General features: G+C 39.3%; 4 protein-coding genes and 1 long non-coding RNA gene across 9 annotated transcripts; 3 read left to right on the top strand and 2 right to left on the bottom strand.

Annotated features, from left to right (window-relative positions):
* The first annotated feature begins 18,613 nt into the window (after nucleotides 1-18,613).
* Nucleotides 18,614-42,907, top strand: htr1d (5-hydroxytryptamine (serotonin) receptor 1D, G protein-coupled). The gene is made up of 2 exons (XM_026152714.2): nucleotides 18,614-19,387; nucleotides 39,078-42,907. The coding sequence occupies exon 2, from the start codon at nucleotides 39,972-39,974 to the stop codon at nucleotides 41,127-41,129; it is 1,158 nt and encodes a 385-aa protein (XP_026008499.2). The 5' UTR covers nucleotides 18,614-19,387; nucleotides 39,078-39,971; the 3' UTR covers nucleotides 41,130-42,907.
* An 18,569-nt stretch (nucleotides 42,908-61,476) lies between these two features.
* Nucleotides 61,477-86,001, top strand: ppp2r5ca (protein phosphatase 2, regulatory subunit B', gamma a). 3 transcript variants are annotated; one of them, XM_026151847.2, is made up of 16 exons: nucleotides 61,477-61,679; nucleotides 61,775-61,840; nucleotides 62,867-63,017; nucleotides 76,697-76,896; nucleotides 79,442-79,552; nucleotides 79,674-79,766; nucleotides 79,934-80,064; nucleotides 80,149-80,208; nucleotides 80,445-80,553; nucleotides 80,796-80,849; nucleotides 81,032-81,202; nucleotides 81,301-81,428; nucleotides 81,807-81,908; nucleotides 82,074-82,146; nucleotides 83,518-83,634; nucleotides 85,447-85,771. In XM_026151847.2, the coding sequence occupies exons 1-16, from the start codon at nucleotides 61,524-61,526 to the stop codon at nucleotides 85,579-85,581; spliced, it is 1,857 nt and encodes a 618-aa protein (XP_026007632.2). In that variant the 5' UTR covers nucleotides 61,477-61,523; the 3' UTR covers nucleotides 85,582-85,771. The 3 variants fall into 3 exon arrangements, with proteins under 3 accessions (XP_026007632.2, XP_026007629.1, XP_026007630.1); XM_026151844.2 differs by lacking the exons at nucleotides 61,477-61,679; nucleotides 61,775-61,840; nucleotides 62,867-63,017 and adding an exon at nucleotides 69,925-70,466; XM_026151845.2 differs by lacking the exons at nucleotides 61,477-61,679; nucleotides 61,775-61,840; nucleotides 62,867-63,017; nucleotides 83,518-83,634 and adding an exon at nucleotides 69,925-70,466 and having other exon boundaries at nucleotides 85,447-86,001.
* Nucleotides 86,002-91,626: 5,625 nt separating this feature from the next.
* LOC145422588 (uncharacterized) lies at nucleotides 91,627-123,388 on the bottom strand. The gene is made up of 3 exons (XR_013903903.1): nucleotides 123,292-123,388; nucleotides 120,570-120,640; nucleotides 91,627-97,697 (listed from the first exon to the last, which is right to left on the bottom strand). It is a non-coding gene; the product is annotated as an uncharacterized LOC145422588 (long non-coding RNA).
* A 3,254-nt stretch (nucleotides 123,389-126,642) lies between these two features.
* Nucleotides 126,643-128,766, top strand: dio3a (iodothyronine deiodinase 3a). The gene has a single exon (XM_026152270.2). It carries the CDS (start codon nucleotides 127,443-127,445, stop codon nucleotides 128,226-128,228), a length of 786 nt encoding a protein of 261 aa, XP_026008055.1. The 5' UTR covers nucleotides 126,643-127,442; the 3' UTR covers nucleotides 128,229-128,766.
* Nucleotides 128,767-134,813: 6,047 nt separating this feature from the next.
* dlk1 (delta like non-canonical Notch ligand 1) lies at nucleotides 134,814-143,224 on the bottom strand. Of its 3 annotated transcripts, none has more exons than XM_026152792.2 (7): nucleotides 143,017-143,211; nucleotides 142,869-142,886; nucleotides 142,472-142,551; nucleotides 142,197-142,260; nucleotides 141,627-141,757; nucleotides 140,697-140,838; nucleotides 134,814-135,848 (listed from the first exon to the last, which is right to left on the bottom strand). In XM_026152792.2, the coding sequence occupies exons 3-7, from the start codon at nucleotides 142,521-142,523 to the stop codon at nucleotides 135,062-135,064; spliced, it is 1,176 nt and encodes a 391-aa protein (XP_026008577.1). In that variant the 5' UTR covers nucleotides 142,524-142,551; nucleotides 142,869-142,886; nucleotides 143,017-143,211; the 3' UTR covers nucleotides 134,814-135,061. The 3 variants fall into 3 exon arrangements, with proteins under 3 accessions (XP_026008577.1, XP_026008574.1, XP_026008575.1); XM_026152789.2 differs by having other exon boundaries at nucleotides 142,869-142,883; nucleotides 143,017-143,210; XM_026152790.2 differs by lacking the exon at nucleotides 142,869-142,886 and having other exon boundaries at nucleotides 143,017-143,224.
* Nucleotides 143,225-144,179: the final 955 nt, after the last annotated feature.

The raw sequence follows: 144,179 nt of genomic DNA, 5'->3' as shown, positions 1-144,179 counted from the left end.
ATGGCAAAAGAGCCAAACGGGACAGGCAAAAAAAAAAAAAAAGCATTATCAAGACCCAGAAACAGTTACAGTTGACTGAAGTCAAAGCCTCCGTTGTTGGTTTAACAGTGAATCCAGGCAGAAAACTGTGTATTAATCTAGTTTTGGAGTGTTTACAGCAGTGTGCATTCATGAATAGGGGTTCTTTACCCTGAGTCTGGTGTTGAGGGTAAAATTCTTGAATGACTTAACTCTTGAGGTGCATCTTGGTTGTACTGCTTCAAGTAATCAGCTTGTCCGGATTATCACACAGTGTAAACATCACACAGTAATAGGAATGAAGGAAGTGGGCAATTACTGTAGCAAGACACCCATGGTGTCTTGCATAAAGACAGTTGCAATCAGAACAGTCAGTATAAGCCAAAGGGAAGGATTTTTTCATAGATTTCTGTGTAGGTTTCTGTCTAAAACAGTTGATTTAACAGTTTTTGACTTTGCTGACTCGTCTCAGCAGAGTGATTAATGATTTATTGTTTAAAAGTTGGGAGAATCCTCTTTTTCAGGTAGCAGCAGCTGACGTCAGCTTTAATTAATGTCAGCTCCAGAATGACTGCAGAATGTCCAAAGAAACTTCTTAAACCTTTCGTTGAGCACAACGCATCTCTTCACTGTCCATATGCTCAGTATGTTCCAAACACTGCTATTTTCAGCAAATGTAACAAAACAAACTTCTTCCAAATTACAATGATTGACATTGACTGCTAAGGTTTGGGATTTTCAAGAACATTGGCTTAATTTATGCTCTGACTCTGAGTTTTTTAAGTTTGTATTGGTGTGGGGGACTGTATGGTTTATGTTGTTATGTGGTAATTATGAGACAATGCATTTCAGGTCATTTTACAGAACATGAAAGTAATGTATCGAGTAGTGTAAGAGTTACTTTTGTTGATGAGAAATTAAGTAATGTACTCCATTTCTTTTAACAAAAGAATAGAGTAAAGTGTAATGCACTTACTTTTGGAAGTAACAATCCCAACACTGTTGAGCAATGATGTGGCATGCTGCCGCTCACAAGCTGTTTGTCTCTTTCTCCATACTTTTCTCTTCCCATTATTAAGGTATTAATCTTCATTTTATCTGTCCAGAAATGTACTTTACTAGAATTGTGCAGGCTAGTTTAGATGTTTTCTGGCAACGTATAATCATACATTCCAGCCTTGAATGTAACCAGTGGAATGCACTTTGCCGTAAATCCTCTATCTTTACATTCAAGACTGCACTGGTTTGCACTGATATTGGCTGATGCTTTCTTGACATGGTTCGATGTTGCAAAGGAGTTTTTTTAATCAGAAACAATTCATTCATTTTAGTTGTCTTCTGTACTCTGTCAAATCCTTTGGTCTTGTGCTTTCCTTCTCTTTAAGAATTGCCTGATTGTTGATTGTTTAACTACTCCTAAGACTTTTTTCGATCTTGCCAAAAGGTTGATTTCGGATTTTTCAGCCTATTTTTGGCTTCCTTCACTTGCATCTTCTTGGACTTCATATTGGCAGTTCCAGTGAAAAGCTACCAAAATCAAGCTCCAGATCTTTTTATGGTCTTGGTGAAACTGCCTGTCAGTCAATCATCAAATTAATTTTGAGCCTCTCAAAACACTATGTATAAAAGTGGCAGCAATACCAAAGCAATTGTTGTTAAACGCTTTGAATTAAAGGTTAAAGTCTACACTTCAGTCACATCTTAACTGTGCCTTTTAAGGTGCGCTGCAGTGGTGTTGAGAGACATTGTCCAAATACCTGTGGACCAAACTTAACAAATACTTATATAACATGAAAGTCTAGCACAGATCAGATAGAGGATGAAGTCATTACACTTTATCACAGCTGACTGAAAAACAACATTTTCCAGACTGCTGTAAATCTAAAAGTAGTTCCATCTGGAATAAATGTAATATAAAAGTGACACAGACTGTCAAGGATACAGGGCAGGTTGTTGTTAACACCATATGACAGATGATCAAAAAGAACATGTGACTCATGTAAATGCACTCAGTGATGGAGGGCTGTTTAATAAACCAAGATTACCAAATAAAAAAGTAGTCAGAAAAAGCTGCTTCACGAAGAAGGATTACATAATTGGGACATGACCATGGAAACCCCATCTCTCCAAGCTAACCCTCACCTGTGGTTAATTTTTGAGCTTAGCATTCACTAGCTTACATTGTTTACAGAATCTATGTTTGGCTGCTCCTTTGATTTAAATAAGTTATGTTCTGATATTTATAATCTGTCCTCAAACTGGAGGATGAGGTTAAGGTCAACCATAGTATTGAACCATCAGCTACGACCACATGGGGAACAACAACAACATAACCCCTTTCATGGACTTTCACGTCTTATAAATGCTCATTTTCACAATGGATTTTTGATATCATTTTTATCTTTGGCCCTGCGACATTCTGATGGCTTCTCCAAGTGTAGCCCGTCTATCACAGCTGGGTAAGCTTACTCAACTTATGACGATATGATAGTGGAGCCCTTCTTCTGTGACCCTGAACTGGATAAGTGGAAGAGGATGAATGGATCCATCGTTATATTTTGGGGGTAAAATAAAACCCACACCGTGAACATTGAACCTGTGCCTGTACATGTCGTGGTCTTGAAATCAGATTTTTGACTTTTGTAGGTTCATGATTTCTTTTGGGTTTTGACATTTCACTCATTGTCCTTTTTTTAAAGCAAAGAAACTTGCACACTTAAATCTCTCTGTTGGATTTAGAATTAATCTGAAGTCATTTAGCAATATTTTATTAATTAACTCACTTTCTTGCTATAAAATAAATTACCGCACCGGTGTCCAGATGAGTACTTTAGGATGTTTACACATCCTATCCTATTGTACACAGTCATTCATAAGTAAAATCACACGATGATGTGAGTAAAACCAGTGCACTCCTTTTATATTTTATTTCTGCATCATGTGTAATGTGTACAGTTTGGGTTTCCATGTCAGTTTTCTTCATTATGAATTGATGGTTTCCGTAATTTATAGTCAGTTCTCAAATCTGATGTGAATTTGTTTGATATCATCAGCTTTGAAATAGATTTATTAAACAGATTCATTGACATACTGTGCTTTTTCCCTCATAACCTATTCTATAAAATATGATGAAGAGATGTCAGAAACAACTTGTTTGTCCCTTCCCTTCAAAAGCAGTGAAAAGCAAACCAATGACTGACGGGCAATATAATGTGTTATTACTAAGCTGTCCCTTTGCCCATGTTAGCTTGTCCTTGAAATGTAGAGCCTGACTGGGTGGTAAAGTTCAGTTTTTTCTTTCATGTTTCTTTATGTCAAAAGAATGAAAAATGTAGATGTCCGCACCGCAGAGCGGAACAGACAGGCTGAAGAAAACAGTCAAAACCACCTGAACATGTCGCTTGTTTGTAGACCTTTTAAAGGGTTCCTTAAACGTTTTCACTCTATCATTGGCAACTTTATGGCAAGAAAAACAGGTTTGACAGGTGTAGCTGGAGGGATTTTTCCATCTGACTTTCTTGATTTCCACATTCCTGGTAAGTTTTCAGCAGTCAGAATTTTAATGTCTCTTGCTGGGTTTGTACCAATAGTAAATTGCTACTTCTGGGACAGGGCTCAGAGCCTGGCTCTTACTTGTATTCCCCCTAGTCACCTAAACATCACACAAAGGAGAGGGATCCAAAACAAGAGAGGTAGTTGTGCAGTTGTGATTTCCTGATTTAGGGAAGGGAAGGTTGGGAAGACTGAAAAGCAGCATCGGCCACATAATGAAAAGGAATGGATGCAGAAGCAGATTGATATTTTTCTACAGTCGTTTCTTGTTTTTCTCTTACAGTATCAGGTCATGTTAGGTAACTGATGCTTGATCTCACAGCAATATGTTTTGTTATTGATAAATAAATGTAATAATTTGCTTTCTTTTTAGACTCATTCCCAAAGCGACATGCCTTTCTTCTTTCTTTCCATCTTGTCTATATGTCATTCTCCGTTTCCCCGGCTGGTCTGTCTTTCCATCCGTCATAGCCAGCGTGCTTGTGGGCTCGTGCACGTGCATCATCGTATTCTGGCTAAATGCTAAGAGGCACTTGCAGATTAAGAAAATTGCATCGGAACAATAGTCTATAATAGACTTTAGCTGCATGCTGCCGGGGGGTGACACCCCTATTATACAGACAAGTGGAGCAAGTCGCAGGGCTGTGTCAGCACAACAGAACTGCTCAGAGGAAAAGCCCCGCCACCAAAAACAGAAATAGAGGTGCCATGTGTAGAGATATGGAATGCAAATATGTTTTCTCAGGCAGAGTCCAGAAGGTGCAGAGTCAATTTTTTCTTTCTGCAAAAGGTGAAATGTGTTCTCTTCCAATAAAATGCATCAGCTTTCAGTACTTCAATGTACTTAGAAACTCTAATTTGCCGCCTGCATTAAAGGCAAATATTCAGCATTTAAATGATGACTACTACTTAAGTGGTTTAATCATTAATCTTGTGCAAGATTTTCTTTCCCTATTTACAGCTTTAATTACATTTTTAAAGCTATAATTGCATCATTAATAGCTTAAATGAAGTCACCTTCTTGATAAGATAAGCTTACGTCTTTGTGACCTTGAATGTGATAAGCTGCTCAGAAAACTGATGAATGGATGCATATTACATTTTCTATGAGGCATCTCAACCTTTAATAAAAACCTAATTTACCTTATTTTTATTGAGCATTAAAACAGCTGCTTTTAAGATTTAGGAGCTATTAGTCACAGCGGTGGCTGCTAACCACTATTAATTTTATTCTTGACCAGGGTAGGTAGCATTAATAATAACTTTGGACCTTCTACATTGGGAGACTATATTTCAATAAAAAAGTTTTTTTAAGAAATGAATTTAAAAACTAATTAAAAAATTAATACTTTATAAAGCAATATCATGCCTCATTTAGTTCTAGTAATATGACATTATTAATAAGCTGGCAAAAAAAATTACACATGAATAATTTGAAATTAAATAAGAATCAAAACAATTAGTGGTATTAGAACATACAGAGAGGTCTAAATTTTGACAGTATGAACAACTATTAGCCAAACTCTTGGTTTTTCTCAGCATGATGTGCAGTCCCAAAAAAATGTAGAGGATACTGGACAAGTGGAAAATAAAAGAAGTGTCAGGCCTAAAAAACACTATCTAATAGAGCAAAACAACAGTGTCTGAAAGTTGTGCCCTTAAGACCTGACACAGGACCTGAAAGACTGATCAAGGCCAGTTCAGTTTTACGATTCACTGAAGACTCATCAGAAATGTAAGGGTGGCCAAGAAGCCATTCTTAAAGGAGAAAAACTGGGTGAAAATGCTGAAGTATGCCAAATTACACAAGAAATGGTCTCAAAACTTGACATTTTTGGTTCAAACCACTGTCAGTATGTACAGAGGAGGTCAGGACACGGGTACAGCAGTGAGTGTCTACAGCCATCTGTAAAACACGGTGGAGGCTCTGTCATGGTTTGCTGCTGCATTTCAGCCAGTGGTGTTGGGAATCTTTAAAAAATGGAAATATGAATACAGAAAAGTAGAGTCAGCTCCAATATTCAACACCACACATTACTGAAAGAGTGTGGCATCATCTTGACTGAAAATGGACCAAAAGGCAGCCGACATCAGTATTGAAGAGTAAAGTTGGTCATATCAAATTCTTACTTTTAAGCAAGTTAGAGTTGTCATGTATGCTGTATTTACATCATTTATATTTGCATAATAAATTACTGGACTAATTTCCATCTATCCCAGCAAAAAATGTGCAGGTATTGCATATGAATTGTAAAATACCAAGAAATTTGTGCAAAATCTGTGTTATTCTAGCATAATCGTACAATGTTCAAAAAGATTCTTGGGATCTTAGGAAAGACTGACTTTGCCTTTCTTGTGTCCTTCATTACATTTTCATTGCAGCAGTTGTGAAACAAAACCATGAGAGTAAAAAATTCTTTGGTCTTAAATAGTTCTTGCAAAGCTTTAAGGTGTGTTTTGGATCATTATCCTACTGTAGCAATAATCCCCCAACAAACCAGTGAATGAAGAATGTCTCTGTCATTCTTTGTTGGCCACAGTGGAGCCAGTGAGCGAAGGTGTAGGCAAGTCATCTTCAGAAAGGTTAAACTAGTACTTTCCCCCCCGAAAAAGTGATTTAGAGTCAACTACTCATCTGCTGAAACTCCTTAAAGACACCCTGGACAAAAATTCTGAACTCTGTATCTGTGATGAAGTAGTTTGGATGAAGTTCTGAAATGTGATCTCAGACTTTTGAAACAAATTATATACATGAGTAGAGTCATAAACATAGTAGGCTGCAGGGAGAACAAATTGCATAATACTTCAGACTTTTGAGTGGATTACTGCATCAGCTCAAGCATGTATACTGTCAAATTCTCATCATTGGAAATGGAATGAATGTATGTGTTAGACCCTGATCTATAGCTACCTTTTAAAACCTGAACAATGATTAAATATGATTAAGAGGACTTCAGTGATTGACTTTAATGTTAGCAGGTATCTATAGCTATAGAAACAAGGTCAGCATGTAGATAAATAGCAGACATTGTATCTGCAGCTGCACTTACTGCTTCTAAAATCAAACTTATGGTCACAGACTCAATGAAATGATACATTTTCATTCCTCTTACACAAGACTGTTTACAGTTGTCCATGGAAAAGCAGTCTGTCCTCCTGCTGTAATGGTCTCTGTCACAGAACACATCATAGAAGTTGTCAAACAAGTTAAGAGAGAGCAAAGAAACACTGACATGCTCTTTCGTCGTGAGATGTCCCAGATTTTGTGTCAGTTGTCTGTTAAATCGGAAACTATGCTTCTAAATCTGAATTTCCACCCCTTCTTTGTCAGCTAGGGTCTTTTTCATGCTGAACTCATGGAGTCTGATCTCCGTGATCAGATGTTTAATATCAGTTAGGGTCAGGAGTCATGTTGTGCTCAGTGAACATAAGGCAAGGTATTTATTTTGTCATTATATGCAACTAAATTCCTTAAACTTACATTTCCCTTTACTCCAAAACTCGGGTCTTTTATTCAAATCACTGAGTATGTTTAAAGTTGATGTTCTTTTCAGACAACTTTATATACTCAAACAATACCAGACCTCCTCATGAAAGATGTAGGAAGAGAAGGAGCATCTCCGTGAAGGAAAATACCAAGTTAATGACACAGTGGAGATTTAAGCTGATCGCTACACGAAGAAATCTTTTGTAACTGGGAATGTTTTCAAGAAGCATTGGAGTGCAAATCAAATTGTAGGAGGAAGAAAATATTTGTACAAGCCTAAAATAGATCATCTTATCATACATAACAAGAGGAGAAACAAAGGCTGTAAGATTTACATTAATCTCATGCACACTGTAAGAGTGTCTGTGCATGTGTTCATGCGTGTAAGCATGTGAATGCTTGAGTTCAGTTATTTCTGTTTATTGTTTTCCTGCTGGCCATCCAACATGTTTATGTTGTCCCTCACAGGCTTCTTGGCACTGCTTCACCTCAGATGCTATTAACTCCCTCTGAGCACAGCTATTTATCATATGTAATATTTTCACTTTCCTTTTACTTTTTAATCAAAGGGTTGGATCCCATGCTGAGAGGCTTATTCAACTGTGAAACAAGGTCCTGTCATCCCCAGCTAACCATACGCATTCTTAACAGAGTGAGCTGCTTGCTGACAAATGAGTTTGGCTTGCACAGCGAGAAGACAGGCTGCTGAAAATAAAGGAAGGAACAAGAACAAGAAAGGAAAACAATACTTTATATACAAATGAATTGCTTCTTCATTTATCATATGCCAGTCTTTTCATGTTGCAGCATGGTTGCAGGGCTTAAAAAAGACAGTCTGTTTAAAATATTACTGATTACTGATTATATTACTTCATATGTTACAAGTGAGGGGAAAAATGCCTTCTACATTGATCAGCTACAACATTAAAACCACTGACAGCTGCAGTGAATAACCTTAATTATCTCATTACAATGGCACCTGTCAAGAGATGGGATATATTGGGTAGCGAGCAAACAGTCAGGTCTTGTATATCACTGGGGGCAGAAAAATGGGCACGGCTTAGGATCTGAATGACTTTGACAAGAGGCCAAACTTTAATGGCTACATGACTGGGTCACAGCATTTCAAAAACAGGTCTTACAGCAGTGGTCAAAAGTTTATGATGAGTGTGAATGTTATGGTAACTTGGAGCTTTTGATTTCTCTTTTCTTTTTTCAGGATAGAATGACTTTCAAAAACAATAATTGGGTGCACAAATTTGAATTTATTTAGATTTTTTTATGGTCAAAAGGGCCAAAAATATACATACAGACTGTCTATATAAATACATCCCCACTAATATTTGGTTAAATGTCCCTCAACGAGCTTTTGGATGGATATTTGACCACTCTTCTTGGCATTCTTTGAGTTCATTACCACCCAGGAGCCATTAAGGCTCAACCTTGCCATATTGCTGGCTAGTCCATTAAACTTGATTTTGGAGTTTGAAAGATTTTCTGAAATTTGCTGCTGCTCTCATGGACGAGCAGAATGCTTTCTGGAGAAAAGTGTTGTGGTCATATAAGAGAAAGACTGAACTATTTGGCCACAGTGACACGATGTATGTTCGGAGGAGTTAAGGTGAGATTTTCAAACCTAACAACACAGTACCAGCTGTCAAGCATGGTGGTGGCAGTATCGTGTTGTGGGGCTGTTTTGCTGTCAGTGGTACTGGTACACTGTGGAAAGTGGATGGAATAATGAAGAAGGAGTACTACCTCCAAGTTCTTCAACTTGAACTCAACTCAACAGCTTGTCAGTTGACAAGGTGACAACTATTGTCTGTTCAAACAAGACAATGATCCCAAATTTATATCAAGACTGGTTTTGGAACAGGTAAAGCAGACATTAATCTTCTGGATTTGCCTTTCCAAAGAAGCGACCTCAACCCTACTGACATTTTGTGGACTATGCTTGACAGCCAGGTCTGTGCCAGGAAACAACCAATATAAATGAATCTTAACACATCCTCCAAGAAGAGTGGTCAAATATCCAGCAATAATTATGCAAGACACATCTGTTAGAGGTGTATGTTTATATTAGAGCATATAAAGATAGAGAAAATCGAAAATTATTTCAAACGTATGTGCACAATTCTTGGTTTTTAAAGGCATTAACGATATATGACATACAATCGATCCACTCTGGAAACAAAAATAACAATTCAGACAAACCATTAAAAGCTTCAAATGACCATGAGATTCAAGCCCATGATGAATGTATGTAAATGTCTGACTCTGACTGTATGTAGGAATCTAAAGAGGGGTAACCAGTGAACCACTGACGTATTCATGTGTGCCCAAAACTCACTAAAGGACATGGAGAGCAAAAACTGGCCCAAACTGCTCTGTGGAGCACGGTCTTGAGGTTAAATAATAAAATGGAAGAAAGCAAAGTGGCAGAAATAGTAAGATGCTCTGAGTGCTGGCAAACCACAGTTCCTAAAACTCATGTGTATATTTATTTGCATATATGATTTTAAATTTATATCATATTTGCTAAATCACGCATTCTTTATTAATTTATTTCTTTAAAAAATGTATTATTCAATGTATTTCATCACACTGATGATGTAGACGTCTCAAAAACTCTCAAAAACCCATATCAAATATGATAAACTGATAAACTTGGCTTTAAAGGGTTAAAAATGTCTTCAAATTACTTTAAATCAACACTCTGTGAATTTGCATTTTCTCACATGTAACACATAACAGGTAACAGTCTTCTTAAAATGCAGTCTTACCACAGAAAATGCACGTTTTGGTTTAGGGGAGGGTGCGCCTGTGAAGATCATGCAGACACCCGGACATTAATTCGCTGGCTGTGAATTTACTGGACAATTACCAGCTGTGTTGTCACACGCCAGCCGTTAGAACATCACACTGAATTTGTAAACGCGAGCAGGCAAATTAAAATTTAAAATAATTTAAGTCATGATTTGAATGACTTGGACAGTTGCATTTTCACACATACTTCTGCAGATGAATATTTGGACAAGTTAAGAACTATATTGTAACCATAGTATTATCCTCCGGTGTTATGGGTAGAGTATTGTTTTATCATGGAGGTGCCTTTGGTTTACCTCATCACAAACCCAATTTGGCTTGGCTGGGTAGATGCTGTTACAGTCTGTTTTACCTTCCATGCACACACACAAAGCAGTCTGCTCTGGTGAAGCCTACCCGGACCAATGGAGCTCATACAACTGATAAAAGCAAATAAGGGTATTTGGTTAGGCTTGCTGCACATTCTGGCATGGCTGTATCTGCTGGCATTGCCCTGGTGCGTGGTCGCCAGGTTTCAGGGGCCTACATCATGGAAAAGCGAGGTGATTAGAAAATATGCTAATCATCTCCTCACGGAGGAAAATGGAGGAAGCAGCCTTCCCAGTTTATACCGCCAAATTCTGTAATAGCTCTCGTCAAAATACTAGGGAGGCAAACTCTACAGATAGTTTCAAGAATTTCAGTCCTACCTGCTGAGTTCAGGCACATTTAGTATTTTGGAAGATACAGACCATGTACATCATTACTACACTGGTCTTCTACTTCAGTTACTTCTGTTACTTAGTAATACTGCTTTTATGACTGTGTGGGTGTGTATGTATTTAATTATTTCTGATGGGCTGCTTGTTTTGCTGCTTTAACTTGTAAGTATCTTTGTTTCCTATTATGTTTTCATGCCCGTGAAGCCCTTTGAACCTCTTTAGGGCTGTACAAATAAAATTTAAGGGAATTGAACATTTTATGTGCTACATTTTTATATATTTGATATGTTCTTGTTCTATAATTCAACAATGAGCTTGTTATCAGCAACAGTACAATTGCAAGCAACAAAGGCCTTTCTGTGAAGTCCATGACTGATCAGTTTTGAAAAGTTCTTGCACTGTGAAGAAACACAGGCCTCAAAGTTATTAAAAAAAGATGGCGACATTAGTATTCTGTGAAGAAGATAGTGCAAACATCTTTCTGAAAATGAATGAGCTTGTTGACGCTCTCAGTGAATAATACCAAACCCTGCAGCTGACACTCTTCTGCCAGTCTGATATCTGCTGTTGTAGCTGCTTCAAAGAACACGCTGTTGTCTTGAGTTTGCAGAATTTGTGGACTCAGTAAGAATTTTGTCTTTTGTTGGTAGGAGTATTTCAAATGTTTTATTTATACTTATTTATTATCAGTAAATCTCATGAGAAACACACCAGAAATATGTTAGACTGTCTCTCATACTCTCTGACTTCCCTGCCTTGCCTCTGGCACCTCATCCAAAAGCATAAATCTTTATAGACGTCACAGATATACAGTATAGTGTTTTTTGTTATTTTCTAAGGGAGAATTTTTTCTTAAAAAGTTTCCAATTTTCCAAATAAATATGGCTTTAGTTGTCGATACTGATAAATCTACAGCAAAGCGTAACCTGACTCTGCAGCTCCCCTTGGCATTACAGAACTTAGTAAATTTCATCCAATTGATTGTCTGTCTGGCCCACTATCATTACGGTTCACTCTTAATGCTCCTTTTGTGTTGTTTTTGGCTAACAGCCAGTATCAACAACTTAGTGATACTGGCTGGCAGAGGGGAATTGTGCAGCTAAATAACTAGATATTTTCCTGGGAAGATTGAAAAGACCAAAATCAGAGCTGAAAGAGGTAATTCAGGTGACCATAACACCTCCAATGTATATCGAGACTGGTGGTGTTACAGAGATTGGTGACAATCTCGACTAAAGTCCTTTATACACCTTTTGTGTATTAAAAATATTTCTGTGACTCACCTATTCTTATTGCTGCCTTTCACACAGGTCAATTTGTCATTTTTTGGATCAAGCTCCATTTAAGCTCGAGTAAAGCAACACTATTTTACTTTAGACACTATGCTGCTCTGGATCAATTGGCTTTCTAAATTACTTCCTCTGCCTCCTCAGATGTGGTCCCAACTCTGCCAACCACAGCTCAAATGCCCCTTTGACATCCTGAAATATGTACAAAAGCTGCCGTGATCCAGCTCCAACTCCTGGTTCAAAGCATGAAATTCTCACAGCTGATTTTTTCTCTTGAGATTTGAGGAACCAGGAATCTCAGTTTCTTCCTTTTCTTGTTTAGAAACATCAGGAGCACCTCATCCTTGCTTTATGTCAGCTCCTTTTTTTGTTCTGGTGCATTTTTGAGGATGTTTCTTTCTTTTTTTTTTTTTTGCAAATTCCAAACCCTGTTCTGATTTTTTGGAATTTTATATCCTTTTTTGCAATAACTTGCTGCCTGATCCTTAATTTCAGCATATTTTATTTCACTCTTGTTCATGAGTGATGGGAGAAAGGAGTGGGAGATTGGTGCTGTGGCTGCAGTGATGCAGATGCTGTACTGGTCCTTCATGGTGAAGAGAGAGCTGAGTGTAAAAGCAAAGCTCTCAATTTACCGGTCGATCTAGGTCCCTACCCTCACCTATGGTCACGAGCTGTGGGAAGTGACCAAAAGAACAAGATCACGTATACAAGCAGCAGAAACGGGCTTCCTCCGAAGGGTGGCTGGCCTCTCCCTTAGAGAATAGGGTGAGAAGTTTGGCCATCCGGGAGGGGCTCAGAGTAGAGCCGCTGCTCCTCCACATCGAAAGGAGCCAGTTGAGGTGGTTCGGGCATCTGAAAAGGATGCCTCCTGGGCGCCTCCTGGGTGAGGTGGTCCGGGTATGTACCACCAGAAGGAGGCCCCAGGACATGCTGGAGAGCTTATATCTGTCGACTGGCCTGGGAACGCCTTGATGTTCCCTGGGAATAGCTGGAGGAGGTAGCTGGGGAGAGGGAGGTCTGGGCTTCTCTGCTTAGGCTGCTGCTGACCCAGCCCCAGATAAGCGGAAGAAGATGGATGGATGGATAAAGATATAATTATACTGTACTTAAATTTAGGTAATGTGTAACTTATGTCAAATAAGTAAGACCGCATGTCAATAATGTGTTCAGATCATGCCGTTTTCTTCCAGTTACAAAAATAGATTTAAAGCACCAATTTTTAAGAGTGTATAGCTACAAGCTCCAGGAGCCTACAGTGTAATGCAAAGGGAATATGCATTAAAAACAACATCACTCTATTGGGACTGAAAGTTTGTCTGAGAGGGTTACTGTGGTAAATGACCTTGAGGTCACTAAAATCAATCTTTGTAGCATTAATGTGCTCGGGAATGTCATGGCAATCACCCTGTCAAAGTGAGAAGTTGGCCTTTTGGCCTTAAGAAAGTGCAAGTGGAAAACTAATTGAGTTCCTAAAATGAACAGGAGAGATCCTCTGGGGACACAGCTGGATAATGAATGCTGAAATCTTTCTCTCATATTTTAAGCGCCTATCGTGAAACAAAAGTGACTCACTTCACTATTGAATTTATCTCTGGAAATCCTGCCTGCATATAAAACAAGCATTTTGTTTAAACACCAGTTCCTGTTTGCAGTAATCTTTTACCACGAGGGATGCGTTTTTGCTTTGTGAGTGTGATAATAATACAATGATATTTTTGTTCTGCACTTTGCCAAAGGGAGGGGCGGCACTTTTAATCTTTTATGTGTTTAAATTGGAGATGCAATAAAGATTTCTGGTTCCTTCTTGGTGGATCTCCAGAAGGCTAATGTGCGCTAATATATCACTCCATAAAGATATGACAGGATTTATTACATGCTTACTGTTACCACATGGTGCTACTTGAATCTTAAAGAGACACAGAAATTATAATTAAAATGTAGCCTACTTGTATGTAGTACCTATATTTGTAATTTGGATGTCTTTTTATACTTAGTGCATGTGATATTAAAAGTGTATTTAACATATTCAAAAAACAAACAACCGACAAAAAAATACATTGTTAGTATGACCTTTTAATGAGGGACAGTTTAAGGAATTAAATTTGTATATTCTTGTATTTAGATTTTTGTAGCATGCTTGCTTTTACTGATTTGTGAGCTGAAGAACCTACTAACCCATTTCCTCCTGTTCTAAAATGTGATGTCAGATATAGATTACTTTTATTACAGCCACGAAACTGTGATTTCTGTTTTAAATATGGGAAAACACTAACCCCAAGTGTGTCTAATGGCATCAAAATATACAGTACTATGATAAATCTTCGAGTCAACCCTCGTTTCTTTATACTTTTCTTCCAATGAGCCAGACTTTCTCATATGTAAAGTGGTGTCGGTCAATAGTTTTCCAGACTTTCTGAAGGTCTTAGCTGCTTTTTCACTCATTTTCAGTCCTTTCCTTGTACCGGACCATTTTCAGAGGAATGTTTTTTGTTTATTAAGCCACTTAACACTGACCTGCAAATAGGATTTTTGCACCAGCAAAGTGATTAACAAAGTGTTGTTAGCTGAAAACTTAGTCTCAGCATGGTGTTCAATGTTGTAAAAAAATGAGGAAACTGGAATCATGGAGGAAAAATGAAGGGGTAGGCCTACAAAAACTCTACACAGCAGATGAGCAGTACCTGAAAGTCGAGTCATTAGGAAAGGGGGAAAAAAATCTAGCAAAGCTCCGAGAGATGCATTTGGACCTTCAGTTGCTCGATCTACTGTTCATATCATGGTGGACAGGTGGTAGGATGGTCTCAGTGTAAAGAAGCCATTCTTCATGCAGGAACAGGGAGAAAAGACTGGGGTATGCCAAATTATCTAAGAACTGTACTACAAAAAAGGACCAACAGATCTTATGAAGTGACAAATGTTTGCTTCAAATCATTTACACTGTACAGAGGAGCTCTTGAGAAAGGTGAAAAGGCCATCTCTGAAGGCTCTGTCATTCTTGGGGCTGCATTTGCGCTTGAGGTGTTGGGGATCTTCTCAAAATTGAATTTTATAAACAGAAAAGTACAGGCAGATTTAAGTGACTGTGCAATGCCACCTGTAAAGTATGTGATTGGCCCCATCTTCACATATCAGCATGGCAATGATCTCAAACACACTGTCACTGAATTAAACGTAAACCTCGATAGAAAAAACACAAAATGGGACTCTATCGGTCATGGTTTCGGCTCCCCAACATTATTACTGCAGTATGGGATTATCCAGACAGAGAACAGAATAAAAGGCAGCCAGCATCCAAAGAGGAGCTTTGTCCTTCAGGAAGTCTGACGATGTATTACTGAAGGCTACTTAAAGAAATTAAAAATAAGCTTGACTAAGAGAGTTCAGGCCTTTCTAAAGAATACAGGTGGTACCAAATATTGATTTTCAAGCTCTCTTATTTGCCTTATATAGTGTTTTTCCATGTTTGGTTGCACATGGTCCAATATGTAACTGCATCTGTTACCCATTTGCCTAGCAAAATATAAAAAAACCAAGTCGCGCCTCAAGGATTTTGCACCAACAACTATGTACCTCATCTTTGCTATAACAACAGTTTAAGGCCACTAATACTCTCCAGTTATGGAGAAGTATTCCACTCACACCAAAACACACCATCAGTTTTCATTGCTCTGTGTTTCAGAGAGATGATAAAATCAAAGTAAAAATTAAAATTCAGTTTTAAAGCTGAGCAGCTTTTTGTTCTGTGTAAAACATCGCATAAATCCTTTATGTACAAATGTGAGCCTACAAGCTCAAGTGATATGCTTCATTTCTTCCTTAACATTTAATGTAGATGAAGAGTCTGCTAATTTGCTTTCAAAGAACTGGTATTGATTCAATTAAAGATAAAACATACAGAAGATGGGAGAGAAACAGCAGTGCACTCAAAGTACTTAATGAACTAACAAGGCTGTTCTTTGGGTGAATTAGTTTGGCTCATGTAAAATTATGTCGTTCCTACAATTTATCATGTAATTCTTTTGAGGCTAAATCCTTGATGTCAGAAGAAACCACAACTCTAACATGACGTGCTTAAGCAAGATGCAAATTTAAAGAGAAACCAGTTGCTAACAGGCAGATACTTTTACTATATTCTCAATAGCAGCCTGTATCACACCTTTGTTTAAAAATAATGTGACCACCTAGCATTGCTCCTTGGGGGCACTCTTCAATTTCAGCTAAGCTGTCAAAGTCCAAGTCACGCAACCTACTCTTAATGTATGTGGCCTCTTTGGCTGCTCGTTTTCTCTACAGTCTCTGAATCAATCCAAGCACAAGTTTCCCTCGAGGTCCAAATAATTTCCTTATGGCAGTTGCTTATTTCTCATTACTGACATCTGTGCTGAATTCCACTAAAGTTCCCAGGAGTTGGCAATGCCAATATAAAAATGGATGAGATGTGGATATATGATGAATAACGCTTTCAGCATACCTCCACTTTTGGAAGTTCACTGCAAACTGGTAAACCAAGTTTCTGCAAACTCATCACTGCACAGCCACGCTCAAGAGGGTATCTGAACTGCATGCTGCAGCTGTCCACACCAGTTTAAAGTTTTATTTTGATAGAAATCACACGCTGCTCAGGTAATCTGTTGATGCCCCATGTGGAAAACAAAGCAAAAACAGTACCATACGTAAATATATAAGACCTCATGCTTGTACCAGTTTTCACCATCAGATTTTTAACATCCTTTAAAATGATAGTAATATAGTATTTGTTTGTGGTGTAAAGTGTAAGCAAGTGATGATGTGAGAGTGATTTGTGAATTATGCATGCCCTCAACTATACTCCCTTTATGTCCTGTTTTACTCTACAAGAAATAATTTACAAAATAAACATGTTAAATTCAGTGACACATGAAATGAGCACTTTTAATGATAGCATGATTGGTAAACTGCTTCCTGTGCTAATAAAGCCAGTCAAAAATAGATCAGTGTTCTTCTAACAGACTTGTATGCAATCACATTGAATTCAAACCAGGGGATTGGACCTCCGGCTGTGTATGAGAAAAAATACAGGTTTAAGGTATTGGCTTCACTTTTCAGACGCAGAAGCCAATTCTGTCTCTTTTATATACCTCTTGCTTTTAGCATGCTTCCAAATAGACTGTCTCAGTGTCTGTTTTCATTCCCAGTGAGATGCTCCAGCCCACACTCCTTTCTGGAAGAGCTTGGTGAATGACAGAGAGAAGTAACCAATTGGAAAGGCACAGCACATTTAGTTGACTGCATCGCAGCTGATCAGGCACAAATAAATCATCCTGTCATTTCCATCTTCCTCAGCGACTGATCATTTTCAATATAAATACAGCCGTTGACATCACAGCCTTTGTTTTATCGTGATTTTGTCAGAAGAGGTTGCAATAATAAAATTGGGGTTTTAGCAGTGCAAAGGAGCGACGCGAAAAACTGTCATGTAAGTCAGAACAGGTTATCTTGTAGTTAATGGTGATATTTTCTGACAACCAAGACAGGAAAATATGCCAATGAGATGAGCTTTATTGGGAATTTAGCTCTACTGAAATAAGGTACTGTATGTTATATGCAAACATAGAAGATAGAAACACAGAAAGCTACGAGCTGAGAAAAACAAAAACTGTCAAGAATATAAGCTTTTATGTGCTCAGGTGTGTCTGTGAAGGTTCTCAGTCATCCAGGTCATCGTAGTCAATCTTTTTGAGCTTGCAATCTTTTCTTTGCAAGCTCCTTTGACTGCTCAGGTGTGGTGCCTCTAAATGCGATCAACTTTGTGCAAACTTGAGAAAAAAAAGTCTTCTGATTCTGGTGTGTTTCCAAAATGAGAATCGTTTTCCATGTAACAATCATGAATTTTGAGTTCCATTTGAAGGTAAGTAGTAAATAGACTGGTACCTAAATAATGCCTTTCTACTCAGCTGAGCACTCAAAGTGCTCTCCCCAGTCGCACATATTCATGCAGTGCTTTTATTTACTTTTCTAACTTTTGCAAACACACTCACACTCCGATGGATGCCTTAAGGTCACCTCAGGGTTCAATATCTTTCCCAAGGCTCTACCACTTAAGCCACAGTCCTCCCAACTAGATTGTAGCGTAATCTACACCATGCACTCACCTAGAGGCAGCAAGGCTATGAATACTTCGAGCTTGACAACTATTGGTTCTGATAAAAATCTTAGGGGCTCGTAAAGCTGGACCATCTTCCAGTTTGTGTGTATGGTACAAGAATGTAAAGAGTAAGAAGCAACAAATTGCAATAGCTTTGATTGGACACCTCTGAGTTAATCTAGAAAGAAACAAACTGAAAGCATATGCATTTTCACAAGATGATTTAAACAAAGTGTATCACTCTTTCAAGAACACCCAAGGCTCCCAAGAATGTGCTTTTCTTCAATTTTAAATGAACCTCAAATATACTTGGTGGGTTTTTTGTAAATAGCAAAGTTTAGTAGCAAAATAGTTTTGTTCAGGTACAGTACAAAATAATTTTATATGATGTTATATGACAAAGCATGTAAAAAGTGAATTCAAACTTACAGTGAGGGTTATATTTTTATTGTAAATTGGGAGGCCAACGCATGCTGCATCAGTCTTGCACAGAGCTTTAAAAATCATCCAATTTTGATTAAGGCAATACATGCAACTGGAATGCCAGCATATAAGAATGCTCTTACAATTTTAGTCCTTAAAGAGCTTGGTGGAAATGTGAGTCTTTAATTTAGCCCATATGTGGATTTTCTCTTTATTTTCTCCAAAGTAATATTGTTTACTCTGTGATGCCGTCTTGGACCCTACACCCGGTCTGGAGCACCTCTAGCCAATGCTGTAACACTAACGGGGCGGACCGTCTAATGAATTACTTGGAAACGCGCCTGTGCTTGCAGCGGGTAAATTCGCTCTCAGTGCAGCCATGCAGCCAGTCTCAACTAAACCTTCTTAAAACGCAGGTTTGAATGCAACGTGTTGACGTTTCTCTAATCTTCCCGGTGGAGAATCGTTCGCATCAGATCCAGGAAGTCCCCGTGTCTTCCACCGGGAGGGTTAATAATTACTGGAGACACCCCACAACGATCTGCATCCTTGCGCATACAACGAAGGTTCGCCGGTACAGCAGTTTTCACACTTTTCAGACATAGTGGGGATTTAACTCTGGTAATAAAAAAAAGAGAGCAGCTTTGCCAGTGACTGTGAAGAAGTCGTTGAAAGTGTGAGAAAGTGTCAAATATCAGATTTGAACGCTGACCACACGACCGCCTTAACTGTGTTTATACCCACACAAAGGATCTGCCTTTCAGATAAGAGTTGAAGGACCCTCAGCGCGCACAGCAGCAACATCTACAGAAGCAGATGCACTTTTAGTATAACCAGTCTGAGTTCCGACTGTTTGTACTGGACGTGCGTAAATAAAGGACGCCTCCAAAGACATTCCGGGATAGCTTTTATTCTTTTCTCCAAAAACGAAAGACTGAATATCAACAGACGAAGAACATCCACGGTACGTTTTGTTGTCTTTCTTTCTTTCTTTCTTTCTTTCTTTCTTTCTTTCTTTCTTTCTTTCTTTCTTTCTTTCTTTCATACATAACCTCTGGGTAGACCGGTGACTGTTTGTTACCAATACGCATGGATCTGAGTGCGCAGAGCCGATGATTCAAAGACATCTAGTAAAGTTTATGTTTCTAAGTACAAAAAGAACTAACACAAAGACACAAGTAAAAGGGGGTACGCAATAAAAATTAAACCGCTCAGCGGAGAATTCTAAAATAATATATACAAAAGATACGACGAAGTGTGATAAGGTCACTGGCGCAGTTTACGTCCCTTTAGGATTATTTTAAGCGACACGGTAGGAAATGAAGAAATTTAAAGTAGGCTACAATAAGGCAACAATATGCTATAGACTAAATATAGAAGTCCCTTTGAGAAACCAATGCGATCTTAACATGAGCGATAAGACGTAAGAGATGTGAGATGAGAAAAGAACAAAAAACAAAACGCACATGTAGAAAACCTGCATGAACCTGCATGAACCTGCATGAAGCTCCAGTGTGCCAAAAACGGATTCACAGGGCGAGTAAGCCTGATCTTGTCGGTCTCAGCTGAAGGTTGTTGCAGCGTTTAAAGGCAAAAAACACAGTTTTGTTCAGGGAAATCAAGAAAACCCCAAAGACCTTTTAGCTCCCTAATAAATATCATTGATGTTGCAGAGTTATTCTTTTTAAACAATGGTAGCATTTATTTGCTGGACCTGACTTCATTTATTTATTTATGTAGAACGCTCTTTAAAGCTTCTTAAGTACGAGGCTCAAACCTACAGATCTCATGTATTACAGAGCATACGCTGCAGTGGGGGGACACATTTGAAAACATGTTGTACTTTGGTATCTGTAGAAGGTTTGAGTACGACATTTAAATTAATTTCCGCCTCAACAACTGTTAAGGTGGATTAGTGAGCAGCAAAGTCAATTAGTCAATTTCAAGTTGGAAAAATAGACCTGTGTGCTCTGTTGCAGTCCTCCCCCCCCCCCCCCCCTTTATTAGAACACTGATGTGAGAGATGATAAACAAAATGAAAGAGATTCACCACCACAGCGTTCTGATGAAATGTGTCTTTCAGCACAGAATGTAGCCCCATTTCACCACAGAGAGACACTCTCACACATGTGGAGTTTCCACTCTCACGTTCACCCTCACACCATTTTCTCCCCCATCCCCTCACAGTCACACACACACACACACACCAGGAGACACACACAGACTCATCGGTGCACATACACCTTAACTATCAGGGTGTGACTGAAGATGAAGAACTGAATCCACCATCTATTTATAACCAGGCATTTCTTAATAACACTGAATAGAAAAACAGAAAAAATTGAAGATTATTATATTTTTAAATGAGTAGCTTTACCGTATTGTGATAAAAGATTTTTCTCCTATTATTTCAGGCAGGAGACGAGCACAGACGGGCACAGACAACTCATTTGCAGTTTTTTAGGCATTATATAAAATTCTGGTTTATCAGTTCATGTTGCACGAGTGCAGATGTTTAATATCCTCTTAAATTTAGAGAATATAGAAATTCAAGAATCACTGGCTGCTTTATGCCTCACTTGTTGGAGTCACATTAATTTTTCACCTATAAAATATTGAGCTATAATATATTGTGAGGTATGAGGACTTAAGTGAACGTTGTTTGTTTTGTGTGTCAGTTTCAGGTTGAATATTTATTGTGGGAAGTAAATATGCCCCCTTTTTTTTAGCTTATAGTGGCATTTTGATGAATATTGTCTTTTCATGTATAACACAGGATAGAAGAGCGGGATGGGCATCTGCTTTGGCTTTAAACTTTAGCAAAACATCTCATATGCAGCCATCCGTGTTACTGTATAATTATGTGTTAGCTTAAAAATCATCCATGCATATTTTTATCAAGCTCTTGGAGCATCACTAGCTAAAGCTAGAGCTGATGAAACCAGTACATGTCATTTGATATGGCCACTGGATACAAATGAGAACTCTGTCTTTGTCTACCTCTGAGATCACGAGGTGAATGGTCCACCACTTTCAGTGTTAACTTTATATTTGCTGTGAAAGAATGTAAAGGTGTAGTAATGGTAACTAAGAGAGACAAGCCTTATTAAATGTTTAACTGTAAAATCTAGGATTATATAATGAAATGAAAGTCAGTAGAGAGGAACCCAGTGAGACGCCAACAGCTTATTTCTCTCAGCTTCTTCTTTCTGGCACAGGGATTACCAAAAGATATGGACAGCAAAGCACAGTAATGAAGTAAATGACTGAGTCTTCCAGTGCATGTGAGTAACCACCTGAAGGTAACTACTTCAGCTGCTTCCCAGAGCTGAACATTTGAGAACTATAGAGCTATGGTTCACACTTTTAGTATGTAATATAATGCAAACTTTATTGTCCCAACATGTACTTTTCCAAGACACAAAAACACTGGAAGCATAGTGTCATCCTTACATAGTTTGTTCTGCAGTCCACTGTACTGTGCAGCACAAGTGCTGGCTGACTAGCAGGATTACAGCTAAGCAGATGGTGCAGCAAGCAGTGTCTGTGAAGAAGAGTTCACCATTTGGCTCTAAAGCACTCCATCCTGAGAACATATTTTTGCTAAAACTCCTGCAAATGTCAGGGGAAGCTATGTTCATTTGATTATTGCTTCTCTACCAAAGAACTGTCAGTGCCAATGTAATGACTGCTACTGACTGTCTGTGCTATCACTCATCCATCTCATCTCAGGATGAGCCCTCATGCCTTAGTCATTAAGTAGCTCAACTTCTGACATAAAGGAGAGCTAACTACTGGCAGATAGAATGTATTTCCCAAGCACTGTGAGACACGATCAGTCAGTCTGATAGCAGGTCTCAGTGGAGCATAACTTACAGACCAATGCATTAATGCTCTAAGCATAATGAATTTGTCACTGTGTGAGTCCATCGACTGTATATAAAAGGAGAGCGGAGTACCTTACTGCGAATGTAGCAACTTGTCAATCACAAGGCTGCACAGTGCTTTATTGTCTTTGATTATCAAAAGCCGACAATAGCAGAAATAAAAACTATAGTAACACAATGATAAAGCTTTAATTGTATAGCACTTTTCAAAAAATAGTTACAAAGGTGTTTTACAGAACACATTAACTGACTCAGGGCTGTGGGGTGACACTATGACACCTGTCATAGTGTGAGAGACTGGATACGTACTACACGTGTCACCAATTTGTTACATGGTTAACACAGAGATAGACAACCTTTCATAATCACATTTACACCTACAGCCAATCTAACCCCACATGCATTGGGGTTAGATTACCCAGAGAGAGCCCACTCAGACAGTGGGAGAACATGTAAGCACTACACTGGGCAGCTGTGGCTACAATGTAGCTTGCCATCACCAGTGTGTGAATGTGTGTGTGAATGGGTGAATGACTGAATGTAGTGTAAAGCACTTTGGGGTCCTTAGGGACTGAGTAAAGCGCTATACAAATGCAGGTCATTTTACACAGAAGGCCCCGGACTGGATTCAAACTGGTATGCAGTTTGGTACTGGGTGACTGTACTAACCACCACACCATCATGGTGCCTGTTAAAAAAAGAAAACAACAAGAAAAATAAATAATACAAGGCTAGATAAAATATGTGAGTAATATGACAGGTATAAGACTTGAGACAAACAAAACTTATGGGGAGAGATTTTAGTGAAGCATTAAATCTCGTAATAATAAAATTAAATTTCAGCTGTGATCGGTGGAAAGGCCATCACAGCAGTCTTGATGACAGAAACGGGGAGTGCTGCTTGTCAAAGAGGGCTCCATTACATTAGGGTGGAAATGTTATTAAAAAACACACGCATGCACACACATGCACAAATATAGGCTATATTTAGCAGATATTTAATATCAGCTATATACTATTGCTGAATTATCAGCGAACCACTCAAAAGTGAAATATTACATATAATTAAACTACTAGTTTAATTATATTTTATTAGTAACACAAAACAGAGAACAGATCAGTTGGGAAAGCTGTAGGAACTGTCATCAGATACATAAATATGCAAAGTGAGTCAGCATGTTGTAAGCACAGTAATCTAAGTGTCATAGAGGTGTTATAGGAAACATTTTTATCTGATGGAAAAAATTACTCAGACAAACTGACTGATTTAGCAAAGCAGCTGATTGGTTTGAGAGATCACATTGTCTGATTGTTTTGCAGTAAATAAGACAACAATGTAAGGTGGTGAGTTAGCTGCTGCAGTATTTTAACTACAGACTATGTTTTTAAAAGCTGTGAAAAGTTTAAAGAAACAGACCCACAAGTCAAAATCAGGTGTTGATCTCTAAGAAGAAAAATGAGCAGACTTTGTTAGATAAAACAGGGTCCTAGGACTCTTATGCCATCATTAAAAGACCCTTACTCTTATAATACCTTTATTAATACTACTGCAGTAATAGTTTAAAAAAAAGCGAGGCTGAAGTGCAGAGCTAGTGTTGCATGTTATTGCATGAGCACCGAAACAGCTTCACATTCTTATACTGAGTTTAGTTAAACAAAAATGGCGGTCACACAATGAAGGTTACATACATTACACTTCTGTTCGTGCTTCCGCTCATTAAGTCCAGAAGAAGTGAACAAGTCACTGATCGCAGCGTGCAGCAAAAGGTTGAATGAACTGCACTCAGACAGTTTCAGGCTGAAATGGACTGCTGATGGCCTATAATGAAAACAGTTGTGAACACGCTGTCAGCAGTCCAGAAGACAGTGGTCCGTTGAGGATGTCATTTATGAAAATATGCAGTTTTCGATATTCGAATATATCAGGACCGCTCACCCAAATATTTTGTGAGAAAAAAAAAAGTTTTCATAGGACTCTATACAGTCCTGTCATAAGCTAAGTACATCTCATTAATCAGTAGCTTGCAGAACCACCTTTAGCACCAATAACTTTTTCTGTATGACTTTCTCAGTCTTTTGAAATTGCTTCAGTTCATTGAGGTTTGCAGTCATTCAATTATGCACACTCTCTTGAGATCCCATCACAGCATCGTAATTATCCTGAACTCTGAACTTTAACTCGAACATTGTAGCACCTTAATTGTTTTGTTTGTGCATGGCATTGTCCTGTTGTGTGACCCAGTTTTGGCTAAGCTTTAGCTGTTGGACAGATTTCCTCATATTTGACTCTAGAATATTTTGCTGTACAGATGAGTTCTTTTTTGATTTAGGCACTGCAAAGAATCTGGGTCCTGTGGCTGCAAAACAAGCCCAAATCATCACCCCTCCGCCGCCGTGCTTGAGAATCGTTATACGGTATAAGGTGTGTTTATTTTTTGCTAAACATGGTGCAGTATATTATGACCAAACATCTCCACTTTAGTCTAACCTGTCCATACTGCCATGTTCTTTTTAGAGAGGCGAGGCTTTCGTTTGGAAACAAGCCATGCTTTTTTTAGTGTCTTTCCAATTGTGCCGTCATGACCTTTAAAATTTAACATACTAACTGGGGCCTGTAGAGTCTCAAACGTAACATTTGTTTTGTTTTAGTTTCTCTGAGTATTACACAGTCTGACCTTTGGATAAATTTGCTTTGATATCCACTCCTGTGAAGATTGTGGCACAAACCTGAATGGTCCAAACTACCAAGCTGCAAAAAACTTGTGCCTTTAGAGAGGTGGTCACACTTGCTGATGATTAAAAAATACAGTGCATGTTACTAGCAGCACAATGCTACTACTTAACCTCTTAATTCCTAATTCCGAATCACGAGTGGTGCACTTAGTGTTTCCAATTACTGCACAGAGAGCTGTGAAAACTTTCTTTTTCACATATTGGCTGACCTAACAGACACGTGTCCACATTTATTCAGATATTCTTCCTTACTACTTTGATTTATCAACTCCAGGATCCAATATGAGTCTTGTTTTGAGTTTACGTGCCGTGCTAGCTTTCTATTTCAGTTCCTCAAGTGTCAAAACATGAAAACAGCCAAATGGAAGTTAGAAGTAACAGTGCAGTTTGTTAAACTATGCTGAAAAAATCTATTTTCATTTCTACAGATAGAAGTTATTCTAAGTCAGTCTTCATTTCATGGTACGGGTCGCTTCTTTCATTAAATCCTCTTGTTAGTTTTCATGCTGCTGGGTTTTCGCTTTACACTGGAATTAAAGCAACCCAGAACATTAATGCTGTATCACTGGTAATCCTGCTGGATTTACAGGCGAGATTATTTGAAAGGGAACGCAATCAGTGTGAGATTTTTTTCACTCAGGAAATGACACGCCTCTGTCAGTCTGTCCTCTTTTTCTGTTTATCGTTTTCCACATCATTTCTCCAGCAGCGGAGACAACCCACCACGTTGTTTCAGGCCTTGCAATGTTGTTCAAGTTTTTTTTTTTTTTTCATGATGATTTCTAACCTCAGTCACCCAAAGTTTATGTCTGTTTTCAGTCTGTTTTCCTGGCTCTCTTTCCAGGCCCTTGATTTCAAATATTTTCTGGTCTTGACTCTTTTGCTTTCCTCACTTCCTCCCGGCCTTGTATTTTTTTCATTGCTGTATCCCTCCTCCTTCAACTAATCTGCAGTCAGGCTGTCGGTATAATTAGAGCTGATTCCTAGGGTTGGGCCCTCCAGATGAAAGCTGTAATTTTAAACCATGAGAATTTGTCACTTGCTATGAAAATGACTGCAGGGGTCATGTTTGATTTCACAGAAAGCTGCACTCCCTGCTCTCACAGCAGCAACCTATCAGGCCATTAGTGGTCAGTGTTTCAAGATGGACTACTTCTTGAAAGATGTCTATTTCCGTTACTTCAGCAGCTCAGGGAAATAGTTAGCTCACATTATCTCAGAGCCTGTAATTTGCTGACTGAAAGCTTCTAAGTTAAAAATGTCAAACAAGCGTAACATAATACACTGTAGAAAAACAGTTTTTAGGTTCACTTAAAATTTTCCTTTTGCTTGAAATTTAAAAAGACAATTTAGGGTAGGAGGAGGACCAGAAAAGTTTAAATATTAGTAGTTTTACATGTTACTTGCTATAATAAAAATATTTTTAATGATATTCAAGCCATAATATGACTATAATAGCTCAAATAATGAAATTCTATGTGTTTTGGCTTCTACAGGGAAAATTCATTTTTGCATGTTAATAATGCAGAAATACAACAACAAGGGCAGACTGACTGCTTTAAATTTATTTATAGGTCCAAACCAATCTAATAGAATAGATCCAAACAGATATATGTGACAAGCATAATTTAAGAGAATTTACAAGCTTTCTTGTACTTTGAATTTTTACTTAGATACAAACAAAATGTCATAGCGGTCCAAAATCAGCTGGAAGACGCTTACCTTTGACTTCTTTCAGCTGCTCACTTGCCACAAGTGATCACCCCAGTGGGTAGCTTGTACACAGAGATGCTCCTCCTGATGTAACCCCAAAGGGGAATTGTGCTTCTGGAGACACTTGCACCACTAAGCTTATGAAGAGAAAAAATCATATTAAGCAGAACTGAGTTCAACTGATGTGGCCCAATCCAAGTTGTAATGTTGCACCTTGGGAATGGCAAATTAATTTCCTGTCTTAATTCCCAAGTAACACAAAAAATGGGTCACATTAGCATTTATGTTAATTCACGTATTCCACAAAGTCCAGCTCAGCTGATAGCCTTCAACGTATCCAAATGTATCCTTTTAAAGATGCTTTAGCCTTCCCACAGGGCAAGCTGCAAGTCTGCAAGCTGCTTTGCAACCCCCCTTCCATTCAAGCTCTGCCTTTCATGCAGCTGCAGACTTAATCATTAGGTATCATATTCTGTGTGCAGATGAAATGGCAAAGAGGAGTGCTCTTCCTTTCGTGTGCATATGCGAAATGCAGAAGTTCAGGGAGGTAAAGCCAAATATAAACAAATAATATAAACAAACGCCTTAACGCCCACTCACATCCTGGGCCATTCGACCTCAATAAATCACATGATAGGGTGGGGCTAGGTTTCACAGTGGGTTCACCCAAAACCTTGGCTGATTGTGACCCACACCCGTTTTCACACCTTGGCTCGTGTGATTAGGTAGATAGAGACACTCCATAGGGCTTCAAATCTAGGAGTCTCCACCAACTGTGCTTAGAGCTGAAGAAGCTTCTTGGATGAGAGGTGAAACGTCTTCAAGAATACTTAAAGAAGTCCAGACGTTTTTCTTTTCAAGCTCCTTAGACAACGATGACCTGGATGTCTGAGAACCTTCACAGACACATTTTTTAATTTTTTGCTAACACGTGACTGAAATTTCACCACAAATACAGCATAATGGATAATCTTATACGGCATTAATATAATGATGAAAACACACAAACACACCTTCTCATGAGCAGGTGGCACTCCTGAGGCTAAAATCAACTCCATAAGATTGCATGTTTGAGACAGTTTTTCATTTGGAGAATAAACTTGGAATAAGACTGAAGATTTAATTGCGTTAATGTCATTTTGATATTTAAAGAAATGTTTTTGCAGATTTTTTTAAGTTTAATGATTTAGCTGAAAATGTGTTAATTGACACCATCTTTCTGTTAGAAATGTTACTCAAGTTTTGCTCAAAACTTCTTCTAAATTAGATAGTCAAGATGTCAGACTATACTGATCCTTTTACTTACAAATAGGCTTACACACATATTTTCTGGGGTTCTGCAATGCTCTATGGATCCATCCAGTTTAATTGACAATAAAATCGATATGCCATCTCTGTGAGAGCTACAGCTGTCTGGGTTTACTCACCAACTAACCGTTACCGCTCCTTTTTAGGCGCACTCCGAAACCATTGTTTTGCTGTCAAAAAGTTTATTTTTCTGCTATTTTTAAACACACCACAACTTGACCATTAAAAAAACTTTATGTACATTATAGGCATGTGTTGAGAGGCTTAAAAAACAATGAAGAGTAAACAAAATGACAAGCTATAGTGTAATAAGAATGAAAGGGATTGCAGCTTTTGGATGAATACGTCTGTAACAAAGCAGCATCACAAAGTCTGAATTCAGTAAATCAGTAGTCACATAAAGTAACACGAAAATAAATCTTTTTTTTTGACATTAGGTGTAATGTAAACATTGTTTCCCTTGCTAAGTACTGTACATTACTATTTGTATTCTCTGTCATGTTTCCCATAGTATTAGGTTATACTTTAGTATTTGGAGTTATGGTCTATCTTTGGCTCTCTTTGCTTTTTTTGCCTCATCCATTTTTTGTCACTATAGGAAGACTAAACCTACTATAGGCTTTCATGTTGTCCTCTTCAGTATCAAACATCCGCTGTTGTCTCCTGGATGGATCGTTGATCCTAACCTCTGGTGAATCACTACCTCTTTACTTTTATGACTCATATACACAGTCTAACACAAAAGATAAAGATAAAAGCACTCCTGTTTGTCACCGTCAGGTGATATGAAATCCAGCTTTAGTACTTCCTCTTGCACTCTCTGTGTGTGTCTGTAACACACACACACACACACACACACACACACACACACACACACACACACACTGCAAATTATACTGTTGTTACAATTATCTAGACAATTTTATTTATTTCATTTTTTTTTATGCCCAAGGTAACAGGCAAAGTGAATAACACTGATTATCTCTTCATCCTGGCACCTGTTAGTGGGTGGGATACATTAGGGAGCAAGTGAACATTTTATCCTTTTGACAAGGGCCAAATTATGATGGTTGGATGACTGGGTCAGAGCTTCTCCAAAACTATAGCTCTTGTGGTGTGTTCCTGGTCTGCATTAGTCAGTACTTATCAAAAGTGGTCCAAAAGAGGAATGGTGAGGAACCAGTGACAGGGTCATGGGTGGCCAAGGCTTACTGATCCAAGATACAAGCTTTTGTAGTTCAAATTGCCCAAAAAGTTACTGCTGGTTCTGATAGAACGATGTCAGAATGCACAGAGTATTGCAGTTTGTTGTGTATAAGGCTGCATTGCTGCAGACCAGTCAGGGTCCCATCTGTCCACTACCAAAACCACCAACAATGGACATGTGAGCATCAGAACTGGACCATGGAGCAATGGAAGAAGGTGGCCTGATCTCATGAAGCATGTTTTACAACATGTGGATGTGTGTGTGTGTGTGTGTGTGTGTGTGTGTGTGTGTGTGTGTGTGTGTGTGTGTGTGTGTGTGTGTAGCTTACCTGGGGAAGTCTTGGCACCAGGATGCACTGTGGGAGAAAGACAAGCGTGCAAAGGCATTGTGAAACTTTGGGCAATATTCCGCTGGGAAGCCTTGGATCCTGCCATCCATGTGGATGTTACTGTGACACGTGCAACCTTTCTAAGCATTGTTGCAGACCAAGTGCACCCTTTCATGGAAACATTATTCTCTGATAGCCTCTTTTAGCAGGATAATGAGGCCTGCCACAAAGCAAAAATGGTTCAAGAATGGTTTGAAGAGGACAATAATGTACTTGAGGTGTTGACTTGACCTCAAAATTCCCCAGATCTCATTCCAATTGAGCGTCTATGGGATGTGCTGAACAAGCAAGTCTGTGGACTATGGGGGCTCCACTCCCCAACTTACAAGACTTAAAGGATCTGTTCCTAACATCTTTCTGCCGAATACGACAGCATACCTTCGGGGGTTGAGTGGAGCCCATGGGTCAGGCCTGTTTTGGCAGCAAAAGGGGGACCAACACATTATTAGGCTGGTGATCCTAATATTATGCCTCATTGTTGTGGCCAGACTGCTTTGAGCTGATAGAAAGGCAACAGTAGCTCAAATAATAATTTTTACAAAGTATTTAGAAGATTACACTGTGTGGTCTGTGAGCTAAGGACAGGAAACTGAGACTATAATTTACTTGGGCTGACCAAAATTGGGAAATTGATTGAAGATTGGAAAAGTGTTGCCTGATCTGGCGAGTTTCAGCCTCTGCTGCATCATTCACAGGGTAGGATCAAACTTTGGTATAAACAACATGAAAGCATCGAGCCATCCTGCTTTATATCAGTGTTATGTCATTGATGTGCAATCGACAAACCAAGTGTGTGACACTACCATGGAAATATATACCACACTCTCTGAGGAATGTTTCTGACACCCTACTGAATCAGTGCCACAAATTCAGTTAGTTCTGAAAGCAAAAGGGGATCCACCCTGGTACTAGCAAGGCTGGAGTATACATTAAACTATAGTAAATTATTTATATTCACAGGACATTAGCTTGTCTTTATAGCCAGGCACAGGTACTACCAGTGCACTTCACAAAATTCGAATATACCAAAAGTTTTCTCAGTCTCAGTGTTCCTCCTACAGCATCCTATAACATTTGCATTCTGATAATCTCTGCACCGTGTTATTTTTTTGGGCCAGCTTTCAATGAAGGGCATCTAAGCTGTCCCAGATTTACACTCGTCCTGTTCCACTTTCAAAGGGTCACGTACATTGTATTACTGGTGCGAAGACTGTCTGCGTGTTGATAAAGTTTATTTTGTGCAGAAATGAGGAGAGTACAAAAGTCAGAATTTTCTTTTTTAAACCAGTTTTATGAAGCTGCTATGCAGCCTGTTAAAACTAACCATTTGGATGCCTTTAATTTATAGGAATGAATTTTCTACCATCTGTCACTTTCCTTCTCAGCTACTGTAATATGTCCTGAAGTAGACACAGAAAACTATCACAATACCGCGGGTTAACCTCCTCTTCTTTCCACACTTTCTAGTCATTTTCTGGCACCACAAATCAACATGAAGCTCCTTCAGTGTCCTCTAGTGCCAGTTCACTCCAAGGACTGTGTGGTCCTTGGAGTGAACTGTGTGGGTTATGTTTTTTTTAATCTCTCTCTCTCTCTCTCTCTCTCTCTCTCTCTCTCTCTCTCTCTAAACACACACACACACACACATATATATATATATATATATATATATATATATATATATATATATATATATATATATATATATATCGTGTCCCACTGATCTATAACTCTGTTACTGTTCTGCACTAAGCTGCTAAAAGACAGTTTTTCCTTACACCTGTTGCAAAGAGGTGGCTCATATAGGAGATCACTGGATATGCATAAACAATTTTTGCCTGTGTGCTGACTATAATGATAGGAAACAGCATCCAAATGCATTGGCAGCACACGCTTGGCTAGAACACAGTTAAAAGGCAGTTCACCTACTCAGATCAAATGAACAATGATTATTGTTTGAAGCCAGGCACGTAGGTTTGAGGAGTGAAATCGAGGAACATAAAATGTATATTTCTTGTATTTAAATTAATCAGAGAAGTTCTTAATTCATGCATTTATTCATTTTTGACTTTCATTATTGTGCACAAGAAAACACTGACTGATGCTAAATTATGAAATCTTTAACAACAAGTGCATAGCTGTTATGTGTACACCTTCTAGGTCTGTGTGTTTTTGTGTTCGTGTCATTGTGCCAGGAACTTAATAAATTTAACTGAGATCAGAATGGCGTTGTCTGATCTATTCAGAGATGGGCAGTAACGCGTTACTTGTAACGCGTTACTGTAATCTGATTACTTTTTTCAAGTAACGAGTAAAGTAAGGGATTACTATTGCAAAAATGGTAATTAGATTACCATTACTTTCCCGTAGGAACGCTGCGTTACTGCATTACTAAAACCGTGATTTTTTGCGAGAATGTCTCACGACAGTGACGTAAGCGAGTGCGACGTTCGTGACAACAGCTGTGTGCAGATCAACAGTGGATCACATATCGATTGTGGGAGAGAGTATGAGCGTGCAGCGTTTAAAGCGTGGAAGTACTGACCTTACTTTGAGTTTGATTCCATAAAAAGTGACAAAAACATTAGCGTCCATTGTGCGTGGGAAGAAAACTTCTTTTTACAGCGAAAAAAACCCTAAACTTCCGAGCAAGCACCGAGTAGCTACGACGTAATGGGAAACTCACAGAGAAACTCGCGGATTCTTCCATTGACCGCGGCACACATGCACCAGGGTAAACCTCCGCCTACCGCACTCCTGCTTTACAGGTGAAAATAGAGCAACAGGACCGCTGAGTCTTTGACTTTATTTATTTTCTGCTGTGTTTTACTTGCATCTATTTGAAAGACTGAGTGTAAACACAAAAAATATTTTATTTTATGTGCTGGAATGTGCAGAAAAAAGGTTTAAATGTTAAACTAATTTATTCAAGTCAGAGAATGTTGCTTATAGTTTAATTTTTACTTGATGCATAAAGTTAAAAGATTAAAACTAATAAAACAAGTTAAAAAAGAGACTTTTCCATCTGATTACATTTTGTATGATGGATTATGTAGAAAAAGTAGAATTGGGCTGAAAGATCTATCACTTTATCACCTATTCAGGTTGTAAATCGTGTTTTAAAAAAGTAACTAAGTAACTAAGTAATTAATTACTTTTGAAAATAAGTAATCAGTAAAGTAACTGGATTACTTTTTTGGGGAAGTAATCAGTAATTAGTTACTGATTACTTTTTTCAAGTAACTTGACCAACACTGGATCTATTAGTACTGAGTACTGATACAGTAATGTAGCAACACTCAGCGACTACTCATGGGTCAGATCGTCAACATTGTGACAGGATTTGTGGCTGGTGCAATCCCACTGTAAGATGATTTCTACCCTTGAGAAGGTTTCTTATTTAAGAAATGTTATACTGATTTAATGTGTATTTGTGATGCAAAAATCAAAGTTACTTTTGGTTTTACTCATGCCAGCAGCAGTAGCTTAGCCATGCTTACTGTTTTCAGGTCATAGTAGCTGGTGTGATTATATCAACATTTGTAATCAAATTAGGCAATCTCTCATCTGAATGGTCTGGGAATAACTGTGGTTGCTGTACAGTTTCCATGCATGTCCTGCAGCAATAAACTTTACCGCTGCATCTGTGAAACCAAATGTCCACCTACGCCAGAACTGATAGTAAATGGTCTTTAAGCTCTGGTCTCTCGTCTAATGTAGTACGAGCAAGTCCAGAGGATTCACAACAATAGAGTGGACAGCAAATCTTCTACCCACTGCACGATCCAACCTGTTCCTTAAACCCAAATAAAGGTCTCTTTCAACCCAGTATCACAGCAGACATGTAACAGACAAGCCAAATGAAAGTAATCATGGGAAAGCATCTAAACAGACATTACTAACACATTTGCGTGTAAATACATATTAGCCACCTATCTTAATAGATTCTTGCATTGATGGATCCTAGAATGGACTTCATACCCTTCTTTGTCACTAGCGACTTCTTGGCCTTAAATATATCATCTGCCCCTGCTGGTACATATACGTCTGCATGCCTGTCCTTTTCACGACTTGGAGAGGCAAAGCTTGAAATTGAAATGGTGGACCTGGTCTGTTACATGCTTTGCGGTGACATTGGGTTGACTATTTCCAGCTATGTGCTCGGACAAGTTCAGTTCAATTCAATTCAGTTTTATTTATATAGCAACAAATCACAACACTCACCTCAAGGTGTTTTATATTGTAAGGTAAAGACAAGTAGTAGAAAGAAACCCGAACAATCTGACCACCCTCTATGAGCAATCACTTGGTATCAGTAGGCAGGAAAAACTTCCTTTTGACTGGAAGAAACCTCAGGGTAAAGGAGGGACAATCATCTCCTGGGCTAAGAGAGGGAGGCAGGACGAAAGAGACACAAGTACAAATTTGGTCATTGTCTAGAGTTCATGTGCGATGCACCTCTACAGATACTGCAGATGCTGTCTCAGAATGTATCATTTTACACCATCACTGGGTTCCCAGATGTCTTTCTCTGTTGGCATAAATTGAGAAAGACATAACCCTCATAAGCCCACCACACATTCAGGCACATAGCACATCCATGCTCACCTACCATTTAGTGCATGCTTGAGTAAACACTAGACATTAGCTGACAGCAAAGGTAGCAATGGCTCTGCCTCTTGGTTAAATCAATTTGTCTATCTACACTGGGCCATACGTCATATGCAGGCCTGCTGCATTTGGAGGGTATTACCCTTTCACCCAGACCAACAACCAGCCTGCCTCACATGCTGCAGCATCTGCTTGGACTTAACTCAAGCCTGAAATTAATAAATTTCTGATTTGTGAATGGCATGTGGAGCAATGACTCCAACTGGGCAGAGATGCGGTATTGTGGGTGCTTCAGTTCTGCTTTTTGTCACACCCACATGAGTAATTTTAACTTTTTTTTTTGCTTTTTATTATTGCAATCTTGAGATGTTGTTCCCACTAAGTTTTTTAAAGGATGATAAATGCACATTTCAGCTTAGCATCAGGCCTTACTGCATTAGACCTTCAATTTCAAAGCCAGATGTAGACATAATCGCTTTCACACAAACAGTATAGAGCTAATTTTAGGCAAGGTCTGGTCTTGATTGAAAATCTTCCCCTCTTATCCATTCATTATGAATCTCATTAAGTCATTGTGCTGTAAACCAGGCCCTTAGGAGATAAGCTTTGTCCTTCACTTGTCTGATGTGTAAACAGATAAGCTGTTTAATCATCTATCATACATGCTACTAGCACATGTGTTTGTGAGTGTGTAGGTGTGGGGGTGACATTCACTAGAAACATATTAGAGTATAGCAGCTTGCATCAGGGATAAGTGAATGAATAATTCAGCGTTGTCCACAACAGTCTTATTGCAGCCTCACTCTGTGGTGCATTCAGTATTACAACACTAGGAGTAAGCGTCATTACCAGACACTCTCCGCACGAATCAGTCACTTCTGTGCTGATGCAATGAAGCACTGGGATGACTCCAAAGTAGTCATGCTGTGTGAGCTGTGTGATGTTTCACTCAGCACCTCTGACACATGTGCACATCGTGTTTTTTTTGGTGATATTTTATGTGTACTATGAATAACAATATCTTGAGCTACTCTCATACACAAGGATGACAGCGCTGTGTTTGTATGCACATCTGGGAATGAATCTCCACTCCTGTCTCTGTGTTAACCATGGTCACTGTTGTTGTTCTTCTTCACCGTGTTACTGTTTACGCTGCTGTGTGGACACTGAGTGATGATGATAGGCAGAATGCATATGCAGTAAAGCCAGAAGGAGCCATCCTAACGACTCAGTATGACGGTTTTAACAGTGGCTGCTTAGTTGTGGATCATGCATGAATCAGACCTAAAAAACAAAACAAAAATTTGATGTAACCCACTTGGATTTATAGCCAAGGCTTTTGTAAAAATTATTATTTTAGTTTTCTAATTATTAAGCAGCTGGCTTATGCTTGTAGCAACGCTCACCCTGGGGTTAAAAAACGAAAGGCAAAAATGTTCAAAACCAGCAAGTACTTACCTTCACAGTACCTTTTAATAAGGATTATTTTAAATGAAGCTGCAGTGAAGATTAGCAGGGCTTGGTTACCATTCCTTGTGTGTCTGACTCAGTTTTAGTAATAAGCTTGTATGTACAGTGAGTACTCTGTGCCCTTTTCTTGGCTGTTTAAGTGTACACGTCTTTGATGGAGGAAAGCCAGTAGTCGACTGACCTCTCAGCTATTCGAATGTCATGGTCCAGGCTTGGAGCAAAACAAAGCAAGCACGAAGAATTTGTATTGTATGATGTGAGGGAACTTTAAATAAATTATCTCAGTTTACACTAGCTGCCTTGGAGTGAAAGGAGGATCCCACAGGAGGAGATGAATGAAGTAACTACAGGCAAGGAGACTGATGACTACCCGGGCCCTGAAACGGGCTAAAGGGTTTGATCAATGAATGGATGAATTAAAACTCTTATACTTGCTAAGCAGTCCATAGGACACTTATAATGACAAAAAATGAACCACAGACCAATGAATATCAAAGCTGTCTCCACGTTTAATAGCGGTCACAACAGAAAAATATAGAAGGTTAAGTCACTATAAGGAAGGGATGAGATGTCTTTGTCTTTAATTTAAAAAAGAAAAACAGTGGCAACTAATGTGGTTAGTACATGGTTATTAACAGTTGTTAACATGTTCACACATCTTTTCCACGTACTCTGACTAGTATTATTTTTATTTTTTAAAACAAAACTTTTAATACATTAATATATCTATGGTTTTGTACAGTAAATATTTGTTTGACCTGCTCCCCTCAGGCAGGAGGCTCCGGTCCATTCGCACCAGAACCTCTCGTCACAAGAACAGTTTCTTCCCCTCTGCTGTTGGACACATGAACAATAACCACATGATTGTCCCCGCCACTAACATATGACCCTACGCTGTGTAACTGCATCATTTCATGTTTGGCACTGATCACCACCTGCACTCATGTATATATCTTTCTACGTAGCACTCATAATTCTTATTCTCATGTATATCTCATGCAAATATCTTTCTTTCTACATAGCACTTTAATTCTTATTGTCTGCACTGAAGCACCGCAGCAATTTCCTAATGTTGTAAACCTCAACATCTGGCAATAAACCCATTCTGATTTCTGATTTCTGATTTCTGATATACAGTAGAAAACAATTCATTTATTAAACTTACTCTTGCTAAGAAGGCATCACGGCTATGTCGCCTCACATCAACGCTAAGAGAATATCCATGATGTTGAATCAACTTTCATTTTGGAACTGTTACCGAACTATACTACGATTAGATGCTGAGACAAGGCTGCCAGCTGATGGTTATTTGCCATCAAAATAGTAGTCCTCATCCCCAACCAATCACTACAGATGGATCCCCCTCCCTGAGCTTGCTTCAGAGTTTTCTTCCTGTTTAATGGGAGTTTTTCCTTTCCACTGTTGCCAAGTGTTTGCTGTAGGGGATTGTGTGATTGTTGGGGTTTTTCTTTCTAATATTGTCTTTATCATACAATACACAGCACCTTGATTGTTGTTTCTTGTGTTGTTTAGATGTTTTAGGTTGTTTGAACTTTTTTTATTTTTTCATAGGGGTCTAACCAGCTACAGTAGTAAATCCGCAAGTACGCCATTCCACATAGCTAACTGTGACACATTTACTGTTGTGCTGCGGCATTCGTTGAAATGTTGTTAAAGAGACACCATCAGTTACAGGAAAGAGAAACTGATTAGTAATGTATTTTCCTATTTTCCCATCAGAGGTAGAAAGACACAACACAGGAACTTCAGATTAGAGTCAGCTGACCTTTATTGTCTCAGTGTTTGGATATGATTCACTTTGAGTCATGCTGCCTGTGGAGCTCTGTGGAAGTCAGCGCTGGTTGTTAGATACACCATTCTAGTCTTGTTTGGAACACCTTAATAAATATTAGATGCACTGCCAATAAATTTGGTCATTCGTGGTCCTCAGATGATGGTTGTTTTTAGCTAAATGTCTCAATAACAACTGGTTTGATTGTCCTGAAATTCGTGTTCATCTAATTTAATGAGTGAACAGTTTTTGTTTTACCTGATGGTTCTTAAGAAAACAGCACATATGAGAGCAAACACTGCAAAAACAAACCTTTATAAATTGTACTGAGGATGAATTATAAAAATGGTCATGGCCGCTTGAGAGTTTGCAAATGAATGCATCAAGACTGGTGAGACTGGCACCGAGACACCAAGAATGTTTCCTTTGCTACTTAATATGCCAATTTATTGTCACAGCCCAAGCACAATAATCCCTCTCAAGAGCCCAGCTGCCAATCAACACTTCACTTAATGGAGGTGATTTGTGGAGTTGTATCAGGAACAAACATACACTTGGAAATCGGTCTTAACAGCAATAATGTGCAAGCTGAAGGATGTGTTAAATGTGAAAAGGCAAACATTTGTAATTAGCGTGGCAAACGCAGTTGTTTGTTTTCCAGCCACCACATTCCTTAACGCTTCGAAATCACTTCAAAGCTGGTTGATGTGTGAAAAATGAAATCAACAAAATCCCTAAAAATAATTAACAACTTTGTAGACTTTGTTCTGCTAGTAACTCCTCTCCCTAATCATTTCATGTTTAAATGAATAAAACCCACTTCCCACACAAAACTCAGCTGAGATTTTACAATGTGGCTTTTTCACAGTACCTGACAAGAATAAAGATTTACATGACAATTTGCCACATACGCTATAAGTGGTAAGTAAATCATGCTGTTGCTCTTCAATAATAAATGAAAGCAAACGTGATACATGGATGGAAAGCTGGAGGGTTGTGATTAGCAGACATTTGAAGTTTTCGTTCCTTCCGGGACATAACGCCACTTTTCCACATTTCAGTTCCTATCTCTTTTGTTGTATTTGAAATTGAGTCAGCTTCCATCGTGTGATAATGTTCTGTTACTGTTGCCTGGAAGAAATATTTCCCTTTGTACCGCTACACTCCAATTTCCCATCTCCCTTCAGAGTAATGTGAATAAAAAAGTAAATACTTTAAAAAGTATTGACTTTTGAAGAAACTTTTTTCATTTTTTCCATGAAATATTCATTTGTGCTGCAATTATTGGAGAGAGAATATCGTTTTTATGTAGTTGTTGACAATTTAGTCTTACAACTACACAACAGGAGTGTGGGTGTTAATCCATGGATCAAGTCACGATACTCCTTTCAGAAATCACAGTTGAGTTTGCAGTTTATTCACATGCGGTGATTCCAGGTGGTTTGTCTGTGTATGTCTCTGTTCATATAAATAATATGGTGCACAGGATGATGCACTGCAAAATACAACATTTCTAATCATTTTTCTCTCATTTGTCTCACCTAGGAAGAAAATGCCTCGGAAGAAGCTGGATGAAAATCTGACAAAACCTCGCAATCTTTACGGACTCTACAAGTGAACATCTGTCTGACAGGCGACGCTGTGAGAAGAGAGATATGGATGTTGAAGAATTACCCATGAGCTACATTTATAAGTTTTTCCTTGGTTTGATGCTGATCCTGTAACTGTAGTGCTTTGGCTTCCGAACATCATTAGAAATAGGGAGCAAAGCCAAGTTACAGTCAGAACCTGACTAAGCTTTCTTGTGGACTTCAGAAAAGATAAGGGAGAGAGAGAGAGAGCAAGCAAACCTTTGTATCTGTTGTCATCATCTTCCTACGCACAGTTCCCCGGTTTGCTTTATTGAAAAGGAGGAGCCCATTAAAGCATTTGATAGATAGGAAAAGCTTGGTCTGAAGGTGTGGTTGCTGGCTGGCTGCTAGTTGGAGATGAGATAAGAGCGTGGGGAAACGAGAGAGACAAGACGTGCCTTTCTGACGGGAGATGAATACAAATTAGGATTATGCCCTCCTGCAGCTACACCAGTTAAGCGAATCAATACTGAAGTGGAGAAATGGTCAAATTCGTCTCTGATTCATGCCAACTAATCATCAGTATCATTAGTTCTAAACCAAAACTGTGGAATGAGTTGTTTGCCAACGGTTAATATGAAATAATTCTTTTGAATAAAAGGGTTGATGAATTAAGGAGAGATCCGTTTACAAATGCGGTTTCAAAAAAGTTAGAAAAAAGAACATTAAAAGACGGACTTCTGGTCAAAACCATCAGTGCCACACCATCATGGCCTTTTTCAGTGTTACACCTGAACTGATCCGTGTACAGTTGTAGATTATAGATATGAGACTGGATTCAAAGCAGGTTTAACAGAGTGGAGGCGCGATGGAGCTGGACAACAGCTCACTGGACTACTTCATTAGAAACTTCACAGAGATTCCTAACACCACTACAGCACCACCCTGGAGCGAGGCCACACTCCTCGGTTTCCAGGTCTCTCTGTCTGCTCTGTTAGCCATTGTCACCTTGGCTACTGTCCTTTCAAATGCCTTTGTCATCGCCACCATCTTTCTGACCAGGAAGCTCCACACACCTGCCAACTTCCTAATTGGCTCCCTCGCCGTCACAGACCTGTTGGTTTCCATTTTAGTCATGCCAATTAGCATTGTGTACACTGTCAGCAAGACCTGGTCGCTGGGGCAGATTGTTTGTGACATCTGGCTGTCATCTGATATCACATTCTGCACCGCCTCCATCTTGCACCTGTGTGTAATTGCGCTGGATCGCTATTGGGCTATCACGCACGCGCTGGAGTACTCAAAGCGCCGCACCATGCGCCGTGCAGGGATCATGGTTGGGGTGGTGTGGGTGATATCTATATCGATTTCCATGCCTCCACTTTTCTGGCGGCAGGCCAAAGCCCATGAGGAGCTTACAGAGTGTATGGTGAATACAGATCAGATCTCTTACACCCTATACTCCACCTTCGGCGCCTTCTACGTTCCCACAGTGCTTCTCATCATCCTCTACGGTCGGATTTACGTTGCAGCCCGCTCTCGCATTTTTAAGACACCGTCGTCGTCTGGGAAGCGTTTCACCACAGCGCAGCTAATCCAGACCTCTGCAGGGTCCTCTCTCTGTTCTCTTAATTCCTCCTCCCACCACGAAGCACACCTACACTCTGGCAATGCGGGAGGTGTGGGAGGAGGAGGGGGAGGGTCACCTCTGTTCATGAACAGCGTGAAAGTCAAGCTGGCAGACAACGTGCTGGAGAGGAAACGTCTGTGTGCAGCACGGGAGAGGAAAGCAACCAAGACACTGGGCATCATCCTGGGTGCGTTCATTGTCTGTTGGCTTCCCTTCTTTGTTGGCACGCTTGTCATGGCGATATGCAAAGAGTGCTGGTTTGATCCAGTGCTGTTTGACATCTTTACATGGCTGGGATACCTGAACTCCCTCATCAACCCTGTCATCTACACCGTCTTCAACGACGAATTCAAGCAGGCTTTCCAAAAGCTCATCAAATTCAGACGGTGCTCCTGAAAAAAAGACAAGCGTGGATTAAAACTGGCATATCCAGTGAAAAAAAATGGAGCGAAAAAGGCAAAACAAAAACAATAGATAATAGTCAGAGTGGAACTACTGTGCAAAAAATGTACCATGTTGATAAATGTGATTTTTTTAAAAATACATTAAATATCTGTGCATAGACCTTTAGATACCTACAGTATTTCAATTATAAAGACTTGTGCATGCATCCTACAAAAGACCCCCCCACCCCCACCTTTCCAGACATTGCGATGTGCCAGAATTCCCACACCTAAGACGAACTAAAAAAGAAGTTTGGGAAATCTATTTAATATGAGAGAGACATCATTGTTATTTCTTGGAGCAAGAAAAGCTTCTACACAGATAAGGACCAGAGTGACTGTTTGGAAGGAGCAAACTCTGAGCGACTGAATTCAATCGAGCCAAAAAAGAAAAGCCATGAAATGTATGTTGTCTTCATCTCTGTGTCACACTGTACGCTGCTTCTCCTATGTACTGTAAAGTTTCTGTGGAACAGTAAAGTACTTAGAAAGACTCCAACTTCTAAAGGCTCAGAAAAGCTTTGTCCATGTATGCAAGTGTGCATTAAATGTGTGTGCTGGTGGTGGGAGCTCTGTGCACGCGCATGTGAGTAAAGGTAGACGTGTTTGAAGAAGAAGTGAGGGTTTTGAAAAGGAAACTGCATTTCAAGTCCAAATATTAATTCAGGTTTTTGTGATGGATTACACGTGCTTCATTTCCACCAAGGCATAATAGCTATAGTAGTCGTGCATGTATTTCCCCATTCATGTTTTAGAAACAAACAAATGAAAAACAGATCTGACATGTGATTTGACCATGACGAAACAGTAAAAAGATAAAATAAAAAGATGACTAAAAAAAACAACTTTTTATGCACACTCAAAAGAAATTCTGCCCAAAATAATGACTTGAACTAATTTGGTTATAACTTTGCTACGAGTACAATGTAAAACGTTACATTTAATGGAATCTGGTTAAATGAAATTTACTAAATTGGTATACATTCAGTTTATACCAAAAACGTTTTCCTTAACAAATAAGCAGCATCAGCATCATTGCTTCATGTTAACTGAGTGAATAAAATTAAAAAGTGTAAAAAATTCAACAATGAGGGATTTCCTTGTTGATAGATGTGAAATTATGTGACTCTACAGTTTTATATTCTGTTTATTTTGTAATTTATTGATGAACACAAATACAGGCCTGATTTCCATGACTGATTTGCAAACTTTTAGAGAATCCCTGAGCTCCCTACCATGAGGAACAGCACAAGGTGGACAGACTGCTGGCTATACACGTACATATTTGTGGTAGCTTCACTTTATCTCTAGATCAGTCTGACAATGATTGGATGAATCGCCCAGCGTAATGGACAGTCTTTGAAGATATTATGCTGAACCACCAGCTCAGACCCTTAAAATGAATATATTATTTATGTGCAATTTATTTGTTTACATTTCCTAAGTGTGCTTTTTGATACTTCAGCTCATTGTGCAGCAGAGTAAGGCTCTCTTACTGCGAAATGTATTTTTAATGAAATGCTTCTTTTTTGTTGAGCTCAGCAAAGGCATCTCGATAATGGTGTACATTTTCCTCATTTTCTGTTATTTACATACTGTTACATGCTTGGACGTTCATATATTTTTGACATGGATGAAGTTAAAAAAACATGAAAACAAAGAAAGGCAACCATATGTATTAGGTTTGAACCAGAATTGAGAAAAAATCTGATTTAAAAACTATTAACAATGTTTGGTTGTCAAAATGTTTCTTTTACTTTTTGCTGTTTGGCATTTTGGCATAGATTTCCATATGTGGTAATTACAGGTTGGGTTAGAGGAGGCAAGGCTTATAGGCTCCAGTTTCTCTTTAAAGATGTCAGATGAAGAGCAGCCAATCAGAATATCAGTCAGTCGGTCTTTAGCCTTGTGTCACTGGAGGCAAATATGTTGATTGTTGTTTGAAAAGCTTCAGTATCAGACTGAAGTTGTGAACACCAGAAACAAACAGCTGATTCTTTGCAAATCAAGTAAATAAATATTAACATATATATAAATACATATTAGCTGTTTGTTTGTAGTTTTACACGTCCCACATGTTTCAGTATGTTCATCAGATAGCATCTATCATCTACCATTTAATGCTGGGCAGTTAGTACAGATGAGATTTGTTAGACATGAAAAATAGATGCATACTGCTATGGGAGCATTGAAATAGTAAAAGGAGGGTCAAACAATAAATGAATCAAGCTCATAACTTTATAATGTTCTGTAAAACTGACAATAACTTCAAAGCCAGGTGGTAATTGTATGTAACTTTATTACTGCATACATGCAGAAACGTGATCTAGTGTAAAAATGAGCAATCATTTTAGTCATTTTAATAGTTATTTATTTTATTTTTATTTTGCCCCAGTCATCAAAGCAGAAAAGGTTTTAGGTCAGAATTGCTGCTTCAATGCACACTGACGGCTAATAAGGGCAGAAGTCAGATTTTCCCTTTAACATTCTAGCTAGACTTTAAATAAGTAATCGTTTTGAAAGCTAATGGCCTTCACAGTGTCAAATTAATTAGACAGTGAATATACAAAGATCTCTGAAAAGAGGTCACATTTGCTTGAATTTGTCTGTGGATCATGTAATTCAGGATACAGAATTAAACATGCCACAATTAGTAAGATGGCTATGACCTTTGGGATTTCTGAGGTCATAGATAAATGTTGAGCAGAAATCAAAACAAATCACAGAAAACTGAATTTCTGTACAAAGATAAGTTAAGATGCAAAAGAAGTGCTCAGACAGCTGAGATGCTCAGACAAATACCACATAATCTTGGGTTCAAATTAGGCTGCACGTGCCTCTTTTAACTGAGTTCTCTAAAATTATCTCCAAACATTTATATGGATGAAGAAAATGAGAAAGCCAAAAGTAGTCCTGTCACTCTGGATGAGCTTGGACAGGAGATGGCTTCGGATAACGAAAGGCTGTCTTAAGCAGTGAAACCAAAATGTCAGGATGCACTTAACCTTATGAGATGGGAACTGCCACTTCCCAACCTGAGCAAGGCTGAAAGGGAGCACAGAGGAAAACAGCTGCAAGAGGGTAAGTGGATTTAAAGCAAGTGACAGTCCTACAAGCTCACAAAATGAAAGTGTCCAACAGACTGTTGAACTGTTAACCAAGTCAAGCCAAAGTGTAATAAAGTACCACTTGGTATATAACATACACATTATATTACTTAGAAAAAAATCAAGTTAGAAGTATTTTGGCAGATTTTCTATAAAAATGTCCTGTAGATTTGTTTAAATGGCGAACTTACGTACATAAACTCAAATTGGATGTTTTCATAATGTCATGACAAAAATATTTGCACATTCTCTCAGCACCTTCCTCATGAAATGTTCAGATCAGCACAGTGTAAAAGCTAAAGTTGGCTGTTTGCTGATCTGGAGCATTCGGTTATGTGTTAAAACAGTGCCACAATCTTCCCAGGAGTGGACATCCTGCAAATTCACCCCAAAGTCAGACTGTGGAAATTGCAAGAAGCCTAAGAGCTGCATCGCAGACTCTCCAGCCTCATTTAGGATGTTAAAATGTTAAAGTTCATGACAGTACAATTAGAAGCAGACTGAGTGAGTCTGGCTTGTTTAGACAGATTGCCAGGAGAAAGCCTTTTCTCTCCAAAAGAACATCGCAGAAAGTTTCATCTGAACAAACCAAGAGATTTCTGCAACAGACAAACTCAACGTGAAGATGTCTGGTCATGATGTTCAGCACCACATTTTGCAGCACAAACGCCTTACACCAACAGATAGTGATGGAGGTGTGATGATTTGTGATGTTTTTTTCAGCCATAAAACCCGGGCACCTTGCAGTCTATGAGTCGAATATGAACTCCTCCATATTCAGAGTACTGTAGAGTCAAATGTGAGGCAATGATGATAATGACCCAAGACAAGCAGCAAATCTACAACAGAATGTGTGAACGAAAAGAATTCAGGTCCCAGTCAAAGTGCAGACCTCAACCTTATTAAAATATTGTGGAAAGACTTTATACTGTAGAGAAGAGCGAGCCAAGAGTCCTCCAGAATGATGTGAGAGACTAATAAAGTCAAACGGACACTGATTACTTCAAGTTATTGCTGCTAAAGGTGATTCTACTAGCTACTGAAGCATGGGATGTATTTACTGTCTCAAAGCACTGCTTTTTATTTGTAGGCGATGTAGTCATGAACCAAAGTCCTGAAATATAAAAAATACTGAGCCAAATGTGCCTGAAGACCACAACACATGAACTTGAAAGTAACAGCTGTTCAAAAGTCTTTGCAGGTCTTTACACACACACACACACACACACACACACACACACACACACACACACACACACACACACACACACACACACACACACACACACACACACATCTGTGAACCTTGAATCATAGCCTTATAAAAAGTGATAAACTAAGTTGACTGAGATTAGAGTCACTTGTGTATACTCGTGCTTTTCGTGTAGAAATAACTACAAATAAATAAGTAATGTGAATGGATTGTTTCAGAGATGATCTTGTTCTATTCCTTCTCTCTTGTACGTGCACAGAGACATACCTACAGATTTTTTTATTTATTTTTTTTACCTGAGCTGAGAATTCATGTTTAATGTATGAAGACAGAACAGCAGGAGTGTATAAAAATATTTCTTTAAAACATGTATGAGTTTCAGACACATTTCTGCAGAACTCTGCCATGTGGCACAGGTAAGTTATTCTTGATTATTTCAAGTGGATTGCATTGTCAAGTATTGGCATCAGCACTGTAAGTTATCTGGTGGCAGTTATGCCAGACACCCAGTTTAGCATACAACACCAAATGAGACTTTCAAATTCATATAAAGAGTACACAAAGAGTTAAAATCAGGGAGTAGGGGAAAAGAACGATTTGCTGAAGAAACTGCACAGACTGAAGGTTAACCAAGCACAAAAATGGGCACAGAGGGAACACCGGTGTACGGCAGATGGGCCAAAAACATGATAAATAGCTGAAGGGGCTAAATTCAAAAATGCGAAAATCAGTACAAAAAGTGAACAAAAACCCTCTCCCTCTCTTATCTTTGAGCTGTACAATTGTACAAGATCCGTTTTTTTACAATAAGATACTGTTGGTTTTCTGGATACAACAAAATCCCATGGTTATGGTATGACATCCAAAACTCAACCATGTACTGTATAGGTTGAACAAACATTTCTTAAACAAACTACCATTCGTTAAAATGCTAGTTTGTTTTTTAAATTTAATTGGATTGCCTTGTAAAGCCAGTCGTTGTCTTAATGTTCCAGCATCCCGTCTCACTGAAAGCTGGTACATAAATAGAGTATAAACAAAACACAGACTGATACTTAGCATAGTGCAGACTACCATAAGGATAAACTATTAATCTTGTATTAAGCTTGTCTTAGTTGTGCGCTTCAATTGTTTTTCTCCCTGTGGAGATAGGCACACTGCACAAAAGCATGACCAGCCTTAAAATGAGGAAATTACTGAATGCCACAAACACTCTTAAATCTCTCGTGATAAAAAGAACAATTGTACTGAGGGCCTAACTTCTTTTGAGATTAACAACAAACGATGCTATTAACACCACTTATAAAACATATAAACATAGCATCCTCGGGGTGCTGTTACACAACGGCAACATTCTGAGTGTTTCTGTGTGTGTATTCAGCTTAGAGGCTTCATCTATCAAATTCTATTTGTGATACTACCTGATATTTTCTACGCCCAGAAAGCCAGGATTTGCAATCAGTGGAGACCACTTATCCTTTGATGTGGATTCTACAAACACTACAAATCTTTGAGTAAATTTTCAGTAAGCACACCTTCATAGAGCTTTTTGAAGATCTTTTACTTCTTTGTACTGCTTTCCAAAGATCTGTGATACAGCGATTCATTCTCCGGTCCTGAAGGGTTTTCAGAGTTACAAAAAGTCTCATGATGATGATAACTCTTTAAAGCAGGATTAGAGTATAAAGAACTGCAGTGTAACAGTGCAAGACACACACACAGCTATAACAAATTACAGTACTGTGCAAAAGTCTTAAGCTTCAAAAAAGCCAGGCATTTTTGTCATTTAAGTCGTGTTGAGTAGTTCTCCAGGCTTTTTCTTTGGACTTTGGTTGCTTTTTTACTCATTTTCAGTTCAGTCCCCACACCTAACCATTTTCAGAAAAATATTTGTTGTCTGTTAAGCTGCTTAACACCAACCTAAGAAAAGGTACAAAACAAAAGGCAGATGCACACTGGGAAAAACTAAATGCTAAACACAATAGACAAAGAACAAAACCTTTAACATGGAAAAACCTGGAAAAACCTGGAGGCATGAAAGCATGGAAACATGATGAGAACTCAACAGACAACCTGACCAGGAAGGAATGAAAATACACAGACTAAATGCACACAGGAGATGATGAGGGGAAGTGGAAACATGGGGAAACAGCTGATTAGAATCAACAGAATGATGCCACAAGGGAAGTGAACCTAAACACAATGAACATGGGACACCAGACCTCTTCAAAATAAAACAGGAAACATAATGAGATGCACACATGACACACATGAAGGGCAAGGGAGACTTAAACACAGGCGTGAAGACACAAGGGGAATCTAATAAACAATGAACTATAACAGGGCAACATAGGCAAAATAGAAATGAACTTAGATAAGCTAATGAGTTTAAACATAAACCATAAATATCAAAATATATTAAAACTCAAAATGCTGGGTCAAATGACCCAGGAGCGTGACATACACCTCACAGAAAAAATGAGCTTCAGTGAAGAATATTGTCCCTAATGTCAGCAATTACACATGCAGTTGTGTAATGGCATTTTTGTCACGGTCCCCGTGCCTCACCGGCTGATTCCATGTTAGGCAACATGTGTTTTGATCTTGTGTTCTCTCTCTCTCTCTCCCTCTTTCACCGGCCACAGCGATGCTCACTGTGGGCTCCGCCCCTGGCCCACACACCTGTGCTCATCATCACACCTGGCGCTGGTTACTACAATCAAAGGGCTTTTTAAGATGGCAGACCTACACTACTCATTGCTGGAACTTTGAGTCACCCGCATTAGTGCTTCAGCAATCTGCCTAAGTCTGTGAGTTTCCCTATGATCTAGTGCTAATTGGATTTTCTGTGTGTGTGCGAAGATTCCCCCCCAGACCCGTCCCTGTACCCCCGAGTGAGCGAGAGGAGCGACTGGAGTGGGAAAAGAGTGGGATTGTTGGCTGAAAGAGCAGAGTGTGGTTTTGGACCCTTCCCCCCTGGAGCCCCGGACCCCTTCCCCGAGCACCTTGTATATATATATATATAGGGGAGACCGGGGATAGTTGTAACGTGGGTCAGTTGTAACACTTCCAATTTCTCCAATCAGGGCTAAGTTTCAAATGATGTGATTAATCCTGTGCATGCCCAACTCAGTTGTGCTATCACATGTGAAAAATCAGCACATTTTGTCAAACACAAACAATTTAACACGAAAAAAAAGTAATTTGTATGCCAAAAAGTAAGTTTTTCTACTTTATTTCAATTTCTAATAGCATTATCTGCTTTGCAGTTAAACTCATCAAACTTAAATTATGTTATTTGTATGTCTATGGGGATATATTCTGTGTAGGTCTTTAGTGCTAATGTTTTAGCCGTTGGCTGTAATGTTAGCTAGTTCATGGTTATAGGAGTCTGGGTCAGTTGTAACAGCAATAGTCTGGGTTAGTTGTAACAATAATGCAGATGTTACAACTTACCACACTATTACTTTAACTTATATTAAACAAGTTGGGGCAACGACATCAGCAGAGAGAGGTTCACTGGTCGCATTTGTATATGCGGTTAATGCCATTGGCAACACAATTCCTCCACTGTTTGTGTTCCAACACATACATTATGCAGACCTCTGTGTCAGAGATGGACCAGTAGGAAGTACTGGTAGTGGAAATAAATCAGGATGGGTGCAAGAAACAGATTTCCTCATCTTTCTGAAGCACTTTGCAAACCACACCAAGGTAAGCCATGATAAAAAGTAATGGAATTGCGATGCTGGTGAACAACTACATTTTTTCAGCTTCATTGTTATGTTCAAAATTGGTGCAAGAGTTGTAGGTTATAATGCCCACTGGACCAATGAGGCCAAACGCAAGGAAGACCAACCAAAATTAATGAAATATTCAGTTGCAGAAAATTCCATAATTTGTCTTTTTTGGGGGGTTGGTATATGTTCAAAAGTTAGATTTCTGCATTCTGTCACACACACACATAACTACATAAATGGCTCTAAGTGCATTCATGTGTTGAATAAACAAAGATTACATGTTAATGTTTTGTTAGTACCCTTATTTCATTGTGTTACATTTTACCCCAGGATATGTTACAACTAACCCAGACTATGGGGTTAATTGTAACATTTCACTCTTTGTGTTTGAGACCATACCATGCAATGGGTAATTGTGCTGCAGAGAAAATAGCTGCACTATTTAATAGCCGAGACATGTAAATACTTTGCATTACATTTTGAATCCACTACCTTAAAAGAGCTCCAATTTACAGACAGAAATGTCAAAAATGTTACAACTATCCCCGGTCTCCCCTATATATATAATCACCCGGTGACATCAGTTTCTGCAAAAGTCTCCTGGTCTGCGCCTGAGTCCGTTTACAAAACCGTGTCAATTTTTAAGAGTTGGCAATTCACAGACTTGAAGAAAAATTATTTCTGTCTCAATGATAAAAAATTCCCTTTGTGATTTTCAGAACGGAGATGTCCAAAATCTACCTACCTTTAAGTTGTAGTGGATACGCTAATGTGGATCTTGCAGGTTTACATTGTCATGCAACAATTAACCTTTTATATTCTCTCCTCTGGATGATTCTGAGATGCAGGACAGGAAAAGGTCATGATATTAAAGGTGACTAAAGGTCACTGTAACATTTTGGTCACTGGGGTTTTAGCAATTAAAAAACACATGGCAGGTAAAGCCTTTCATGAAGGAATTGGACAGTCACCAAGGAAGTACGCATTAACCTTATAAACCCCCTTTTTAAATCTACCCACCTGTTTACGCAGTGACGGCAATGCCAGACAGTAATGTCAGCTACCATAACAACAGCAAAGGACACCAATACTGAATACAGGTCACAGATACAAACACACAGTGAAGGATTGATGCACTTAAGGAAATACAAAAAATTCTCCAGTGACAGTGTGTAGGCTTGTGCTCCCAACAATGTTAATCACAATGAGGAGTTCCTGGCAGAGAAAATGCTGGGTTTTAAGGTGAGAGGAGTAGAGAGAGAAAGTGGAAGGGCGAAGGGAAGTCAGGAATACCACACATATATACAGGCACACACAAACACAACACAAGGGTTGTCTGTTCAAGATTATCTACCTAGATTAGAGCAGATGAACCACGGGTGAACCTAAACAACACGAAGCATGGAAATCATATTTATTTATAAGTCTGCAAACATGCTCATTTTTAAACATTTATCTGAACAAAGATTGACAAAGTGATTTATTTTCTGCTCATAGATGAAACTGTAGACACACACAATTAACAAATAGCTTCACTAATCTGGTGTTGTCATTCTTAGACTGGGTCTCCTTATAAATACAAAGAAAGATTTTGCGACAACCAAAAGCAATAATCTTCATAATAGCATGTATTATTCAGAGCCAGAATCTCTGATATTCATATGAAAAAAGCTTCACCTATAGAAATTCATATTAATAAAAACTGATATTAATGATCACTCCAAAAATATATGGCTTTTGGCATTATTATAGAAAAATAGCCTCTATTATGTCTGTCTTTGCTAATAGCTGCTATAGTTTCAGCTCTCATTTAATTATAATAGGACATAATGCCTGCAACTGCAGTGCTGAGTGGACGACCCAACCACAGTGATCCTCCTACGCTGGACAGTGACAGCTCCAATAAATACTTCATTGCTGCTGCTGCTCCTCCGGAAAACTCATCCTGGAATAAAAATGTCCTCTTTTTCAGACCTCAGGCAGCAGCAGTTGGAAATTCATTATTCCCTTAGGCTTTCTTTTCAGAAGAAGATATCCTAGAAGATATCATATTTACATTCTTTTCTTTGCTACTTACCATGTCATGCAGATATATTTGAAGCATGCTACATAATTGTAGCATACTGACAGCCAAGATTTCCATTCCTATAAACACCTGCGACTAGTAAAAATGAGTAATTCAAATAACTGAGGTAGAAATAATGAATTTATTGGATGTTATTATTCCAGAAAATCTTCTTGTCTTCCAATTTTAAAGCATGCACACAAGACATCTCAGGAAGAAATATTCTGAACAGTCCTGACCATTTGCAGCCAAATTGCGCGCGCGCGCACACACACACGCACACACTTATCAGATCATTGCGCTACCTAAAGGGCACACAAATCCTCCAAGAACTGCCTCTCTGCCTAACTTCGACAGAAAAAAAAAATCCTCCTAATTTCCAGTCTTTGTACAGTGCTGCTATGCAACCATGGAGCGAGATAAAATGGTAAGTAATTTCCATACTCGCTGTATTGCCTGAAAAATAACTGAGGGACTAATTAGTGCAGAATGACAAAAGAAAACTCTTTTTTTTCTCTGGATATTTTGAAATACTCCATTAAAGGCTAATTAAGTGAATCCATACCTTGCAAGAATCACATTTTACATTTCTGAATCTGTGCTCAGGGCTTAGGTGAAAAACTCCCACAAAACAATTTCACTGCAGTGATAAAAGGTTTTAAGCATGAATTAACAAAACCCTCATTAGCGATCCACAACACCCACACACAATTATGCAATTACCCATTCAAAGAGCTGTTTATTTGCAGACAGATGATTGATGTAAAAAGGCTTCCTATTATTCTCCTGTTATTGGTGAATTTTGTTAACCTCAAAATAACCAATATACAGCATTATCTCTTCTGTCGGTCAGAGTCTTAAAGTCAAATTTAAATTTCTACTTCTACAAAGTTATTCTGAACTTCACATTCTGGGTGATAGAGTCTCTCTAGATATGAAGATGCATTTCTCTTTCTAACGGTCAAGCACATTTATAGGTCAGGTTGGATGGTATCTGACTTGAGGCATGAGCACAGCCTTTTATCAACCAGGAAAAGCTGGCCTTTCTGTCAACCTCTGTCTTGGTCTTCAGCTGCCTGTATTCCCCAGATTATAGCCTGGGCAGCTGGCTCATTTTCTGACCTGAGTAACTCCCGAGCAGAGAGGACGGGGCAGAGGCTGAGAGAGAATGCAGAGGATAGTGTGAGGAGGAGATAGGATGAAGAAATGTGAATAGGATAGAGGAAAACGGGAGAGCAAAGTCGCTCTGAGAGAGTCAGCGGTGCAGAAGAGAGGAGTCAGAGGAGCCACTGACTCACTGAATGAGACAGTGGTATTTCATTTCAGAAGCATGCTTTTCACTTGAGCTTTATCTCTAATGAAATATGGGGTATGAAAGCAAGATAGAAACTCCAGAGAATTGAGGCTTTCTTAAAAGCCACTATCATGAACCACACGTTTCCCCACTCATTTGTCAAGGTACCATTAAATCTAAAAGTCAAGTAATGAAATGAGACAATTATGAATGCTAAAGTCCATCCAAGCTGGAATAATATTTTACAAGGTGTTTAGGATCACAAAACATTCGAAGGCACCATTCAAGGGGAAATATGCAAGGCATCCTGCCTTGTCCTTTATCCTGTTTTGTTTCTATAGTAACACAACCTTCAACAAGTCCACGTTTCCCACCAACACAGCAGCCACAGATAAACCATCACAAGCTCTCTCTAAGGAAATTACTCAAAGCAGACTTGCACTACTTGACTGGAGCATATTTGATTTGCTGCTGTTCTCTTAAAGTCTGCTGTGTGCATTTTTCAAAGAATCAGGGTTAGGCTAAATGTTAGCTGTCTCTTTTAATTTGCACACTCGTGCGTTGCTCTCGGTACTAGTGTGTATTGAAACCATGAAAGCATCGGTTTATTTCAAATTAAACACCCGAAGGAAAGTGGAACAATGCCCGAAACTTCAAATCTTGTCATTGTTTACATTTCTGATGATGGAATTTAAAGAGATATGACTAATAGTCCCTGGAGAAGAGCAATATGAATGTTTTTAAGGACGTTTAGAATACGGTGCTTCACCCAAATTAAACATTTGATAGCAAAAGTGGGGACATTTCATAAAGTCAATTGTGGCTCCACAACCCAAAATCAGCGTGAAAAGGAAGGGATCATAATTTCAGCCAGCAGGAGGGAGAAACTTAGCTAATGCTAGCTACCTAGTTGCAGTGGGGCAAAAAAGTATTTAGTCAGCCACCGATTGTGCAATTCCCCCACCTAAAATGATGACAGAGGTCAGTAATTTGCACCAGAGGTACACTTCAACTGTGAGAGACAGAATGTGAAAAAAAAAATCCATGAATCCACATGGTAGGATTTGTAAAGAATTTATTCGTAAATCAGGGTGGAAAATAAGTATTTGGTCAATAACAAAAATACAACTCAATACTTTGTAACATAACCTTTGTTGGCAATAACAGAGGTCAAACGTTTACTATAGGTCTTTACCAGGTTTGCACACACAGTAGCTGGTATTTTGGCCCATTCCTCCATGCAGATCTTCTCGAGAGCAGTGATGTTTTGGGGCTGTCGCCGAGCAACACGGACTTTCAACTCCCGCCACAGATTTTCTATGGGGTTGAGGTCTGGAGACTGGCTAGGCCACTCCAGGACTTTCAAATGCTTCTTACGGAGCCACTCCTTTGTTGCCCGGGCGGTGTGTTTTGGATCATTGTCATGTTGGAAGACCCAGCCTCGTTTCATCTTCAAAGTTCTCACTGATGGAAGGAGGTTTTGGCTCAAAATCTCACGATACATGGCCCCATTCATTCTGTCCTTAACACGGATCAGTCGTCCTGTCCCCTTGGCAGAAAAACAGCCCCATAGCATGATGTTTCCACCCCCATGCTTCACAGTAGGTATGGTGTTCTTGGGATGCAATTCAGTATTCTTCGTCCTCCAAACACGACGAGTTGAGTTTATACCAAAAAGTTCTACTTTGGTTTCATCTGACCACATGACATTCTCCCAATCCTCTGCTGTATCATCCATGTGCTCTCTGGCAAACTTCAGACGGGCCTGGACATGCACTGGCTTCAGCAGCGGAACACGTCTGGCACTGCGGGATTTGATTCCCTGCCGTTGTAGTGTGTTACTGATGGTGACCTTTGTTACTTTGGTCCCAGCTCTCTGCAGGTCATTCACCAGGTCCCCCCGTGTGGTTCTGGGATCTTTCCTCACCGTTCTCATGATCACTTTGACCCCACGGGATGAGATCTTGCGTGGAGCCCCAGATCGAGGGAGATTATCAGTGGTCTTGTATGTCTTCCATTTTCTGATGATTGCTCCCACAGTTGATTTTTTCAAACCAAGCTGCTTGCCTATTGTAGATTCACTCTTCCCAGTCTGGTGCAGGTCTACAATACTTTTCCTGGTGTCCTTCGAAAGCTCTTTGGTCTTGGGCATGGCGGAGTTTGGAGTCTGACTGTTTGAGGCTGTGGACAGGTGTCTTTATACAGATGATGAGTTCAAACAGGTGCCATTCATACAGGTAACGAGTGGGGGACAGAAAAGCTTCTTACAGAAGACGTTACAGGTCTGTGAGAGCCAGAGATTTTCCTTGTTTGAGCTGACCAAATACTTATTTTCCACCCTGATTTACGAATAAATTCTTTACAAATCCTACCATGTGGATTCATGGATTTTTCCTCCACATTCTGTCTCTCACAGTTGAAGTGTACCTCTGGTGCAAATTACTGACCTCTGTCATCATTTTAGGTGGGGGAACTTGCACAATTGGTGGCTGACTAAATACATTTTTGCCCCACTGTAAGAGCGGAAGATTATTTTTTTCAGGTACTAACATGATGTATTGTGACACTGAATGGTTTTTATGCATAGTAACTTATGGAATTGGGCAAAGACGTGAACATATGTCATGAAGATGTAAACATTTATTTATTGAGCTGCCCCTGGAATCCCTGGACCCCTTTTCTCCCTCTCACTGTACATATGTAAATATTCCACCTGTTGCTGTAAATAAACCCTGTTCTGTCTGCACAGTTCTGACTCCTGCCCTTGAGTCCACCCTAGTCATCATGACACATAGTGTGTGAAAGTCTGTATTGGTCCAGATCTCCTCTGGCATTAACATCAGCTGCAAAACTGTGCAAGCTTCACGGCATGTTTCCACAGCCAACCTGCTCCTGTATGTGTAATGTGTATGTGACACAGTACTTTCGTCCATATAAGTAAACAAGTAATGTCACATACACGTAAGAAAACACTGAACTGTCTCAAGAGTGCCAAACAATCAACTGACTGTTGTGAAAAGAAGACAGAAAAATTTTTATGTTAAGTCTTAGCAGTTGAATCTGATTAAAATGTTCCTCCTGTCTTTACTCTGAGCCATCGCCTTTTTGCTCTTTCTTTCTATTTCTCATTTTATGGCACTGACAGCTGCAGCTGTTACAGCCTTTTTGATCAGTTTTTCTTTTCCAATTTTTTTTGGTTTTAACAGATAAAGGGAGCCAGAGGCAAAAAATAAAAGAAAGGACTGATCTGCATAATGAAAGAGAATTCAACTTTATTCGTGATGTCCACCATGGGGTTGAAGAACTGGCAATTTTCATCCCAGTGGAGAGCAGCGCACTCTTCTTTCGCTGAAGCAGTCGGAGAAATGACTCGGGACAGCAGGAACGTAAACTGAACAAAACGTATCTCTTTCATTACAAACAAAGATTGACAGTGTCAGTGTCTGTGTGAACGTAACACTGAGATGACAGCTGTGGCTTCAAACTGACCGCCCCTTTTAGAAGAGATAGCAAGTCACAAACAGTATTACTGTATGTGATTTTAGCAATTCAGATGGTGATGCTTTTGGAAATGTAGATACTTGTCTTTCCATTAAACTGACAAGGAGATTCTGCAGTAAAGTAGGAAACCTTGTTGCACTGTGCACCACATGCTGCCAGATATCAGTCTTTGCTTGTGTAACATGCAGGTTTGCTCAGTAAACTATGAAAAATCTAACTAGAATAACTGGTAATAAAAAAAAGAAAGAAAGAAAGAAAAGTGCCTCTGGTCTTGTGTGACAGTATTTTGCTGCAATAGCCACATTGCATTTAATCATTAGTTATTTTTAAACTCTGTCTGCCTCCCCTCAACCCTAGCTGGTTACATCAGATGGCTGCTCCCTACCTGAGTTTACTTCTTTCTGAGGTTTCTTCCTGTTAAAATGTATTTTTCATTCCCGCTGTCACCGAATTCACAGTCAAGGGGGTCATGGGAATATTGGGATTTCTATTATTGTAGGGTCTTGCAATATAATGTGCCTTGAGGTGACTTTTTTGGTGACTTGGTGCTATGTAAATAAAATGGAATTTAATCTTTCTTCTTTTGTTTTAAGTACATACAGTATAATGTAGTAAGAGAATGGATGGATGGAATCAGCTGCATTCTTCCCTTCCCTTCCCTTGCATCAATAGTATCAAAAATATGAATATGGTCGTGCAGTCCTCCCGTCGAGAGGTAACGTAGCTGGAATATATTTGACACTGACTACATACAACTACTGCTGCTAAGTAGCATAGACTATGGCTAAATAAACCCAAAATTTCTACACTATATTTACACTAGCCAGTGTGCTAACCTTTACACATTTAATAGACTGATTGTGTACATCCATAGCTACAGTACAATGGCTTCTACTATCATGACATGAATGGCCATAGAGGGCTTTAGCTAGAAGGGATGATCATAGGCCCAAGTGTAGGACATAAAGCGATATGAAAATCATTCTGCTTTTGTCTTGTGTAGGATAGTGCATGTGTTTAACCTGAATCAAGTCCATTTAGACTGTTTTTGTTTTTATCCTTCATGTATGTAATGATGTTTTAAATGTTTTATAATCAGATATATTTCTTAATTCTTGCAATCTCTGTCATGCATTTGTTTGCAGCTCCAAAGTTCATCCATATCTTTTCCTCCGAAAGAGGATTCAAAATGTTTCTGGCAACCATTATTAGTGTCAGTATCTTTATTAATTAAAGCTGCATGTCGATTTCATATTGATTGTTTGATTTGGAATCTACTTTGGTGTTTGTAAAAGGAATGACAGACCCGACCACATATTTCACTGGTTTACACACTTTTTATTCCTGGTTGCTGCTCTTTGGGCCAATACTCAGCTGCAGCTTTTCAGCTGCCAGCCACACATCAACAACAACAAAACTCCTCCAGTCCTGACACGTTTAATATGGGAGGCATGATGAGCCGATCGAGGTCAGGTGTGTCCGCCTCCTCTGCAGCCGCGCCAGAAACCACGCCATGCCACGGTGGTGTAAAGGGACAAAAAAAAAGCCCCCAAACCTATGTATGTTACTTTCCTGCAATTAAACTCATTTCTGGAGAAAATGTTTTGCATTGTCTTCACTGAAAATGTCCATTTTGCTTCCACAAATTACAAACATTAATATTTAAATTTGTTTAAATTTGAGATTCCTTCCTTTTTAATGTCTTGACAATGTTGTTGTTGTTTCTGTTTATATGGCACATGCTATCATCATTACTTAAAGGTCCAGTCTGTAATTTTTCATCATATTATCAAAATCACCTCCTGACTTTTGATTTTTGTATCAATGTGAGCGTCAGTATTATTATTATCACGTTGTTTGTTTGTTAAAGCTAAATTTTTTAGATATAAAATCAACCAAAATATGTTATGTGAACTTTTCAGGCTGGCTGATAAAACCTGTAGTGTATAAAATCTCTGTAAAAGACAGATATCAGGCAGAAACACAAACGCAAAGGGTAAAGTCCAGGGAAAAGCTATCTGGAGAGCTCTCCAAAACCCACGGGAAAGGAAAAAAGGTCGACGCTGGCGCAGCATGAGCCATAGCCTGCAGAATATGAGTTGAGACCAAGTGGAGATGGCACGAAACAACAAAGTGACTGCGGAGAATAGCTACAGGTGAAAAGAGTTAAAGGTCACCTTGAAGAAACCAGAAAGTTGAATCCCGGAGGACGATGCTGCAGAAGCAGGTGGTACATGTTGTTTTTTCAAAATCATCAAGCCAGTCATCTGCTGAAGCAAACTGAAGGCAGCGGGGTGCTACCACTATTCATGGTGTGAGAGCGCTGCATCATGTTAACATAAGTATGCCCCGATGCAATACTCTGGTTTATACATTATCGTTTTGCCATAACTACTGTCTTTCCTTTTAAGCTTTTTAGTAAAGGATCAACTAAAGACTTTTTAGTAAAACCTTCAGTTGATCCAAAATGCCGCAGTACAAATACTAACGGGGATTAGAAAGAGAGAGCATGTTTCACCCATATTAGTTTTTCTTGACTGACTTCCAGTTAAATTAAAAATTCAATTTGAAACCCTTCTCCTCTCATGCTAAATCTCAAATAATTAGGGCACCCCATATATTAAAGACAGCTTATTATCCCAACACCTCTCTGACTGCAGGTTTGCTTGTGGTTCTTAGAGTTTACAAAAGCAGAATGGAACGTTTCAGGCCCATCTTCCGGTGGAACCAGCTCCCAGTTTGGATTTAGGAGACAGACTCACTAATTTTAAGATTATACATAAAACTTTCCTTTTTGATAGAACTTATAGTTAGGGCTGGATGAGGGTATAAAAGTGAACCATGAAGTTGTAACCACTTTGCATTTAATCATTAGTTATTATTAAACTCTGTTTATAATACGAGTTAACTGGATAGCTTTTTACAACATTAAGAAGAGAATTCAGGTTTTGGTTTGAGGCACTCAACCTGCTGTGAAAGGGGAAATTGTGAGCTGGTGGTTGCACTTACAGGATCACAAAACTAATTCTGATTCATTCCAAATGAAATGAATTACCCACTTAATCAACCTGCTGAACAATCACAGTTCCCTTTCATGGTGAAAGCAAGTAAATAGACCAGCATATGAGTCCCAGCTTGTGTGACATAATCAATACACATTTGTGTGTTATCAATGGAGATCGTGCACCTGTGATAAAGCACAATGATTACAGTCAACCAAGCCATTTCTACCTACCGATTCGCTTTTGTCCTTTCAAGCAATCTTCTTCTATTATCACAAGCGGCCCATTTCTCTCTCCTGTCATTCTGTTCCCTCTCCTGGAAAAATAAACAAGCTTTTTGTTGATCAGCCCCCTAATTAGCCTCTTTTTCCAGGACAGTTTTCTTACAAAAAACCTGGTGTTATGGTAACTCTCACTTCACTGACTGTGCTACATAGCTCTCCGTATAATAGGTTCAGTGACTGTAGCAAATAATTAAATAATTTACATTAGGGCGATCTCACAAAGAGCTGTCTAATGAAGAGTCTGGAAAAGGGAGAAGAGAAGAGTGTGGCTAAGTTTTAAGTTGATAAACAGGAAGAGATTACTGGGAAGTTTAAAATGGAGAAAAAAAATCACCCTTTAAACTCCCGATAATTTGTCATTACAAGACTAAAACTACTCCACTTATTATCTTTCTTTGGGAGGAGAGGACAGATTATGCTTTCTCATGCACATTCATCCACCCAGGCACAAAAAGCAGACCCTTTTTCCCCTTATGTTGTTGCATTGCTGTTGGTGAGACAGGAAATGAAGGGAGCCGTATCATCGTGTAATAAAACTGTGATGATGAAGAAGCTCTGACCATGGACAGAGAGGGAGGGAGATGGAAATGCAATGATTCAGAGAACAGAACACTCTCACAACCTAATCAATACACGCCAGCGTGCCGCATCAACAACCAGAATAGAAAACAATCCTACTCTGTTTGTAGCCCACACATGCATTTATTACTCATGTCAATCTGCACTCTCTTCTCCAATCAGTCAGGATAAAACGCTGCGCTCACTGTATTTGCCCAAAAAAAAAAAAGAGGCAGGTGTCAAGAGAGGTGAACTGTATCCTCGCTCTGGTTTAAGTAGGAGTTTATAAGGTTTTCAGAGACGGGGAATGAAAATAATAAAACAAGAAGCCTAATCTCCCAGAGGTTGGCTTAATTAATTTTTACTACAAGTTTACACTTAGTAATTGGTGTTTGGGTTGTCAGGGTTACATAAATATTGCTGAATTTTCTACACACAACAGAACACTCACGGATGAAAGAGTCTGTCCTCGGTTCAAATTTTATATTGATCTTCTTATTAACACCTGCTTTGGGGCAAATACATTTGACCAGGAATGAACGTTACACAACGTTCAAAAGGATGCACCACTGCCACCCTATGGACAAAAACGCCTATTACAACAACGTAGCAAGTTAAATGGGGATAAAAACAAGGGGATAATCAGCCAAGGACAGCTAGTTAATGAAACAGTTATATGCAAAAAGAATTAGTTAATTCCATTCATACAATGACTGAAGATAGCTCAGGTAAGGAGGAGGGGAAGTTGTATCAAACATGATTAGATAGACACAGTTTCATTCACGATATTTTCTGCTGGCTGAAAAACTTGAATTTCGTGTTTTTATATATTTATAGATGTGACGATTTGTCTTTGAGACCCTTTTAAAGCTAAAGTTTAAAAAATACTTGAAATTTGCAACGAGGCTGTGAAATTTCATAATAATTGTAAAAGTTATTTATTTTTTACATTTTGTTATTACTCAGTTGACTTATTGATTCGGAAGCTCAGTTACAATAAAGCATAGTGTTCAAACGTTGCATTCATGATTTAATTGTAAAAAAAAAAAAAAAAAGGAAAAATACAAGATTAAAAAAAAAAAAAAAACTAAACTAAACTAAAGTACTATTTAGCCAAATTCAATCGGTATTTTCTTTCATTTAAATGTGTCACACCTTAAGTCCTGAGGATTTGTAGGAATGATGTTGCATTGTGGGCATAAATTGAAGAAACAAGTGCGCTTAATTATTATTTTTTATTTGTTATATGCTGTTTTCCAAAGCAAGAGATTGATTGTACTGACTGGATCCTACAGCAACTTTAGCCAAATCACTTAAAGAGCACACGGGGAGAGAGAGCTACCTCCGGTTTTCCATGTACAGCCCTGCCCTCTTGTGGCGGTGGTCCACTTTTACAAGCGACACCGGAGACACATCATTCGTTTAGGGCTGGAAAGTGCAGCTATGACCAGAGTAAGTTGGGTGTTGACAGCGGACATAGACCGTATTTGTTTCAGTTGTTAACTACATCTCTACAAAGGGTGAGTAGTGCTGTGCAGCCGTCGTAGAAATAGGATGACTGCTTGCGGCTCCGACTTAGTCACATGGTGTTTGAATGGTCAGTCGTGGAAGCCTCATTATTAGTGTATACGAGCAGACGTGTTTTAACCAGGAGCCTGCTGTCAGTGTGTGGCCACACTTTCACTGCTGACACTGGGGATTCCCATGTCAGCATGCCTCACAAGAGCAAAAAAGAAAAGGTAAAGTGGACTTGGATAGGAATGCTGAATATTTGTATTCATGTATCTGTTTCTTTCTTTCTTTCTTTTTATTAATTCCCATGCTCACTCTTTAGGACTCCTCCAAATCTGGAAGATCCAAGAAATCTGGGAGTAAAAATGGGCCTGCAGGCGACCAGGACGTAAGTTTTTTTAAACTTCTCACTGTCCAGCGAGGATCTAAAGTTAAGGTTACTGAGCATTTGTTACTACATGGATCTAATGTCTGTAGGCCAAAACTTTTATTTTCTCTGATACTTTTACTTATTGTTTATTTATGTGTGAATGTGTGCGTGAATGGGTGGATGACTGGATATGTAAAGCGCTTTGGGGTCCTTAGGGACTAGTAAAGCGCTATATAAATACAGGCCATTTACCATTTACCATTTTATGCAATTCTTTGTACTAATTGTGTTCAAATGCTTTACCAGCATTAATAAGTGACAAAGAGGAGGTTTTCTGTTGATTTATGAGTTTTCAGACGTCATGCATATCATATGCATCATGAGCACATATTATAACGCTATCTTGACTACAACTGCTTTTACTGCTTTCTGTGAGCGTTGCATTTGTGTTCTTCAAGTATAATGGCTTTTTGTCCTCGTGAAATTCAGGCAAACCTACTCATGTGACCTGTGGCATGATCTTATGACTTTATTTTCTTTGGAAAATGCTTGCATTCAATCCCTATTTTTACCCCCACTGTGCCCTGTTTGACTTCTGCATGTAATACCAGCCATCGTCGTGGCTATTTTTGTCCTTGTCATTTGTACATCGGTGATGTTGAGTGGAGTTCGGAAAAGATCTGATTGATTGACTCCTGGACCTGCTGTGTGTTCCCATTGACAGCTGTATCCTTTCCATCTATGTTCAATTATTCTATCCACTGAGGTCCATCACAATCTCTGTCAGCAGATGCAGTACAGCACACCGCCGGCTGTGATCAGGTTGCTTAATTGAGAATCGCCCGATCTGATTCAGAAAGGAACTTGAGCCTTAACTGCAACACCCTCGCCCCTTCTACTCCCTCTCCCCCTCCCCCTCCCTTGGACTCTGCAGTGACACTTGAGAAAAATAATTCCTGTGCCATTTCCTTCGGGGCAGGAACTACCTTTCCCTACCTTGCTCTAGTAACAAGAGCCCTTCCTCTATGACTCTTATTTCTGCAGGGCTCCAATAAGAAAGTGCCTCCTGCAACTCAGCTGATGAGGGTAAAGCAGCCAGTGTCACAATCGGCCGTCAAGAGGGAGAAGAGGTTCAGCACTTCCTTTTTCCCCCTCAGTGCTAACAGAGAACTACACAAGCTACCCGAGCTAGCCGGTATGCCTCCTTCAGTATACAGTATCCCAAAAAGGAGCTGTCTTTCTTTTCTTCCTGTCTTCTACAAATGCAGCTCAACTACAGTTCGCTTATATGCAGAGATAAGCTACACTTCTTCTGGAAAACACAAGCTGACCTTTATCTTAGATTGCACGTTTGGCCATTATGGATGAAGGGAATCATATTAACAATTCATAGCCTTGGTGGATCCTCATAACCATCTTTTTAACCTTGAGGTCTCACTACATAATTTATATCTAAGCAGACTGCCCATCAGCTTTATCTGTAATGCAAATGATGTGCAATCAGCTGTATCTGCAATCGTACCTGGAAGAAACAGATATTACCCACCATGGAGGGCTCATGTAAGATAACACTGAACGAATGGACTGAAAGAATCTTTGAATCTGGGCCACTGGATAACAATAAAAAAAAGAAAGCTCCAAATCAAACATTTAACGTAAGCTTGAGCATGGCCCGTAATGTTAATCGTGTCAGATAAACAATGTTGCATAAGCTAATGTTATAACACAGCCCGGCCAAGCCATGTGGATAACTGCGATGGGAGACTTGTACTTGTTTCAGTGTCAGTTTAGTATTAATATTAAACAAACCAGCAAACAGACACCTGTAATTATAGCAAGCATGTTCCACTGTCAGTTTGCCAATTTACAGCATTGACTGATTCAGTTGGTACATAGTGCACGGATGCTGACTCTGAATTAGGTTGAGGTTTGAACATTTGCATCAATCTTTCATGGCTTCTTTCTTTACACCCCACATTACAGACAGGATTTGGCCTAAGTGGTTTCCTGTAAACTATACCCAGCTATGCTTTGTTCTCATACCTGGATGAGGTGGGTGACACTACAAAGGAACAATAGAGGCGTGCAGCACAGACAGGGGTGGAGTGAGACACGCACACGGTTGGCAGAGTGTGGCAGTTTATCTAATGATAATTTGAAAAGTAATAATTAGCTTTGTGTTTCTGTTACTGAATGTTCTCTTGAACCCTGCAGTGAGGTGATCTGATGGCTGCAAATCAATAAAGCTGTCTGATGACTGTGAAAATTACATAAGTCATATTGATGGCACTGAATACACATTGGACATGTATTGGGAGTTTTTTAATAATAATAATAATAAAAAAAATAATAATAATAGAAGAAGAAGAATACATTTAATGGGATTATACAATTAAAACAGCAAACCTGAAATATACCATGACAGAGCATAGCTTAGCAGTTAGTTAAAAGTAGTATTTAAAGTTGTATCATAAATAAATTCAATAAAACAAACAGAATATGGCTAAGGCTAATATGGCTATGGTTTCAATCAAAGTGAATAAACTTGTTTAAAAAGTTTGAAGAGCAGTCTTAAATTATATCAATGAGTCCAGCGCATGAATGTGAGGAGGTAGAGAGTTCCACATGTAGCTTAAAGAAATGGCCCGAACACCCACGTTTCTGAGATTTAATGAGAGTTCTTGCAAATAAACCTGCTCATGAAAACCAGATCAGTGACATCTGCAGGGCAGAGACTAAAGAACTTTAAATGTTAACGTGAATATTAATGGAAATGCTAAAAGATATATGTACATGTTACACCTTCACTTACCGGTACATGAACTTGATTGGGATTATTATTGTTCACATTTTCATTGCAGATTTTTTAAACCAAGTTATTAATCAATGAATGAAAAAAAATAAGTGAGTACCACCCACACACTTTATTAATTACTGACTTACTCTGAGCAGGAGCTCACTGTGAAGGTCTTTCATTAGGACAATGTGCAGGAGCTTAGCCGAGGTTAGGTTGATATTCTTCACTGTTATTGGAAAGTATTTAAATGTTTTCTTCTATATTACTATATTATAAGATATGCCCCAAGATTACACTGAATCCCAATAAATTCACACAGTAATCAAATACATAAAAATAGACAGCTACAAACTACAGACAAAACTACTTTAGTCCTGTATGTATTTTGTTTGTGTGTGTATGCTTTTGAGAGTAATGAAAAGTGAAACATGTTACAAGTCTACAAAGGTCATGCATGTGTTAGAGCTGCTGCATATATGAAAGTTTTTGTCTGTTTCTTTCTTACATGGAGTGCAACCGTGGGTTCACATGGTCTCATTTGGTGAGATGGACAAAATCTTGTCAGTAGGACAACGTTGCATGTTTAATGAAGGCGAGTAAACAGCAAGTTGCTCCAGGTGTTAGTAAAACATTTAGTAGTAGCTTTGTGTTTCAGAAGCCTCTTGCACAGATGGCCCAGTCTGTGCTGCCACCTTTTGACTGAAAATGAAAGAGCTGTTATTTTGGGAGCTGTAATGTTGAGATTTTTCATTGAATTCTAGCATAATCTCAAGTCTTACTGCCCTATGGCTGACTGTACATTGAGAATAAGACAAGTAGCATTATTCAAATAGATTTCTTTTTCAACAAACGAATTACTTTTTGTATGACTTCACTGGACTTGTGACTCTAAAAAGGTGTAAATAGTATATCTGTTGAGTAAAAGACAATTTTTGTATGTGTGTCACCAAGTGCAACAATATGGCTTACTGTTGTGTTTTTAACACTTTTGTACAACAGTGGAGGAAGTAGGGGGGAGGCATAATGTATAATTGACCCATCAGACATGTTAATAGGATAAATTGTGCTGTGGGTTTTGAGTGGGAGTTTTAACAGTGAACTAATACGCTAGATCTCAGAAACCAGAAGTATTTCCCATAGAGTAACAGTGGTATTTGAAGCTTTTGAGTATGTCCAATTTGCAAGAAGTAAGTGGCAGCTTTCAGTAAATACTGGTTCCCGTTGTCATGGCTGTGGAATGTAATGGCACCTCTTGGAGAGGCTTTGGCCCCTGAGAGAGAGAACAACAAGAATAAAAACTGCAATACACTTGGCCTGCCTCGCCTCTGCCTTTGCTTTAATTGCTTAATATGTTCCTCTGTGTCACTGGGTGCTTCTTTTCAGTGAGTTTTAATTCACACTGTAATGAGGTGCAGAGAACCCAAAGCAAACTTACTGTTGTACCTGCTAATGCAGAAATTACTTGCCAAGAGAAATTTTTACCTATTAAAATAATGAAGACATTTATTTTTCAGTTATAAGTGAAGCAATATACAGTGTTGTGCAAAACTCTTGAGGCATATATTTTGCTAGAAAAATGAGAAAAAGGTGTCGCGATTGATTGAAATATGTGCAAACATACATGGAATTTCAGTACATAAGGCAAATACAGAGTTTGTACAATTCTATTAAACTTGAAAGTGAATATTTGGTGTGACCACCTTTATTCTTCAATGCAGCCTGAACTCTCTTAGGCAGCTTTCTTGTCATTTCTTAAAGTAGTCTTCAGGAATTGTTCTGCAGGCTTCTTGAAGGACTTTCAAAGCTCTTCTTTGAATGTTGGCTGCCTTTTGTTCGGTTCTCTGCCAAGATGATCCCACACTGCTTCATTAATGTTAAGGTTCAGGCTCTGAGGAGGACAGTTCATGACTGATAATGTACCATTGTGTGCTTTTACTGCACTGAGAGTGTGTTTGTCAGATTAAGAAATTAGACTGTTGCCACTCAGACGCTTCCAACATCACTGGCTGGCATGCAGCCCCAAACCATGACAGAGCCTGAATGCATACTAACAATAATTTGAACCAAAAATGTCAAATTTCATCACTGTTGCCACTCATTTTGAGTCCAGTTCTTGTGTAATTTGGTGTACCTCTGCCTTTTCTCCTTGTTCTTTTCCTTAAGAATGGCTTATTGACAGCCTCCCTTCCACTAAGACCATTCCTGATCAAGCTTTAGGGAACAGTAAATGGATCAACTAAAGAACCAGATGCATTTATCCCATCTTGTGTCAGGCCTTTGCTTCATCTACTGTAGACAGTTTTTAAGCCATTTTGCTTCTGTGATCCATTTATTCAGTTTCCTCAAAATTTTTAAGGACACATTGCACAGCCTTGCGAGATATGCCAAAGATAAGATAAGATAACCTTTATTAGTCCCACACGTGGGAAATTTGTTTTGTCACAGCAGGAAGTGGACAGTGCAAAAGTTATGAAGCAAAAATTAGAATACAATAAGAATAAATACAGTACACAACTGTACAGAATAGAATAAAATAAAATACTATACACAGTAGAATAAAATAGAATAAAATATACAATAAGATAAAAATAGAATACAAATGCTATATACAACTGAGTAAAAATACAACGATGCCAGAGAAGATTATTGCACTTAGTGTTATTGCACATGTGTGGATGTGTGTGTTTGATCAGTTAAAGTCTTTATTGTGGAGTCTGACAGCAGTGGGGAGGAAATACCTGCGAAATCTCTCTGTCCCACACCGTGGGTGCCGCAGTCTCCCACTGAAGGAGCTGCTCAGTGCTGTCACAGTCTGCTGCATGGGGTGGGAGATGTTGTCCAACAGTGATGACAGCTTAGCCGCCATTCTCCTGTCACTCACCACCTCCACTGGGTCCAGAGGGCATCCTAGAACAGAGCTGGCCCTTCGGATCAGCCTGTTCAGTCTCTTCTTGTCCCCGGCAGAGATGACCAGAGACCACACCGTAAAAGATAGCTAAGGCCACCACAGAGTCATAGAAGGTCTTCAGGAGTGGACCCTCCACTCCAAACAACCTGAGTCTCCGCAGCAGGTACAGCCTGCTCTGCCCTTTCCTGTAGAGGGCGTCTGAGTTATGAGTCCAGTCCAGTCTGTTGTTCAGATGAACACCAAGGTACCTGTAGCTGTCCACAGCCTCGATGTCCATACCTTGGATATTCAGTGGTTGCAGTGGAGGATGTTTGTGCCTGCGGAAGTCTACCACCAGCTCCTTGGTTTTACTGGCGTTGATCTGGAGGTAGTTCAGCTGGCACCAGTCCACAAAGTCTTGGGTCAGTCCTCTGTACTCTTTGTCGTCCCCATCAGTGATGAGGCCAACTATTGCAGAGTCATCAGAGAACTTCTGCAGGAAGCTCTGGGTGGAGTTGTGGGAAAAGTCTGCAGTGTAGATGGTGAAGAGGAACGGAGCCAGAACCGTTCCCTTTGGGGCCTCCGTACTGCAGACGACCCTGTCCGACACACAGCCCTGAGTTCTCACATACTGTGGTCGGGTCAGTGAGGTAGTCCAAAATCCAGGTAGTGAGGTGATGGGCCACTCCAGAGTTCTCCAGCTTGTCCTTCAGAACCGAGGGAAGAATAGCGTTGAAGGCACTGGAGAAATCAAAGAACATGATTCTCACAGTGCTTCCAGCGGTCTCCAGGTGAGCGAGGGAACGATGTAGGAGGTGAATGACGGCATCATCCGCTCCAATGCCAGGCTGGTAGGCAAACTGAAGTGGGTCCAGTGATGAGCTTGTTAGGCGCCGAAGCTGAGCCAGGACCAACCGCTCCAGGGTCTTCATCAGGTGGGATGTCAGAGCCACCGGCCTGTAGCTGTTGAGGTCCTTGGGGCGTGAAGTCTTTGGCACTGGTACAACACAGGGTGTTTTGCTAAGTTGTCTGTTATGTGTGGGGACAACTCTTTTTCATCCCTTGTGTTAGGGGCTTTTTTTATGCTTGAATGATTCATAGGTCAGTGCTAAGTGGCTTAGTGAAAAAACATGACCATTCCTTTGAAAATGGTCCTTTGAAAAAACTTTGAAAGACCTTCAAAATGCCCGAAGAACTATTTTTCAAGACCACTGTAAAAGTAACAAAGTCTCTCTCATTGGAAGCAAAATATACGTGTCTTTTAAATAAAACATTTTTGTGCAACAAATGTCCTTTAGAGTAAATCCATTTTCTTCTATGTTTGCTTAATTGTGATTTGTACATTATTTGAACGTGTCCAACATTCATTAAGTGGCATCAGGATGGGACGAACACTGACTAATAAGAGATTCAGGATAGCTGGAACATACTGTACATCTTGGCCTTTTTGTTGGACTCTTCATTAAATTCCAATTAATTGTCTGACTATGTCCATTGTTGCAACACAGCACGGTCCCTTTGTTTTTAAATGACTGTGAAAATGGCTTTGTGAAGCCCTTTCTGTTATGAAAAGCCTAGTCTGTCTTGTGGTGTGAATGTGGTTTCACTGTGTCCTCTGATAAATCACATGAAAAGCAGGACAGCCTCTTCATTATGTAAAGATGAAATGCAGATTAATCATTCAGTGTCTGCAAGAATTACTTGTGCTGAAGTAAACATTCCCAAAGTAATTATTCACAAACAAAAACATTTGTCACGTTATTAACAGTAACTGAAGAAATAAGCATAGCCGACTACTACATTTTACAGATTAATGTAGAACATGGCATACTCAGATATGTAGTATTTATCTCATATTTCTAATTAACTTTAACATTTGTCTGATCAGGTAAATTGTGAGACAGGAAACCACTGCTGTTTGGAGTTTCTATTCTGTGTCTCTATGCATTTAATTTTCTGTGTTCTCGCTTTCATTTCCTGCTTACAGCTAATTGTACTAAGAATGCCGGCATCACTCACAACATAATGCTGTATGTCCTGCCATTGCTCAGAACAGTGTGGGATTCGTAAGGCACTTTCACAAAGTATGTCAGGCACCAACTAAATTTTATTGTAGCTTCATCTTATTTATATTTATTTGATTTCACATTGTTTTACATGCTATAAATGGGTCTTTCATCTTGTGTGCAGTGCCTCCACTGGCTCTCTGTGGCTCTTCTTGCTGGAGACCACTGTTGTTTCAACCCTGAGCCGTCCAGGTCTCAGTTCTCATGTGGTTTCCGCTTGTCTGTGTTGCTCATTGAATCCAGAGACTTTAGCCCCCACCTGACCCTCTTCTCCAGCTCCCTTTGATAAAGAACCAAGGAGAAATGACAGGAGGAAACAATGAAAGACTTTGAAGATTGAGCCAGGGCCTCTCTCTCTCTCTCTCAGAGTAAGTTATTTCCAGCTGCTTATCCTAAGTCAGATTATGCCAAACCCGCTGCTAATGGCTGAACTGTAGAAAAGATTCAAGTTAATCTGATCTAAGATCTGTAGCAGGGCCTGCTTTGCAGAGCGTCACAGGAGAGCAGTGAGTGGAAAGGAGGAGCAAAACCAAAAAATAAAAAAAATAAAAAATCCGACGTATGACCCACCTCCTATGCAAGCTCTCATCCAATCATCTCCCTTCTCTCGAAGCAGTCCTCGTCTCGATTGAGCCAGAGCAACATGGACTCAGCCAATCAGCTGGCTCCTTCGCTGTTTACGTCACTACCTAGCCAGTTCCCTCCAGCGGCACAGAGCTTCATTTTCTGATCTGCTTTTGTGCTAAAATGGAGGCTGGCCTCTCGCCCTGAGTGGAATCGCCTTCCTGGTTGAGGTTTAGATGTTGACATGCAATAAATCTGGAGACAGGATGGTTGTGGATGCACCCAATTCCAATGGGCCGTTTCAGCCGGTGGCTCTTGTGCACTTCAGAGGTATGTAAGGACAAATTATTCTTCCTGTATTGTCCTATGGAAATTAAGAAGAGCGAGAGAGAGATGTGTGTTGCTGCGCTCCTGTTCCCCTTCACTGGCCTGGCTAGTCAGCCGTTTAGTGTACGCTTATTGCGTCTTAGTTTTAGAAAGCGAGCGGTTTTATCGGAGAAGCAGTCGTTGCTTTTTAATGTTTCGGTGGTTAGCCGTGAGATCCGGGAGCTACATAAAAAAAATCTGGTTTTAGTAGCTAGCTGCCCATCCCCCCGCCAAGCTAGTGATGTCAAAGGAAGTGAGGTCATAGCCTAGGGAAGGGTCTCTTCTTTAGTTTTTCTTGTGTTTGGATGTAATTGTGTATTTCTGGGTTTGTTGTGCAGCTGGTAATCGCTGTCCGTAAGGCAGAGATAAGTGGAAGTCAGCTATTGTATGATGGCTTCACCTTCTCGGTGACTCTTAACTGGCCTAGTGTATTCTGTCATCTTATAGTGAGTGGGCTATAGGCAGCCACTGCTCTGCAGCAGGCTGCAACCCCTTTCTCCAGCTCCCCCACCCCTTTCCCTTGTTACCGGCTTGCCAGTGGCATGCTTAAAGGCAACCTTTTGCTCAAAACAAGAAATTCAAAACAGAAGGCATCTCACGGGTGCACGTCGTGTAAACAAAACACTGTGACCCAGCCATTTTTGTCAGAGCATAGCAGCAATATTTTAGGATTACAACATCGGACTCTGCCTCTTAATGCCTGTACAATGTATTCAGTCATGTCTGAAAGGGCCAGCCTGTTACCACTGTACTCCGGGTGCAGCCCAGCGTTAGATGAAGCCTTAGGCAATTATTGATTACTCTCTATTGAGCCAAAGAGGCAAATGCCTTGAATGACAACAGTGTTGTGGTACAATCGGGCTTTCTTTCTCATTCTGTTTCTTCTCTTTGTGAGTCCATCGTTCCAGCCGTGTTCAGATCAAACATCTCTTATCCCAGCATTTGCAAATTTAATCCCGATCCAGCTGAAACTGATTGCCATTCACGCTTGGCATATGAATGAATCAGGCTAATTGCTGTGTTTCAATTCAGTTCTTCCTCTTGCGTTTTTTTGTGAGATACTTATTCTGTTACTAAACAAAAAACGTATTTACACTTGTATAGGTGTGTAAATGCATATGGTGACTCATCTCGGGGATAGACTTGAAGACTTGCATCTATGTTTGCCTAGTCTTAGAAGATTAACTGAGCCTTCCACGCACTACACTACAAGTATTGTTAGCAGAGCAAATGCATTCACACTATACTTTGACACAGTTAGCTGAACAATGGTAAATTAGGCACTCCACCAGTACTTTGACAGAAATGTGGGTTTATGTGCTTAGTTTGTGAAAAATAAGCCCAAAGTAAACAAATGAAATGTGTGATGATACATTTTGTCTCTCAAATATTCTGAAAACATGAACATGGTGCTCGATCCAAAGCTATGTTTCGTCAGACATTATTTAAACAGCAAGCGCTGAGACGCACTCCTCGCCATTATTAGTCACAGTGGAAGCTCGAGCTATAAATGTGTCTCAAGGGTGTCAATGATGCATATCTTTTAACTGTTACCAAACAATAAAAGGGACCTTCATCCGGGTGCTGCACTTGACAGCATCTATATCATGGATGTATTTTTAGGTGTTGCCTACAACCCATTCAAATTTGTTGAAATGGTAGAAAGTGGCCAAACTGGCTCCTCCTACACTGTCACACCTATGACACAGTTTCTTTCTGTGGTGCTATAAATAGTAATTGGTCAGTGTTTACATTGATCATATCGTACCGTCAATAAGGCAGGTTGCCAAACCCGTCCCGGCTTCAGACTAGCAGCTGTTCATTTGACCCATTTACAGAGGAAACCGTATTGACTATGGCTCCAATGTGACTCCCACTTATTTATTATCTTGGATTGAATTGAGGGGTATTAAGATAAATCTTTCTCTGTTCTCCACAAAACATGATGCTTGGGCTTGTGTGTTCATGCACATGCTTCTTCCCACCTAAGGCTTCTATGAGTTATATTAATAGAAGTCACACTATGGTTAACATCATTTTTGAGACCACAACACTGGGCCTTTTTATGTGTTACACAACAACGTGGTTTGTACATTAGGAGTGCACAGAAACTTTACAGTATAGACAGACAGACAGGCTTATGTAATCCGGTTGTTCAGTGATGACGCAACGAATCCTACTTCCGGGTCTAAAGTAGTCTGCGTTTAATATGGCTTTTGTGTTGTTAACATGTTTAATGTTATGTATTTTCTTCTATTTGATCTCAAAAAGCTCCTAAAACAGTCAGTGATCCCTGTTGACCTCCCTCGGCTTTTATTACCGCTAATCATTTATTTAAGCTCAGTTTTTAAAACCTTAGGATGTAACTACAGCCCAGACCATGCAGCAGTATATGAATGACTAACTTCGTATTGTGGATGGATTATCTCAGTTGTTCTCCTGGCTGAAGTTTGGTCCTTTTACAGCATCCTGCCATGCGATTACATTTGTTCCTGACCACCGAGAAAACTCACGTTAACTTTTATCGAGTGGAAAAAAAGTTAGCTTGTTTATATTATGCTAACATAGCTATGTCGCTAGCGGTCACGTAGCAAATCATTATATACCAGCTAGCCCAACTTCAGTAACCCTACAAACGTCACTGCTGTTTAGTTTTCTGTCTTCATTTATGCTGGAAGTGATAGCAGAGCTGTACGTTTTAATTTGTATCCAAAACCCTGCAGTCAGGACATGCTATATTGTATTTAGATAGAAGCTAGCGAGCTAACTCCCTGCTAACTTCTAACTCCGTTAAATGTCATAAATTCCGTTTTCATGGATGCCTGGATGCTAAACTCAATTGTTACACCTGGTAGAGCAGAACGCTGATCATTTTATTAAAGATGAAAGACTTTAGACAGTTTTTCAACTCTCAGTAATGCCATAGTGATCGTTTGATATATGGACCTGCAGCGGAGTTTAGACCCAGACACGGCTAGTGACGTCAGACTGAACAACCGGATAGGAGTGCCACAAGCCTGGCAACTCATCCCTGGACAGCTTTGTGTCCTGCAGGTCCAATTACCAAATATGTTACAACACAGTTCTTATAGGCTATAGATAGAAATGGTTCACTTAAGGACTTTGGTGCTTAAAAAGATAATAAATGTTAATTTAAGCCTTCTTACAGTTCCACTTATCTCAGATTGGGAGTTTAAAATGCTGCTCCTCAAGTTTAGTCTACAGGCTTTTTTCTAAAAAAAAAAAAAAAAAAAAACCGCTGTGTCAACTTTGGGAAATGGTTTTCACCTGCTTTTGACGGGATAATGAAAAAAGATGTATATCTTGGATGAAGCTCTCATTCCTTGTTATTTCCATTGACAGCCCCGTCGACTGCCAAATCTTTATGGAAGTGGCTGATAATGGCTGTGCACACACTTGCCCTCTCCTCTGGAATTCCCAATCTGTTACTGTCATCATGATAAATTGGCCAACTTGAAACTGACACTGCAGAAGTGTGTGTGTGTATTTGTGTGTCCGAGCCAAGTCTCCATTATGTCTGAATAGAAGATCTCTCTTCTTACCTAGAATCTGCCTGTTTGCAAGAATGTGACACACACAGGCTTTGTGTGCACGCGTGCATGTGCACCATCCTCTATAGTGTGCTGTTGACTTAGTCGCTCTTTGTGTAGGTTCAGTAAAAGTAGGGCAAAGCTGAATATGTTTAGCTGTTTCCTCCTAAGTGTCTATCGAGTCGCAATGATTGCCTGCTTGTTTGTTTATTTGCTAATTAATTGAATTGTAATTAAAAACGAGATGGAAAAACATAATGAGACCAGATGGAATTAATTAATCTCAGAATAATATGATTATATGTTGATTTCAAGTAACCAGTTTGCAGTGCTCAGTTTAGTGTTATCAGCTGGTAGCTGGTTGGTGCATATGCACACCTTTTTCTCATTTTAGTCCTCTGCTAAATTCATAAATCATAATTTGCCTCACAACCTAATTTGCTTATCTCAGTAATAGTAAGCTCTAAGCCCACAAGTTGCAGTACACTCATGGAAGACAAATGGGATTCCCCCCTCCCCCCCCTCCCGTTGCTGTGCATATATATGATGTACCTCTAGTCACCCATAGCATCATCAGCCTCCCCCAGTGCAGGCTGCATCCAAGTCTTAAGTGCCAGCCCTCAGTCAAGGCTTCACCTTCACTGATTAGTTCTTTTTAGGCTTGTCAGCATATATGGTGTATTTTGGGGGCATGGGGGTATTTTAAGGTGCATTTATTTGTTTGTTGAAAAAGTTGGACACTTAACTCATTCACTGCCATTGACGTCTATAGCCGTCAATGGCAGTGAATGAGTCAATGGGTTTAACTCATTCACTGCCAATGGCTGGCAGTGAATGAGTTAAATAATGTTAAGTCACATTTATGAATCCCTGACTTCTTGTTCAAGTTCACTTCAACAACAACATTTAACTATCATGGTTCTGAAAAAAAAAGAAAAAAAAAGAGCTCCAGAAACAACCACACAAGCAGGGAAGGAATACGACAACACCACATAGAAAAGACAGATCAGGGATCTTGGGTTTGAACAGAGGACTGTGTTACTGCAAGTTGCTCATCGTGTATATTAAATTAGACTGCATTAAACTTCATACTCAAAAAAATACTATTTGTGATGCCACATGGGGTTACAAAAAAAGACTAAATTAAGAGGCAAAAGTTTTTTTTAAAAAGGACTTATGAGAGACAGACCACATTTTAGGCAAATAATTATTTTTTTGCTGTTATTTAACATTTATTTATTAGTGTTGCACATGGGCATTATGAAATCTGAGTTGTTGTTTTTTCTTTTGGTACAAAACACATTAAACTAAATGTAAAAGCTTTCTGAATATGAAGGCTGTAAGTTCTTCTCAAGCTGTTGCATCATGCCAGACTAGTTTGCTGCCTAGCTTCAACAGTAATAAACGGTCACTTTATTATTAGCCATAGCCACTAGTCGCTGCCTTAATGATAGAGGCAGCTCATGTGAGTAATAGCTAATAGTTAAATGGTTAATTTTAATGTATCCACCACCCCGATAATGTTTAGTACTTAAGTGTTGTTGAAATGGAAGCTTTACTGACCTCTCAAATTATTTTAGAGCCCAGGCTGTCGGTCTTTAAGATGCTTCACCCAGTTATGCTAATATTCAGTGTTCAGCTGCTAGTGGGGGCGGAGCTTTGTGCCTCCCTGACTGCAGCATTGCTGTATGTCAGCTGGAGGAAGCAAAGATGCCACTATTGGCATCAGTAAGGTTGCAAGTGAATATCTAATACCACTGTAAGTTTTAGTAACTAGGTATGTTTATTTTATTTATTTATTTATGTATTGCTACTGTAGATGCCTACAATATTTAAAAAAATACAGTTCTGTTTTCAGAATTTTGGTCTGCATTTATGGTTTTTGGATAAGCAGCTGGTTTCTGTTGGCATTGGGGTTTTGTGAAGACTTTTCTTCAGTTCTGACTTTCAAAGGTAACATTAAACATCATAAAAGAGGAAAAGAAATGGGCTACATCAAAGTTGTGTCAAGTAACTACATAATTATGGTGTCACTATGTGTTATTACTGCACCCCATGAGCAGGTAGCACTGAAAATGGTTATTTCCTCCTTGGGTTTTCATGTGTGAAGTGTGCACTTTGGCAAAGGTTGTTTGTTTGTAAGCCTGTGCTCTTGAGCTCAGCTGGAATCAAAGCAAAACAGAGAGTCCTCAAACCACCATGGACAAATGTAATGACTAGCTAAGGTTCCTTTAGACATCTCTCAGTGTGTGTGAAATGGTTAGTGTGACCATTCACCTAGTTCCCAAATCCTTCTCCCTCTATCCTCCATCCTGTCTTTTCTGCTCTGCTCTGTTAGCCTAACCATCTTAGTCTTTCTCTCAGCGCCCTCAGTTTTCGTGACTCATTTGCTACTCTTCACTTTGTTGCCATTTTACATGTTGCAGTTTTAGCTGTCATCCTTGACAGATAAACCGCCTCCCTTCCTTTCTCTTGTGACCCCCTCACTCACCCTCATACGTCTCCTTTCTTCTATATTCTCAACCACTTTATTTCATCACCACTTTTCAGCCTTCAACACTCGTTCAGTTGTCCCAAGACTCTTCTCCCTCTGCCTTTTCTTCACCCACCTAATTTTTTCCTCCCCTCTCCATGTTTCTTTAGATGTGGCCCCTGCGGAACAGGAGAAGCTCTTCATCCAGAAGCTGCGACAGTGCTGCGTTCTTTTTGACTTCCTGTCTGACCCACTGAGTGACCTGAAATGGAAGGAAGTGAAGCGGGCGGCTCTAAGCGAAATGGTGGAGTACATTACCCACAACAGGAACGTCATCACAGAGCCCATCTACCCGGAGGTGGTTCACATGGTCAGTAGAGCTGAAGGGAGTTAGGTTTGTCCCTAATGCTAAAGATGAGGCAGAAACTTGGGCTAAAAATATTGATACTCTGCTAATGTTTCCAATAAGATTTCAGTGGAGCGTTTGTGTAGTACATCATGTTTTTTTTTGTTTTTTTTGGTTTTTTTTTTTTTGAATCCATCCGGGTTTTAAATGTTTTTTACGGAGGCTTCTTCCAGTATTTGTTTTTCCAGATAGGAAACTGAAAGGTTTTTTCTTTTCTTTTGTTTTTTTACTGATGACTTAGTAAAAAACGAGCAATGTGAGGTTTTTTAACACTATAAAATATATATATAAAGAAAGCATCCTAAGTTGAAGGCGTAAATTTGAGTTTTTGCTTTCTTCTAGTATTAACTTTGCATTACTGATGTGTAAGCCTTTTCTAAACAAGAAAATCTCTTCTCATCACTTGTATGAGTTTTTTTTTTCTTCTAAAAGAATGAAGTAGGTTAAAGCCACTGGGAATGAGAGAGAAAAGGCACATGAAAGCTCTTACATTAAAAGGGGTCTTTTCCAGCAGAGGACTTTCTCTTGGCACACAGAGGGATGCATTTTATATTTTCAGGAGCTACAGCGGTTTGTTTAGGAAGTAATGAAAGAATGGCCTTCTCATTTTTTGCGGCAGCAACTTAACCTTTAAAAAGAATCAAAGTAAAACAAGATTGTTATGACAGGAGGAATTGTGCTAACTAGAGATGCACTAATTGATCAGTAAGTAAGTGAGCACCACACATATTCGATTCCATGCGGATCCACCACATCCTGAGATTTGCCTGCCCAGAAATGTTATTGCACGTCACGCCACCGCAGACAACAACTGTTGTCATTTTGCTTGATAGCATTATGCCAAACACGTAATCTACATGTTTGTTTACGCAATCCACTTCCTCCTGAAAGCAAAATGTAACATGTAAAGACCTGCATTGTACGTGGTTACATTATAGGGTTAATGTATTCACCAGTAATCGGCCATTATTTGTAACCTTTTCCTTATTTCTACAGGCGTGCCAATCTGTATATTTATTCAGCGGGTTGGTGGTCTAATGTCTATTTGACTTGTACCCAATTTCAGTTAAATTAACCGTTTATTAGTTCATATTGTGCAATGTGACAGGTCCCGGGTTCAACTTCCGGAGGAGCCCCCAAATATGTTATGGCCTATCTAGGGGTGGCCAGACCACAAAATAAAGCTGTTTCATCCTAGGCTCATCCCAATCAGCAGACCTTTTATCACTTGCCCAGTGCTGTTCGCCTGTCCACCTAGGGATGGACTGCCTTTTTGTTTGATTATAGTTTTGTCATGGTTTTTCTTAGTTGGGGAGGCAAGTTGCTATCATTTGGTTTAATAACGAGTCAACATATTGTAAATAAACCATTATCAAACTTTACCACAATTGGTAAAGTTTGATAATGATTTATTAAACATCATTATCAGATTTCTGATAATGATGTTGCTGCTTGTGGTCTGACGAGGATGGATCACCCTTATGTTGTGGTCTGGCCACCCCTAGACGGGCCATAACACTGCTCATTAAGTCCTCATTGTTTGATGTACATGAAAGAGCTGAACATAACATGGAAACACCATTGTCAGCCAGCTCATTTGTCTGAATGAAGGCCCTGTTGAGTTGTCGGTGTTTTATGATAAATATGAATTTAAATTAAATTGTTTATGATGGAAACAATATAATTGTGAATTATTGTATCCAGTTGCGTTCATCTGTTCACGTCAACAATAAAGCATTTAACTCGGTTAAATGGAGCATAAAAACAAAACAGAATATTTGAGTTTTACGCTCACTTGTTGTTTGAGAGAATAAAGCTCAGTTGTTTCATGAGTTTTATAACTTTGTTCCCATTTTGAAAAGATTACCTGTAATGTTCAGAAATGCATATAGAGGTTACATAAAATGCAGTGCCCTCTTTTTATTTGTGGCTTTTGTTCTTGTTTTTTTTTTTTTTTTTTTCCCCTCGTCTTTTTTCTCTTTTTCATCTTAAAATGAAGAAAGTGCCCTTGGTTAATGGTTGAAGTGCAGTGCAGCACAGCACAGTGCAGACAGTCTATCTACCTTGTAGCCTGTCTTTTCTAACAAGGCACTCAGTGTTTTAGTAGGCCACCTGCACTGTCCCATGATCTGCTTTGTGGGGAAGAAGCCCACAGGGGAGTCAGTTGACACTGAGAGACCAGAAACACAAGATACTTGGATTATTGTGGGCTAAACCCTTGGGGCCCAATTACAAGGACAAAGCTACCATTACCTAGAAGGAAAACATATTTTATGGTCAATCAGTCTTTTTTTCTTTTTTATTTATTTGAAATATCTTTTATAACTATGTTTAGTTTAACGGTGGGCAATATTTTATGTCAAAAATATCTCTTTATTATCCTAAAGTTGTAGTTCATATCGTTCCCTAACAAAACGACAAATGGAAGTCTGCTTAAATTGCATGCAGTCATTTACAGTAAACATAAACATTTACAGTAAGCTATCGTTTTCCTTTTTACTTGTTTCAGTTTGCTGTGAATATGTTTCGAACGTTGCCTCCATCATCCAACCCAACTGGAGCAGAGTTTGATCCTGAAGAGGATGAGCCAACACTTGAAGCTGCTTGGCCTCACCTCCAGGTTGACATTTTATTCATTCAGTTTTCTACACACAAGTCGAAAAACGTTTATTTCTAACCTAGAAGACACTCAGAGATTGATTATAATGTGCTTGCATATATTCTGCTTTTGTCTGTTGCAGCTCGTCTATGAATTTTTCCTTAGGTTTTTAGAATCGCCGGACTTCCAGCCAAACATAGCGAAGAAATACATCGACCAGAAGTTTGTTATGCAGGTAAAAAAGAGGGCCTAATATTTTTTTCACGGAACTCTGAAAATCTATCATGTGGTTAAAAATAAATCATGAGAATGGTAGTAACCAAAAAGTTTGTAAAGCAAAATAAATAATAATAATAATAATATTAATAATAATATTAACATTTCACTTTTCATCTCTCAAAGCTCCTAGAACTATTTGACAGTGAGGATCCCAGAGAGAGAGACTTTCTCAAGACCACCCTCCACAGGATCTATGGAAAGTTCCTGGGGCTGAGAGCATACATCAGAAAACAGATCAATAACATTTTTTATAGGTGAGTTCATTTTGGATAAGCTAATTGCTCCTTTATCAAGAGTTTGTTTATTGCTACTGAACAAGTCTGAACTTGTTCTTACAGGTTTATCTATGAGACAGAGCACCATAACGGTATAGCTGAACTACTGGAAATACTTGGAAGGTATGGCGCTGGTGTGCGAGCTTTGGCTTTCATAATAAGCACAAGGTGTCCTTGTGCTTATTATGAAATCTGAGTTGTTGTTTTTTATTTTAGTACAAAACACATTAAACTAAATGTAAAAGCTTTCTGAATATGAAGGCTGTAAGTTCTTCTCAAGCTGTTGCATCATGCCAGACAGTGTTTTAGATGTTCTAATGATTCTTTAATGGGTTTTTCTTTTTTTCCCTCTTTGACAGCATAATCAATGGATTTGCCTTACCACTAAAAGAAGAGCACAAGATTTTCCTGTTGAAGGTTTTATTGCCTCTGCACAAAGTCAAATCACTCAGTGTCTACCATCCACAGGTAAGCCATACAAGCTTTTTTTAATATTTTTAATTAAAACTTTTTAAAAAAATATTTACGTATACATATTTTCTTGTCCTTATATGATTTGTGTAGAGACTCCTCTTTTCATGAGAGCAGCAGGTCATTCAGTCACTACATGTCTCAGCCAGTCGACTCGTGTCCCCTTTCCTTTTAATTTGCTTGTGCATTGGTTCAGATACTTTGACTGTCCAATGAATGTATTTGTTTGTGAATTGCAGCTGGCCTACTGCGTGGTGCAGTTTTTGGAGAAGGACAGCACTCTAACTGAGCCGGTATGTCTAATAAAAACATGCTAGGGTAGTTCTCATTTAGCTTTATGCTGTTTGTCGAAACTTTGTAATTTATGCGCCTGTTTGATTTTTACACTGTGATGCCTTGTTTTTATTTCAGTGTATTTTCCTTATTTTTAAGCTCAAATCTGCTATCTGTTTATTCTTCCTGATTGGTTATTTAGGTGGTAATGGCTCTACTAAAGTACTGGCCGAAGACTCACAGCCCCAAGGAAGTGATGTTCCTCAATGAGCTGGAGGAGATCTTGGATGTTATTGAGCCCTCTGAGTTTGTTAAGGTGCAAGAGCCTCTCTTCAGACAGCTGGCCAAATGTGTTTCAAGCCCCCACTTTCAGGTACCGGATGGATAATCACAATTTTCATAACCCTGCAAAGAAGTGCTTAAGTTGTAGTGGCTGTGACTCCTAAAAAACACTGTATATGTTCTCTTTAGGTGGCCGAGAGAGCTCTGTACTACTGGAACAACGAGTACATCATGAGCCTGATCAGCGACAACGCAGCAAAGATTCTGCCAATTATGTTCCCCGCTTTGTACCGCAACTCAAAAACCCACTGGAACAAGTAAGCTGCATCTCGTGTGGAGATGGTTCTGTGTGTACTTTTGATTACACATAACATCAATCTGACATGATGCCTGGCACAGTAGTTCACATATTTCCCTCAGTTACTTTTCATCTGCTGAACTTTCATATCTCAACTCTATTCACATCACTCTAGACTCAAATTAAAACTGGCTTAAAGGGCACGTAATCCCTATATATGTTTGCACTCATTCTGTCAATATGCTTCATTTAATGCCACCTGTTTAAAATGTATGTTTTAAATTTTAAGTCTGTCTGTAGTAATAATTTTAGGTTTGATCCTCCAGGGCAAAAGTGACCTTTACACAAATGCTGCTGCTCTTATTTGACTCTCAATACCTATTCCTTGTGTTCATAGGACCATCCACGGCCTCATCTACAACGCTCTGAAGCTTTTCATGGAGATGAATCAAAAGCTCTTTGATGATTGCACACAGCAGTACAGGGCTGAGAAAAACAAGTAAGCATCAAAGTCTCATCTTCCTTCAGTCTTTTAAACCGATGCTGAAGTGGGGCATAATTACAGTAAGCCTTAATGCTGCAGATGAATTGTTGTGTTGGATTTCACATTAATCAGAGGATTGGAACCGTTTAGTGACAGATGGGTTGGTGCTTTGTTAAACAGGGAAAAGGCAAAGTCAAAAGAACGCGAAGAGGCTTGGCTCAAGATTGAGAACCTCGCCAAATCAAATCCACAGGTGAGCAGTATGTGAAGTTATTTAAGCACAATCCCTTCTTAACTGTTTGTGAGTCTGTTTGTGTGTCAAACTATATGATATGCACTCCTGACCCTAACTGTTTGGACAGATAGTCTCTGTGCTGAAGTGCTGCCGGTAAATTGGTAAATAAATAATAATAAATTCAAGGACCAGATTCAGTCTCATAATATGCAACTGAAGTCAAAATGCATAATATGGCTTAAAAACAAATGCTACATATGTTTTCCTCATAAAGAACTAAGGCCAGGTTGTCCTTTTAAACCCCTAGCATTTTTTGTAAAAATAATGGTTTTGATTGAGTGAATGGACTGTTTTAAAACAGTCAAATACAATGTTCTTTCTGTGCTAGTGCATACACACTCCAATTAAGCCAATTCATTGGAATTTATTTTACCATCTCTGATGTCATTACCGAAATACAGAGCCTAAAGGAAAAACTGAAAATGTGTAAAACTGTCCAAATACTTGGGTCCAGGTGTGTTTTCTGCGTGTCCTGTGTGTAAAATTGTGTTGCTGAATTGTAGTTTCCTTTCTGTTCTTTCCTGTTGAGGTTTTGTTTAGTGGTATTTGTTTAAAACCCAGCTTAGAGATTCATTTTTCCCTCCCTAGTAATACCACTAGTAACAGTGGAAAGATCTTTGAGGAACAGTGTGTAGTTGTGGTGAATGGTTGAATTGGGAATTTCTATCCTTCTACGAGAGATCTAAAAACTATGGGAGTCATTTTAATTTGGCTAGAAATGTGGTGTTAGGAATCCAAAATAATTTCTTTAAAACTAAAATCAGCATGAAATACGATGGTGTTTCGTTGTTAGGCGTCATTAAAGGAATATTTCAGCATTCAAGTGTAAAAATTGATATCACTTTTATACCTTTAGACTAAACTGGGAACTAAAACTAGCATCTGATTACATTAGCTTAGCATAAGACTGGCTAGCGGTTTCATGCTAAGGTAGTTGCTACAAGCACCTGCTAGCTGTAGCTTATTTACAACATAGCCATGAGAGCTGGTATTAATATGAATGAGTATATTTCCCAGATACACTCAGCAAAAACGTAACATTTCCACCCCAAAGAGCACGACTTGGCTTCATTGTGCTTCAGGTACAATCAAATATTTAGTTTAGTATCTTTTTTTTTTTTTTAATTTTCTAAATCTGATACAATATTTTTCATATTTCCTTAGTAAAAACTCAAATTTCTAAAATCATTACTTAATGTTTTCAATCATTTTGATTCCGACACACTCTTATTCCTTTTCTAAATCATTCACTGACTTTTGGATTAATTCTTCTTTGCATGCAACTGAAAGTCTTTTCTCCATTCTTTTTGTTTCTTTTTTTCATCATAGTTCTCTATCTATGTTCATTCCTCTGACCTCAATAGTCCTGTAGCAATGGAGACGGATGTCCCTTTGATAGAAGATGTTCAGAGGTTAAAAAAGACAGTTGAGGAGGGCGCAACTCAGGTAAACCTGACTTTCTCTCTGTCTCTTTTTCCCCTTAAAATTACCAAATACTTTAAACACAACTAGCTACAGATAGCAGTTTTATTCATTATTACTATTGCAACTCCAATTCAATAAAAGTTGGGAAACTGTAAAATGCAGATAAACCCATTTTTTATTTGCGGTAGAGCACAAAAAATATTAAGTATTTACACTCAAGAAATATAATGTTAAGAAAATTTTTATTTTTTTTTATTTGATGGTAGACATCATTCATCTCAGACAGTTGGGAGAGGGCCATGTTTAACACTCTGTAGCCCCTCCCTTTTTTTTTTCTTTTTTCTTTTTTTTTTTAAACTGTAAATGTGAGGTGACCCCGTTAATGGACTTTCAGGAGAGGAATGTTGTCCCATTATTGTGCCTTATAGGATTCCAGCTACTGTCCTGGGTCTTTTTTGTCTTTTCCTTTTTTTGTGTGTTTGTTTGTCTTTTTGTTTCATGGTGCACCAAATGTTTTCAGTTGGTGAAACGTTTAGGCTGCAGGCAGGCCAGTTCAGCTTCTACTATGAGCTGCGGTTGTATTCGAATGCAGTATGTGGTTTAACATTGTCTTGCTGAAATATGCAAGGCCTTTACTGAAAGACATATTCTGAATCTGACCACTTGTTACTCTTTTAACATTGAGATTGCCTTTTCACATGTGCAAGCTGTTCTCTAAAAAGAATGTCACATTTCGATCTGTCTGACCATAGAGCAGTTTTCTGGTTTTGGTCCAGAGAAGACCATAGTATTTCTTGATCATGTTCACATATGGCTTCTTCTTTGCATGATAAAGCTTTAATCTGCATTTGCGGCTGGCACGGAGAACTGTGTTCACAGACGGTGAATTGTAGAAGTGTCCCTGAGCTCATGCACTGATTTTCATGGCAGGGTCATGTTTGTTTTTAACGAAGTGCTGCTTGAGGGGTCAAAAGATCCCAGGCATCCAGTGTTGATCTTCAGACATGTCCCTCGCACACAGAGAGTTCTCCAGATTCTGTGAATCTTTTGGTGGTATACACTATAAATGATGAGATCTCCAAGGTCTTCACAATTTTACAACGAGGACAATTATCCTGAGATTGTTCACAATTTTTAGATGCAGTTTTTTGCAGATGTGCCCATCTTTATTTCTAAAAACAAAACAAAAAAAACAACCCTCTCTGTTAGAGGCTTTTTTTTTTTTTTTTTAATGCTCAGTCATGTTACTGATCTGTTTCCAATTAACCCAGTTAGCTGCTAAATGTTCCTTCAGCTGTTTCTTTTGAAGCACCACTAAGTTTCTAGCCTTTTGTTGCCCTCTCCCAACTTTTTGAGGTGTTGCTGCCATCAAATTAAAAACAAGTCACTTTTTTTTTCTTTTCTTAGCATTATCCTTTTTTTTTCCATTTGATATGTTTTCTATAGTCTACTGTGAGTGAAATGTGAGATCAGCAACATTACATTGTTAGCTACAATAGACTACTGGAAAGTGTGTGTGTGTGTGTGTGTGTGTGTGTGTGTGTGTGTGTGTGTGTGTGTGTGTGTGTGTGTGTGTGTGTGTGTGTGTGTGTGTGTGTGTGTGTGTGTGTGTGTGTGTGTGTGTGTGTGTGTTGTGATGGTAGTTTAGAGTTCAGTATTATGCAAATGACTAAAAACTGTGTAAAGTATATTGCATTAAATCTTAACTCAGCTATTGTGTAGTTTGTAACTTGGATCATGATATCTGTCGCTGTCCTGAAGATTATTTAATAATCCTGAAAATAAAAATGAGCCCAACTTTTCGGCTATTGTTCTTTTCTGTTATTCGAACAGTTGCAGCATGAGCAGCGGAAAGAGCGACCCATGATGCGACGCAAATCGGAGTTGCCTCAGGATATCTACACCACAAAAGCCTTGGAGTCCCACCGCAGAGCTGAAGACATGTTGACCACCCACGATGGACTCTAGGTCCCACAATCTGCTGGCTCTTGGTTCAACTAACCCTCCTACACTCTACAGCCATGGACATCTTTTATGCCCGGGTGCCAGAGTTACACTGGTGATCCAAGCTGGGCTTTCCATCCCTCCTGTCAGTCCCCTCCCCCAGAATACTTAGTTTTCCTTATTCCTGCTGCTCCAGCACAGAAAACCTGTATCCACCTCCCTCCAATTTCTGCTTTCTCAGGTTTTTTTTTTTTTTTTTTTTCCTTTATTTGAAGAGGAGTAGTAGTATATGTGTGTGACTTTTAGACTCGTATTTTCTCATCATTTTCCTCATTTGTTCACCTTCCATTCTCCTCTCACGTCACGGTGCGCTCACTGTAAATGTGGAACCTGAGAGTACAGACAGCACAACACAGGTTCTTCATTCCTTCTTACAAATGTGTTCACAATGGATGGATACAAAAAATTAGGAACTGCCTGACTAAACGTCTGAGGATCGTCTCTTAGTCTTTTCTTTGTTTTCTTTCAAAGGGAACAAAAACAGACCCGATTGGTTCAGATAGAAGATGCAACTTTCTGTTACCTGTTGTATGTTTTCTTTATTTTTGCTGTAACACGCATCTTGTCAGTGCCAAGACTGTTGTGTTCTGTTCGATCCATGTTTGTATCTGTGACTTTAACAGGGACACCTGACGTTGTTTCCAGTCACTGGTGTTTTGGGGTTTGTTTGTTTTTTTTATTTGTTGTTGTTGTTTTGGTTTCTTTTTCCACTTAAGACCAAACTGAGGCCTGTCCTTAGCCTTGCAATCTCCCGAAAAGATGGATAGTAAAGACTTAGTTGTCCTGTGGACATCTTGACACTTTTCATTTATTGTTTTGTGCCATATGCCGTTCTTTTGTATGCTTGCTAATTGACATTCATTGGCAATATTTAAAAAAACAAAACAAAAGCAAAACAAAAAAACAGACCATGGTGAAGCCTACAGTTCAAACAATGGTACTGCATGAAAATTGTGTATTTGCTGCCTATATTGTTGGAATTGGTTGTAGCAAGGTGTTGTAAGCTCTCAGTCACATGTAACAGGTGCCTGCTGACTAGAAATGCAGAGCATGGTGCATTCACGTGATGATGTAAGATAGGGTATGAATATATTTATATAAAATAAATGGGGAAAATGTAAAGGGGAATGCAATAGAGGGTGAGTTTTCCTGTGTTGAATAGAGAATTTACACCTGCAACTCAACTTGTTGGTTTTTAGCATTACTCAGAACATTTGCTCATTATGTTTATTGAATAAGTTGGTTTAATATCCTCCAAGAATTAAATATGGAATTGGTTTATTATCGAACAGAAGTTATTCCGATTTTTTTGTTTGTTTGTTTTGATTTTTCAAGCCCTACCACAAGAGTTACCAAATGTAAAGACGTAGCATGTTTGTTTTGCTACCAGTCCTACTTTCACTTTTCTAGTTTGTAGGTTTTATAATTTGTGTCCTTCTCAGCGAGGAAGATTTTAAAAGTTCAGGAAATATTTTCCAGTCAGTACCATTGTTTAAACCAAGGTCTGCTAGAGGTCTTCATATTCGATGTGTTGTATTTCTTTGTATTGTCTCTGGAGGTTAATAGTGTGGATGTCAAGTTCTGGATTTTTTTTTTTTTCTTTCTTTTTTCCGGCCGTTCGGATTGCTCCGCGCTGAAACACGCCGGCGTGAAACGGCCGCAAAAATACCAGATGCTGAAAATAAACTGACATTGTGACTTGGCTTGTTAACTGTATTAATACTGTATTTGCTTGAATGCAAAAAGATGTAAATTAAAACTACCATGTTAAACATGTACCTTTTACCCTGGAGGAATGCCATTCACCAAACTGATTTCTGTTTATGAAACAGTCCTGCTTGCTGGGAGAGATGTTTTAATGAATTTTAATGAGTTTGAGTCAGAGGTCGGAGGTTTCCTTTTAGTGCTGAAAAACAAGTCAACCGTGACGAGAAGAGATGATTTAAAAACGATTTGGTGGCTTGTTCTCTCTGCAGGATCTTCTCAGATCTTTTAATTTTAACATATTATTTCCAAAACATAACTTAAAGTGTCCTTTTTGTATGTCACCTGTACTATATGCTTCATTTAATATTGTATATATGATTTACCTTGTTTCATGTAGTGTTATATATATATATATCTAGATTAATTTTGTACAAATTGTCCCTCTGTACAGAATAAAACATCAATAGCAAGTGAAAGAAGTCAATCTGGCACATACCGTCTTATTGCTCCTCTTTTTGGCTGTACTTTCAGCATCATGAGAATTTAGGAAATGGCTCTTATTTTTATTAAAAGTTTCCTCCTCCATCAAATAACTGAAAAATATCCATGCCCATTGTGTGAACCTATCCCTGTCTTTAGTGGTGTAAAAATTCAAATGAATAAAGAGATTATTTGAATATATATTTTCAACCATGCATCCATTCTGACTTTACTATCCAGACGTCTTGAATGAAATACACGTGATATGCACATTTACCACAGCAGCGATGAAGAGTATCGGCTCACAAAAAACTCATTGATTAATCAGGGTGTTGCGTTACTTATTCTTTTTTACAAATTTACAATCATGCGTTTAAATCTATACACATTATAATAGTGTGCCACACAGGGATGCGCTTCCAAACACCAGATTCAGCAGCTTAAATTTCTGTTACTATAAACTGAAATGAGGATAAATCTGAGGTAATACAAAATATAACTAAAGGCACAATTTGGATAACTTTTATATAGCATAATAATATATATTGAATACTTTTTGGCATAAAAATACATATTTTACATGCATAAGTTTGTGTCAAATGCAGTGTTGGGACTAACGCGTTATTAAGTAACGCGTTACAGTAGCTACGTTATTATTGTGGTAACGAGCACTGTAACTAGTTATTATGCCAAAACCGGGAACGCGTTACCCGTTACTGGGATTTAGATAGGCTCGTTATTCGTTACTTCGTGTGGTGTCTATCGCGGAGCTTCCACAGATTCAATAACATTAGCAAGTGGTGGAGGCCAGCAGGTGGATGAAGGAAAAGGGAGGCAAGAGGAGAGACCCGAAGCGGCCGCTGGTCCGAGAGAGTCAGGTGAACTGAACTTCAGGTAAGAAGTTATGACCTGCAGTCCATCTGAGTCACATATAAACCAAGTTTAGGTGGAGTTTATTTTCGTTATGCTGACTTTTTCGTACTGCGTGCTAGCTAGCATGACGGAGTTTCTATACAGCTGGGTGGGTGCTATGTTACTGATGTTGAACTTTATTTTGTTCATACGGTTAATTATTAGAGTTGCCAACCCTCCCGTAAAAAACGGAATCGTCTCGTATTCAGAGAAAATATCACGTGTTTCTTATTGAGGTGAAAAGGAACATTTTGTCCCGGACTTCAGCTACAATGGAAAAGGCACAAAGCTGGAGTTATTCTGTGTTTACGCTGCACAGCTGCCTCTTCTTCTTTCATTCTCCCCCCTCCCTCTCCTGTTTCTACTTCAATCATGAAACTGATCAATGATCAGCTGATTGGCTTTTCTCTCTTGTTTATTTATCGCCCACTTTGCGCCAGAAAGAGGAAACCAGTGGATGTCGCGCTAAACAACAGCAGCACGTTTAAGCTTGATCAGCTGTTGTTAGAATTTATTTAATATTAATTTCTAGTATCAGCTGATGTTTGCTGGAGCCACAGCTGTAAAGCTGCTGGTCATGATGTCGGTTTGGTTATGTAGTGAGAGGGAAACATGAAGATGAAACCAGGAGATGTCCTTACTGAATCATCAGAGCTGAAGAGGTGATGGAGAAACAGGTTTACCTTTTAGGTGACATGAATGAGTTGAAGGGAAGTTATGAACTGTTTCTGAGAGACAAATAACCCCAGGATCCTTTTTTTACTTAGCTGACAGCTGGTAACTGTGCAGGGGCGGGTCTAGCAAAGTGTTGCCAGGGGTCCATGTAGGGCATTAAAAGGGGAAGGGGGGCACAAGGAAATACTTTCTTATTCTCATTTAAAATGTCTCACTTTTAAAAAAATAATTATCTGAGTCTTGCAACAAACAATTGATAGATTGATACATATATACCATCAGAACAGTGTACATCACTGTCACAACAGGCTTTATGCTTTTTCCTATAATGGTGGCCGGTCTCTAGTCAAAATGCCCAGGACGATTTTTTTGTCCCAGTCCAGCCCTGTAAGCAGCTCATCTGCAGTTGTCTGTTACTTACATCTTCCTATTCAGAAGGCAAGATTTCCAAGTTCTGAGTACAATCGAAAGCACCACGACTGCAGTTTTTGTGTTGGATGTACAAAGCAGGCTAGGATAGAATCAGACGTGGGATTTCTCTCGTGGAAATGTGCACATTATTTTTTCCTTTCTATTGGTAGGTGGCACAGTGCACTTGTGGCAAGTAAGCAAGTTAGAAGACTGTCAATCTTGCTGGGTATCCAGTTACAGAAGCAACACATTAACAAGAGAATTCTGAGTAAAACCAAAGTTACTTTCCCTAGTAACTAGTTACTCCGAAAGTAACGAGTAACTTGAAGTAACTGAGTTACTTTTGATAGAAGTAACTAGTAATGTAACTAAGTTACTAATTTAAAGTAACTTACCCAACACTGGTCAAATGGCATATAGCTGTCTTTAATTTTCCTGCATGTTCTATTTAACCCTTGTGTGGTGTTCATATTTTTGTTACTCAGCCAGTGTTCATGGGTCTGGTGGACCCGCTAGAGTTTTGGCTTTCCAAATTAACACTATCAAACAATTTTATGTTAAATTACTCAACAGATGTTTACTTCATCCCAATTACAAGCCATATGAACAGCAAACATGGTTAATTTTTTCCCTTTACCTTTGTTAGATCACATTTATGAATCAATGTGCTTCTCGTTTTTTGGGTTTTTTTTATAAAATGTTATAAAAAAATAAATCAGTTATAATCAAGTGGAGTGAGTGGAAAGACACAACACATTTACACGTGAAGCAATATGTTTCACAACTAAATGGGATCAGCTGCTCATCAATGGTGACATTAGGCCCAGGTTTGTAAGACAGGGGGAGGTGGTGCACACACTTATCCCACACTGTCCTGATGGCAGCTAGCTTGTCTCTCTGCCGTCGAGCTGGTCTGTCGTCTCAGTTATCAAAACGGATAATCCTGGAAATTTTGTGGAAGTTTTCCAGAAACATTGATGCACGGAAAGGTTCTTGCCGGTTTCTGCATCCCACAGGGATTCTGTGGATTCCCCTTTGGACCTGAAAACTCCTGCAAGGATAAGAACCCCAAAGTAGGCCTTTGGGGTTCTTAGATCTCCTTCCACCTCTCTCCAAAAACACACCTTCCTTCTAGATTACTGGAATCTAGAATAATTTTCTGGATGGAATCTGGGATGAAAAGCTAAAATGAAGACTTGATGTCCTGCACATGAGTAACTGTCAGCCGTGTTGGCCCTGGCTTATCACAGTAACAGCTCTGCAGGGTGGCTCATTTCTTGGGCAAGAAGACCATTCAGTTTCACCAGTTATTGACGTCCATATTTCTTCACTTGCTGACTGGTGGGCTTGTTCTGGTCCTGGAGCTGGCTGCAGATGGGGTACTCGTCTTCGTTTTGTTACTAAATGGTGCTCAACCTCATCCTCTTCTTCAAAATCACTGTAAGACTCTGAATTTTCAGAAATGTGAAATATTCTGAAACCTCTTTGTCAACATCATCATCCGAAGCCCCTCTCTCTTCCAAAATTAATTGGATGGCCCTCGCAGCAGATAATCTTTTGCCATCTTGATCAGTTGTGATAAAGAACCACACTGGCAAAGTCTTATTTATAGTATTATGCCCCTAATTTGCAGGAGGGACAGGGAATGATAAAATAAAATTTGGATCCCTCAAGAAAGAGGGTAAAATGTGCGGGAATGTCAGAGCAGACGGTGTTGATAGTTGAATTTTTAACAATGTTGCAACTTTGTGCGGAGCAGGAGGGGAAGAAAACACTATCAGCAGCACCAGAAAGGAGGAAGACAGAGTGTGGGAACACAGGACATACACTTTCAACACTTTTATTAGACCTGGGTCCAGTGGACCCGAACACCTTGTATGTAATGTAAATGCGTGGGGGGAGGTACAGTATGAGGTCATTGAAAATTAGTTCGGATTTATGTTCTTCACAGAAAATAAGCCAAAGCCAATGAATTTCAGGTTGAAAAAATAATTAATTGTTGAATTTTTCTTTTGAGAAAAACTGAAAACGGGTCTCACAGACCCGAACACCATACAAGGGTTAAAAGCAAAAAGGGACAAAATTACAGCCAGCATCAACTTAAAACATGTTGATTAAATTTTTACGTCAACAGGCAAGTAAAACCTCTGGCAGAGCGTTGTTTTGGCCACAAGGGGGAGGTAGATCACTGAAAATCGCTTGCTGTAGTCGAAGAAGATGCACAGAAACATCTGCAGTACCACTTAAAACTATAAGCATCTCAGCACTGATGCAGAAGTGCAGGCCATCCAGACTGTCTGGATGCATTCGCAGTAAATAAAAGCCAATATCATTCACATCTCAACCAAATAGAAATTTCTCATAATCAATCCCTCACACACACATTGCAAAGAAAATGTCGGTCTTGCTTCAAACAACAGCAGCACCGCAATACGACGAATTTATCAGTGCTTACTGTGAAGCATGTTTGCAATCAGTGTTTGTCATTATTATCATTATTATTTTTATTGATGTTTTTGTTATTTTCCAATATAAAAAATGCAAAAAGAGAGCCAATATATTACCTGACTTGATTATGTGGAGATTGTTTGTTTTTCCTTGCCAGTTGGCTGTGTTGCAAACGCACATATTTTCCACTTTGCAATTTCTTTAGCTGAAACAAAAACAAAAAAGCCAACTATAAAAGTTTGACAGGTGTGATTTTTTTTTTTCACCAACAACGTGATTTCCAAAAAGCTATTAGCTGACAACTTTGGATATTTCAGCATGATGTGCAGTATGTCATTAAAAAATGAAGGAAACAAAACAAGAAGTGGCAGGCCTAAAAAGAAACTACAGTATATAGACTAGTACTAGTAATGTTAACTAAAGCCTCATCAAAAATCATCAGGGAGAAAAGGCTGAATTATACAAAGGCCAGTTTATACCAGAATTGGACTGAAAAACCAGTGACAACAGTTCAAATCATGGTGGAGGTCACGAGAGAGGTAAAGCAATGAGTGTCTACAGCCATCTGTAAAACACTGTGGAGACTCTATCATGATCTGTGGCTCCCTTTACGCCAGTGGTGTTGGTGTTATTCCCAAATTTGATGGGGTCATAAAAAGAAACGTATCAGATTTTGATCCACCGTTGATACCATCTGGTATTGTATCTTATCTGCTATATTTCCATATTTGTTTACACATCTTCCAATAAATCACTGCATTTTCCAGGTAAAATATGATATCATAAAGAAATGAGGGGTGAGTTTTTACAGCACTGTAAATGAATACCCAAGATTGTGAGAATTTATCATATTTAGGTGGCAAGTTTTAAATATTTTCTATTTATATTAAGTAGATATCATACTTGTTTTTTACTTAAATATATGTGGCATCACATCAAACAGTAATAAATGAATATCTTTGTTAATAGAACAGAATAGAATAGAATAATCACTTCTAGGATATAGAATGTATAAGTTATGTACACTTAAGAATATAAATGAAATTTGTCTATATTATTAGTAATAAAAAACAATTTATTGTGTAAAAGTAGGTTAATACTCGAAATTTAACTGGAAATTCTGTAACTAAAAATCAAGAAAATCTTGCAGAAAGAGTCAACATGTGATTTATTTCATTATTTATATCTTATTTCATCTGCCAGTTTTAGTTATGCAGTTATTCAGTGTAGTGACTTCATGCTTCTGCACTGAACAGATTGGATTTGAGAAAGTGGTGTGTACGTATGTGTGTGTGTCTGTCTGCAAATTCTCTTCACTTGGAAAGATAGAGAGAGAAAATAGGGACTCACTCTTTTTTTATTACTGCACGTGCTTTCTGGAAAACTTCCTGTTAGTAATGAGTGTTTTGTTTTTGATGTCATTGTCTTCCTGTAACAGTTGGCTGTAGTAGCTTATCTCCCTTTGCAGAAAGAGTATTAAATCTTGATCTTACTAAAGGTGAAGATGAAGTCACGAAGGATTGGTGAGCGGAAGGCCAAGTGTAAACAAGTCTGTTTGTTTTTCGCAAGAGGATGATTTCAAGGAAAATAGACATTGGTTGTTCCCCAGAGACATTTCGGGAAGGATCTGCTGCCTTGTCCTGAGCTGACACCGCTGATGAAAATAACCCCGAAGTACAAAGTTGGCCCGAGGGTCCAATGTTGTAAACTCAGACTAACTTCATTAATAGAAGGTAAGTTAGGTAGAGAGCGAACAGGGCGCTGATTGTACTTCAGCATTTTACTTGTTGAGGATGCAGCACTAAAACCATCGGTACAAAATCATCAGCCTATGTGTGTCGTCTCTGTGTGACTGATGCGTTTATATGATTACAATCTGATGGGTCATGATCGCAGTCATGCACAGTTTATATTATTGCAGCACCTCCAGAACAATTGGATAATAAGGTAAAATTAGATTTTTATTACATTAAAAGTTACCAAAACAATCGACTTGGACAGTTTACATCTTCTCACAGTATGTTTGACGTTATTCTGTTGTGGTTGCGAAGAGCCACAGGCACACTTTTACAAGCTCTGCGATATAAATACTTCCCATGTCCAACAATAAAAGTATGACAAATGTAAAACATAAACATCACATTACAATACATATGTCTGCATTATTGTATTGCATTTTATTATTAAAGGTAACCACCAGTATTCCATTTTATCCAATCAGTTTAGCCCAGATTTGATGAGATGAGACCCACTAAGGATATTTCCAAGGGACTTGTGACCAAGTAGGCAGCAGTAAAAGCTGTAGACAGTATAATATAAAAGATACAAAAGCAGATAATGCTAAAACAAACATGAGGGTAGGTTAGATTACAGATGTAATATATTTCTTATATGTTCAGGTTTTGTACATAAAAATGCATGCTGAAACATAAAAGCATCCCACGGCTGCTTGTAATCCTATTTTACGTCCGATGGAGACTGCAGGAAATTGAAGATTTAAGCCAAAACAGCAAGATTACAATTACATCCAGATGATACGCAGTCACGAGCCGAAATGCGAAGATCTAAATTGTCACATGTCAACATCAAACTGTAAAAAAGCTAAATAAATAGGAGAGCTTTAGTGTTTCTCTGATGCCCTTATTTGGCCTGGAGAATCAGTTGTTTTAGTGCAGCTGCCAAACACTTCTAAGCAGAACGCCTTAATGTACTGTGACTGCAGTTATAATGAAGGATTATCGGCTCAATTTCTGTGAATGATTCTGTATATTAACTGTGACCTGATGAAAACCTGCAGTCTGGGTGTCAGCCTGCTTCTTTTCTCGGGGCTTATTCAGCGGGATCATCGAGGGTTTGCTTATATCACCAGTTCTCAAAGTGGGGTCTGGGGACCATGACGAAAAAGATAATTTTGTAGGAATGGTAACAGAAAGGGACCATGTACCAAAAAAAACCATCACTATCACTTACCTCTGAAGAGTTTTAGGTTGAAAGGGTTTAGAATGCAAAAAGGGTAAATGGCATGTAGGAATACAAAAGTAGTAAGCATTTAGAAAACAGACGTCAGGATTATGAGGGGATTTGTACATTTTACCTTCCTTGCAAGAGTCCCCATGTCCCCTTAAGTGCAATCACTGATCAATTTCTTAACCCTCTCAAGGCAGGCGTTGCCGATTTACAACAGTTAAAAACTAACAACCTGATTACCCCACATACATATTTTATGAGTTCTTTTTACTCAGAAGTACCGCTGCAGGACTTAGTTGTGCATTAGCAACAAAAAGTTTAATTTGAGCCTGAGAGGGCTAAAGACAAAGATGTTTTACTGACGGTCCCAACATTATATGCTAGAAACACAATACATTTTATATGTCATCACATTTGGTTTCTCTGTTTATATTTCTAACTTGACCAACATTCCATAGACTCGCCCATAGGGATTATAATCTTCTAGGTCCAGTCCTTGTACAGACTATGAATGCAGAAATTGAGTGAAAACCAAATTGAAGTCAAAAAGCAGCAGAACACCTTCACAAAAGGAAAAGGCTGGAATACTGCTTTATATTTTCAAGGAATTTAACATTGCACTAACTGATACTCTTGTTTGTAAAATGTATTGCAGGAATAAAGCCAATGCTGAAATTAATTCTTACTGATCCCGGTCCTCTGTCAAATCCCACAGCTTCTCCTGGGATTGTGTATCGCAGTGTGTTTTCCTGCCAAGTTGTCCTCACCTGCCCCTACCTTACTCACAGGTGGCTCGGAGCCAAGCCTGACAGACTGCTGGAAGGGAAACTAGCCACCATCTGGAATATCACAGCCTGCCAGAAACAACCGAAGCCAGCTCACCGACAAAAGTTACATTTACGTACTATTGTGTGTGGACCAGTATGCGTCTTTTAAAAGTAAAGCTATTTCTTTATTATTTTATCCACACGGAAGAAGTGATATTAAAATCCATTTGATGTAAGATAAAGTGTTAAGTAAATGCCACATATATGTAGCATTTACTGCATATATGTGGCATTTACACACATGGAAAAAATGCACATAGGGAAAAAATGCAAAGCTTAAAGGGAATACCGTACATTTAAACAAGCACATATTTCTAATACCTTATGACAGAAAACACACTGTAGGGGATCTGAAGTGCTGGTTATGATTTCTTTCTCAAGCCACAAGTTGCCATGCGCATATTTTGTGCCTCATTAGTATGTATAATTTTCTTTTTCAGTCCCCTTTTTGTTTGCCAGGAACTCCAGGCTTACAGTGTAAGCTATTATGCATGCTTTTTTGGCGTAAACAACACTTTTTTTTCTAATATAGAATATCTACTGTATAGGAGCCACCCACAGAGTGTCATATCCACGGATCTTCTTCTGCTTGTCTCTTGGGGATGAGACACTTTTTTTCTTTTTACTTAAATTAGCATATTCAAGCTATTACAATTCATATGCACTCTTTTATGTTTGCTTGTTTCAAAGGTGAAAGGAAGACACAAGAGCTATTATGCAGATGACATGGTTTGCATGTGTAAGGCTGCGTATCGGGATTCGTCCTAAAATCTCCAAATATCAGTGAAGCTGAAATGTTTTACAGGAGCGAGAAAAGGTTCAAAAACAAGGTACAGTGCTGTGGGGCTGAATAAACAAATATTAAAATAATGCCATGAGTCCATCCATTTATTCTCTTCTGGGAGAGCTGGAGCCTATCCCAGCTACCATAGGGTGAGAAACAGGGGACACCCTGTACATGTTGCCAGGCTATCGCTGGGGCTTACAATAATGCACTGTACCATAATCTGGTGCTCTACATTTCTCTGAACATGTGTAATGCAAAGCAATACAATACTGTACACCCACAGACACACATGATACCAGTAGTTTTTTTTTTATTCTTTTTCGATTTTTCTTGCTTTGAGCTGATGTAACCAGTACATTTCCCCAGGGTGGGATCAATAACATCTCATCTACATGTCATTATGTTTTGAGTTGACATAGATCTTTCACATTTGATGACCCACATAAGTATCAGACAGCTTGCATAAATAAAAACAAACAAACAAAAACAAAGAAAAAATAAAACGTATGAATGAAGCAGAGAGAAGAAAAATTATGCTCATGTCGAATTTTGACTTGATTAGAAATGCAGGATTTCAAGTGGATAGGAAAACCTTGAAATTATTTGAATGTCATGTCACAAATAAGCTGTAATATTGGAATGTTTACTCATCAATAACCCTTAAAATACCGTCATGATAACTTAATTCGTGACAAATGAAAGAAAATTGAATACTAATCCATGGAAAACATGCACGGCAGCATTTTACTTACCTCAAAAGCCTCAGTGAAGCCTCGATGAACTGCAGCCAGTAATTGCAGATAGCTCAGCGATTTTCCTGGCTTAATCCTACAGGGGGAGTTGTTACTCTACAGGTACTGCAGCACCTGGATGAAGGGAGGAAGAGAAAGACGAAAGAGGGAGGAGAGTGCAGCTGAGGTGAATGGCGAGATGGAAGCCACAGCCCGAAGCCTCAACACAGTCTGGAAGGGTAATCTAATCAGGTTTTTCCGAGACTCTCTTATCCCCATCTCTCACACACTTTCTGGGAAATAAGATGAGCTTATTCTTCATTTTTTAAGTGATCTTTTCCGTTTCATTATCTTCAAATACTTATGTAAAGGTATGAAAACAAGAGATAAACATGCCTGGGTATCCCCTGCAGGAAGTCTAGAAATCTAGACAGGTTTCAGGATATTTACTGGCACGAAAATCACAGAATTAAGGTAATTTAATTTAATGCTGATAGCGAGTCAGGACAATACTGTGTGTTTTAGTGTACATGTAACAATTTCGGGTTGGAGAATGGGTCATATACAAGCTTCTACCAAATAATATATCAGAGTATCTAGAAAAGTCTTTAAGAGACAGCATTTACCACAAAGGATTCAACACTTTCTCCACACTGTGTAGACAGAACAATCCCAGCGGGAAAGACTGACCCACAGGATAAAGACATTATCTACTATTTTACACCAGAAATGTCATATGGGCTACTGAAGAGTGCGGCTGTTAAAGCTGTCATAGTTACTTACCAGCAATAAACCACTTTACTGTTCATCTCAAAGCAGTTAAAGAGTATAACACCAAAGCAGACCTCTTCATACATTTCTAAGACCCACATTTCAGTGCTAGTTGCAGAATTTAGCAGCTGCAAAATTGCTGCTGACATGTGCACTGAATTTATATGACTGACATCTTCTTACATCCTTTTTTTCTGCAGCTGTTAAAAGATGGAAAGGTTTTATTATAAGTTGTGTAAAAACACAAGATTATCCAGATAATCAAGAATAAGAAAACTAGTTGTAATTGTTAACAGTTAAAAATTTCTGCTATTATTTTAGCATTGCAAACAATATTACAAAAGTATAATACTGTGTTTATTATGTGTTCTTGACAAAACACAGACTGGATTCTTGTTAACTTATACATACAATCTTGTCCTTGTTTAATACTTTTTCTTATATAAAAACCGAACATTAAAAGAAATTTAAAAAAAACAACCTGTGATTAGTGTTTAACTGTGATATATCACCAGAGCTGAATTATCATTGGATTTTCTTGAGAAATGAACAGAAAATTCTTCAGAAGCCAATTTCTATAATTGCTTTGTTTTCAGATCTAACTTATTTTATAGCAAAGCTGTCACGGCTGCCGGGGCGAGCCGTGTGGTGTAGGAGGAAAAGGACCCAAAATGCAGGCAGTTGACTGGTGATGAGAGTGACGTTTATTTACAGAAGTGGCAGTGACAAAAACAGGCAAAGAAGGGTGGGGAGCTAACCGAGACCTAAACTGGAGGAAACTAAAAAACAGACCTGAACATGGGACAGAGAACAGAGGATGCAGAGAGACGTAGAACACACTGACTTACGCGGAGTTACACAAAGAAACACAGACGATCCAACGACGAGCAGAGGCAAATACACACTATAAATACACACCAGGTAATGAGGAGATGACATGCAGGGATGGACACAACTGAAACTAATGGACATAACGAGAAGCAGACCTACAAAGTAAAACAGGAAACACGCAGAGCACAGAGAGAAGACACAGGTAGGGATGATAAACACGACAACCAAACCCAAAGAACTAATACAAAATCAGAATAAATACCAAACTCAAGATGAAGCCAAAAGGAAACACAAAAAGCTGGGTCAACGACCCAGGACCATGACAAAAGCACATAAAAAGAAAACATTTCAGTTAACAGTCACCAATTAAAAGAATCCGCATTTAAAACTTGTATATTGTTGTGCACTGACAAACAATTTTCTCTGATAAACACATCTCAAAGCCGTATTGGGTTGATGGCTTGTTGTTTACAACATTTTTGGGGGAGCCACAACACTCATAGTACATTCACAGTGGTGTGGATTAAGCATTGTTTGGCCAACGCTAACTAAATTTTATTTAGCTTACACGTCTCCCGTTTTTATTTATGAGCTATATATTTTATTTGTTGCACTGGAGAATCTACTGTCAAGGCCGGTAGATCCACAAGTGTGTATTTTAAATGGCTCAACAGTTACATTAGTGTTCGTCCTTAAACTTGTTCAACTGAACATAGTTAAAAGTTATCTAAGTTTATGTTCAAAGACTTTGAACACGGCAGATTTGATTCTATAATTCTATATATTCTTTATAAATAAACTATTAAAAACTGTCATTTTTAAGATAACATCTCTAAATGCAGAGGATGTCAAAAACATTAAAGCAGGTGGGGTTGAGCAACAGAAGACCACACCCTTCTGGGAAGTGGGGACAAAATCACACAAAATTCGACAAAGCAAAAATGTAACATTACAAATTTTACTTGGTCTAATTTATGCTGTGGCACTCAGATGATAGGGTCAGAATTTGATCCAAACCTTGGCTTAACCAGCAGCTGCTGGTGTTGTAATAGAGTGCAAAGCTTTTGTGACACACTGTGAGATCTTTAGTGGCACTTGTATATTATCCAAATACCAGAGCGTGAGCATAGTAGTTAACAATGACCATTCCTTTAAGTGAACTCCATCCAAATAAGTGAGTTCTGACGGAAAACTGAGATTTGCTATTATAGTGTGTTTAACAAAGTGATTACGTCCAACAGTGGCTTTACTATATAATCTGTTGTAATAGTGACAATGTATTATGTCCTTGTATGATCCTGGGATCATGTAGCATAACATAAGCTGAAAGAACAGGCCCCTGGAAAAAGAAATGCATTTTTTTGTATGTTTTTTTTTTAAATCAAAAAAAGTCTCATAGCGGACAGCCTAACAAATATTGTCTCTTTTTTACAACTTCAGCAACAGATTCAGTAATCCAGAATCCTGTACAGGCATGTTAAAGCCAAAGTATTGATCTTATCTATTTACATTACATACAATTTCCTAATGACTGTTCTGTTGACTCATTTAAGGAGACAGAACATGAAAGTCCCGAAGTCTCAAGCAGCCACAGAACAACTTGTTAAATCGAATGACAACTATAGCCTAACAACATAACCCAAAGAAACAAATGGAAATATGACAGCTTAGCTCTCTATCTAACACGAACAGGTGAAAAACAACTCAAATAAATGGCAGCTCGCCCCGCCACACTCCTTCAGCCTGACAAGCAAAGAACCACAGGTGTGGCCTGCTGATATGAGAGAACTGGAAACACTGTTAAAATCAAATCATTTCCATTATAAAGTTACAGTCATTCTAAAATCACAGGTTGCTGAATCCCTGGGAAATTTAGCTCTACTGTAGCCTCGTGTTACCTTCAAATGCCTTCTATATTGTCAGCGACTCGGGTTTCATTCCCATGCAACTAATTCTGAGTTAAATAATTACAATAATGTTGCATCACAACAGATTTTTCTCTTTCAAATAAAAAAGCTGAATGCAGCAGTGATGGAGGAAAAAAAACAGTGTCTGTCTATAACACACTCCTCCTGTGCGTAAGCTGCCTTTCTGACATTTTTTTCTACTTCTGCATTTACATCTCCCGCTGATTCGTCCATATGGTTAACATGTTGGACTTACTGCACATGTTGTGTTCTCATCCATGTCTCGCACATCTCCATCACTTTCCAGTCAGAGATGAAACAGAATGGTAATGGACAACATATTTTAAAGCTACTGATCAAGCCTGCTTCAATCTGTAATCATATGAAGGCTCGCAAATTTTACGAGGCATCTGTGGCGAACATCTGAAGACATTCAATGTAAATGCATACTGCTTCATGTATATGTCTTGATTACGGGAGGTTAATGGGCTGAGCTATAATTATCACGTTGATGAAAAGGTAAGCAGTTCATACTGACACTCCAGTAATGACCATGTTTGTAGAATTATATACATCCACATCCTACATGACGTGACATACGGATAATTTAGGTTTGGCTGGGGAAGCTGAAGTGAACGTCGGAGTCATTCAGTTTTTTAGATGCCCTTCCATAACCTGAGGATGTGGGTTCATTTATGTCTTTTATTAGGTGAGAAAGGGTACTATTTTCTTTTATGAGCCAAATATCCTGGAGATTTGAGTCAGATTCAAGGCACCTGGTGATGGGAAGGATGAAAACTTTATTCATCTTTAACTATCTTTTTTAGTCTTGTGTATAGTTATTAGATGTCTATATTCCTCTTTGAAGAGGCAGGGCTTTAAAGGGAAAACAGTACAGATCAGTAATTGCTAGAAAGTTGGCAATAATCTCCCATATCCATAATGACAGAGAACATATATTTCTAGTGTTTTAAAAGTTGAAATCTTGCAGCAACGCAAACATCAACGTACAGAAACCTATTATGACCAATTAACTATCACTGGAAGTTCTTTAGAAAAGAAAAAAAAGCAACATTTAACAGACAAACAAGCCTCTTGGGTGGTATACAGACTCTGAGAACACATGACAGAAAACCTGCTAAAACATAACATGTAATCATTGGTGTTTCGTATGTTTATGTCAAATTAATGAGCACAACTGCCAGTAAAGTCCCAATAAAATTCGGCTTTCACTTCTTAGACAGATGTTGAAGATGATGGTGCAAGCCAATACCTGCATACTTATAAAGTGTCTCCTGGTGTGCTCATTTAATATCCACGCCATCATCTGGTGCAAATATTGATACCTTATGTATAAACTGCAGGAAGCTGATAACAACATCAGCATTGGTTCATTATCTTAGCAGTCTTGAAGATACATATATGCAGCAGCTTAGAATAAGAAAATGTGAAGAAATTGTAGGTTTCTTGTCACACATGCCACACACCAACATAGTCAGACCAGACATTAGCCAGTAACGTAACCTGCTACTCACTAGTATAAAGTCTCTGTGATGGTGGATTGTGCCGTGTAAGAACAGATCATCTGATTTTCTGTGCACTGACCATTAACTAGCAGGCTTTCTGTTTGCTGCCTCCTGCACGCTCCAGGCAGCTCCCACACCTAACCCACACAAAGTATTCCCAGTAGTGTGAACATGTCTAAAACAGACTATTTCCTGCTGTGTGCAACATGTGAGAAAGGACAACTGTGCAAAACAACAACCTTGTTAGCTGAATCTTTATGTCCAGTGGCTTTTCCATTGTAGCGTCTCTCATTATTAAACAGAGGTGGCACACCGAGTCAGAAGTTCACAGTGAGCTTGAATTTTGTGGCCAGATCATGTATTTCTGTGCTCATCTTCATGTGTGGGGGTTCAATGGCTCCACTTAATAATAATGGATTGGATTTATATAGCGCTTTTCAAGGCACCCAAAGCGCTTTACAATGCCACTATTCATTCACTCTGGCTTATTTGAGTTTTTGTAACACCAATCTGAGGTTATATCTTAGTGTCTGTTTTTATTGATCCCATGACTGTCACAACCAAGACAGGACACCAAAAAGTCAAAGCCTTAGACATGCAAGACTATCCATAAATGCTGGGTGATGTTTGGTGCTTCAGAATTTAAATCAAGTTCACAGGAGCCAAGCTGCCTCTCTATGCAGCCGCGCCATCACCCAAACAGCAGGGGTATCGAGCCGACATTCACTCTAATTATAAATCAACCTCCTGCTTAGTCTCCTCAGATTGCTCACACTGTTCTCGCTCTCTTCCTCTCTGACACTCACTCTTTTTTTCCTCTCAGTCTCTCTCCTACACTCTGTCTCTCTTTCTCTCTCTCCCTCTCGCCCACGTCTATCTGCAGCCAAATGCTGGTTCATCCGAGGTAAATCTGCACCGGATGAACAATCACCACCACAGTGGATGCAGTTTAGACCAGATTCTGAAAACTTCTTTTGAACAAACAGGTGTTCTGTCTGCAGATGGACCCCTCAAACATGTTTCTAACATTTAATTACAGCTGGTTGTATGAATGTCACTGACAAGTAAAGGTCGACATCTTTACATGGTAGCTTCGCAACCTGTAATTCTCATGCCTTCAATACCCCGCCTGACAGTAACACGCAGAACTGGAGATGTACCCTGTCATTATTAGTATATTGATGACGCACTGAACCTTCCATTAGTGGGCACATGGAACACATTGTAAAGTGTGACCTTAGGATGGCGCCAGATGAGAGGACATTTCAGATTTGACTCATTCCAGGCATACCTGTCAACTGCCATGAGTTTATGAGTCCTTAGCCTCACAAGCATCGCGATATTGTGGTTAACATATCATCACAAAACTTCACAGCAATCCCTTTGTGGTAATTCTCTCTGGACAAAGTTGTTTGATAAAAAAGCACAACTGGTTGATAATCTCATCCTTGCCCAATCCCAAATGATTTCAACATTAATGTAACGTTCAAGTTAAAAGTTCCATTTTTTTAGGAGTTATTTATCAACCATACCACTGAGTGTTTCTATTTCATTTCCTGCTGTTGTGAAGGTAATAATGGGGCACTATGTCATGTTGTTAAGGGATTCCCTGGATGCCTAGTCCACTGACCTGATCTGTAACCAGGTCACAATCCTCCTGACCCTGGTGATTTGGCCTGTAATGCCTAGTGTCGCAGTGGAATAAAATCTGCATCTCACGTTAATCTGTCCTTAATTACGGCAAACGTGAGCTTTGCAATGTGGCACAGGGTGTCACTTTTTAAGGACAAACATCTGATGATTCAGTGTTGATACGTGCATGAGGGTTGCTCATTTGAATGCGTGCATACTTCTTCTTATTATAATAAAGACCATGCAAATCTCAACCGTTTTAAGGGAAAAGAAAATCCAGAAGGGTGGTGATGAGAGTCCTACCAGTTATTAGTGACAATCAGTGCATAGATAAGTCACATGAGCCAATGATACTATACAGCATTTAAGCCCCAAGAGTGTGCGTATAACCCGAGATGACCCTTCCAAACTGGAGCTCTAGTAAACAAGTTTGACTAAACAATTAAGTCAAAACCAGTGTACCAAAACCAAACCAACCACACTTACTGGTTTTGGGACATGTGGGAAATGTCTGTCTACAAATCCATGAGGAAATAACTGACTTGCATATCTGTTTTTCCATAACTGTCCCCTTTGCCTCTCCAGTTGTCTAAACCACACCCTGAGGTGAAACAAGTCCAGAAGAGTGTGGGGGGCCCTGCATTGTGGTGGCTGAGCTTAGGAAGGATTTAAACACTACTACTTAGCAGCTCTTAACCCCACTGACCCTTTTCGAACTAATACAAATCCTGTTGTGCGAGAGAATTACATTAAGCCCTTGCTTTGAACCCAGGCTTCAGTAAGCACATGGACAAGAACATTTATGCTAGATTGTTAGCTCTTAGCATAACTTGGTAGGTTAACTATGAGTTTTCTATTTTGATGTGTGCCGCTGATGTTGCTGTGCTAGACTGCAATGAATTGGTGGAGACATGGACCACACTGAGTTTTGTTTCTTTAAGGTTTTAATGATGGTAACTTTTGATGTTTACTGCTGGCCCCTGATCACTGAAAAAGTGATATGAAAATGCAAGTGTGCATCAGTGGCTTACTCAAGTTGTCTGATGGTCTGTCATTTTGTTTATAACCGTATTTCTCCCTTTTACACACAATCTAAACAGAGAAGCTCAGCATCATGAAGTCATCCCATAAATTTCCTGATCTCACCTCTTTTAGCTGGGGCTGAAACAAAGTGGAGCCTGTGCAACAGGTGCTGGAAGGGATTCTTTTTTCCCTTTTTCTCACTTCTGAAATGATCCAGAGCGCGTTTTGTGAACAGAATGCAGTTTTCATACACAGACAACTGGCAGATGTAGTGCTGGGGCCTTTAACAATTTACATGACAGCAAATTAATTGTAAAATATAATAACAGCCCTGTAGACACACACATCTTTTTGTTCCATTTTAGTTACACACTCTAGGCCTTTGCAATACCCCTGTGACATCATCCTGCTTTGAAACCTGGAGTTCTATTATGTTAACATCTTTTGGGGGGTTTTTTGTTTTGCTTTTTGGGATGTTGACATTGATTAAATGATTATGTTTAGTTAGAAAAAGGCATTTCTTTCTTCAATCCTAGAGGTTGATGTGCATTTTATACATTATTTAGATTTGTCATCAAGGTGGATGCTTTCATTAATTTTGTTAAGCAGGCCTGGCTGACTTGTCAGCCCATATGGCATGCCCCAGGTGATTATGAATAGGAAGTCTAATTTTTGTCTATGGTGCACTTCTGCATATGATACAACCACGACCCTTGACTGTCATTAATCTTCACATAAAGCGTGATCAAACAATTCTGGGGTGCGCCTCTTACAATGAAAAAACCTGGTCAGATTTAAATTGTGCTGATCTCCTACCATCCCATAAACAGTGTGACTGCATTGTCTGTTATTTTTAGAAGTCCTGTTATGTCCCCTCCTACTTGTAATGCTTGATCTTCTCCACTCTGCCACCACAGAAAACTTTAAGCTTGACTTTTGTTTTCGACAGGCAATTTGGGCCAAATAGAGCAGGTGGCAACCAAAGATTGAAAACCAAAGATGGCATATGCAGTAGGCTCTGTGCCTACACGCGTTAGCAATATACACGTTAGCATCTTGCTAAATTAGGACATTACAGGAAAAGTCCACATTGACAGTTTTACTGTTGTGTTTATGGTGCACATGGTGAAAAGTGACAGGTTGCAGGTGGAAATCGACTCAAAAATGATTTGGTTTAAAGAGAAGCCAATGTTTCACGTTTAAGCCCTCTAGAAGTTAGCGCTCCATGTAGCCGAACTGGAAGCTGTCTGGACATAACAGAGAAGATGGCCTTGAAGGGGAGATTTAAATTAGAGTTTTTTTGTTGTTCTTGTAAATTTTTTATTCACACCTTTTATATGACGTGTGGGCTGAGTCTCATAGTCAGGTAAACACTTGATTGTTATGATCTTTGTTTCTTTCTTTGTTCTATTTCTTTCTGCAAAATCAACAAATCCACAACCTCTTTTTTTTCACTTACAGCTGCCAAAATAAATTAAATCAATTTTAGAAGAATTTATGCAAATTCAGTAACTTGGAGTCAAAGAAAACGAATACCAGGTTGACTCTTAAGCAACCACGGTGTTATACCGGAACCAGTGTTGTTATAGCTGAACTGAGTCACTGCATTTGTTAACCACTTGCCGATTCTTCCAGTAACAGTATCTTTGCATCACGTCTCTACTGGAAATGCATGACTTCAGTGTAAGTTGAGACAACTCTGATGCAACAGCACATCACAAAAGCATGCCTGTTTTCATGAAAACCTTATCCCAGACACTGAAAACAATTAGTCACGAGCCAGACATTTAAAATAAAATTTCCTGTAAATCGTGATGAAAGAGCCTTATGTTGCACAAGTAAACACTAAAAATGAAAGAAAAAGGTCCATCCAGCTTTTTGTACCAAAAATGATCCCTGTGACTAAGTATCTCGAGGTATTTACTTGCTCTTCCTGTCTTTTACAGCAATTAAGTTGTACAAGACAGCTTTGAATTTGTGCAAGTAACTATAGCTGTGCACACTGGCCGTCTTGTTGTTTTTTAAACTCACCTCACAAACGCAAACCTGAACATTTTGGCTAATGTGAAAATCAACCATGGTCTCTCATTCACTCCATCTCTTCAAGGGCAAGCTGTTGGGCTGACATTCAAAAGTTCTTTTTTTCTGGCAAGGGAAAGCTGTTTTAGGTTAACAGCCCCCCAGATTCTTGGAAAGCTTCATATTGTAGGCTATAGAAAGAGGGCCTCACTGCATAGTTTATGGAAACCTCAGGGAATAGTTCACAGTAAATGGAAGAAAAACAACAGAGTGCATAGGCCAGGACACAGAATGTGCAATTTTCTCTGTCAATTTGCATCAAACTCCAACATTTAAGACAACATTAATGAGAAAATTAAGTGCACTTTGAGCATCATCTGATAAACACAAAGAAAACTGAGAGGCTAATCTGTGGGGAGAGAGCAAGGTCTAACATAAGCTAGTTAACAAATATGCTGGCTCTCACACATGCCGAGCACGTACCCTCCACATACGCTCTGCTTCTCATTAAGCTCACTTACATGCTTCTCATTATGTTTGGGCCATCCTTTCCCTAGGCCTATAGCCTTATAGCTATTTATGTGTCAACTGAATTACCACGGAGAAGCATCTCTGTCTCACATGAATGTCTACTTCTTCTTCAGCCCGGTCTGATGTGTAACTCAACATGTGATCCTCCCCTGATCCTCGATTAGCCTTAACTGTCCCCCTGTGCTGCCTATATACTCACCATAAACTGTTAATACATTGAGGGCTAAGATGGTCGAAAAAAACATGACCCGGATTAAAGAGTTTGCTTGTGCATCGTCACATGAAAAGGGCAAAAAATGCCTAATTTTAGAGATAGTATTCATTTTACATGGTTGAAGTTCAGTTCTTTCTCATGACTGTTGCACCCCCCCCCCCCCCCAAAAAAAAAAAAACAACAAAACTGGCTAATCTCAAGGCAGCGAGTGTACGAGTCTGTCCTCGTCTGAACTTTGAGGTGGATAAAACGGCGAACACACAGCTGAGTCCTGCTGCTGCGTAGCCTCTCTCTCACTCTCTCTTCCTTTCTTTCTCTCTTTCTGCTCAGCATTAGCTTTGCTTTGCTCCATTGCCACCCGCTTGCTCTCAGCATGTCAACAAGTTAGATCTGAGATGTGACTGTGTCAAGTTGGACTCATGTCAGGTCTAAATATATATAAGAAGAATGCTATTTGGAATTCAAAGGAAGAGATACTAAAAGCGTTAATCAGGAGATAAGCGCACGTATGCAGATGCACACACAGACAAATAAATACGTATGGATGCCCATGCATAAATGACATTCAAAGCTATCCAGTTATCTAAATCCTAATGAAAAGTACAGCAATGACAAGGGTGTAGAAAAAAAAGGAGCTTCATTTCTGTGGCAACCAGGGAAACTGAAAGATGGAAAAACAAAAAATACTGCATTGCGTCGCAGTGTAAAATCTGAGTGACTGGTTCTTGCATAGCTCCAGCTTTATTATATCTTCCCACTCCGGCTGAATAAAGTCCACCACAAGAATAACAGTACAATAACAGGACTTTTTTCTTTTACCCCATGGCTTTTTAACCTACCAGCAAACTCCAAATAATCCTTTGCACCTATAGTTTCACAGAGGATGTGTATATTTCTCATCAGTGGTTTGTAGCCTGGCTGTGTAAATATTTAGGAGTGACCTGAATGTGGTCCAGATGTTCTTCATGAACAGCATGGGATGGCAAGGAGAGTGTTTCTCCACCATCTGTCCATAAACTTAAAGACTTTGATCAGAGAAGTTCTTGGATTTATCAACAAAAGGCTCGGCTGTACTGTGTAAGAATCGAAATGGTAATGTTATAGAGACTGCTTTTGCCCTATGAATAAATATGTCTGTGTCTCAGTACCAGTAATAACTACCATCGTCCTTTAGTGACTTTATAATATAAAGTGATCTGATACCCCAGCTGTCTCATTGCTCCTTTTTTGTTTTGTTTTTTGCATACTCCAATTTAGTGCATTGTTCCATTTGTCACTATGTCTGTTTATATATGCTGGAATTTGTATTGTGTTCATTTTATTGTCTGGTCTGACCACTCTTAATGATGTTAGTGCGATTGTGCCCTAAGAAGGAAATCATGTGTTTTGTTGAAATAAAATTGCAAATGGTCTGCCTTTACTGCCTGTATCTCCTTTTACAATTAGCAATCACCTGCCATAAGTGACATATTGGCATCTGCAACCCCTGCAACTTGGTGGGCAGCTGTCTTCATCACCACAGCCATCAGAACCACAAAAAGCAATGACCCAGCTTTTGCTATTGTTATTTAATTAAGGTTTTAACTGTTGATGTATCATAGCAAGATTAGCAGTGTGTGCTACATTGTTCACTTAAGAAAAATTTGACAAATAAAGCAAATATTTAAAGCCATTTTCCAGACAATGTCAGCAGAGTGCCTAAAGTTACACAATGGGAAGTAGCCTAGTATTCGCACTATTGCATTTGGTCTTGATGACTGGAAAAAATCTGCAGTCTAAATATAAGAAGAAAATTTTGCGAAGATCCAGACTATAATCTGCCAGCGTAGCAAGATGATAACACAGGGTAAAATTTCTTAAAATAAGAAAAAGGTTTTAGACGTTTCATTCAAACTTTTTTAAGCAAAATAAACTCAAAACTAGCTCATAAATGCTTCTTTCAGTGACGCTTCTTTCTCACTTTGAGCATACATGAAGCAGGACCCTGTTAGTTCATCAACCATGAAGTATATCCTGCGCTGTTTTCACACTGGTGTAATCGGACATCCCACAAACTTTGCTTTAGGAAAGCTAGCGGCCATGTGCCAGGCTTGCCAGGCCTGTCTAGGAAAGGTCAGGCTTCCAGTGCGTGTGGGAAAACACACAGAGTTACTTAGACAAGACTCAGAGTGATAAACTTCACACCCAGGACAGTGCTCGAAATCACTTTGAGGTTGACAGTTTTGCTAATTGAGCTATCGTTTTACTGCGACACATCTTTATCAAGTTAGGACGAGTGCTACATTCGCCAGTGACAAAAACACAGATGAGTATCTTATGAAAAACAGCTTTTTGAGTGCTCATCAGTTATCTTGTAAGCCAAGTGTTGCTTACAAGACGTCAAACACATTAGATAGTGGAATAAACAGCGATTAATAGCGCTCTCATTACGCGTCTCAGTTTTCACCACAAAGTGCAGCATGAGTGTTTCACATCCAGCAATTCAAGAAAATGGTGCTGAGATAGCATACTAAACTGAACTAAGACTGGATTAAGAGGCAAGTGTTTTGCTTTGTTTTTACATTTGTACTTTGTGTATAAAGATCTTAAACCGCAGCTGCTGCTTTTCATTTGTTTGTGGTTTGTTACAAGCAAACTGCTTCTCAAAGAATCGTCTCATTTGTGTCAGCGTTCAGTTTGAAGTGCCAGAAATGTCTTTAATCTGCCATTTACTGTTCACCGCGCAAGCTGTCACAGAAATTCCTACATATTCCAAAAAACAATCTCTTAATGAATAGATGCCACAAAACCCCCCAAACCTTGTAAAATGTGTCAGTGACAATGCCCAGAGCAGAGGGGGTAAATTTAGGCCGTGCTAGTCCCTACAGTTGACATTGTATAGCCTGTATTTTCTTTCAGTTTGAGGCATTAGATCTCAGGTTTAATGACTCTTTTGCAGAAGAAAAAAAACAATGAAACAATGAAAAGTAATTTGTTGCCACAGCTGTGTCCCCATCACTATGGGAAAAAAAATTATGGTATGTGGGGATTTTTTTTTAAACACACATGAGAATGAGTTATGACCGATCTACTTACTTACTCGGTTAAAAATGTAAGAAACACACTGAATTGCATTGCATTAAATTACACCTGGCAGACAGATCTGATCACACTGTGAGCCAAACCACCTCTGGAGGTCTGGCTGGCCTAACCACTTACCGATCACTCTTAGATGTAGACTCAAATAGTTCTTTAATACCAGGCGTGAATGTGGTCAAATCTGGTTTTTCTATTATCTTGTTCTCATCAGAAGTTTGCCAGGGCACATTTTGGGTTAATGACCTTATATTACCCACTCTGTTATTCTTTAAAAATGCATTTGAAAAGTATAGCTGTTTTGTTTTACACATATAGTCGGTGTGCTTGGGGCAAAATACTTGTAGAGCAGATGTGCTGAAATGGGATAGTGAGATCAAGGCGCCGGAACACAACAGCAACTCTACTGTAGAAATATGCCACGAGTGGGAATGTCTCAGACACGGATGTGCAATCAATTTTCCCAAGGGGCCGCATGTTGTGGAGGGCCAGACCTGATTTAAGCTTACACATTATTTTTAAATAACTGAGTGATAAGTTCACACTGCAGGTCAGTCTGTTTGATTGTCAATAGAGATGAATTTGCAGAGTCTAAATTGTTCAGTAGTTTCGTTTGTTTAAAACGTCTGAGTTTGCATGTTTCCTTATGGCCTTTTCCCTCCTTCCAGACGGCTCTAACACATTGGGTGCTACGTAGGTAGGTGTTTACTCCTTGAAAAACCTCTCACTTCCCCCACAAACACATTAAATATGGAACCATAAATTGAAAGTGGACTCTTTGCGGGCTTCTTATGTAATGCCACCGTATGATGGGTATGGTGATTTGAACAAAAAGTTTCTCAGCCCCGTGTAGGAGGAAAAGGACATTAACAACAGCTTTTTCTAGACAGAAACTCATGTTTGCAAAAGGTTTTTTTTCTCTCGTGAAGTCTTACTGCAGAAATAATTGTTATGAATTTATATACAGTTGATAAAATACTGAATTTTCTTTCATTTCCCTTTGGGTGTATCTTTAAAAACATGGGCTGGACAAGGGTTAGGGAGAATCTACCTACTGTATACACTGTACAGTATATTGTAGCAGCATTAGATATATTGGGGATGTAAGGCTGCTTGCTTACAGTCAAATCAAATCCTTCTGCTTAAAAGATTAAATTCAGTGGCAATCATGGCAAGGAGAAAGCACACAGATTTAATCTTATTGAAACGGAGAAGACAACTTAATCTTACTTCAACTTGCGCATCTTCACTGTAAACAGTCTCTACCAGCACTGAAAACTTGGAAAAAGCACAAGAATGCCAAGCTCTGTGTGTGTGTGTGTGTGTGTGTGTGTGTGTGTGTGTGTGTGTGTGTGTGTGTGTGTGTGTGAGAGAGAGAGAGAGAGAGAGAGAGAGAGAGAGAGAGAGAGAGAGAGAGCGAGAGCGTAACCCAGACTGATGTACCGATGTGCTGTAGCTGATTGATGGACACCTGGTGCACATCAGCTACGCGCATGGGAAATTTCTTAGAAATCCCTTTTAGAATGACCTAAATCTACATTTTTGTAAGGGCTGGTTATTTCAACAATGAAAGTTCGTGCTCAGGAGAAAAACAATCTCAAAGAATCAGACTGTGGCAAGTTTTTATTTATTCTATTATGGTTGCTTTTAATGGTAAAGGTTTTTCAGAGCCTCTCTAATCTGATGCATGATGGTATTTAAAATGCACCTAAGTAGTGTGTCTATCTTTGACTCTTCATTGTATGCGACTGAACAGCATACAGGCACAGTCTTAATTAACTGTGTATAATGACACTTTCTTTGCCATGCTAATTTTCTCCGGGCTTTTTAAGCACTGTTGGCTACCTTCCCTTCAGCCTATACAGGCATCTTTTTGTGCACTCTTTGCTTGTTTCTTTCCCAGTTATCTCTCCTTTCAAATCTCTTTAACCTCCACTTTATTGCTCCAAAGCCCTTATCCAAAACGCCTCGCCCTTTGCATGATTACAATACATAATGCGAAACAAAAATGATCTCCCATGTTGCCCAGAGTCTTAAACGGCATTGCTCTATTTATTTTGCATTTTGTATTTTGGCTGATACAGGCGCCGGTTCTTATTCATTCTTCCCTTTTAAATATTTAGGGAGCTACCTAAGATTAGCTGAGGGCACCCTTATTCGTATCCACTCTTTCATTGAGTTAGAGAAAAGTTTATTGTCTTGGTGTAATACAAAAAAAATTTAAAATGCAGTGACGCAATCAGCATTTACCTACAAGTACAATCTTTTCCTGAGCTTAAGTAAAAGTGCATCGTTCCCTAAAACCAAACACAGGCAGAGCTCGGGATAGAAATCCTAGAAAAAGCCTGTCAAACAGGCCTGAACTTTCTACTCCCTCTGTGTTACTTTTCCTCTATGTTATGCATGAATGCTTGGATTCATCAGCCTCTTCTTTTCTCAAGTGGTGAGTCACATACACCTGATTATGGCACAGAGTGTCCTGAGAAAACAAGGCCACTAAAGCAACAAATGCACTGCAAACACAGTGACCTCAAAAAAATCACTGGCGTCACTTGCGGTTTCTCGGTCACTACCTTGTCTCTCATACTCGCTCTAATTTAATCGCTCAGTCTCTTTCTGCGGTCTGAAACGGGACCTGAAGTGACCAGCACACGTTCCCACTGGGGGGTTCAGACTGATTCATGTGGGAGCTGCTGCAGAGCTTCGCACTTCTTGTCTTAATATGTCCAGGCAGATGAAAGGGGGAGCAGAGCAAACCGATGGCACAGACCAGTGCTGCATTTTCATTCCTTTGAAATGGGAGTGTGATGCCAGGATCCACCAGGGGGTCTTACAAAGCCAAGGCAATAATAAAGAGGAGAGGAGGGTTACGGGGAAGGGAGGAGGTGTAGTTGCAGATTGGTGAGAGAGAAGGGAAAATAAGGAAAACGAGACAGATGGAAGGGAGATGGTGTGAAAAAAGAGGAAGGGGAAAAAAAGCAGATCAGAGCTGCAGATGACGGCAAATGAAGTAATGTGCAACAACAGTCTGTAATGTGAAAATCCTTTAAAAGACTGGCTTTATTTTATAGCCTTTAAAAAGAGCATGAAATCTTTTGAAATAAGTGGGGGAAACAGTTTCTCTCGGTCCACACCGCACATAAATACATATGAATGAAACACCTGCGATCTGAAAATTCAAACACAGCTGGACTCAGTAAATTATCCCATTTTGTTGTTGGGTTGTTGAACACACTTATTTTGATCAACTTCAGAAGAAAACTAGAGAACAGAGTCTGACAGAGAATTCCAAATATTTGTAAGACTTTAATCGCCTGTCAAACATTTGAAGCACACCTCCCCCCGATGACACACAGGCATTATATAGCATTCTGCATTTCTGATGTAATATTATTTTTGGAACGGCCGCCGACAATTCACGCAGGGCACAAAAACAATCAGGGGCATATTTCACTAAAAAATGTTTTGCAGAGAAGATGTTCAGAAAGTAAATACGCATGTTTTATTTATTTATTCAATTGTATTTTGCTTACGCTTGAACTAAGATGTGCTTTTGACATCGTATTAGTCATACAGACGCGTGCTTTAGCCTCTGTTTAAATTTTTTAGCAGTGTATTTTCACACCGTAAAAAAAAGTCAGCTCTGAAAATCACAGATTTTTTATGACTCGGTTTCTTTTCTTAGTACAGTTGGAGAATGTAAAGCAACAGAACATATTATTCTACTGTGAATGAAAGAAATTCATCTAAATAATGACAGTAATCTTTTAGCTCACTTATTTTCAAATTTTCTCACATAACTCACATTTATTGTTCTTAAATTATGTTTAATTCAAACAATTTGTATTGCACAACTGGATCAATTCAGATCAATTCATTTCTACATACAGCCACACAATCTCTCCCCGACGTTGCCACAGATCTTTTTGACAAAAAGCCGACGTAGTTAAAATAGTTTCACAAATTTCGTTTTTCTGCTTAATTTAGGCAAAGCAAGTTTATTTATATAGCACAATTCAACAACAAGGTGATTCAAAGTGCTTTACAGAGACATTAAAAAACAAAAACAAATAAAAAGCATGATTTAAAATTGATTAAAAAAACAGTAGATAAAATCAGAACAGTAGATAAAATCAGTAGTTAAAATGTAAGTTTTGAAATTTAAGCTTAAACATGTGGATTAGGTGTTTTATTCAAATACAGCTGAGAATAGGTGAGTCTTCAACCTGGATTTAAATAAACTGAGTGTTTCAGCTGATCTGAGGCTTTCTGGGAGTTCAAGTTAGGAAAAAAAGTTTAGCTCAATGCTGAAAGCACTGTTTTTGGTTTCAAAGAGGCCCATTAGGAGCAAAAGAATACATGACAATGAAGCGCTTACTTAATAAATTCAGAAACATTTGAAAAAAGTAACAAAAAAACTCAAAATCTTCAATAAAGTCCTTATAGCAGGGTCCAGAGTGCAAAAACGCCATGCCTCTGGGGCATAAAATAGCGGTATGTGTCTGGACGTGCACAAAAGAGACAAACAGAGCCCTTTGTGGTTTTATGTAGCTTTCCTAGTTACATTTAACCAGTGATGGGAATAACGACGTTACAAGTAACGGTGTTACTTTTTCCAGTAACGAGTAATCTGACTAATTACTATTTCTATCTTTACAACGACGTTACTAACAGGAAATTGCGGTCGCGTTACTATTTTTTAACAAACAGACGGTTGAAGCTGTGTTCAGCTTACTGCACGTAAGTAATCTGGGCGCTACAGCTTTAAGCAGCTGCGCGCGCTCCCGCGGACGGTAATCACTTTCTGGCAGACGATCACTTTTTGGCACAACACCTGTAGCTAAGGGGGCAAAACAATGGCATGAGTTTGACTGAGGAAGAATAAAGTAGTCGTGGTAAGCCAATCACATGGCCACTTCAAGATGACAAAGCAACAAGGTGATATATACCAGTTTTTAAATTGTGCTGATAGGCCACGTAAAACCAGAGTTATGATAAACAATATATACATGTGTTTTTTCCTCAATAGTTTTGTTATTGTCTAAGGACAGCGCTAGCAAGCACTCTCTGCTTGTGACCAAAAGCCCCCCCCCCCTCCCAAAAAACAGCCCTTTCGTGTTGGTGGAAAAATGCACCATGTCGACCAATCAAAAAATTATATAGTAACATGACATGTGGTTGTTTAGGAAGAGGGGAAGTTTTAGGAGTGACTGCGAGAGAGAGAGACAGAAAGAGCAGAAAAAGAGAGAGAGCGAGTTTTGAGATGTGAGAGATTTGTGACTTTTAGTGTGTTTGGAGCGTGTAGTTAATGTGTTGTCTTGTGTAGTTAGTGTGTAGTGTTGTGGATAGTTTTGTGTTGTGTGTCAGAACAATGAGGCCACTGCTGTCTCCAGGTAGAAACCTGCTGCTGTCAGACCTGCAGGTATCAGGCTGTGATGTTCTCCTTTATTGTGGACAGAAATTGTTTAGGGTTTTTTTGGAGTGGCACAAATAATTTGTGTGGCATCTTATTGAATGCAGAACAGCTGATGGTTATGTAAATAGTTTGAAGTGGTTCTTTTAAAAAGGGTCAAAGGTAAATGGCTGCAAATAACTTTGTTGTTTGCAAAACTTGTGCATAGGATTTTAAAATTGACAATTTATATTTGCATTTAAAGTTATGAAATATGATTAAATAAACATGTTTGTGGTTGTTACAGTAAAAAATATAACGTTTTCTACTCTGATTTTATGTTTTTTGTCTGATTTTAGATCAATTATGCTAATACAGTATGTAAAAATGAAAACATAACTGTAATTTCAGACACGTGAGGTTGTGCTGAAAAGAATGATACCAAACAAGTCAAAGTAAATAGTTTTTAAAGGTGAAATCCATCCATCCATCCTCATCCGCTTTAGCCGAGGCCGGGTCGCGGGGGCAGCAGCCTAAGCAAAGAGGCCCAGACCTCCCTCTCCCCAGCCACCTCCTCCAGCTTATCCGGGGGAACACCAAGGCGTTCCCAGGCCAGCCGAGAGATATAATCTCTCCAACGTGTCCTGGGTCTGCCCTGGGGCCTCCTCCCGGTGGAACATGCGTGGAACACCTCACCCAGGAGGCGCCCAGGGGGCATCCTTGTCAGATGCCTGAACCACCTCTGGTGGCTGTAGCTCAGGTGGCAGAGCAGGTCAGCCACTAATCAGAAGGTCGGTGGTTTGATCCCAGGCTGCATCCTGGCTGCATGCCAAATATCCTTGGGCAAGATACTAACCCCATGTTTGCCTACTGGTGGTTGTCAGAGGGCCCGGTGGCGCCAGTGTCCGGCAGCCTCGCCTCTGTCAGTGCGCCCAATGTAGCTTGCTATCGCCAGTGTGTGTGAATGGGTGAATGACTGAATGTAGTGTAAAGCGCTTTGGGGTCCTATGGACTAGAAAAGCGCTATACAGATGCAGGCCATTTACCATTTTACCTCAGCTGGCTCCTTTCGATGTGGAGCAGCAGCGGCTCTACTCTGAGCCCCTCCCGGATGGCCGAACTTCTCACCCTATCTCTAAGGGAGAGGCCAGCCACCCTTCGGAGGAAGCTCATTTCTGCCGCTTGTATCCGCGATCTCGTTCTTTCGGTCACTACCCACAGCTCGTGGCCATAGGTGAGGGTAGGGACGTAGATCGACTGGTAAATTGAGAGCTTCGCTTTTACACTCAGCTCCCTCTTCACCACAACGGACCAGTGCAGCGTCCGCATCACTGCAGCTGCAACCCCAATCCGTCTGTCGATCTCCAGCTCCCTTCTCCCATCACTCGCGAACAAGACCCCGAGATACTTGAACTCCTCCACTTGGGGCAGGAACTCATCCCCGACCCGGAGTGGGCACTCCACCCTTTTCCGGCTGAGAACCATGGCCTCAGATTTGGAGGTGCTGATCCTCATTCCCGCTGCTTCACACTCGGCTGCGAACCGTTCCAGTGCAAGCTGGAGGCCCTTAAAGGTGAAATGTGGAGGGAAAATCAAAAGTAGCTAAAAATGGCCAATTATACTCTGGACCCCAGAGGGTTAAACTTTTTTTTTTTAAGTAACGCAATAGTTACTTTTAAAGTAGTTAATTACTTTTAGAATCTTGTAACTCAGTTACTAACTCAGTTACTTTTTTGAAGAAGTAACTAGTAACTGTAATTAATTACTTTTTCAAAGTAACTTGCCCAACACTGCATTTAACTGACTAAAATTAACTTGTTTCACACTGAGGGAGAAATCTGTGAAATAATAGTTATAATAGTGATTTAAACATGACTACCTTTAAAAGAGGGAGGAATTGTTGGTGCAGGGATTTCATGCATACGAAGAGATTAGTGAGTTTGTGGCTTGAGCTATAAAATCAAAAGTTGAACGTCTCCTAAAGTCTACAGAAAACTGATCCTGATTTGATGGAGATGAGTGAGAAAATGAAAGACTTATATTTCAGATTCAACTGGATCATTAAATGACAGAATTTTAACTACTAAAAATAATGTAGGAAAAGCAATTTGACTGTTTTTCACAAAACAGGATAATGTTGAGTAAACAATTTGAAACTGTTTAAATTACCTGGGGGGGGGGGGGGGGGGGGGATAATTAAGTAAATAGGTAAAACCTCCATGAGCAATCACGTTTCACAGGTCATCCCAGTTAATGTCTGCGCCTCAGTTTGTTAACCTAGTCTGCCCTCAGCTTGCCTGAAAATCAGTGTTTTGCTTCACCTTCCTGTCCAGCATCATAAATGCTGCCAGTTGATGTTTGTCCCACTGCTTTAGCGGTATCCCGCAGAGACAACTCAGGGCAGAAAACACATCCTATTAAACACTGTTGAGTGCACAATGACCTTATGAGGACAGCAGTGCTTTAATTCTCCAGGGATTTGGTTTTTGGTAAACACATAAACCTCGCATTAACCTTTTCCACTCTTCAAAAGCAGCTAATTCTGGCTTATTTAAAACTGAAAGGACACATCGTTTGTGGATGGAAAACCAGGATTCAACATTCTTTCCCAAACTGTGAAAACTGAGTCACACTAAATGCTTTGTACTGCACTAAAATGTCGTACATGGCTGATTTTCAAAAAAAGAAACATGTGATCCCATTTCATCAAAAATAACAATTCATAAATGGACCAACATCACACAAGAGAACATAAAGAAAATTGTTTACAGCAGCTGTGAGTGCGCCTCAGGGGGCGAGAGACATCGAGACAGAGAAAGACAGACAGAGAGAGAGAGCGGGAGTGTATGTCAGAGGTTTTCTCACTCACCCTGTCTTGCCACCATCTGTCCTGAGGACTGGCATCAGTGTTACAGTGCACAGAAGGGAACTCACTAATAAGCTCAAACAGCAGTGAAAGAAGCCACATGAGGACATCGTGCGACATGCACACCATCATCATTACTTGGAGAGTGCAAATAAGGCCAGGGAACACTAAAGACTCTAGCCTGTGTGGAGACCTGCCAGAAACCCCTCAGACTACAGATAAAATATCTGTGAGAAACAAGCAAAGTTGCTCTCAAGGTTTTTTGTAAATAGCTTTGAAAGTATATTAACACACAGTAAAAGGATTTTGCTACAAATGAAAAGTAAATTGTAATAAAACCTTTGTTAAGTAGGTCAATCAGAAGCACTTTTTTCACCCCTCCCCCCAAGAAATATTAAAGAAGATACACATACATTTAGGCTTACTTTTTAAATGTTGTGCTGAAAGCGGACTGTTACGAGGATATGAAAATAAGTGTAGACTTGTGATGCTGCAACACAGACGGGCAGAGGTAGTGACGTAAACTGGCCAAATCTAGGCCAAGTATAGACTCATTCAACTGCAGCCGCAACTGCAGAACTACGCGAGCTGCACATGAAAAGAAAATGAAATTGGCTTTAAAATTGCAGGACTGCACCATTCAGACGTGCATCATCTATTGGTGGAGAAAGCGAAAGTTCCTGCACTTCTGGCACTTGTGCCACCTGCAGGCAGTGCGCGTTACGGTGTGTTCAGACAAGCACGGAGCGCGTTTTCACCTTGTTTCAGTCGAGAAGATTTGCATGCTGAACGCGCCATGCAGTCTGGCCATTTTTGCCCTGAGCAGTAAATGTACAAAATGTAAATGACTGTATGTCTAGAGTGTGTTCAGCACAGGCTCCGACACTGCTGTTCTTTCTGCTGTTTTGCTTCTTTATTCTTTCATCTCTGGAGCTTTAACCGCCCCGCAGTGAGCAAAAAGCTGAAAAATAGTTCCAAATATTGTCTTAGCCTCAGCTCGCACCACTCAGAGCAACTATGCATCAGTAAGTTCTCACCTTTTCATTGACTTTCCACTGCATTTAAATTTACGACGTCAACACAGCAGCCCTAACGGCTCCTTCTTTTGTGCCGCTTCTTATATATTTTTGTCTTTTTTTCCTCCTCGCAGTTTAAATCCACAAGTGCAATTTCATTTGCTCAAACTAGCTGCGTCCTAATGGAGTTATTAAATCGTTTACCTGATGAAATGTTGTCCTCTATCCACAGACAATGCCCACAGCAGCTCAGATGTCAGCACTTCTCTTGAGATCTGGCGTGGAAATGCGTTGTTTTGTTTAACGCCAGACAAAGAGAGACAGAAACTAATATCAGCTAAACCATCTAAACTTCAACAGGTTGTATTTTTGAAACACTAGCACAGACCCTAAAGGTATACTGCAGAGACATCACAATGCCATCAAAGTTAAAGACTGTATAGAGTGACAGTATCGGTGACACCTTGACAGTCTCACAGAAGACGAGGATTTCAAAAACATCAAGCATTTCTTATTCTTTCAGAAAAGGTAAAAGTAGGTTTAGAAAAAAGAAAGAAAGAAAGAAAGTAAATTGTTAAAACGCTGTTTCTTCAAAGACTTCTTTTCTGGCGTGCTTAAACTGAAGGACTACTTGAATCGTCTCGTGAGCGATGTGACCAGCAAGATGAAACAGATTATTATAACACGTTGGTTCACTCCTCATTGGCTCGCCAGTTGCTGAGATACAAACAGCCCATGGGACAAGCAACAGCAGTTCATTCAAGTTGAGCGTGAACACTAGTTCTCTTTGATTTAGACGGGGTCAGGGAAGGTGAAGCAGAGGATGGGGAAGAGGTAGATTTTTTATCCTCTATTCAATTCAGTGCAATGAGAGAGAGATATCAGTGACTTGAAAGAGAAGGAGCAAGCATTGAAACTTATCATAAATCTGTTTTGTGGGTTAGTCTTTATGATATTCCATCAGTTGTGGTTTCTGGAGTTTCGCCAACTCAACAAGTAAGCAGCAGAAAAGGGCTGTTTTCCCAGATCTGCATTGTCCTCAGATGAACCTGGAGCCACTGCCAAGAATCCAGCAAAGTTTATAGGAGGTAAAAGTAAGTAGGTTAGAATACATCTCTGGTTTTCAGCAGCAAGAACAAAAGAGTAATTCCTCAAAGCAAATTTAGGCACAGTAGGTGAGCCTTTTTTCCACCAGCACACTTCTGTTTTCGCGCTGTGAGAAAGTAAAGAAGGTTTAGATAATAGAGTGTTAATACAGTTTCAGCGTGGGGAGGAAGCAAAGGGGGAAGGAGTAGGAAGGTTGGCGGAGGGAGAAAACGGCTCCGAAGTGAAAGAGCTGGAGGATTAAACAACGGCAGATATGTTAAAATGTCTCCCAAAAAAGAGAACGGCAGATTGAGGAATGGTGAGTCAGCTGCTGAATTCATTACAGTCATGTTTCTGCTTCCCAGTCTAAATGAGACGCCCAATAAAGAAGCAGCCTGTCATCACACGCATCTCTTGTAGCAGTGAAACATACCAGGCACATTATAAGCAAACGTCCCATTTATTCTCTTTAAGTCAAACATCAGGTCTGTGCAATATGAAGTCTGATCAGATGCCACTGTCCACGCATATTTGAACACTTTTAAACACATCTAACAGGATTTAATTTGTAGGTACAACACGCTATCGATAATGTTACGATTACATTAACAACGCCGATGTTTCCTGTTATTAATTTTTTGAAATGTCTGCCTTTGTTCAGGTCATTGAATTGGTTGTTTTTGCTCAGCCTATAATCAAACAAATTAAGATGCCAAAAATTTATCAGGTTATACTTGAGCTTAAGAAACATTCAGTTTTAGGTGTTAGATCAAGTGGTGTTTAATATTTAAGGAAAAAGCATGATGCAGAAAATATGTAGATACAGTAACACATACTAGTATTTCGTGAGTTTAAAATTTCCAAAGAAACAAAGTCAGATAGAAAAAGGAAAAAGGCCAAAATAAGACAGTATACCAAATGAAATAAAATTAGTCTAATACTACAGCCTGACAATAAATCCTGTATTCATAAAGGTTAAAATGTTTGATGTTAAAATATATTAAGATGGTATTTATTGTATCTTCAACATTAAAACAGCCTGTCGAATATCGTGTGGTTCCCACACATGTCTCAGAAACAACTCGGACCCATTTACGCATCAGAATGAATCCTCTGCAGGGACTCTTGCGGCATTTGGCACTGAGACATTGGCAGTGAAGCTTTTGAATTCGCAGACTGTCGAAAGGCTTCTCTGGGGTTTAGGCTCTTCAAGTGCATCCTGCAGGTGCTCAATTGATAATAATAATAAAATTTTGTGACCTGATGTGGGGTCAGGTCATGCTTCTTGCTTTTTTGTTGATTACCTCAAACCACTCTTGGGAAGTTTTAGTATTGCGGTGGGACATGTTGCTCTGCTGCTGGTGGTCCCTGCTGTCAGGGGCTGCCATTGCCTTGGGGGTGCGCATTTGATTCGCAACAATATTTAGGTGGGTGGTACCAGTAAATAACGTCCACACGGGTCCCAGGATCCAAAAATTCCCAGCTGAGTATAGTATTTACGAGATACAACGTGATGATCAATGTTATTTACTTCTGCTGTCGGTGGTTTTAATTTTGTGGCTGATTGGTGTAAATAGCATCATGAAACCTCACCATCAACACCTGCCTGAAACAGTTTGAACAAAGCTAAACATTGTAATTGTCATGATAAAGTGATGACTGACTGTGGAGTCAAAACACAGATACACAATCTTAGCAAAATGGTTTGAGGATTTCTGAAAAACTCATACGTGTCTCTGTCGGATTACATAATAACTGATATATGATCTTGAGAAAAATCCTTTTGTTAAGCTGATGAACCGCACACACACACAAAAATTGGACAGCGATATCAACTTACAGTTTCTCTTCCCTCCATCTGCTGTCTGACTCATCAGAATGACTGTGACCCACAGACAAATGACATCTTTACTTGTGTGGTTTACAGACGTCTTGCAGTCATACATGACATGGATTTACCGTAACAGGAGATTAGGGCTTAACCGATATACCATGTGATCTCTAGACCAGGAATGCTTTTGTTAAATAAGCACACCAGACCGGTAAATGGCATTTTAGTCTATAATGGCTAATATGTATGACCAGATGTTAAATCCCTGTGGAGCACAAAAAGATTTTAAACAGAACACCCTTCGAAAAGCACGGTCGGTTACTGAGTCATTAACATTGATCCCACAGATTAATGGACATGGATCTGATGAGGATATATGTACTTCCTATGTCTAATCATCTCATGTGTAATAATATCTGCTCTGCATCAGAGGGGTGAGAATCTCTGGCTTAAAATGATGTCATTCAGTTGCTTTTATTAAGGTGTAAGTTGGGTTAAAATCATTTTTCTTTGTCTGTCATTCTATAAAAAATCCCATGTGATTAGCAGCATACATACAAGAAGAAATGAAAGTTACTGCTTTCCTTCCGGAGTTGCTTAATTTGTACATTTGTTTTAGCGTTGATGCAACAAATGAAGCATTACTTCCCGTGAGAAGATATTTTTATTTTATTCCCAGTTGTCACATAACACATGCAAAATATTGCTACACCTTCACCTGGGATGCTTCAAATTACAGAGGAAATAAAACATGCACATGTCTTCTTCTTCTCGTGGTGATTCTGTTCCTACTCATACCTTATGAAATTTTAAATAAGAATTTGAAAACACATTAAACACATACATGGTACAAAACATATAGCAACTACTGTAAAGAAACTTCAGTTTTTTATTGCCAGAATGTGAAAGAAGTTTGTACAAACTTATGAACTGATTATATTATTTGACAATGTTATGCTGCAGTGTTTCCTGATAATCAAACTAGACAGGCTCTAAAGGAAAATATGACACTTCTAAAACAATCTAACCAACTTGTATTTTCATAACCGTTAACTGTTTGCTTGTGTTTTTGACAGAAGCTACACATCTAGTGTCTGTTAACTGTCCGATGTGTCAGCTCTGCTTTAGCTTAATCCACAGGCTGTTTGGGTTTTTAAAAAAATCCATAACATGCAACATTACTCCGAGAACCTGCCTTTAGTCGTAGTATCATCCTTCCCTCTGGAAACGAGTTGGTGTCTTTTTTATATACGTGTCGCACGTGTGGCTGTTTATTTCGATGGGTGAAATCTCACTGGTGTTTTATTGTCCTTCCCCGGTGAGAATGCCACTTTATTAAAAGTCTTTTAAAAGTTTCCGATACCTCCTTTAACTTGTGTTCTTTATAATTTGTCTTTCAATTTCTAAGGCTTCTTCTAAAGGTTTATTTTTGTGAAAGTCTCTAACAGCTGTGGTGAGAAGGTTTGGAAGGATTTTGGATGTATTGTTGAAGAAATCACCCAAAGTCTTGTTCCAGTGTTTGCTTTAATGGGGTGTTTATTGATATTCCGGTATACAGCTTAGAGACACAGACAGTGGGTCTGTGCAACATGTTGTAAGGTTGATGAGATCGCGATATCTGGCAGACAGATGACAGCAACAACAGGGTGATGAAATCAAGGAGTCAAAACACTCGAGGGTAGGAAACTGTCTCCACTGCAGTGTTAAAAACGGGGATAGGTTGCAGGTTAGTAGATGATGTAGAGAAGTAGTCACATTACATTTTTCTGTGATGAAATTCAGTAATCACATTACAGTTACTGAAATTATTTATTTAATTTCCATTAGTCTTTCAACTACTTGCATGATGTGTGGATAACAAAAAGAGGGGCCCTTTCCCTGCATCGTTTTGCTACTGGCAGTGTACTTAATTCCTGTGGCGGGAGAGCATTTGCAGCATTTCACTAGTAAAAATATGAACATGACTTTCAGTTATATTAAAGAAAAGGACAAAAACATGATGGCAACGTGCAAATTACACAAAGGCCAGAGACAAGTCTGCATTGCTGCTAACATGACATCAACTTTTTCCAAGCATCTGCAAAGACAATGTGCTAACACTAAGCTAGCAGCAAAGAACCTGAAGCTGAGTGCATACTGAGTTCATTCAAGCAGCCAAAGGTTGATTTTCAGCAGGTAACAAACACAGCGATCAGCAGGTGAGCTTGTAGCTTTGTAGCCTCAGTTTCTACCTGCAGCTGTTTTTTAAATTTGTTTTGTGCATGTGTGGCAGACTTCAGCTGTTTAGTGCAATGATTTGATAATCAGACAAGACGAGGTGTGAATTCCAACACCATAACTATTCATTATTTGAACCTTTATTGTCATATGAATTGAGTCTGTATAGACAAAAAAAAATAGCTAACTGGCGCCTAGCTAAACTCTGGGCGGGACAGAAACCCTAAACCAAAGTCTGATGAGCACCTCTTCAGTAAAACAACATCTGTCATTGTTCTTCTTGGGAACAGGCATTGCAAAATCAGTACACTGATTAGAATAAAACCTCTGAAACAAAATAAGGCTGTAAATGTATCTTGCCTGTTCACAATGCTACACGAATGACCAGTGTAGACCTACGGCATTTTATCTTTCAGTCTGTGCATAGATTCAGTAGATAACTCCAGCATGGTCTCCCTATCTTAACATGCTATTGTTGGAAGCACATGAAGAAACTAAACACAGCCTAGCCCTAAAACGACATCAGCTGGTTGTGGAGGCCACAATCTAAGCTGTGTAAAGATTCAATAGAGTACAAATGAAGCTTAAACCATCCTTTCCTCTGTGTGGTTTTCCCCTCTTGATGGTTGCCTACCAGCTTTGCTCAACCATGTGGTCTGACAATACAACAGGATAAATGGAATATCAATGAAATTTAGAGGTGATTGGTATAAAGCATACATGGTGAGAGGGTGTTGCAGGCAAAGCAGTGAATCAGTGAGTTTAATTTTCTGTATCGATGGCATTTAATTTTTTGAGTTCAGTCAGCCATGCCCATCCGATTATCTCAGGCTCAAAAAAAGTGTATTTTCTTTTTCAGAAATGATGTCAGTGTATGTTATCTATTCAACTAAATGACTTTTCCCCCCCTAAATTGTTGTTATCTGATTATGAGTATTAAAAATTGTGATGTAGTTTAGATAGTCTGAAGTCTACTTTGAACTAGGCCATTATTGGCTGTCTGCGTTTAACAGACAGTGTGCACATGGCCTGCCTAATCTTGTTTTGTGGTACAGTCCGCCCGACAATGCCGCACAGTCTTTTTACATGTGGCAGATATTTTTGTTTTTTGTATCAGACAACTGGCACAAAAACAGTGGAGACCTCAGTCCTTACACCAGGAAAGAAAAAAATCAAAACAAAAACCAACAAGAAGAAATCAAAACAAACCAAAGGTGTTCCACATTTTTGGAGACGTCTGAGTGAGGCGAGGAGCACTGGCACCCTTTTACTCAACAAACAGATGTGTCCACTTGTGTTGTGATGGAGGACAAAAGAAAAGGATTTGGGACGCATGAAAAACAATTTTGGCTGAGAGTGATTTGAAATGTAAGACCTCACAATTCACAGCAGGAATGTGTTACTAGTTTGACTTTGTTTTTCTTCTGAGTTTAAGTTAAGAATTATGAGAAATAAAAGCTTTTTTTTTCTTTTTAAAAATTGTCTTTTTTGTTTTCCAGAGTCAGCCTTTTAAGCTCAGATTTTTTATGATAAAAATTTCCTCAAATGTAACTGCTCCCCCCCCCCCCCCCCCCAATGTCACATTAATGATTTTGCATATCCTTATATTTCTCCCACAGTTGTACCTAAGACTTGCTTTTAACATCTCTTTTGATATTCTGATGATTAAAAACAAAAACAAATTATATATGAGAGACTGCCCATAACGCAGCGCTTTGGTGCACCCTATCCAGCACCGTTGGCTTTTGGCTGTGACTACAAGCTGCGGAATTGACAGAAGGTAATCCCCGCCATGTGAGGCCTCGACCCCGGTTTGGAGGCGGGGTGTGATTCATTCAAATCTGCCAGTGCTATAAAAAGAGGGGAAGTTGCAAGTAACCCAACTTCAACCCACAAGATCGTGGCATAACGCTAGACAAATCGGGTTGTTATTAGAGGTGATAATGAATACTCTTAAAACTATTAAAAATGCAATAGTTTGTTTAGTCCTGTTGCCTCGTTTTTTGGTGGCAGCTGTCATGTTTTGGCTGCTTGACTTTTTATGCATAAGAAAAAGAGTGTTCTTCAGGATGAAGGAGCAGGAGGGCGATGCCATTGATCCTCCTCTGTGCATATCGGACTCCAATCGGCTCTTCAGCCTTGAGTCCCTTAAGGCAGTCTGGCACGGACACAAACTGGACTTCCTGAAAGCAGCGCATCTTGGACAGGTAGCGCCCAACACCGAAGTTGTCCAGCTGGAGGATCAGCGGCGCAGCCGTATCCTCGACTACGCACAGGACAAGAGACCGCTTATCCTCAATTTTGGCAGCTGCACCTGACCACCGTTCATGGCACGTCTGAAGGCTTTCCAGGAGGTTGTGAGGGAGAATGCAGACATAGCAGACTCTTTAGTTGTATACATCGAGGAAGCACACCCCTCCGACGGCTGGATGAGCACCGACGCGCCATATCAGATCCCCAAACACCGGTGTCTGGAGGACAGGCTGAACGCTGCGCAGCTGATGCATCTGGAAGTGCCCGGCAGCCTGGTCGTGGTTGACAGCATGGAAAACTCCTCCAACGCTGCATACGGAGCTTATTTTGACAGACTTTATATCCTGCAGGAGGGAAAGATAGTTTACCAGGGTGGTAGAGGACCTGAGGGGTATCGGATCTCAGAGCTCAGAGACTGGCTGAATCGATATAGAGACGGGCTGGACAGATCCAATAACCAAGTTATACACGTGTAGATTAATTTTCACACTTTTAGAGCTGCTACTTAAAAATAAAACAACATATGCTGCATTTTTTCAGTATTGTAACTACCCTTAGATAGATTTTCATTAATGGTGTATTTATTTTTTCATAAGGGACTGAATTAAAGAAAGGTGCTGTATAGGGTGTCCTCCTTCCTTTAATACTGGACATCTATACATCCTCTTAGGACCCACCTACAAAAGGTTAGTTTGTTTGGACTTTGGTGCCGAACACATGCACTTTGTATATGTCTGTATACGTTCTTTTTTCTCCTCGTGGAAATGCGCCTCTATGATTTTTTTCCCCCACTCGGGACTTAGAGATGTGCGCATCACTTTGCTCACCAGTATTGTTATGAAGTTCGGTTTTTAAATGGGATAAATCCAGAGAACCGATATTGATGTTTTCCATACTAGTGAGCAGAGTGAAGATGGTTCTCTCTGCCTTGCGTGGCGCAAAAAGACTTTGTAAATGTTCCGTTTTATGGATGGCATTTTATTGTATCCAATAAATTCTTTGGTTTACTCCTTCTTTTGGCCTTTTTTGTTTATTTGTTTGTTGTAAGCACAATACTTAAAGTGGACAAGTTAAATTATTGGTGCCTGCATGCAAGCCAGGGTTATGGCATGCGCGCGCGCGTGTGTGTGTCTTTATATTTTGTTTTTACAATGAAGCATGCTGTGTACAGATTTAACTGCCATTCGGTCTCGTAGAAGTGAAAGACGATTGCTCATCTGAAAGATGTTTTAGATTAAATCTTTCTCAAGAGCATAACGGTAATTTTGTTTAAATTGAATCAATTTCAATATTTTTTCTCTAAAATCAGCCATTTGCTGCAAGCAAGTTTTCTCTTTGCAAAAATGGTGAAATATTGCATTTGTAATTAGTGGTCAACCACTTAAACTATACAGTTGGTTATGGTGGGATGGCTCTAGGAAAAAAAGAGAGAGAGAGAAAAAATCCATTGTTCTCCACACCCCCACCTTCCTAAACCTTTGACCTCTTACAATTAAATGAGGATCATCAGAGTTTATCCTATTATGCTAAGTGATACTTCCACCTGCAAGGGTCTAAATACACTAATGTTTTCAGGGTTAGCAAACCAATCCCACATCAGAACACAGTCCTTCAAAACGTCAGACGTCTGCAGCTAATACTGAATATCAATGCCGTGGCATCACCCGGTCTAAAAACATGCATAATGATTTGTAATGATCTAATGTGATTTAATTCAGCCATGCAGAGTAAAAAGTATAAAGCTGAAGAAAGAGCTCTTCTGATGCTTCAGACACAGGTCACAACGCAATGAAGACACAACAGTGGGCAATGGCTTGGACACAGATGACTCAGGAAACCATATAATAACTGTGACACAGCCCTTACATGGAGCAACATCTTGTCAGATGATTTGGTTCCCTGTGTCGTTATTATTCATAGTCAGCTTTGGGATACAGAGTCCTTACCTCCAGCAAGGAGTCACAACCAGGGGTACAAATCACTGTAGACACAACACAACAAGCTTTTAGAAATGTAAATGTATTGACGACACAAGGATGCTCTTTGTTGTCAAAGTGGGTTTTTTTTTTCCTTTGTCAGAAAACGGTTCTTATGAATCACTGCTTTGAAATGAATCAGAGTTTGCTCTAAATATCACTTGGTCTGTGAGATAAGTGGGTGGAGTTGATGGAAATGAAAGGAGGCTTTTGTTATGGTTCAGGAAAACTACATCGCTCTGATTTCTCTTTTATCCAACACACGGCAGTAAAACAGACAATGCCCTTGCAGTTTAAAGTATCTGGCCACCAGACCTTTTTCAGTGTCTGTGGTCCCAGGATTAGACACTCAGCAGCCAATTGACACGCTCACCCCACATTAGTCTCCCATAATAAAGAAATGTACTAAAAAAATGTTGTTGAGCATCACAAGAGCATAAATATTGCACAGATAAAATGGAACCCACCTTGGTTGACCTGACAATAGTTTATAGCAGACATCTTTTTGTTTTAGGAACTCACAAGCCCAAAACATTTGGCGCCAGAGTAACAGAGAGGAGAATTAACTCCAGCACTGTTAAAGAACATGTTGCTGGTCTGACTACAGAGGCTTACCAGTGACCCGACTTTACGGCTCATCTGGAACACATTTAACACACAAACACACAGTATTTATGCGGAGCTGACAGCTGACAGAGGGGTACCTGCCTGAGTGAAATATAACTTTCAGTGTATCCAGTGTGCACCCCTCAAAAGAGACCCCAACTGGAATGCTTTAGATTTGGATTCTTTCCATGTGTGATTTTCCATATGCTGAGTCTCATCTCTCTGCGGAGAGGCAGACAGGAACAAAGGGTTAAGGGTCTCCGGCTAAGTGGTGAGATTTAACTTTTGCTGCTCTGTTTTGTTTTATGACTTGAAGGGAGCAGACTGGGTCTGCTGAGGTGGTTTTTTTCTGCTTCCCTGGTCAGCTTTGAAGGTGAGGGCCCCTCTCTCCCCAGGGTCATAACTCCACAAATGAATGTCTGGTGGTGGGGAGCGAGGGGGGCCTCAGCACACACAAAAAGGTTTCAGGGAAACTAGCGTGTTACTACTTAACCAGCTTTTAAACCATCTATTTTATAATGGTCAAAAAGAAATCCAAATTCTGAAGTGAAACACACAAATAGAATAGAATAGAATAGAATAGAATAGCCTTTATTGTCATTGTACAGAGTACAACGAAATTGGAAATAGAGGCACTATATGGAAATAAGAAGTGTTGCATTATTAACATGAACTCGTTTCATGTTTTATTTTTGCAGTACAGATGCTAAAAGATATTTCAATTTTCTGTTTAAGGATAGGTTTAGTATGTGTGTGTTTGTGTGAGTGTGTGTGTCAGATGAGGGATATGCAGGAACACAGCAGGAGTCCCTGAAACATTTTCCAATGAAGCTCAGTCAGCAGTGAAAAATGGCTGGGTGTAACTTGGAAAAAACACTGATTGTCACCCCAATCGTGAACTGAAATGACCTGGCAACAAAGTGGAAAATGAGCTGTTATGTGGGACAGGCAGCACTCATCCCCGAGTCTTGTGATGGCTTGCATTATTGTGCAGAACAAGAGCAGCGGAATGGAAGCTGCAAAACATAACCTACATATTTTTACAATCTTACCAAGTATGCAGTTTCCATACATTACAAATATATATTATATATAGGAAATATTAAAATACTAATCAAGCAAAACATTTAAAAAATAATGGTTTTGTATAGATTTAAATGATATAGTGGCAGCTGTCTTGTTTCCAGATGTATAAAAACTGTGTATAACTTATAATTAACTGATGAAAGCAAAATGCAGTGTTCTCAGTGCATTGAAATGCTGCACTCGGTGTCCAGCTTGTGGCTATAGCCTTTCCTCTTTCTTTAGATGGATGACACCCTGTGGCCATACTTGGTGACTGCATAGCTTTTTTTTAGAGCAGACTGAAGCACAGTGAGTGGAACACAGCTGAACTCTTATTTTGATGTTGGAGAGCCTTAATGGAAAACAGAAAGCCTCCGACTATATTGTTAAAGAAATGTCAGTCCTACTTGAAGAACTGACGATGTGTTTATCATTCTGATATTGAAATGAACAACACTTTAATTGAATGTTTAGTGCTGGATTCTTTAGATGTTATAATAAAGTTCTATGTGATGAGCTTTTAATGTTCAAAGGAAATTTGCCATGTCTCTGGCCCACGATGGCAGTTAGAGGAAACTGTTTTAAATATTTAGATGTTAAAGCCTGTGCACAATTATTCTCCACTTATACAAGTGTTTTCACTTACGCACCTCTTTGGGCCTTTTCTGGGGACAATTTAGGAATGTAGAAGTGCTCCATAAAAATCTGCACACTCCCTGCTCTTGGTTTTGTTGCACCTGTCAAATTCACAATTTCTCCTCACCTACAAAATCATGAGTAGTCGGGCCTCGTCATATCTTAATGACCTCATTGTTAGGATGTTATACTTCGTTATGCTGCAGTAAGCTTAGATTTCTGTGGCTTCCCATCATGCTAAGCCTTTCTTCTTTCACTCTTGATATGTTTATACATCAATATTGTTCAATCTCCCCCCACCCCCAGTCAGTAGCTGCAGATGGCCGCTCCTCCCTCAGCCTGGTTCTGCTGGAGGGTTCTTCCTGTTAAAAATCAGTTTTTCCTTCCCACTGTCACAAAGTGCTTGCTCTAGGGAGTAGTCTGATTCTTGAGTATTCTAATATTATAGAGTCTTTATTTTATAATATAAATCTCCTTGATGAGTCTTGTTGTAAATGTATGTTATGTGAATAAAACTGGATTGAATTGCAGACATTAGATTAGGAAAACTTCATCCGGTTATACACTGTTTATAGTTTTATAGACTGTTTATAGTTTACAGTCTGAAATGTACACACGGTGGATCAAACAGCAAGTTTGAGAGGTTGTAACTTGGAACAAGCTTCTAGTCACTACAATCACTTCAGCCTGGCACTTTCCTGCTATCTGTTCTGCTTCTATTCTTTAAAATGGTAATAAATGCAAATTGAGAGTTACACTATTATATCAAAATTAAGTCAAAATGAACTCGACATGAAACAAGAGAGGCAGGATCTACTACTCTACTACTAACTTATTATTCTCATTAACACACAGTTTGAAGAAACTGTAATTTCACCTTAAACTAACCGGGCACATAAACACAATTTGACTGAAACAATTTGAAACTGTCTTTTTCCTGTTTACTGTCCTTTGCTACAGTCTCCAACATACACTGCACTTGCTATCTTTTCCAGCCATGGTTGATAGTATAAAAAATAGCAAACACATGATCAAATCCAAAGATCTAACAGAGAAACAATGTATCATAAAAAAGAACTTATAAAAACATCTTTATTACAATTTGTAGAACATTTTAGGCTTTTACGAGGGGTTGACCTGCCAGATTTGACATGGCTGTCTGGAATGGTGCCGTAGAGGAGTAATGTATAACTGTACCAGAAGATGGAGACACAGACTGTTATCTGAAACCTTTACAGCCAGTGGAGGCGTGTGGACAGAGCCTTTATTATCACTCTGCTGAGAACCATCAAGACGGCCTTGGGGAAAAATTTATGAAGGAGATCAGAGCAGGAGAGCAGATGTTTGTATGATTTTAGAACAGGTGGTGGTGGTGCACTCGCAGCATGTGTATCAGTTGGACTTTGCACTGTTAAACAGCTGACGCACTGCATGAGCCTTGGGGAGGATCTGATCTTGTCTCCAACTGTCTGTTGTGTGAAGAAAACAGCAGCTAAAAGCAATAAAATCAAGACCAATGACCAACTAAGGTGGAAATCAAGTCAAATACAAGACTAAAGTCACCTTTGTGTACAAGCATGTGACACTGCAAGCATTTTAGTTAGGCGGACACATTGTGGCGTATTTTATTAAAAGCGATAGACAAGCAAACGTTTTCAAAGTACAACAGTGAATTATCTCAGAATAATACAAGTCCTAAATGACTGTAATTGCAACCTCCTGCTAGATAAACCACTTGTACATCATTATGTTTTACTTCTGCATGTCAGAAAATGAAATGTAGATAACCAGCCAATTAGAGAGTTATGATAAACAATAAGGAGGCTGAAGGGGACTTACTGAGAAAGCGACAGAATCTTTAACCTTGAAATCCCAGCAATCCTCATATCAGCAGTGATGCTTTACACACAGTACTATTCACATCAGTCTGCATATTTCCTGTGTAACAGACGTGTATTTTCAATATTTTGACATATATTAGGTTTTCATGGGAATCACGTTTCCTCCATTTAGAGTGGATGGCCATCTCATGCGTGAAGCAAACTAATAACACTGAAACAGGTGTTGCAGTACCAATTTCAGAGCTCATTGATGCATAATAACACTGACAGTAAGACGCACTAGTGGAAAATCTTATAAAAGCTCATGGAACACGAGTTTTAGAACGACCAGGGATTAATCATTGATATAAATAGGTGAAAACGAGTTAGCAAAACAAATAATGTCATTATATCAGACTCGACATCTATACTTACCTTTCAAATTAATGTCTGATATGATGCAGTGGGTAGCAGCTGTGTGGTATATGAAAAAGTAAATTACCTTTTTAGACATCTGAAATACATTTATTACATTAAAAACAACATTTTCTGTAGAGTTCATCCCTGCAGGATTTGCACAGCTGTTTGGGTGGCATGTAACACGATCTATAGCCACGTGTTATTTGCACTGAAAACACTCACAATATGTATTTTTGCATTTATAAAGAATCTGGAAATTCACAACATGCTGTATGAAGGAGGTTTGGGCTACAATAAACGATGACGTCTTATTGGCTTATCTTTGAAATGAGAGATTGCAGCTCTGATGGTGCTCATGAAAGTACAAACTAAAAGTCAGCAGCTCAGTCACTTTGTACCGACTATTATGAATTCAAATATATTTTTCATTTTCTTAATTAACCCCACTTCCTAATTAGATCAACTCATGAGAAAGAAGTAAATAGAAAGAGGCCACGCAATGACATATTTTTAACAACATGCTATGTGAGAGAACATGTTTCACATAATTATACATTTTAATGGCAATTTTGGATTAAAAATACATTTACAAACCAGCGTCATGTATATCCATTTGGTCCAGCAGACTTTACATTCAAACATGTACCGGGATAGCCCACCAGCTCTCGGTTATACACACTTTAAACACAACTGCACGACAGTCATAGCTTTTTAATCGCTGCTATTTTTACACATTCACATTCAACTTCTTCCAGGGGGAGTGTGGGTGAGGATGAGATGATATTATCAGATGGAGGTGTAGTGCCTCCCAAAGCTGGTGAGTCTAATCTTCTCTGGCAGGATGATGTTTACCGAGTGTTCCGCCTCTTCCTGGCTTGTGCTGCCAGCTTCTCTCAGCAGGTGCTCCCTTTGCTGCCGGACAAGCTGGCTGTACTTGGCATTCGCCAGCCACGTCTCACAGCGGCCAAAAAACACAATGCCTGTAGTGCCCAAGATGACCAGGCAGGTGAGCAGTGCTAGCAAGCTGAAGCAGACAAGCTGACCATGCGTAACGAGGACACCGGACGAGTGAACCGTCTCCTTCAGGGTGATCTTGAGCAGATCTCTCTCAGGTGGTCTCAGCAATTTGTGGAAGGCATGAGCGGGGAGGGAGTAGTGCTGTGGAGTCAGAGCAAACACTCTGTCCACAGGCTTGGCAGCAACCGGCTTGGATCTGTTTCTTGGTCTGTGCAGCAGGGAGCATGTGGGACCTGTAAACCATTTCTGGCAAATGCACCGGAAGGTTCCATCAGGTTGACCGACACAGGTGCCCTCGTTGGCACAGGGCCGCCCGGCGCAGGGAGAGAGGCTGGTGGTGTCATTACAAGTGAAACCAGTGAAGCCGTGTGGACAGACACATGTGAAAGTCAGGCCATGGTTTGTACAGTTGCCACCGTTGAGGCAAGGGTTAGGCTGGCAACTGTCAATGCCGATCTCACAGAAGTCTCCGGAAAATCCAGGGGGACATAAGCAGGAAGAAAAGGCTGCTGAGCCCTCGGCATCCATACATGTGCCTCCGTTCTGGCAAGGAGAGCTGGAGGACAGGACATAAGAGACATAAAGGAAAACAGAGTGTCCTGTGATTTACATAAATGTAGAGCAGTACAGTGCATGCTTTAGCCTGTGGTTATAAAACAGCAATAAGCAGGGGGAAATTGGTTTAATCATACGTGTCGATTTCAAGGTAGAGATGTTAATGGAAAATTTACAGGAATAATAAAGGAATCAATATTCCTCAACAGGGGAGAAAATTCCTCTAATCTTAAAGCTACAAAAAAATCTCACTGAATTACCAGAAATATGAGTTTTCACAAAGCTGGAATAAACATTTATTGTACATACATGGTTGTCCTTTCATTTAAGGATTTGATGCATTTGATGTTACATAAAATGTAAAAGTTCAAGGAAAGTGTAATTAACAATGAGCAAAATTAGTGTTGTTGTTAAACGCAACAGCTCCTTCCGACAAACATGAAATTCAAAGTAAGGAAAATGCTGTTGCCTGCTGTGTTGCGCTTTATGTGTTAACTACATTTCTAAATAACAATACAGTTCCTTATCAAACATTTCCTTGCTTCCGTCCTGCTCTGTCGTGCACAATTGCACAACAATTGCCTGACCTCAGTTTGTGCAGGATGAAAATGATAGAGTTGATCACAGCATTTCCAGATATGCACATTTCTGTGGATTTAAGACAAATATGGCAGATAAATACCGAGGTAATAAACTAGTAGTCAAGCTAATTACTTTCTAGAGAGTAGGAAAGTTTTATAACTTGTTTTTGAAGAAGTGAGAAATGTATAATACATTACTTTTTTTGAGTAATGACTCTAACACTGTGATGAATATGAACTGCTACTAGCAATTATTTATTTATTAATCTGGGGGTTACACTCATGATTATTTTCTTGTTCTTCAGGAAAATAAAAGGGCAAAGATGAGGCTGTATTGATAAATACCCAATACACCTTTTGAAACTGCTTATTTTGACCAAGCTCCTGTCTTTTTACAAAAACACACAGTTTATTAGACAATTTAGACCAAAAAAAGCATCAGACCTTCACAAACAAAAGGCTGAAACTGAGACACAACTGCAAAATTACTGAATCAATCGAAGTCAAAACTTGTAATTGCTACTGCACGTAATGCTTATTAATACTGTGATATTGATTTCGGTCATTTCTCTCAGCACTAATGGCTTATTTTGTGCAAATTAAAAATCTGTACGAGTATCATGATGACGCCTCAGCGCTGCATCTGCTAATCTTCTCGCAGGCGTATAAGCAGCAGATCTGATCGATGTAACCATGCTTCACAAAGTGCATGATGAGAACCTGTTATATAAAGTAATCAATATCTGTAGGAGTATTTCATGTAATTACACAAGTGTCTAACACTGTGCCTCAGTGAGTCAAAAGAATAATAGCACCATCCTTTTTTAGAAGCCTCTGGTGCCTCGCAGAGGAGCTGATTAATGAAACCTCGTGCAGGGTTTCTAATTGAGATGAATTCCCCCAGAATACAAGTCAAGGTTCAGTTGTCTCACTGTTGGGATTAAATGATTATTTTTTTAACCAGAAACAAAGCCAAAAAAATAATCCTGGATATAGCATTATTAACCACTGAGAGAAGTCCAAGCAATGCACTTAGCTGTATGACATAAGATGTGGAGATGGATTTGCTGCTGAGGGCAGCACAGTGATGCCTCCCAACCTGCGAGGAGCTTATCCAAGGCTGGATTGGATAAGCGATTAAGAAAATGAATGGATGGGTAATTATTTTTGAAAATAAGAGGAGAGCTGACAATTCTCTATCGATGTTATGTAAGCTATTGAATTTTAGGTGTATTTCAAGTCAACAACAAGGCTGCCTGACAGAGGAAAATACATGCTGTGGTTCAGAGTGTGGAGGGCTGTGTCAGACAACTGAATCCCCAGAGAGTCTTTTATATTCATTTGACAGGCAGGAGGAAGATTCCTTCAGGGACCAATTCTGTCTGCAACCCATCTGTGTGCAGGCACGGGATGCAAGGCTGTTTTTGTTGTGATATTATCTCAAATGTCCAGGCAGGGTTTGTGTTTAAAAGCATCACCTACCATTGAACGGATGACCAGATTAATACTCAAATGTTGCTCATAAGCCAGTAAAAGTGGAACGTTTTTAGGAATGTGACTCTAACAGCTTAAGTAGTGGTAAAAGCAAATAGATGTGATTAACCTGAGAAACTTATCTCTAAGTTCAAATATAAGTTCTGTGTTAACATGGCAGGGCTCTTTGCAGCATATTTTCCAATCAGAAGTTGAATCTTATATATCGATAATATTGGATATTACATTAAAAATGACAAAACTCTGATTTTGAGTCGGTTTACAACAGTTACTATTTTTTGCAGGTAATGAGGCCCCCGACAGACATGAGTAGATGCTCTAAAATTTTCCTGGCGATGCTCTCCCGGGGCTTCGGTACAGCCAGCTGTCATGAAAGCAATCGCGGATTTCATCATTATGCAAATGATTTCCAGCCTGTGCATTTTCGTGCACACCTGTTGTTATCCAACTGATTTTGGAGAACCACTGATATCTCTATGATAGAAGCCTGCTTTGTTGCTGTCATCTTTTTGACCCCCACCTCTTCCCCTCTTTGTTGACATTCAACTCCACCTAAATCTAAAAGTCAACTCGCAATCAGCTGGGAGCCACGCGTGAGCTCTGTTGTGCTTGGACTAACACTGAGACAACACACACTCACAGACAGTGAAATAAATCCATTGAAATGAAAGCTCAGACTTAAGAGATTAATGAATCAGATCAGTTGTTTTATTTTAAATTTATGGTGCTGAAGAGCGCACAACAAAGCATCAAAATGTAACTGTCCAAATATTTAGGCCTTTGGAACAATCATATCAACGAGTGATGACCCTTGTGCTACGGTAATATGATATTTCTGAACGATCTGCCAAAGGCCTTGAAATTCATCTTTGATACAGACGGATGTTAAGTGCGCATCAGTTGTGTTCGCCAGCTGCCAAAGGACGAGCGGATTACTGGTCACATTCTGAGTGATGGAGTATCCGAAATGTGACAAGCAATTATGGTGTATTTGATCTTGAAAATTTGACTTTAAAGGATGAAGCCTCTGAAGTGGGATGCAGCTTATGATGCTGCCCTGGTACACACAGTCAGCTACTTTAGGGAGGAGCACAATAAACATAGCTGCAGGGCTACAAATTTACTGAAATTCTTTCTTTATACAACCGAGCTGTCTTGGATTTGACATGAAGGGGAATTGTTTGCCCAAAGCCATATTTTGTGTTTGTTTTGGCTAAGTGAGCCTCATCATCTTACACATTGCAGTGTTTTACAATTGCTGGTTGAAAGTAAAGCATGATTCCATCATGCAAAAAAACAACAAAGATCAAATGAGTACAAAGCATGGTATGAATGTGACACTGGGGTATTTGGCTGCAATTTACTTCATGGCTGACCGTGTTAGCGACCAACAGTTTAAAGTTAGTGGAGAAGGACATTTGATACAGAATATGGGCATAGCATCTAGATCTTAAACTTAAGCCAACACAATATGCATTATCTCTACTCTTCAAGAGGGCCAGTTGCTCTGATTGGAAGAAGTGCTCTGATTGCATATAAGTCAAGGACTGACTTTATTCATGGCCCTGAGTAAATACTTTTCTTATGGATTCATAGTGTTAATCAATATTTTCAAGTGTTATTTAGTCCAGCATAAACTTTAAGTTGTACATTATGTTCCCATTTAAAGTGGAACTGATGATAAATCAGTGCAAGCTTTAGTCTGTGGCTCTCTTTTGATTGGCAAGTCATTTAATGTATGAGTGTGCAGTTTGTTCCACCTCTTGCATCACATCTGGTTTAAAAAAAACAAGCTGGCAATAGCCGAAAGCTAAAGGCAAGGCTTCAAAAAGGTTATGATGATCTATTATATACAGCCAGTGTTTGCAAATAAGCCACTTTTTGTCACGGTTCCTGGGTTTTGGACCAGGGCTTTTAAGTTTGGGGATTTTTAGGTTTCTCTATTTTTCCTTTCTGTTTTCCCAGTCATGTCCCCGTGTCTCTCTGGTCCCTCAGTGTTTTGTCTCCATTGTTGTCTGGTTTCCCTGTTTGTTCTGGCAAGTTAGTCCCGGTCTCTCTGTTTATCACTTCCTGTTTTATCTCGACAGTCCTTCATCTCACCCGCGTCATGTTTTGCATTCCCCGTCTCGTCAGTTAGATTCTATTCAGCTGTGTTCCCCCAGGTGTTTCCACTCACTGCCTCCCTCATGGTGTGTGACTCGTTGTCTGCCTGTGTAGCCTCAAGTCAGTTTATTCCTGCTTAGCTCAGTTTGTGTTTTTTGTTTCTTTTGCCCTTTTGTCAGCGTTAAAATGAAGCTGTGATTTTGAGTTACGACAATCTGCTGAGTCCTGCATCTAGAGCCACACTCTGTTCACTGCAAACCCGTTCCCATGACACTTCTGACAGATATAAAAAATACTGGCGGCCGCCGGTGCTTCCCCTCAGGCTCCTACTAGATGCACTTGTGGTACGAATTTGAAAATCCTACGTCGCCTCGTTCTAGAGTTGACATGTTCACCTACCCAGCCAGTGTTGTGATAATAATATCCCATCACCCTTTTACAGCCGAGGAGGTAAAAGGTGTGACTGTTATGTTATGTTTACGATTTGTTGCTCTATTGTATAGTATTGTACATTGTATAGTATAGTCTGAGGGCTGATATACCTACCTACACGCATACTAAATAGCAATAGAGCAATTAGGAAAAAATAACCATAAAATATTTGAGGGAACATAGGGGATAAGACTGAAAATAAGTATTCCCCTGCTTATGAACTCAAAAGTTTTTTGTACCCATTTGTAAGACAAAGTCCTCTCCTCCGGTGGCAGTTTTCTCCAGAGAAGCCAGGGGGGCAGACACACAGGTATCGTCCCTCTCCGGTCTCTATGCAAGTGGCATTAATAGCACAAGGCCTGGATGAACACAAGCGAATATCTGTGGTAAAAAGAGAAAGGAAAAAAAAATACTAATAAGTATGCTGTTTTTAGATCTTGTAGGTTCTCTCTCTCTCCCTGTGTCTCTGTGGCTGATTTTTCCTCTCGTCTTTGTTTCCACTCTCACACTACACTCCCCACCACAGCATCTTGTCACCAAGAACAAAACTGAGAACATAACCAACTGCGTTACACAGGCAAGTGGCTCATATGCTCCAACAGAATAAAAGATGCACTATGCGTGCTGATAAAGAGGTCACACTGAGCTGGAAGCCAGAAAAAAAATCTCTCTTCTTCTTCCTTTGTTTCTTCCTTTGTTTCTTCCTTTGTTTCTTCCTTTGTTTCTTCCTTTGCTCCAGGGTCTCCAAGTCCTTTTGTGTGATAATGGCCACTATAGATACTATGATTATAATCAAAATCCTTGAACTAAAATAGGGCATCTAATTAAATGTTAATGTGACTTTAACAATAACATTTTCATCGGGGTATTTTCATAAATTAATAACGCATGCGTTATTCAATGGCACAAGGGAAGGTAGTTTATCATGAGGATGTTGGCAGTTTTATTAGGGGTTTCAGCTTTCCTTGTTGTTGGCAGATTTCCATAGTCAGATTATTTATGCTCCGACTATGCCCTTGGGAAAAATACAGTTAACTATATTATAGAGACCAGCCTGATCTCTCTGGACCCATGTATCTCTAGAGCTCTGTGACTCACCCTGACCTCTTGTATATCAGTATTGAGGGCAGATTGAGATAGGAGTGCCTGGGGAGCCTAATGACACTTACCTTGGTCACAAAGGCTGCCCACCCAGCCCTCCTCACAGATACACTGCCATGCCTTCTCACATGTGCCGTGCAGACAGCCAGGGAAGGGTACACAGTGGTCACAGTTGTCTCCTTGCCACCCTGGTTTGCACCTGAATGAGGTTAAATAAAGGCATTAAATCTGAACTATTAATACACCACCCAATGAGCTTCGCAGTCCTGCTCTTGGTCCGATATTATCTGCATGTTTTTACAATTAAAGTGACATCAAATGCTGCGATTTACGATTGCTGTAATTGGTTAATCTTTCTAAATACCCACAGCAACAGGGTACAGTCATTTTGGCTAAAGAGTAGATTCAGAAGGTTTTGCCAGAAACAAAAACATGAGGAAACCTTTTAAATTATCTGTCGGGATAACAATGCTTTTTACTGTTTAAACAAAGAACAGACTTGGCAGCTGACTTACACATAATGCAAGCGCCAAAAACAGAGATTCACTTGGCTGAATTGTTATTGTATTTCTCCAAAAGCCATTTGCTTCTCCTGAGGTAAAATAGAATCTACACAGAAATCTGAGGTCGTTCAGTACCTGCACTTCCCGGGCTTCTCACAAAAACCCTTTTCTGTGCTGCACCCTGTGCTGCATTCCCAACCTTTGAGAAAGGAAGACATCAGCATGTTGGCATCACAAAATAAAAAACACACACGAAAGATTCACAACAATAAAATATTAAATCCCTGGTCTTCTATTTCCACGCAGGGAGAAAAGGAGTTGGGGTTGTTTCTTTTTTCTTTTTTCATGAACTGACTCAAATCTCTTTGTGTCGCTGTCAGCTGCCTCGGCTGATCGAAATCTAAGATTACCTTTGACGATGTTTGTCACGGAGAGAATTAAGACCACAGCTGTGAGATGCATCGTAATTTCGAGGAAGACCCCTTTTGTCCTGCAAAATACAAAGCAGCTGATATAAAGAGCTCTCGCTTCGTGGAGAAGCGACATCTTCCATCTAGAAAAAGGACACTAGTTAAAAGTTGATTTTTGAAAAAAGAAAACCACGTTAAGATTCGTTCACAATTAAGAGGATCCTACACAAAAAGATCTACATAGCGCTTTTAGATTTTTAGTTTTAAAAATATATCTGTACGAGATTTTTTTTAAAATACACTGAGCTTGACTTTAAATATAAATATAAATGCATATGCATGTATATATTTGGGGGTGATTTACTGTATTCCTGTTTATTTTTGGAAACTGACGCACCTGAACCGTATGCGTCTTCTCCCAAAGGTATCCATTACGCACGAGCACGCAGAAAATGAGAAAAGACATTCATTTAAACACAATCTTCATCTTTCTTTTTTTTTTTTAATAAAAGACAAAAACCTCTGACTTAAATGAACTGCCTTACCTATGTCGCCCAGTCGTTCTGCTCCCAAGTGACTTCGACCATATTTCACAGGTTTGCTTTTTTCTGCTTTCTTTCCTTTAATCCAAGCAACGTGCTAATGAAAGTGATACCACAGGTGTACTCGTGGTCTGGCTGCTGAAGGTGGACCTGAAGGTTTTGACGGGACTGCTGCATCGTGAAGCGTCCCAGTGCTGCATGCTCCTCCCACCTTCTGAGGGAGAATGCGTGCACCAATCTGACCCCGTGGGAGAGAAGTGCAATAGTTGTACAGTAGTCACATTAGCTGGCTGGCTGACTTTAGTTTGCAAATGTCTAACTTTATGTCTAACTTTGGGCAAAACAAAGGAAGAAAACAAGAAAGAAAACAAACGAACCTATGTCTACGGATATCTTGTTTGTTTTTCAGGCAATAATAAATTATTCAAAGGTGATGGAGACACATGATTCTTGTACACATGATTCTTCATCTTTATTTTTGGAAATTGGACACACCTGAAGTATATACGTCTTCTCTCAAAGGTATCCATTACGCACGAGCCCCACAGACAGGGAGAAACAGTTAAGGCTTAGGTACATAACTAGGCCGTGTATTTGAAATATTAAAAGTAAGGGTATATCTGAAATGTCCAATTTTGGCGTTAATTATTAATTTTATTATAGTAGACTTATTTAATATTAATACTCGTGTTAACCACAGATTTATTTTGCTAAATATAATAAAGCATTTATTGCAAGAGCTTTTATACAGAACTCCTTATGACATTTGGGCTGAACATTACTTTTAGCCAAATAATATGAAGGAACAACACAATGTGAAATTTCTACTGCACAGAAGGGAAAAAAATGTAAGAACAAGAATAAATGTTGTTATTTTCGTTTCACCAGGTCTGAAAATCAACCTCACATACAAAGAAAAACACACGATGCAAACGAGATAAAAAGCAAAAAAGCAAACAATCAGTCACAACGTATTTTGAAAGCAAGCCAGAGGACACTGATGGAAGAATATTGCACTATACTTTATCCAAACGTCAAAAAAATTGCACTGTTGAGAGAACAGAAGTTCAATGTCATAAATTTTTACGTATCTTCAAGAAATATGGAAATAATATGGATGATAGATAGATAGATAGATAGATAGATAGATAGATAGATAGGTAGGT

Source organism: Astatotilapia calliptera, chromosome 19, assembly GCF_964374335.1.
Source record: "Astatotilapia calliptera chromosome 19, fAstCal68.1, whole genome shotgun sequence".
Taxonomy (NCBI): domain Eukaryota; kingdom Metazoa; phylum Chordata; class Actinopteri; order Cichliformes; family Cichlidae; genus Astatotilapia; species Astatotilapia calliptera.
The sequence above is the reverse complement of the archived record's forward strand: the minus strand, read 5'-3'. Positions and strand labels throughout refer to the sequence as shown.

Coding starts and splice junctions, on each gene's coding strand:
- htr1d (XM_026152714.2), top strand. CDS start 39,972: ATGGAGCTGGACAACAGCTCACTGGACTACTTCATTAGAAACTTCACA.
- ppp2r5ca (XM_026151847.2), top strand. CDS start 61,524: ATGGTGTTTGAATGGTCAGTCGTGGAAGCCTCATTATTAGTGTATACG. Junction 80,065..80,148: donor ATCAATAACATTTTTTATAG/GTGAGTTCATTT, acceptor TTGTTCTTACAG/GTTTATCTATGAGACAGAGC. Junction 81,203..81,300: donor TTTCAAGCCCCCACTTTCAG/GTACCGGATGGA, acceptor TGTTCTCTTTAG/GTGGCCGAGAGAGCTCTGTA.
- dlk1 (XM_026152790.2), bottom strand. CDS start 142,523: ATGCATCTCACAGCTGTGGTCTTAATTCTCTCCGTGACAAACATCGTC. Junction 141,758..142,196: donor GAGAAGCCCGGGAAGTGCAG/GTACTGAACGAC, acceptor AACCTCATTCAG/GTGCAAACCAGGGTGGCAAG. Junction 140,839..141,626: donor GGGCAGCCTTTGTGACCAAG/GTAAGTGTCATT, acceptor TTTTTACCACAG/ATATTCGCTTGTGTTCATCC.